At 41.4% G+C, this 144,179-nt stretch overlaps 2 protein-coding genes across 7 annotated transcripts; one reads left to right on the forward strand and one right to left on the reverse strand.

Annotated features, from left to right (window-relative positions):
• The first annotated feature begins 55,152 nt into the window (after positions 1 to 55,152).
• Positions 55,153 to 75,908, forward strand: AGA (aspartylglucosaminidase). Of its 3 annotated transcripts, none has more exons than XM_077302363.1 (9): positions 55,153 to 55,455; positions 59,132 to 59,285; positions 61,156 to 61,268; positions 62,278 to 62,390; positions 64,934 to 65,048; positions 68,455 to 68,530; positions 69,231 to 69,338; positions 71,377 to 71,510; positions 72,162 to 75,908. In XM_077302363.1, exons 1-9 carry the CDS (start codon positions 55,308 to 55,310, stop codon positions 72,260 to 72,262), a joined length of 1,062 nt encoding a protein of 353 aa, XP_077158478.1. In that variant the 5' UTR covers positions 55,153 to 55,307; the 3' UTR covers positions 72,263 to 75,908. The 3 variants fall into 3 exon arrangements, with proteins under 3 accessions (XP_077158478.1, XP_077158480.1, XP_077158481.1); XM_077302365.1 differs by lacking the exon at positions 55,153 to 55,455 and adding an exon at positions 55,468 to 55,755 and having other exon boundaries at positions 59,113 to 59,285; XM_077302366.1 differs by lacking the exon at positions 55,153 to 55,455 and adding an exon at positions 55,468 to 55,755 and having other exon boundaries at positions 59,149 to 59,285.
• Positions 75,909 to 88,895: 12,987 nt separating this feature from the next.
• NEIL3 (nei like DNA glycosylase 3) lies at positions 88,896 to 116,170 on the reverse strand. Of its 4 annotated transcripts, XM_077302367.1 has the most exons (10): positions 115,884 to 116,170; positions 108,313 to 108,431; positions 104,292 to 104,426; positions 102,492 to 102,705; positions 100,553 to 100,627; positions 99,478 to 99,644; positions 97,537 to 97,706; positions 94,483 to 94,837; positions 92,207 to 92,381; positions 88,896 to 89,531 (listed from the first exon to the last, which is right to left on the reverse strand). In XM_077302367.1, the coding sequence occupies exons 1-10, from the start codon at positions 116,010 to 116,012 to the stop codon at positions 89,349 to 89,351; spliced, it is 1,722 nt and encodes a 573-aa protein (XP_077158482.1). In that variant the 5' UTR covers positions 116,013 to 116,170; the 3' UTR covers positions 88,896 to 89,348. The 4 variants fall into 4 exon arrangements, with proteins under 4 accessions (XP_077158482.1, XP_077158484.1, XP_077158485.1 ...); XM_077302369.1 differs by lacking the exon at positions 92,207 to 92,381 and having other exon boundaries at positions 94,602 to 94,837; XM_077302370.1 differs by lacking the exon at positions 92,207 to 92,381.
• Between the last annotated feature and the right edge of the window lie 28,009 nt (positions 116,171 to 144,179).

The following is a 144,179-nucleotide window of genomic DNA, read 5'->3' on the forward strand; positions in this document are numbered from 1 at the left end:
GTAGCTCATGTAACTAGGGTTGCCATTCTCCAAGTGGTGACTAGAGATCTCCTGGGATTACACCTGCTTTCCAGAAAACAGATCAGTTCACCTGAAGAAAATGGTCACATTGGAAGCTACACCCAACTATCCAGGTATTTCTCAACCTGAACCTGGCAACCCTACCTGTATCCCATGGGCAGCTGGACTGATGGTATATTGATATTCAATTTGGTAGTATGAACAATTATAATTTAAATCGCAAGGCCAGAAGAAGGCTCTGTGCCTGAAGAATTCAATGTGAGAGCCCAACTAAATACTGTGATGGCTATAAGCGTGGTTTCAAAAGACTGTGGGTGCCTGATTTGGCTCAGGACCATGACATGGTTGGAAGAGGGGCTCCTGCTTCCCATACACCATTTTTCTGACCCAAAGTTGTCCTCCACAAATGTTTACAATGACATTCTCCACAGCTGCTGTAGTGCTGTGACAAAAGTGAGTTGGATCCATGGAACCTGAGTTGTTAAAAAATACTTATACTGTCACTAGGCCCTGAGTCCTGTTGTTATATAGCTTTTGGCCTAAGCATGCAATCCTGAACACACAGAGCTTTGAAGGCAAGTTGTTCCGTCACATGAAGTACAAGGAATATGTGTACTGTAGTTTGAAGAAAATTACGTATCCCATTGTTTGACATAGCCTCACAGGTTTGGGTACACCTAGTACAGGGACAGCAAGTTTGCCTGAAGGTTAGTGAATGACATGGAGGGAAGGGATCCCTATGAAGTGTCTCTCTTTTATATAGCTCAATTTCTAATTGGTTGTTTTCATGTCCAGGATTAGCCAAACTTCAGAACTAAAAATATATCATAAAGGGCTTGATCCATATGAAATATTTGGTCAACACAAGGGGTGGAATAGTTTCCACCAACTTCCATGTTGCAATCCTCCAATTTACCTCTCATATTCTTTCCTGTCCCTTAGGAGCAACATTATGGGAAAATCAGTGAGCTGCCGTGAAAGAAGGGATGTCTTGTACTACTGATTGAAGCAGGTTATGTGAGCAGAAAATGTAGTCTGCATACAATTCAAATATTTTATTTATTTTTGAATAAACGGGCAACTTGTGAAAGGGCACTGGTTTATTCTTAAATGCTTGATGGGGTTATCCAGGAAAAGAAATTTAAGAACGTAATTCTATGTTCCGTGTTTATGAATGGAAATGCAGGTACCCACACAGTGGGATGATGCTGAAAAGAATGTATGAAAGGAAACCAAATTATTTCAAACTACCTAGGTTGACACTAGCTTAATGAGTAGACAGCTTCTGAAAGAAACTTCCAGTTCTTCACTTATGCAACATAAGTATCAAGACTCATGTACCTACTTTTTTAGTGTGATATAAACTTGATAGAAATATGATATGAATCTATATTTCATGGGGAGGGACTACACGGATGTGTGAAATTTCTTTTGGTGAGGAATATTAATAATATTAATAATAGTTAAGCTATTCCAGAAGCCTTAAGGACTTTTGGTCAAGATATGTCCTACATATTCTACCATAAATATTCAAATAATTACCAAATCAATGGGTTTTACAGTTATTTTGTAGAACTCAATGAGAATTTAATATGACTGTGGATTGCTCCACAAAAGGCAGGTTTCCTATATACATGGTGATGTGCAGCAAGTATACAGTTTTCGATTTTACCTACATGTATATATTGTGATATGTTCCAACAGACAGCCAGAACCTGTGATGCATACTTATGATTCAATGTACAATATGTATTGAGGAGTACCCTAAGCAATTATTCTTAGTCTGAACTGCCATCTTGGGCACCTTCCATCATGTAAACTGCAGTCTAGTTTACTTTCCACCATATAAATACAGAATACATATAATTTCTGACACAGAGATCTTATCTGTATTACAAAATGTATTCTGAGTGAAGTGCCCCTGGGACTCATTTAATTAATAGGACAAATATATAGTCAAGTATTTATGCCCCTTTATTTCAATAGCCCTTAGGTTGGACTAACAATCTCTGGATGATACCCATTAATTTCATCATCCGATGACAAACCAATTAATTTAATTTGACTACTATATCCTGTCAACTGAGTCAAGAAAGTCTATTTTAAAACTAGGCATATTATTTACACCTTTGATAATTATCCCTCTTGGTCATCAGTCTTGTCAATGGATATTCAGTAACTTATTAATCACCATTTTGTTGTCTTGACATATTTTGACAGCTTCTTTGGAGCCATTATATTCTGCAGCTTGAAACCGAATTTTGACGTATGTAGAATGTGTGTTAAGGACTGAAATGTGTGTGAAAGGAGGTTAATATGTAAGACCTGAGACATTTAATGGATACCAATAGAACCACCAGAACCATATCTTACACTTCTCATCCTATATTTGCTGTGCCACATCTTTAAAAAAAACACTTCCTGTGTCTATAAATAGAAACAATTTTGAAAATATTAACAAATGAGAAGACAAGTGATGATTCAGGCTGTCTTTATGTAAACATTCATATAAGCATATGTGATTCAGTTTGGATAGTCCAAAAAGTACCCAAATCAATATTTATTTGGACATGTTTTGGACTCATCCACCCTGAATCGACCCTCCCCTAAAATTAAACAACCCAAATCAGCCTTGACCAAATTGCCAAACAATGATTCAGGCGTGATTTGGTCATGTAGAGATTGGACAGTATAAAGGGACCCAAATTTTCCTTCTCCATTTATTCTGTGTTCTGGGGGGTGGGGTAGAAGAAGAAGAGTTGGTTCTTATATGCCGCTTTTCTCTACCTGAAGGAGACTCAAAGCAGCTTACAGTGGCCTTCCCTTTCCTCTCCCCACAACAGACAACCTGTAAGATGGGTGAGAGAGCCCTGATATCACTGCTCGGTCAGAACAATTTTATCAGTGCCATGGTGAGCCCAAGGCCATCCAGCTGGCTGTATGTGGGGGAGTGCAGAATCAAACCGGCATGCCATATTAGAAGTCCGCACTCCTAACCATTACACCAAACTGGCTGGACTCATGCTGCTTGTCAAAAAATATTTTAAAACATTTAAACAAGGGGAAAATGGAACTTGTAACCTGTTGAAGGGGGGTGGTGGTGGCAGAAGGTGCAGAATGAGTAGAATGACGATATAGGCAGGGGAGTGGTCATCAAGTAGTGGCAAAAGGTCAGGGGGGGAATCCAAGGGAATCCCTTGGAATTACCTTTGGCTTGGAAGTGAAACAAGGAGAAATCTGCACAAAGGCATTCTCAGAAAACCCTGGGAAACACCAGGAAAAAAGTGAACTGAACGCTGAAAGGAGGAAGATCAATGAAGAATGATAAAGAAAACCCAACAGACATGCATGGTGAAAGCTAGGGAAAATATCAATGCATAATAGGCCATACTCGTTCTGTTTCTCATACACAGGATAGCGATGAATGAAGCTAAGTCACTGCTGTTTCTTTACATGTATTAAATAAAATATTAATTTATTAATTGAAGCTGATGATTGACATTCTCCTTTTTATTAAAAAAATGTGTGGTAACATTTTTATATTTTAATAAAATAGAGATTTTGCAAGTAATCTTTCCTCTCTCATACTCATAATGCTCCTAATAAAAATTGGCATTTAGATGAAGATTAAACAGTAGGCAGGGGATAACAGATGGGGTTATCAGCTATTTTACAATTGCAAAGGATATTATTGACAAAAGCCACACAATGTGAAAATAACCTACCATCACCAGTAATATCCAACAGTGATAGGTCTACAATTGTTCTACCTGTATATTCTTTATCTTATGGCAGCATGAAACCAACAGCCTGAGTTCCATTTTAGCATGCATACGCATGCGTGCACACGCGCGCGCACACATGTGCGCACATGTGTTTAGAAAGAGTGAATATCCCTTTCTGTTTATTCTTTGAGGACCTCCCAACACAGAAGTTTTTAAATTCCTGCTTTAAATCTGACCTTACATTTCATACCAAACTGTACCTACTGTGCCATCTTCAGGACGTTTCTGGAAAAATAATTCTACTTTATTTTTAGCTCTTGTCAATCATAATGAAGAAGAACATTGAGTTTCCTACTAATTTTCAGCTTGACCAGAAAGTGGGAGCATGAGGAACACTCATGGACACCAATTCCAATGACCCATACTTTGCACCGGTAAAGTTTCTCATGCAAACTTATGGAGACCTATCAGGGGCACACTGTGTTTGAAATATCCTGTTCTGAATATGGGTGGTTTAGTTTTTGGTATTATGACTGTATGCTTAAAATGATTATTTGAACTGCTTGCGTTTGCTGATTCTCCATGCCAAGTGATCTACTTCCCCCTAATAAAATTTGTTTCTGATTTTACTCCATCCAGATTCTCAATATTCCTTCCAATCTTGTAGCAGAACTTTGGCACATGGTCAGCAAATCCTTTTTTCCATTTGTGTGGAGCAGACAAGGAAGGTCCCTACAATTGGGTATACAATCTAAGCTAGCATCTCCCTTAGCAGAAGAATGAAAGAAAAATTTATTCCTTGCCATTGGGTATTATAGTGTGAATTTGGGTCAGATTGGAAAGTAGTGCACATGTACAATGACACTTGTCTAGCACTTATGATTCCATGACCAAATACAATAACCACCACTTTGTTCTCAATTAGTTGATATAAAGACCAATATCAGCCCATCCCAGAATATTCAAAACTTATCCTGTAGGTATGGGGATAACTCTTGGATGTTCCTGAACATGGCAATAACATTCATGCATTTTTGCACATTTATATGGAGCCAGGTTTGTGTAGTATTTACATTTTTGAGCTAGGTTCAGGTTTTGAGCTAGGTTTTTGAGACCCAGGTTCAGATCCTGAGTCATAAAGCTTACTGGGTGACCTTGAGGCATGCTCAGACATGGTCAGTGGGATAAACAAGGGTACAGTTTTATTATAAGCAGGAGCAGGATACAGTATGGATGGGGCTGTCTTATGGTGGTCAGTGAACTGCCGTGAACTCTGCTCCCAGAGGCCCACACTGGTAGCTAATGCACACTCTGTCAGCAAGCATTCTGGGGTTAGGCTTGACAGCTACTTCACTATGTACATGAGAAAAGCACTAGGCTTTCCCCTTGTTTTCATCCAACAGTGAATGACATTTAAGGTACATTTTGGATGCCACAAAGAAATCACATAGAATGAACAACAAAACATAATTTTGATTGTTTCCTTCTCAAGGGAATAGAAGCATAAAAACAAGTTGAGATTTATATCTTTCCACTTTTCGTTGCAAGGTTCCTGGCAACCTAACTAATTTCTGACAATCATTTGAATAAATTCAGCTTTTGCTCAACATCATCCTTATTCTGTGTTCTGCCAATTATGTGTTTTCCTCAACTTATCACATTCAATAAATTGCTTCTTTGAAAGGACCTTGTCTGAACAGCCTGCCAAAATAATTGCAGTTCATTCTGCACTAGCAGTTTAAAAATAGAATGACTCCAGGAAACACTTTTTTCATGTAAAACTCTCAGGCTTGGAACTGTGTCCTTTGGCTTTGTCTTCACATTGCCACCTTATGGATGGGCAATAAACACAGAATGAGATTCTGGGCAATAAAGGAATATCCCCTTTGGTTTTTACATAGCCTTCTATGGTCTGTCTTTCACTTTAATTCTGTAAATTCTGTCCCATGACATTTTATCTGACCCCTCCCAAGTAAGTTCTAGTTCTAAAACCAAAGAAATACATCTCACATAGTATTTTCATTTGTTTTCAGAGACGGACATGACATACCACAAAACTGCTTGAAGTGAACTGTAGAACCCATGCCAAAACTTTGCAAGACTTATTTTTTCAAACTAGTTATATGCATCCTTTGTCATTCTCACATGTTTACACATATTTTCAAACACATGGATTATGTGTTGTGTATGTGGTATGTGTTGTAAACTGTCAAGTCAGTTCCATGTGCAATGTGAAACACCTCTATGTCCATTTAGTTATCTTTCCCCCCCCCCTTAAAGTAAAAAGAAACCAAGTCTTTCTTCATGAGGACAGTGAGCAGGCTGCTTGATCATTTTGATTGCCCATTATGCATTTTCCCCAGCTCCATCATATGCTTGTTCAAACTGGGTAACCAGAACTGCAAAGCTCTAAATACAGCCATACCATGATCATGACAATATTGGTTGTTTCATTTTCAGTTCTTTTGATGATGATGATGATGATGATGATGATGATGATGATGATGATGATGTCATCCATTCAGTCGTGTCTGACCCTTGGTGATTCTATAGGAAAGTCTTTACCATGCACCCCTGTCTCTGACTGTTTCTTTTAGTTGGTTCATGGTCATCCTGTATCGGCTTGATTGTGTCAAGCCAGCAGAGGAGAATTGCCTTTTTTCACTGTTAACGTTGAATCAAGATTATTGAAGTGTTTACCATCAACACAAGATCTCTTCCTTTCAGTCACTGCCAGTTCATCATCTCAGCATATGTACTACTAGAATTTTTTGACCCAGGATATATCATTGTACTCTTTCTTACAGACTACAATTTACCATTAATAGAAGGCTTTTCCATCATTCCAGACCTGGACTAGGCTACCCAATCTCATCAAATCTCAGAAGCTAAATAGGATCAGCCCCAGTTAATACTTGGGTGGGAGACCACTTAGGAAGCCCAGAGGAAGCAATGGAAACCACCTCTTTGTCTCTTGTCTTGAAAACCCTATGGCATCTCCATAAATTAGCTATGACTTGGCATAACTTTTTATAATCACCTCTATCAGTGGAACAAAACTTTCCTACCTCTCCCCATTCGACTGCAGCCCATTGGTCTCCATTGGAAATGGCACGAGCGGGTCTCCGAAAGAGAGAAATTTCATCTCCCTGTCTGTTAATATAAAATTAGTCATGATCCAACTAATTGTTTGTTATGTTCTAACTGGAAATTCTTTTTCTCTCTCTTCCAAATGAAGATTTCATCTTAATACTGATTTGGAATCCTATGATGAATCTGCACGGAGCTTTTATTCTAATCCCAGTTCGATTCAGTCCCTGCCGTCTACACTGAATGTAATTCCATTTTTATTTGGAGCGATTTAAATTTTTCATCTGCAACAAGCATGATTGATCTGGAGTGACCCTACCTTTTCCCTGCGATATCCTGGAGTGGATATAACCCTCGCTTTTGAAAAATTGGCATGAGTAAATGTGTAGCTCTCTGCTTTTCCCAAGCTAACTTGCTACTGAGCCTCCAATGCTGTAGAAACACCCTGATGCCAGGGCATCAGTTAAAGGGCTTCCTCATTCCCAGGTTGCAAGGCTTCCCTTAGAGGGGAAACCCTAACTTTTCCCAGCATATTCAGAAGCCCTAACTTCTCTTGGCAAAGATTTTCCTCTTGAATTTATTCCCGCTCCTCTGCTGTCTCCAATCCTCTCCCCCCCCCCTTCAAGAAAAGAAAGAAAGATGCTCCTGCTGCACTTGGCTCCCCCCTTCTGAGCATCCCTAATCATGTATAGAACACTTTTCTGTTTCAATGAGGAGAGGAATAGAGGAAGACCTGAGTTCAAATCAATCTGAATTCAGCAGGATCCACAACAGAATAAACAAAGTAAGTGCAGAATCAGCTATGGTTTGCTATGAAAGCAAAGATAATGTGTCACATGAGGACAGAAGGGAAGGAGAGGGGACATGCATATCAAAGGATTTCCCCCTCCTCTCCCCAAAAAAACCCTCATTCTTGAAACCATGATTTGTTGTCCTATGTGAAACAGAAGCAGACCCATTATAAAGTCTATTGAGGAAGGAAAGCATTCAAACTGAGGGATATGAACACATTACATTTTAATCTTAAAAACACTTTCCTAGGAGTAGGCCCTGTTGAATAGACCTGAGTCGGATTTTGAGTAGACCATAAGGGTGTTTTACATTAGCCCGTGAGTGACATACTACATTACTTCTTTGTTTTGAAAACTGCCTTGTTTTAAGGCAAGACCTTTTACTAAATCTTCAGATCTAGCCAATTAAATTAGTAAAGTTTTTTGTGTGTGATCCTGCCATGAGATTTGATATAGCACTTTAACAGCCCCCAAGAGACTAGCTTGTCACTGTGATATTTCACATATGCTTGTGCCTTGGTCTTAGGAGGATCCATAATTCAATAAGTAGTGGTATATTTGCAGTACCCTTAAATATACAGTAGAAATCTTTATCAATGTCTAATTTTAAAATTAAAACTGCTTGATTAGTGCAATAGCTTAACGAGATGATGGATCTGATTTACATCTTTTGTGTTTTATCTTTCATTACTGAGCTAGTTTTCGGTTTTGCCTCAAAACACATCTTTTTTTCTCACATGCAACCCCCCACCCCTCCTCCTCCTCGACAGAACACGATTTGAGGAAATGAACTGTCATTAGGCAGGGAAACATATTTTGTCATCATTGTGAGCTAAAAACAATGAAATGCTTAAGGCAGGACTTTACATTTGGTTATACTGGGGGGTTTTTTATGCCACTTTCCCTAACAAAAACGCAGAAGGAAAAAAATCCCAATTAGTTCGACCAAATATAGTCAATGTGCTATTGGGGAGTTCTTTCTGTGTGTAAGCAATGATGACAGTAAGCAGTGGGGGAGGTTGTTAGGCAGCCTTCCTGGGAATACTTCTCTGCCTGGTAGCCAGCATTTAGGGATTTGGGGGCCAAGATAACAAGGCTGAATAGGTAGTAGATCATGGAATATAGCTTATTTAACTCTACATGAGATCCCTCGCTTCAGGAAAGAGAAAAGGAAGGCAAAAAAAGAGTTTGACTTTTTTCAAAGATTTAGAGGGGAGAAAATAGGCCAAAGAGATTAATCCACCATTTGGAGTGCCACAAAAGGCTGTTAATACCGCAAAGGAGCATCTAATGAAGTCCAAGCTAAAAATTCTAAAATAGAATAATAGCTGTCAAGTATCGGGGATGAGGAGTATAACCATTTGGGGTGCCTGTCCCAAATGATTTGTTTGTAAGTCATCCTTTTCTTTAATTTTGACTATTTGTACAAGTTAGAAAAGGAAATCTCCCTCCTTGTTTTTTGCATTTCTATCTACTGTGTAGAGCAACACTGCCGCAGAAGATTTAAAAAGTGATTTTGAGGCCTTAAAAATTTAGGGCTGTCCCTGGTCTGAACATATTCCTTGAGGTTTGGAAGTGGGGCCTCAAAAGTATGTAATGCCTCCACAGTAACCTAACCAGTCACATTGTACCCCCTGACCTATTTCAGGCCACGAAAACATTGCACAGAGGAGGCAAGGTTCCCAAATTGGTGTAGGTTTATGTTCTGGAATTTCACACTATCTAGGTGTGCATAAACCTGACTAGGGTCAAGACTGCTGTGCACAGAGAGACCTCCTCTTTGGGTTGCCAGCTTCCAAGTGATGCCATAAACCCACACATGGATAGTGTGTTGTGTGTTATCTTTTTGATGTTATCTTTTTGAAACTTTGGGGGTTCGTTTGAGGAGACGCTCCTGCAGCTATGCTTTGATGCTTCTATCTTAAACCTCTTTTCCTCCCCAAGACCACAGAATATATGGAGAAGCAGCTGCAAGGGAGAAAGACTGAAACCCACCATCCTACAACTGCATATCCACAAAACTGTTCACCAGCTACTTGAATCACAGTGGTGAAGCCAAAAATCCAAGATTCATCTCACAGGTATGTTCTCCTGCAGAATGTGCTCAACGGGATGTTTGATAGACCTATGCTCCATGAATAGGTCTAATCTCCTTTTAAAGTCATCAACTTTCAGACATCACTACATCATGTGGCAATCAATTCCACGTTAATTACTCATTGTGTGAAGAAATGCTTTGTTTTGTGTATTTGCCCTCTTGAATGTATTTATTCTTTAAGTGCATTTGTTGACATTCCTTCCAGGGCAGTTAATTTTACAAACTGTGAATGATTATATTGAATGGCAGCTCCCCATTTGCACTCATTGAGGAGTAGACTATTGATCCAATCATTTTACTGTGGTGATTAAAATAGTTCATTGGAAAATTACACTGTTTGAAAAACCAGGCCCTTTAAAAACAGCTTCTTAAAACAATCATGCAAGATGTTTTTGAGATTATATATGTTTATCAAAAGGTCTGCACAATGAAACAGAAGCCAGTTGACACCTCTGTAAAGGAATTAATGAAAGGAGCTATTAATAAAGGTCCATGAATTCAGTTAAATAATCCAATTGTTTAAAAGGGTTTTCCCTTGAATAACAAGTTCAGTTTTTATACTGCACAATCCTCTTTATAATTAAAAGAATACAAGCTGGAGTGTGTGTATGTGTATTTTTTCTAAATAGAACAAGGGGTGTTTAAATAAATTCATCCTGCAGCTACATCACCTGACTTGGAGATGGAACAGATATTTAAAGCCCACCACAGACTCTGCAGTTTTCATGTTTGTGAACTTTTCACCCACATTTCCACTTCTGTATTTTGATGCTACAGAGACATGAAGATACTCACTAATTCATTGCAGTGTTGTTATTAAATGTACCTAGAATATATTTCCTGGGATTCTTCTGATACTGCAGTTCTAAAGGTCACAGATATCCCTCTGATACATGGCAATGGAGGTCATTCACTTTATTTGCTGGAACAGATCAGTGACAAAATCTATAGTCTGAAAATATAGTATTAAAGGGGGGGGCAAAGTGTATAACACATAACTTGGATTGCATTTTTGAGACATTATGTGTGATAATAGCAATTACTTTGCTGCCAACAAACTACATAGATGGAGATTTCTACCATGCTCAAATGTCTTCTCAGCCATCATTTAAATAACCAGACTCAGTGTATGGCACAATGTGAAAGAGAGGTCAGACAATATACTGGGGAGTAATTGGAAAGAAAAGGAAGCCAACAGCAATTAGAATGCAGTAGTGACCTGGACTGATCAAACAGTACATTATGTAGACAGAAGTTATATGCTTTATTTATCAGCACCATGTTGATTATACAGGCTTATGTAGTCTATGTGATATTTCCACTTTTTTCTGTCGCCAAATTCTATGCACACATTTACATCACATTCATGATGTTTGTCTTAGACATACATGAATGTCTTAGACTGCTGCTCTATATTGGGGGGTGAGTGGTGCTAGCTGGATTTTTAAGCTCCCTTGTCTAGGACAGTGATGTAAATTGCAGTCCACGTCTGGTCCTAGCCGTTCAGGATTAAAGACCTTTTCTTTCCAGAGGGCTTTGAATCAACTGAATATTGTGCAGTGATTGGAGCCATTGACAATAAACATTCCACAATAAACATTCAATAAAATACATCTAAACATCAAAACTGCACCTGCTAGTCAAGTACAACAGCACAAAAAGGTTCATAAAACATTGGTAAGTATAAAAGAGTAAATTCCTAGTGAGTAAGCCAAACAACAATTACCAGGTACAGCCAGTGGGTCAGTTCTACAGAATTTGACCAAAGGCCCAATGGAGTAGGGTGGCCCTGCAGAAAGAACCCACAGAGCAGTGGCCTCACCAGGGGAGCTGATTTCAAGGGGCAGGAGCAATAACCATAAAGGCCCTGGCCCTGGTGAAAGATAAATGGGCAATCCAGAGGCAAGGCACCTGTAGGAAATCCCAAAACGCCAACCAGATAGGGCATGGGAGGTATGAAGGCCCCACAGACAGGAAGACCCCAGTCAGTTTTCTTTCTACAGTGATTTTCAGATGGTTGTTATGTTGCTGAATGTATAGTCTAATGGCATAATTTTACTTCTTATGGACCATTTAAGGATCTTTGAATAGAAATGTATGAATGGCTTTAAAAGGAGATTAGACAGGGGAGGTCCATTTGTGGCTGCTTTTGTTGTTAGTTGCGAAGTCGTGTCCGACCCATCGTGACCCCATGGACAATGATCCTCCAGGCCTTCCTGTCCTCTACCATTCCCCGGAGTCCATTTAAGCTCGCACCTACTGCTTCAGTGACTCCATCGAGCCACCTGATTCTCTGTCATCCCTTTCTTCTTTTACCCTCAATCATTCCCAGCATTAGGCTCTTCTCCAGGGAATCCTTCCTTCTCATGAGGTGGCCAAAGTATTTGAGTTTCATCTTCAGGATCTGGCCTTCTAAGGAGCAGGCAGGGCTGATCTCCTCTAGGACTGACCGGTTTGTTTGCCTTGCAGTCCAAGGGACTCGCAAGAGTCTTCTCCAGTACCAGAGTTCAAAAGCCTCAATTCTTTGACGCTCGGCCTTCCTTATGGTCCAACTTTCACAGCCATACATTGCAACTTGGAAGACCATAGCCTTGACTTTTGTTGGCAGGGTGATGTCTCTGCTTTTTAGGATGCTGTCTAGATTTTCCATAGCTTTCCTCCCCAGGAGCAAGCATCTTTTAATTTCTTTGCTGCAGTCCCCATCTGCAGTGATCTTGAAACGCATGAGAATAAAATCTGTCACTTCCTCCATTTCTGTTGAGGGGAGAGGAATGGGAAGGCGACTGTAAGCCGCTTTGAGCCTCCTTCGGGTAGAGAAAAGCGGCATATAAGAACCAGCTCTTCTTCTTCTTCTTCTTCTTCTTCTTCTTCTTCTTCTTCTTCTTCTTCTTCTTCTTCTTCTTCTTCTTCCCATCTATTAATTGAGAGGGCCGGATGCCGTAATCTTAGTTTTCTTGATGATGAGTTTCAAGCCAACTTTTGCACTCTCCTCCTTCACCCGTATCAAGAGGCTCTTTTGTTCCTCTTCACTTTCTGTGGCTGCTAGTCATGGTAATTAAAGGGAATATCCAGGCCCAGTGCTAGGTGGCAACATAGAGGGAATGCCTTGGCTTTTATGACCTGTTTATTGATCCTGCAGGGCAATAGATTGGCTTCAGTGTGAAGCAGAATACTGGACTAGATGAACCACTGGCCTGATATAACCAGGAATTTTCCTATGCAAAGACAGTCTTAAAAAGTGCTAAATAAATAAATAAATATCAATGAAGGCTGGTGTATTCTACTGGGGCTGCTGCTACCTCAGTGCAGTGGGAAAATGTTCATATTTTATTCTTTCCATACCAGTTAAAAGGGGCCATCAATAGCTTTGGGGATTGATTGCTAAGTATTACCATAAATTGTATGTTTTATCCCCCTCCCTTTCAAATATCCATGGCCAACACACCATAATCAACACTTCACAAGTAGTTCTACTGTTTGGGGCATAAGCAAACAACATAGTAGCTGCAGTTAGATTGGAAACAATATTATTTTCCTCACTATCAAAAAACTTTAGATGACTCTCGAGAATATTTTTTTCTCATATGCCTCTGCTTATTTTTTTTAAACGTGGCTTGCCTTGACCACGTTTCTGTTTTCTTCCTTTAAGGAGGTGATCAAGGACCATTTTGGACCTCCAGACAAAGTGTTTTGATTGGTCTTCCCTTACACATCCAAAAATGATATGAAAATGAATCATATGATTTGAGCTTCAGTATTTACTACTTGGGAATAAGTTTTGAGACCTTGCACTTTAAAGTATGTAACTATAGCAGGATTACAGACCAGCTTTGCAAAAGAAACCTGAGAATGAATTTGAGCACCTGGTTGTTATGTCCCCAGCCTTCTTTAACTCAACATGACAAGACCTTTTCTGTAACACAGCTCAAGCCAGAAGAGCACTTTAATTTGAAACATTGATTGCAATCAATGAAGTGGCTACTGTACATAATAGCTCCTCTGAGTTCCCTTTTGTGCTCTACTGATGTGACCCAATTTATAAAATGCTAGGCACTGATGCACTAAAGTGTGGCACATTTAAGGACTCACTTCTGCAAATGTGGTCCATTACCTATCCCTGCTGCCTTTCTCTGATGTCCTGTTCCAGTTCCTTCACAAAATCCATGAAAGCAGTTCCCTATTTCATTTGATATTATTTGCATTGCTTCGCTGCAAAGCCAAAGACAGGAGGTACCCATAGTAGAATAAAACCCCACTTTTCCAGAGGTTTCCCCTTCCCATCCAAAGTTACAAATTCATATGACCATCCTACCAATGCATGCTTGACCCCAGTCATTAAAGACCATGGTTTGGCCACCCACCTGTGCATATTGTTCCATTGGAAATCTTTTGAAAAGCTGTCTTCATAATTCTCAGTTTAGGGCACAATGAACATGTAGAAATGTCTACATCTACATTACTACAAGAGCCTCTTGTGGCGCAGAGTGGTAAGGCAGCCATCTGAAAGCTTTGCCCATGAGGCTGGGAGTTCAATCCCAGCAGCCGGCTCAAGCTTGACTCAGCCTTCCATCCTTCCGAGGTCGGTAAAATGAGTACCCAGCTTGCTGTGGGGTAAATGGTAATGACTGGGGAAGGCACTGGCAATCCACCCCGTATTGAGTCTGCCATGAAAACGCTAGAGGGCATCACCCCAAGGGTCAGACATGACTCAGTGCTTGCACAGGGGATACCTTTACCTTTACATTACTACATGTTCATTGTGTCCTAAACAGGGTTTTCTTCAGGCATTTACACAGAGCAGCGATCGTATTTCAGATTCTGCTTTTTCTTTTCTTCTTTGGTGAGCCCATATGGTCAGTTGCTGAAAGCAAATTATGTATGTACACAACCATTTGGAACTTTACAGATTTGTTAGCTGCTGCTGCCAAAACACCATATTTAGTTCTTACCTATTTATTTTTGCCAATTTCCTTCTTCATCGTGGTCATATAATCTGTTTTGCTTTACCCTCTCTGCCTTCCGCTCCTGAATGATTGGAGCAGACCTAGTTGAATTGTTTGATTATGCTGCCTTCTAGTGGCAGTATCAAATAATTCATTTGCAAATGTTTAACAATATCTCATCAGCAAGTGTTAACACCATGCTAAACCTGTAAACCTATGGCTGGAGGCTGGAGGGATTGCTAATGGTTTACTCACACACACTCAGAAAATTATTGGCACTTTGAGGCTCTTGTTCTTGTTTCTGTTAGCAAATATGGGAGTGTTGTTGTGTATTGACCAGAAGAGTAAGATTATTGTCTCAGATTCTCATTCTCCTCAGTATACCATTATGGAGTGGTTGAAATAACAACACTACCTTTACAAATGATGCATGTGCTGGCAGGGGATCATGGGAATTGTAGTTCATGGGCATCTGGAGAGCTACAGGTTGGCCACCCAGGCTCTAGGGTTATGGTGTATAGGGGCTAAAAGATAAAATCTTGTGATATTATTTTAAATAAAATAAATAAATAAATAAATATCCTTAATTTGGGTAGCGTCAAGTTAATGTAACTTTTTCTGGAAAACTCAGGAAAAAAACTCACAACTTCTACAGGATAAAAATAACTTAAGTGGGCCAAAAGAATTGCTTGGATTTCCATCAGAGGCATGACTTCTCTGCCTCACCTTGCAACATGCCAAAGGCCCCTTGAAATGCTGCTACTGGAGAACAGGGAACACCCATGAAAATAATGATGGAGCAGTCTACCACGAGAGAACAAATCAGTGAAAATCTGCCATGAAAATCCCCTTGTCATGGTAATAATTGGTGGTATCCAATCTGATCTCTCTAAAGTAGTGTTACACAACTTCAGAAAGGTATCACATTTTCTTAAGAACAAAGTTTCAGGTATCTGAAGAAGTGTGCAAGCACACGAAAACTTATACCTTGAATAAAATGTTCTTAGTCTTAAAGGTGCCACTGGACTCAAACTTTGTTCTGCTGCTTCAGATCAACACAGCTACCCACCAGAACATTTTTTCTTAAGTAATGATTTGGGGAGGTTAGAAGTACCTGTTTAAACATAATTAGGGATTGACACAAACTGGAAAATTACTGTTTGGTTTAGGATGTTCCCAAACCAAAGCCCTGTACGGAACCAAAAGCCCTGAAACAAACCAATCAATTCAGGCTGGTTCATTTTGCTTCTCCCTGCTTAGAAGGGGGCAGGAGGGAAAGAATGGCTGCTAGCCATTTAAACTGTCCATTTCATTCCCACTTTGAAGTAGTGGGAAGCAAAATAGACCACTGAAATGGCTGCCATATAAACCAAACAGCTTGGTGGCTGGAGGCTTTGAAATGAGGGGAAGCAAAAATAGTGAAATGGCTAGCAGCCATTCCAAAGATCAATTTTGCTCCCCCCATTTGGAAGGGGAGAGGACTGAAATTGACAGTTTAAATCACTTGCAGCCATTTAAACTGAACATCTGATGGGTGTACTGCCCTGTACAGTTGCTAGGTTTAAATGACCAAACCCCCAAACTGAGCTAGGCAAAAGTCCACTAAATGTTCAGGAGAGACAAAAATCCAGGAAATGTTTGTGGTGATTTTTGGCTTATGCCCACCCTTAATCCAAATAATTAGGGGAGGAGCTGGAATCATTGTAATAAACCTAGCAGTGAAAATGGCTGCAAATGCCGATGTTTTGTGCCCTGACCAGGCAATCTGTGCTGGCTCCCTTCAGATCTTGTTCTCAAAAGCAAATACAGATTTCCTCTCCCATCCAGATGTTTTAAAATAAGAGCAGGAAATATTGCTTTTGTTGGTAAACAAAAGAAAAGAACTGGATACATTCTTCTCAGTCTTTAAGACTCTGAACAAAGGTTCTACCATACATTACAGTTTGAAAAGAGTAAAGGAGCAAAAGGCCAGACCTGCTTGTCGGAAAACTACATAAAAGGGATGAAAGGATTAATGGCTCATATACAATAATGGCTCATATCATGGCACAAGAGGAAATCTGCTGATTATGATTAAAAACAACACTATATCAAGGTTTTAAATTATTATCTCTGAATTAAACATCTGGGGAAATGCAGGACTATATCTAAAAAGGAGGATCAATGAATTAACAGCATCTGGATTAAATGACATACAAAGTATGAGACAAGCAGAGACATGTCAAGTTGTCATGCTGGAGCTAGCTTGGACTTCAAAATTCTCTCATGGTTAGCACGTCTCAAGGAAAAGTGTTACAATTGACCTTTAATGATACACTTACATGGGTATCGGTCATAATGACTAAGCCATTTCCAGCCTGGTGTGAGCACAAGTGCATAAGGTTTGTTAGAAAGGCACCAGTAAAGCTGGGATGCTACCCAGGTTAACCAGTGTTTTCCTTCTTTGTCTTGGAATTCCTGGGTATTCTTCCCTACAAAGACACACAGACATACACAAGCTTTGTAGTCATCTTAGTTCTCTGTCATAGAGGGTGAATAGTTAACTTCTTTCCAGGGTAGCACATAAATCATGATGAGTAAAGTAATATGATGTGAAGTCTTTGTGAGTAAAGTAATGTTGTGTGTTGAACTGGTTTCTACTTGATTATTTCCTGTTGCACTATTGTGCTCAAATAAACCAAAATAATGTACAAATCGTATTACAACTCTTTCTGTCCAACTGTAACCTAAAAAGAACCTGTTCACATTCTGCCTTGCTCCTAACAATGGACTGCAGCATCACGATCTTCATACCTAAAAGAAAGACTTGCCCTTGTCTGCTATTATAATATTTTTTATTATCTAAAGAGTGAGCAGTCAATATCTCAGTCTACCTAACCAAAATCTGAAGTTCTTTATGTGTCTGGAAACTTTATTGTCTAGGCAAATTCTTTAGGTGCAGGTGGGTTCTTCATTCACTAAAATATTATCACTGAGTACAGAATTTCCCCTGAATACACAGAGCTCTATTGACATTTCAGAGGTTGGTGAAAACTGAGCATGTACATCACAGTACATCACAATGCTCAAAGACATCTGAGCCAAGGGTCACAATGTGGGTTCCATTGGGGGAATGTTATACAATATCTGTGAGAAGGGATAAGTAAGTTGTCTTAAATAAAATACAGTTGTTAACAAGAAACACAGTATATCTTCTCTCCCCAAGTGACAATATGTTGTAATAAAAAAGAATGTACAGCATCATCTTACCATTTTTTCACTGCAAGGTTTGTTCAGATGTAAGCTGTTTGGTAGCGAAAAAAGAGCTCCAGTATATACTATACCAGTATGTACTAGTATACTACGACAATGCATTCTGTTAGTAATGATGCTCAGCTATTGCTAATTGCATCATATCCCTTTGTGGAATAATGCATTATAAGCAAGGAATAATCATAATTTTGAAGCTATAGTGATATAAAATGGGTATATTTGCAGCTTTATAAAAGGTGGCTTGAGGAGACATTCAGAAAGGTCCATTTGCAGTATTTGACTAACATATCATTTTTAGTAAATAATCGGGTTCATTATACTGGGACTGCAGAACTATTCTTCTTTTATAACACATATGCATATTTGTTCCTACAAAAGACAGCCCTAATGTGATATTTATTCCTGTATAATAAAAGGGGCTTAAAATATAGATGTCCAAATAAATTATTTAATGGCTCAGTGTAACTGGAATGATTTAAGTAAAACAGCTAAAATCAATTGGCAACTGGACTAATGAGCTTCATTTCTGTCTTATTAGTCTGTGTTATAAAATGTTACAGCTCAACATTTTCTTTGAGCTCAAAAGAGTAAAGTGGCATTTAATCCAGTACAGGAAAAGAACAAGACATTTTCATCAAGCAAGACTACATGTATTCACCAACTACATGGTGATTATCTATTAAGACTGAGAACAGACAACAGACTTAGGCGATGTGAAAGGATAAACAACTGGCTTGAATTAGTACAATTCAAACAGGGCTAGTACTGTCTTTAAAATAGTACAAAACAACATAGGGTTAGATCCTGTGCTAAATTAAATTCTGTCACTTCCAACCAAGAATGTTGTTAACAGAGAAATAAAATGGCTTGCCTACTGGAAAAGGCCTTCCTCCATCAGAAGTCTTTCACTGCCAAAGGAAGACCACAGGCAAATTATGTGATACATCTGGCCTCATGGCAGCTGCATATCATTTATGGCACCAGTCAGTCTTCGACCCTGAACCATTTTTCTGAAAAAGGGGACTTCTTTGCCCCATGGTGGAACTTCATGTGTAGTACTGGGTGGACATGTAGCCCTAAAATAGGAAAACTAACAGGACTGTTTAGTTCATAAACATTGCATGAGGGGATGGCTGCAGTTCTCCTCCCCTTGCGACCATTATCCCAATCCAAATTAGGTCTTGCAGTATTTGGTGAAGTAAGTTTCCTGTAGCTTTCAAACATGACTCATGGCCAAAAGTACTATGTAGTTTGGCCTGTAGTAGAAGGGAGTCATTGGCTTCAAGCTTGTGTTTTAATGGAACACAACTAAGGTAACTAAGGAATATGAAATAATTTTCCCTGGGAAAGAAAGAGAGTTCCCAATGCATCCATGAAAACCTGATTTGGAGCTGTAGGGAAGACGTAACCAAGGCCAGAATACTGGAAACCCTACCCTTAATTTAATCTCACCTGCCATTAGAATAATGACCCACAAGGACTTATAGAGGGCATCCCAATGTCCCCATTTGTTCACATCCTCTGTTCATATCCCTGAAACCTATCCTTTTTTTTTTGCTTCATTCTCTCCTTCCCACCCACCAGCCAATATGCCTACCTATCAACATGCTTCTGTCCTTTACTCCCCATCAGCCTCTATGTAGGGGAACTATGACCCAGTAACATACTGTTGGCTGCTGGGTCAAGCACAATTGCATGGTGTCACCACTGAGGACAGGCCCATTTGGACAGTGCTGCCTCCTGGGCTGTGCCCAGTTGTGTGCTGGGAAACCTGGAAGGACTTGTGGCAGAGGATTTAACTTTCCTCTGTAGCCCTCTTCTCAAACTATTTCCATTTCCCCTCCTGGCAATCCCCATTTCCATCTCTTTTCTTGATTCTTTCTCCTTTTCACCCACCAACTACATTGCTTTCTATCTGCCCTCTTTTTTCAGCTATATTTATTTACTTAATTTATACTCCACAGTGGGGACCAAAGCAGCTTATATCACTTTCCTCTCTTAAATTGTATCCTCACAACAACATTGTGAGGTAGCTTAGGTTGAGCATGTGTGAACCTAAGGTCACCCAGTAAGCTTCTATGGAAGAGTAGTAATTTGAACCTGGGTCTTCCAGATTCTAGTCTGAAACTTTGGCTTTCATATGGCTGTGGCTATTGTATAGTAGCAAGCAGCCAAGACTTGTACCCTGAGTCCCACCTCAAAGGCTAAAACAGGCTTGAGAAAAGGCCTTTCCCTCTTTTTTACTGACAGGAAACAAGACTTGAAGGCTGGCATGGTTGCCTCATAAACCCCCACAATGGGAACTATCCAAGCATCCCTAAAGAATGATGCACCTATCAATTTCAGACATTATATGAATAAATACCTACTTTAACGTAAAGAGAAATCTTCAGGGCTCCTTTTCTCAAAGACAGGACAAAGAGAAGACTCAACCCACAGCATTAGCTTGGTTTTCTAGTAACTAAGGGGTCCCCCCCTTATTATATAAAAGCAATGATATTTTCCTATATGCATTCTCAAAATCGCTATATGGAAGGAAATTAAAGTGAGAGTGTGAAACTGAGGGAAGCAGAGAAAGTGAGACTACTTTCTCCAAAATCATATTGTATGTAGGAAATTAATATAGTGGGAAAAAGTATTGGCAAAAAACCTGTGAAAGTGGCTTAAAGCAGGATCCGGAAGAAAAGCTCTAAAGGCAACATTAGATGTCAAGTAGTTGCATAGTTATATATGAGAAGAAGCCTTAGGCAGAATCAATAGATGTATTACTATGTTTTGGCCGTGGCACTGGAATTACCATATCTTATCCTGATGACACAGGAGGCTATTGACAGAATAAGGCTTATAAAAATTTGAAACACAAATTGCATGCTTGATGTGGAAAATGAGTTAATTGGTGATAAAGAAACCTCTACTATTATAACTAAAATTATAGTCAATGAAAAACAAGAAAAAAAACTAATTTTTTTTTTTGTTTGTTTAGACATGTATACCCTGCGATCCCTGGAATACTGCAGGCACTAGTGGGCACTGGGGTGGGCGAGCACTGTGTGTAACTGACAGTGCCAGGCCTTTTGGCTGAGCCCCACCCCAACCTACGGTATCTCTGCAGGGACAACCGCATGCCCCTGCGAGCTCCATGGAGCCACAGAGCCAACAAAGGAGTCCCGCTACCCCCACCATGGTGGGAGAGTGGTATGTCACTCCCCACCACTGAGCAGTGGGAGCCCATTCCCCCCGCTCTCCCCCTCACTGTTGCTGCCTGGAGGCAGCATGTTGGGCTTTCCAGCCCTGGCATTGTGTGCATGCACATGCGCTTGCCCACACTACACCAAGGCAGCCTGCATACTCCTGGGGATTCCTCCCCCGTGAGTTCATGAGAAGTTCCGGGGCATGCTGCTCCAGCACAATGCCTGCCGGCAGCCCGGTGTGGCTGCTGCCATGCATAATGGGTCTCTGTGAGGTAGATTAGGCTGATAGAGTGACTGGACTCAAGTCCCCCGGGCAGCTTCCTTGGCAAATCAGGGAGTCAAACCCGAGTCAATTCTAATGATAGTCTAACTGCTACACCATACTGGCTCTCCGAACAGTAAAAGTAAAACAGTAAAAGTTCATTTGGGAACACTGCTTAAACTACCAAATGATGGAATTGGATTGTCTTTTGCATCCATTGTTGAATACTAAGAGGAAGCATTCAAGGATAATGAAGATGCTTCCCAAAGTTATGTGGCTTATTGACTATCTTTTACTATCCATGACTCAGTGGTAAAGTATCTGCTATGCATAAAGAAGATCTCAGGTTCAATCCCCAGCATCGCCAGTTGAAAGGACCATTGGCAGGTGATGCAAAAGTCCAATACTTAAGAATCTACAATACTGTTGCCAGCCAGAGTAGACAATAATGACCTTGATAGTCCTGATTCAGTAACCCTGTCCACAAGTTACAGTGAACATGCATACATACAATCCAAGTTCAGCATACACGTGACTTTTCTTTATACATGAGTCAAGTAATTGTCATGTTACATTCAAAGCATGTAAAATTAAACATGCGATCTAAATTCCACGTGTATCCAAGTGCTGGTCCCTGGTTTCCTTTATAATGTGAATATAAACCAGTATAACCACATGCAGGATGTATGTGTATTCACTTTAATATATGAACAAGGCTCCTGTAAGCCAGCTTTATAGATGTGCAATGCAATACAGGATAACATCTCAAGAAGGAAAACCAGAAGAGAACCAAAGGAAAAAGAAACTATAGTTTCCCACATATCTGAGTAATAGGTCATATCCTTAGCAGTGTTGCAAGATTTAGTAGGTAATCCTGTCCATAGTTACTTTGATTATGTGCCACAGTATTCTTTTGCATTGATCAAACTAACCAAACTCATAGCAGTGTTACCCAAATAGGCTAGTTTGCCTGATATGCGTATGCCAATGAAGGACACAACAGGGTGATTCAAGAAATAAACTGAACTTTATTGCAATAAAGGGGAACTTAGTGGCAGAGACCAAAGTATTCTGCTAGAAAGGCCCTAACAATAATCTTTGACATACAACTTTTAGACATGCATTGATGTCTTTCGATCGCTGCATACATATGTTCTCATATTTGTATAATCCCAGTTTGTCAGGGGTCAAGTATAAATACATCTTGCCCTTATGCTATACATTTATGGCTTTCTGTAGACTTAGCAAAAACAAACATTGCACAAATGGTTCCCCTTATCTCCCTACTTCAGCAATTCCGCTGATTCAACTATGTCCCAATATCTTGCCCTCTACTGCCACTTTACCACATCCTGCTTTGGACAAAAGCCTTTTACACAGTAGATGAAGTCAGTCAAAGTTAGTCTATAAGCTCAAGCTATGCACTCTTAAAATGGTGTTAGGTTTGTCCAATTTACTGGGTCACCTATCAGTAGTATCATAAATAGTAATTAAAATATCTAAAAACAAGGGGAATGATATTGCTGGAGCAACTTATTCATAGAAGAAGAAGAAGAGTTGGTTCTTATATGCCGCTTTTCCCTACCCGAAGGAGGCTCAAAGCGGCTTACAGTCGCCTTCACATTCCTCTCCCCACAACAGACACCCTGTGGGGTGGGTAAGGCTGAGAGAGCCCTGATATCACTGCTCGGTCAGAACAGTTTTATCAGTGCTGTGGCGAGCCCAAGGTCACCCAGCTGGATGCATGTGGGGGAGCGCAGAATCGAACCCGGCTCGCCAGATTAGAAGTCCGCACTCCTAACCACTACACCAAACTGGCAGAACCTGATCAGAACCTGTACTGAAGGAGAACTCATCATGGTAGTTGTGCTGGGTTTTTGTTCTCAAATTAACCTGATTTTGCCTAACATAAACAATTGCAGACAGCTCTGCCCATAGCACGTCTAGGAAGCAAGCCTAAGCACCCATTCTACACATACTGGATAATGCATTTTCAATGCACTTGCCTAACAGTCTGCAGAAAAGGAGAACCTGTCAGGTGGATCTGTCTTTTAGTGACTTTCACACAGGAAAACCCAGCTACAAAAGCACACTGAAAGTGCATTATCCAATGTATGCAGAATGATACCATGTTGGCTCAGAAGGAAGTCTCATTTTATCCATTAGAGCTTATGCCTAGGAATATGTTCTTTGGGTTGTAGCCATGATGGTCGTACAAGGAACTTATAGAACAACAAGCTGAACCAGGGCATCTAGAGATGTTTGAAAGCCTGCCAAGCACTGGGTATGAATAATCTGACTATTTTTTGTAGATTTGGCCAGGACAGGCAGGTATACAGAGCTTTTCTGGGTTCCCCTTGTACAGCCACTATGCTCCTTTCAGCTTGTTGAATCACTAATTGGGTATAGCTGCTTTGGAGAAATCCTGGAGCTGATCCACAGTGTGAACTCAGCAACATTAGGAGCTGATGCTGTCTTGCCTAAGGCTGGCTTCCCAGTATGAAATAAAGGGATAAGGCCTTCTCTTTCTGCTACAGTATAATTCCACAGTCTAGCAGAGAAGAGAATCATTCTATAAAGGAATTTTAGTCTAAGTACTTTGCCTCAGCTCAGTTTGCAGATCTTCCTGATGATTTTACCAAATAGAAGGGCTAGGCACTAACAATATTTGTAATAGGCTGGCAGTGGTGCTCAACATTGTATGAAAAGGTTTAACGAGTTCTGAAGTCTTAATTGAGTAAATAATTTGTTACACCAGTGTGGGTTTAAGTGATTGATAATCAGGGGAAATTATAATTAGTTCTGAGAGATGAATTTCCACCATTATTAAATTGTAATAGATTAAGCTGGGGAGGGGGGCTCCCAATCCTTCCCTTTCTCCTAATGTTTACTTGTTTATCTTGGTTGTATCTGAATTGAGGTGGCTATTATGTTACATTGTTGATACATCATTCAAGAACTGAAGAAAGGTGAGAGCAGCAACAGCAGTGGTAGAACTGAGGAGACAGCAAGGAAATTACATGTTGCTGAGAGACTTAACTGACATGTGTTGGGGGAAATTAGGCACGGTGTAAACATAAGTTAACCTCCAAGCTGAACCCAGGGAGTGATATGCATAACATTGGTTCAGTGTGAAATTGTCAGATTCTATTAAGTTACCAGCCAGAGTACCAAAAAGTTGTTATTTCTAAGAAGAGAACCGGGAGAGGGGAGCTAGTGAAATGTTGATAAACTCACAGACACGGCCTGAACAGACAGGTTCAGTTGAAGTGATTGAAAAGGCCAAAATATCTCTCTGCCTCACACTCTAGATTACTTTTTTCTGCCTCAAATCCAGTACACTAGTCTAGCCATTAAAAAAAAAAGATACACAAGGAAGATGTTAACCCAATTCTTTTTCTGAAACCATGATTAATACTTTGAATTCTCAGCAAATGCAAAGAATGGTAACATTTCAACCTTTCTAACACATGATTGATGACCCTTGGTCTACAACACGATATATTTCTGAACAGACTGTGTGTAATTGGTGCTGTCTTCCCCTCACTTTGAGTTCCATTCCTGTTAAAGGCCAGGATGTCATTTAGTTAGGGAGAAGGGGATGTGTGAAATTAATCTAATTATTCATGATATGATTCGGTAAGCAAGGATCACAAAGGTACAGAAAACGCTAGCATGGGTCAATGAGTTTAAAAGTAAACAAGAATGCATGTCATTTCCTGTTCTACCAAAACTGAATTGCAGAGGGGGGTGGGGGTGGAAGGATACTCTTACTGGATTCCACACCTAAGAAATGCAGGGGTTGTAGGGTGTAGCCAACTTTTACAGACACAAGCACATGGATCAACACATGAATTTATTGAACCTTCTAATTCATCTATACACTAATAATCACACATAGCTACCATCTATGGATATTTATATCTGGAGATTAGGGTGACACCAAAAGAAAACATATTCTGCAAATTTGGAGGGGGGGCTTACAGAGAAACCTGAAATCCTTTTAAAATTACATTTATCTTCCTCAAAAGCAGTGTCTGTCCATATGCAGATAACATAAAAACTTGCCACTTCAGCATCAGTTGATAGAAGCCCGGTGAGGTCCAGGATCAGCAACAGTGGTGGTGATGTAAGGGCAGAGGGAAGTCACAATGGTCCAGCAATAGAAGCTGGGAACCGCATCAGGGTGAATGGCGGCATCAACAGAAACTAGGCAGGCACAGCAGCAGAGGCTGAGAGCCTTGCCAGGCCAGAGTAAGCAGCAACTGGGATGGGAAGATACAAGGAATGAACAGCAGAGCTGTCATCAGAGTCTGGTGAAGCTCAGGGTCAGCAGTGGCAATGATAGGGGTAGAGGAACCCACAGTGGGCCCAGCAGCAGAAACTGTGAACCTCATTGAGCCTTGGATCAGTAATGCCAATAGGGAAGGGAAGGCTAGAAAGTGTCAGCAGTCCAGTGGTGGGAATGGGGGGATGTCCATGAGTTGCAGTGGGCAGCAATGCCCACAATGATAAGATAGGAAAGGGACCCCCCCTCCATGAATATCATGGGTCCTCACTTGTCTATGTACTAATAACAAAATCAGTGAAATCTGAGGATACTTACTTGTAAATTTAGTGAATGGAGTTGTGAGCAGGCGCAGTAGATCTTTCTACAAACCCAAAAAAGTCCCTAGGTGTGCAAATAAATTTGAAAGGGAGAAAAATGAACATTGGAAGGATTTTTTATTTAAAAAAACATAAGATAAAAGAAATGCCAGTAACTTTAAGAAACAGAAACCCTCAGTGGCTGTTGCTAGGCAATCATAGTTTTCCATGTTGGGTAACTGTCAATTAAAAGACAGAGGGAGAAGGCAGGTTCTTTTCCAAGAGAGTTTTGGCCTTTGAGGGACAACTCATAGGAGCCAGGCCTAAGCCAGCTTGGTGTAGTGGTTAGGAGCGCAGGCTTCTAATCTGGGGAACCGGGTTTGATTCTGCGCTCCCCCACATACAACTAGCTGGGTGACCTTGGGCTCACCACAGCACTGACAAAGCTGTTCTGACCGAGCAGTAATATCAGGGCTCTCTCAGCCTCACCCATCTCACAGGGTGTCTGTTGTGGTGAGAAGAAAGAGAAAGGGATTGTAAACCACTCTGAGACTCCTTCGGATAGAGAAAAACAGCATATAAGAACCAACTCTTCTTCTTCTATGGTTGCCAGCTTCAAATTGGGAAATTCTGGGAGTCTGTTGTGGAGTCTGGAGAGAGGAGATATTTGTTTGTGCATCAACAAAACCATGTTATATATGCTATATATGTTAGAATGGTGTCTAAAGATTATGACCACCTTTTTGCCTTACTGGAACTCAGGGTGGCTTACAATATAAACAGCAACAAACCCATCAAATGAGCTTCTTCAAATGATCTGATAGTAAAGAGACCCTTTCCCGGTGATCATAATAGATACAAGAGAAGATGGACCTTCACATATTCTGGCTCCAAGCCTTGTAGTGCATTAAAGGTCAAACCCAACACCTTGAACTGGGCTTGGGAACAGATGAGAAATCAGTGTAATTGCCATAATATTGGGGTCACATGCTCCTGATAATGGGCCCTGACCTGCTGTCCCGCCTCAGCGTTCTGCACTAGCTAGAGCTTCTGAACATTCTTCAAGGTAGATCCACTGGAATCCAACTCTGTCCTGCTGCTTCAGACCAACACGATCACCCACTGAATAGTACAAACCATTCAGCAAATCCAGCACTGAACAGACAAAAGAAGAAAAACACCAACAAAAATGTAAATAAATGCAAAAAGAAATGAAATTGAGAATATTCACCCTTTCCAACCACTCTGCTGCCCCACAGTTATGCATTTTGTGCTCTCTTTCTTCTCTCATCCTCTTCTTTAGACACATCTATAGAATGATAGTAGGTTTTCAATTACATTATTTTGCAAGAATTATAACAGCTTAAGAAGCAGCCCACAATGTTAGCAGGAGATAGTACATTTGTACAAGAAAAATGTGAACTGTAGTAACAGAACAACAAGATATGAACTGAAGCATTATGAACTGGAAGAATGTGTATTGATGCAGCCATAACTTAATGACCAGAGCCCCAGAGCATCTTTGTATCCTCTGGCACACTAAAGATTAATATGCATATTTCTAAGCTTTAAAATGCTAGACAGGAGTTTGCAGAGTCCAGTATCAATGGCATACGAATTCAAATACTACCTAATATTATGAACAATAAGAGAATAGTGAATAATTTTACCAATGGAATAATAGCCAGCGTTTGGGTTCCCTTATTGAAGGCTGAGCAACTCCCATTGGCAGATACTGGACACTTGGGATTGGGGAGGTTGGACTGTTTTCCATGATTAATTTTATGCCTGAGGGTAGGTGCCAGCAATGCTCATTTCTTGTCTGGGCTCCTGCTGCCACATCGACTGTCAGAGAGACAGCAGGAATAAAAAAAAGAAGAAAGGAGCCACCTTAAAGAAATGCAGTGCCACTCTGTCATTTTTAAATTGACAGCTTTTTGCAGTCCAATTTCCCAGAGAGAAAGAAAAGGACTTTCATTCTCACCTCCCACTGCTGCCTTGACAGGGAAAGACATTCACCTGTGTGCCTGTGGGAAGCAAAAATGTAAAACTGTGTCACAGTGTTTTATAAGTGGGCTCGGTCTACCCCAGGACATATGAAATGGTTTGGGATAGGTGGAATTCTAACCTCTTCAGACTGGGAAGCAACGAAGGAAAATGTGTCCACCATGCCTTAGTGAACTGGAAGCACCTTATAGCGTAGAATGTCAATAGGTCCGCAGCAGCACAAAATAGGCACAGAGCAGTAATATGTTGGTTCACCATTTGATAGGGAATGCTATAGGCCTTCAGCACGAACTTGCAATTAACATGAGATTTCTCCAAAGGACACACAGATTCAGAACGGTTGAACAAATAATGAGTGAAAAGTGGTCTGCTCCGCTGAATAAAAATCCCTTCTATAAAGCTAAGGAAACAGGATAGCAGATGAATAATGCTGTTTCCAACAATTCAAGCAAAGGTATTGTATTTTCAAGATACCAGCTGAGATCCACAGGGCCCCAGGAGAGTTCCAAAATGAACTGGCACATCAGCTCCCCATGCAGAGATTGTCTGTCTGTTTCCCCAAAGCTGTTACTCAGTCCCTATGTCAGGTCTGTCCCATGGAGAGTGCCCATTACACAAGAACATACTAAAATATTAGTTCAGGGGCCAAAAGGGATCATTTAAGCCTGTTGCATATATGAGTCCAAATCTGGCACAATCAATTATCTAGAAGAAAGGACGGAAGGGAGGAAAACAAAGGATGGAAGGAAGGAGGTAGTTTTATTACCCTATTCAAAGTTAAAAAATAACCCAGAGGGGTCAAGGCAAAAGTATAAGATAGCAATACAATAAAACCATTCATGAAAGGGTGCACTGGGATCATCAGAAGTGACCGGAATAGCAAGGAAAGAAGTCCTTGAACAGGTGAGAAGCTTTGGGCTAGACCAACTGGCACTAAAGCAGACCAGGCAAGAATGGAAGGAGGAGGAGCTAAAAGATAGCAAATGGGCAGGAAGGCATGGAAGGTTCAATTTGAAAAGAAAAGTAGCACAGGAGAACAGAAAACATACCTTGTCTGAATGAGTGGGGAGATCTTGTAATTTCATGCTCATGATTGAAGAAGAATTGGTTTTTATACCCTGCTTTTCACTACCCAAAAGAGTCTCAAAGTGGCTTACGATTGCCTTCCCTTCCTCTCCCCACAACAGATAGGTGAGGCTGAGAGAGCTCTGACAGGACTGCACTGTGAGGACAGCTCTAACAGGACTGTGACTAGCCCATGGTCACCCAGCTGGCAGCATTCGGAGAAGTGGGGGATCAAACCTGGCTTGCCAGATTAGAGGATGCTGCTTTTAACCACTACAACAAGCTGGGTCCTGATTCCAGAAGAAAATGCTGGAAAGGAAACCAACAAGTATGGAGTATTGAGGTGCCCTTTTTATATAGTATTATTATTTATTAGATTTGTATACCACCTTCCTGCACAGCTGCTCAGGATGGTGAACATCATAATTAAAATATACAAAATACAAAAATATATTGATTAATTTTTTTTAAAAAAATGCTATAATCTACAACAAATAATAAACATTTAAAACTGTAGTTTGGCTGCTGTCCAGTCAGTTTATTCCAGCTCACCCCAGATGTTCTCCCTTGGGCACCTCTAATGGGGAGTTCTGATCATGCCCAGTAGATGTTACCAGTTCACTGGCCCCAACTAAAAGCTTGGTGGAAGAGCTTCATTTTGTAGACCCTAGAGAACTGTGTCAGCTCCCACAGAGCCTGGAACCCTACGGGAGCTCATTCCACCAAGAAGGGGACAGGGCAGGGATCACTATATGGTTGGAGTTGTACTTAGTGTTGCCTGGGTTTCAATATGTGAGTCCTACTACTGGCCAAATTATATGTAGAGTCAGGATCTACAATGACATTAGGCCAGGCTTTCTCAACCAGGGTTCTGTGAAACCCTGGGTTTTTTTTTAAGGCCTTGGAAGTGTTTCTTGAATGGGTGGGAGTTGATATATATATATTTGTTAAACATTTATCATGTGGGAAGGGGAGGGAGCCCAAATGGGCATGTACACAGCTATGCTTCCCAACCATATCCTGCATGATTATGCCACTTCTGGGGTTTCTTGAAGCCTGAAGAATGTTTCAGGGGGTTCTCAATAGTAAAAAAGTTAAGAAAGGCTGCATTAGGTCAAGGATACAGGCTCTTATTTTCTATTGGTGGGTTTGAATTTGTTGTGAGCAAAGGTAAGCAATCCAAATTTTGTGACATCTTACATACAAACTAAAAAAAAAGCTTTTTAAAATTCCTATAAGGAAGGAGCGTTCTGTGCAAATACAGATGTATTTCAATTTGCACCACCTTCCATTGCAGTCTATATCCCACTGAATTTTTAATCCTATAGGTCACTGGGCCCCCAGGAGCATCCTGAATTGAGAGACTGTAGCAACCAGGCGGAATTAGTGGGAATCACTTCCATGATGAATGGAAGTAAGTGCTGCAAAAGGAAAGGTAGACTAGGATCCAAATCTTTGTATCCAACTCAATATTTTAAATGGCAACAATCTGTTCCCAGTTTTTTCCAGAACTACGCTATAATATAAGACTGGCATCATATTGAAATGAATATACCACTGATTACACAAAATGTCACACAGATTCAACAATACACTAAACCAACAAGAAGCCTATATAAGTCTCGGTGAACTACAGACAGTTTGAGCAGATGTTTGAACTATTATTCTCAGTGGTCAGATGAGAAACACACACACACGCTATGGTGGGAGTGTGACTATGTGAACAATGGGGCTACAAGTCCATGCAAAACAATATAACAGTGATACTTCTATGTATGTAATGCATTTGAAATACAAAAATCATTGGGCCAAAATGGTGCCTAGTATTATACAATTATATTTGTTGTTGCATAATATTTGCTAAAAAGGATGGCAAGTGTGGAATTAACTTTGCTCAGCCTGATACAACTCCTATTCCATTTGGCCCTCACTGCTCTCTGCTGGTGACACTAAAAGCTACTCCTATCCACACCCTCATTCACACAACACTTACTACCATTACAAAGTCTTTTCAATTGCCGTTGTATGAAAAATTACTATTCAGAATAATAAAATCAATTTCAAAACTTTTTGTACTTATTCAGTTCTGTGTTCATACAAGCACATCCAGATGATTCATGACATAAGTCTACACACAGTTTTGCACACACACAAAAGCTAGTTTTTGAAAAGGCCACTGTTTAAAAACCAAAACATACATGCTCCTCCTTAGTGCAGTTTGATGAAAACAATAGGCATTCAGGAACTAGAAATGGTGACAACACCAGATGGATTTTCAAGCAGAAGAGTACACAAAAAATGCAATTGGATAACTATCTCTCACCTGAAGGCTAAAAAGACAATGGGAAAATTGTTTTATGTTTTATTATTTCAGTACCACTGGGAAGCTTCTGTGGTAAGATACCCATTGCTTGGATACCTCTGATGAAAATCTTTAAAGCAATTCTGTCCTCTGATGTCTGGCTTTAATGCATTTCCATCGCAAGCAATTTATACTTTGAAAACCCTTTATCTAGGAGACTCTGAACTCCCATTGTTATGTAAGCCTTCTGTATTTGGAGATAACAGAAATTAATTTTTTGCAAGGATCCAAAGGTCTAGAAACCTGAATATTATTTAAGAGATTTAGCTCTTGGCAAACCTGCTGATTCCCAATCCTTAATTATTGAGCATAATCTTCAGTTGCTTATCAGCAACAAAGGTATAGTTCTGTTAATTAACTTTCTTCAAATAAATATAAAAACTATTGTTTTTTAAAAATGGGATTTAAGTTTACTATGTGTTTTCACATACTTAATGGGTGACTGGTACTGGCCTTGAAAACCAGCAGTTGGTTTTTACTGTATTTACTTATTCCTGTGGATTTTTGTCTTGATAACAGCACAGAAATAGCTACATGGTGTGATCATCCTTTTCATGTTAGTCACTTTGAAAAAAAATATTTATTTTCCTTTGCAAATTACATGGTTGGAGAGTAGGGAGTATCCCTCTTTCTTATTGCAGTCAGTGGGGACTTGGGGTGCTTAGCAAGTCACAAAAAGACATATTCACCTGACAGATTCTCCTCTTCTGCAGACTGTTCACAGTACATTTCTATTAATCAAACAATACTTTAATGAAAAGAATGTTTACAAGAAAACAATTAGGTGTGTATCAACCTAATTTGTCCTGGCATGAAAATAATAAACTCATAGGTTTTCCTGCGAATGGGATGCATGTCGAATTGAAGGACTATCCTTTCATTGCATGACCACCTGTCAAAAAGGAATGTGTTAGCAAAAAGGTGGAGTTTGAATGTGAGGAGATCCCAGAACTCTGGGAGGTAAAAGGGCTCCTATTGAGCATGCCACAACCATCCACAGTGTTGATGGGATGATGTTGCTTTGCTTCTTTCTGGTCCTGTTCTGTAAAAGCAGATCAAATTGACCTCAGAGGAGTGTCAACTTCTGCATGAATTGGCTAGTGTCTTGCATAAATAGAGGCATCATCAGCTCATGTTTCCATGACTGTTCAGGTTCCATACATTTCCTGTCCTTTGGAGTTTCTTGGGATATGGTCTTTTTTAATGTCTCTTCTCTGATAAGAAAGCTCAGAATGCTGACTAGCTTTGCTGGCATTGCAGGATATAGGCTGAGCTGTTCATGTTGACAAATCCCTGCAGCATCTCTTGGGCACAGTGCCACAGAGATTCCGTCTCCCAATCAAGCATTTTCATCTCCATGAACCTGGAGATGACTTGCCACTGCAGAGTCCTCCCTCCAGAACAGCCATTTTCCCCTGGGAAGCTGATCTCTTTAATCTGCAGATGATCTCCAATTCCAGGTGATTTCTAGGCCATACCTGGACGCTGGTGACCCCTAGGTCAGGAATGTTCCTTGAAAAGAAATTCTTAGGGACTGCAGCATTCAAAGTTTCCCTCCCACTTTTCATTACAATATAAGAAAGCTTTCCTGATTCATGGGCAATTACAGTTTTCATTTAGAGAGCAGGCAAAGGTAGCATTCCTGAATTCATGAATGGGCAGGTGTTTAAATTTATTCTTACATGCCCAAGAATTGGAGGGGAGGCACAAGACAGATGTGAACATGAATAAGGCCATTTGAAGTAAAACAATGGACTGCAAAATATGGTGGCCTCCTAGACTCTAATGGTGGCACATGCTGAAGGATGACTGTGGGAGCGAAGGCACACACAGTGGTTAAAGTTAAAAATGGATGCTGCACAAGGGGAACAGACTGACCTTGAAGTCTTAGCCTATACAATATTTTGTGCCCTGTGGGTAAGCCCACAGGGAACCAGGCCATGGTTACATAAATGGTACAGCATGGCACACCTTAAACATTTTAGAAAAGTGAGATGAGTTGCCATGATTCAAGGGAAGCAGATGGGACAGATCCATATTTACAGCAGGGCTCCCTCTTACCGGCATAGCTCCCCCCCCCCCCAATTTCTACCTGGCATATTGCCTGTCCAGTTTGGAACTCTCTGAAAATGTATATGCTTAAAAGGACTTCTTGCATTGCAGCTGGTGTCATTTAGATGTTCTTCAACTAAAACTGGAATGAAAGAAGAACAAAACGTGGTTTGCATATATGCATATCAATGTCTGAGTTTTGTCCCATGAGATAACAAACAGCAGACAAAAATCTGTTCTAAGCCATCATTTCAAATGAATTCTTTGGCTTGGAACACAAGGGGAGCAACTTTTTTGTCTTTTCTCCATACTATAGATGACACATCATTGTACAAAGAGGTTAACTCCTCATGGTTGCAGAGTGCAGAGGGGTTAATTCAAGTGGACAACTTCAGGTCAGAAAATGCCTAGAGAATTGGGGGTGTTGCCTTGGGAAGGTGAGGCTTGAGGAGAGGAGGACATCAGCGAGGTATAATGCCATGGAGTTCACCCACCAAATCAGATATTTTCTGTAGTAGAACTGATCTCTGTTTTTGGCAGATGAGTTGTAATTTGGGAGAATCTCCTGGCCCCACCCAATGATTGATGAAGCACACAATCAATTTCTGCCCGGCTGTTTTTTCTACCCAATCTCTTCCCTCGTCCATTTGTACCTCATTTGCTCCCCAATGTGTCTGGGCAAATAAAAATAAGGCTGTAGGCAATACAACCCAAATAGGGAGTTGCAGATAGGGAAGGAATAAGAAAAGAAAGGGTTGTCTTGCTGCCCATTAGGTCTCCCTTGAAAGTGCCTCCCCCCCATGATTTAGAATGATGCTGGGAAAGAATATTTGCTGAATAATATGTAGTTCCTTCCATTAAGGGCTGTGATGGGTTGGGGGGACAACATTCCAGGGTCTCTGGTCATCCTTTCTGCCTGTGAAGCTGGGCAAGTCATGTGATTTAGTTTCATATGACATTTGGGTTGGGTCTTCCATGGCAGAGTGGGAACTGGAAGCTGGGTCTCCGAGATCCTAGTCCAGCACTCCAACTAGTACATCATGCTGACCGGCCTCACTTTATAACTCTCTTCAAAATTAATACCCGCCTTCTAGGCATTTTTACTCAGAACAAGTGTAATGCATTTCCCCCACTTTTAGAAAAAGGACAAGTACTGTGAAGGTTATTTAAAACAAACTGCAATCAGCAGCAAATTGGAGGCTCCTTGCCTTGTCTGAACTGTTGAGTATTTGTCCAGGCTGCTAACAAGCTCGGTTTGCTGAAAACTGAAGCCTTTAAAAAAAGAAGGTCAACAAAGCAATCACAAAGGGTCAATGCTTTTTATGAGAATCAGACCAACCCAGACTGCCTTGAGAAGGTTTTTTTTCAAAAGCACTGGGGACTACTGGTCACTTTAAGGCTGTTTTACAGCCTCAACCAACAATTCTAATATTGACAGAATGCAAACTGTAAGCAGCAGTACATTTCTTAATGTTTAATTACAGATTATTAAACTTATACCCTTTATATGCACCTGGTGTTTTCTTCCTACCAGACAGTACATTAACTATAGCTGCCTAGTTGACAGACAATAGCAACTTTTTTATTATTATTATTATTATTATTGTAAATCTAGCGCAGCATTACAATTGCCCTGGAATAACCCAAGAATGAGATAAATGACAGTGATCCATAGAATCATTTCTGCCTGGAAAAGGATATTACATATATTTAATTGGATATCAAAATGCTTTTAAATGCCAACAGGCAGATCTCCAGAGTGAAATGGCAAAGAACAATAGTGAGGAAATTTATAATGTGCCTGGTAGGTCTAGTGAGCAAATGCATTTCCACTTGAAATACATCCACATTGGATGTTTTTAAATTGCTTCTGAAAAGGCAGGAAGGGATAGCTATGCACCTGAAGGTACAGATGCATAAGTGAGCCTCAGGGCTTCACACACCCTTTTTTGTGGCATGTAACCCAGGGTTTACACCCAAACATATAGGTAGACATACAACCTTCCCATACAACCTTCCCACATAACCTGTGCCATAAGATCTAGATAGATCATGCACATGGAACATTCATATGTGCATTTATGGACTGCAAGGCACATGTAGAGATACACATATAGCTACAGTTGGTACAGAATGGATATGAATAAACTTTATTGCATTATGCTGTAGGCCATCACAGTTTAAAAGCACATTATTGTATACAAGGTGCCACATCTGGGTTTAAGACTGTCCCAATTATCAACAATTCAGAACAAAGTTAATGCTAAAAATACACCCGGCATTTCAGCTGTTTGAAGGAGCCATGATATTTTTCTGGCAATCAGTTTGGATCTTCCTTGCAGCCAACATCAAGATAGCAACACTTTGTGACGCATAAGGATCCATGTCAGAGAGCAAATATATTAGTTTGTTATTTACTGAAGATAGTTACTTCGGAGTTATTTTATATTTATTTATTATTGCATTTTTATACCACCACTCCCACAAATTGAACAATGTTGAAATTTTTTCCTGAGTTCTCTTTAATTCCAGTCTTTGAGTTCTATCTTTCTGATAATGGTCTCAGCATGCCAATTAAATAGGAAGGGGAAAGAAAAGATCTTTGGTGCACTCCTTTCTCTATTTTGAATCAGTCTGTGTTACCAAATTGCGTACATACAATGGCTTCTTGGTTTGCATAGAGCATCAGTTTGTTCAAATGCACTGGCACCCGCAAACTTTGCAGGGCTTCCCACAATCTGTTGTGGTCCATACAATCAAAAGCTTTCTTGTAGTCAATAAAGCAGATGTAGACATCTTTCTAATATGCTCATGAATTTTACAAAATCCATCACAGGTTTACTATGTGATCACGAGTGCCATGCCCTGGTCAAAAGCCATCTTGAATATCTGATAATTCTCTTTCAATTCTATGTGTTGTTGTATGCTTTTGAGCAGGATCTTACTAGCATGAGAAATAAGGGCTATTGTATGGTAAATGGAACAGTTTGGGGGTGGTATCTTTTCCTAACCACTTCCTGTACACAAAAACACACCTATACACCAGGGAGGTTCGTGAGGCCCATTGTTCTATAACCCACAGATGTTTTTTTTTTCCCCACTAGTGATGTATCCTCCCCTTGTATGTTTGACATTTAATCAGCTGTTTTAATTAACTGTGCATTGCTCTTATAAATCAGTCTGTTGCATTGGGTACCATCTTGCTCTGACATCTCAGAAATACAGAAAAGTAGCTTGCAAATTGTTTCTTACGGCGCAACATGCCATGGAATCAAAAAGGTTCAAACAGCAGCAAAGGGAGCCCTATAATGTTTCATTAAATATGTCCTGACACAGCGTGAGTGGCTGCTGGGTTGAAAAAGCAAAGTTAAACAACAACCCACTTTAGTCCTGACCTCAAGCCAATGACAGGCCTGACATTCTGTATCTCTGCTGGCAAAGTGCATTCCGAAGCCGCAGGGAAAAGCTCAGCGATGTGGTGATTTATAATCATAGCTCTGAACAAATGAAAGCCCGCCATTTTGGACACTGGAGTAAAAACCGGAGCTGGACAATAGGGAACCGAAAACTCATTTGGATACATGGGGAGTTTTAAAATACATCCCTGGGTCTTAAAATCGATCTGGTACCTAATTGGCAGCCAGCACAGAGATCTCAGTGCTGCAACATATGATGACCAGCTATTGTGCATGTTTAAAACCACAGTGGCGGAATTATGGCCAATGTTATTTGTTTCGGGAAGGGAAGACTGAATGAGACCTGCAAGCTGAAAATTATAGTAATTCAGCCTAAAGTGTAACAAAAGCACAAATTAACATTTTGGTATCTCTGCAAGACAAACATTTCAAACTTGCTATATTCCTAAGCTTATAATAGGAATTTAGGTCTTCTAGATACCCAAAGGAAAGCCCCCAGTTAACGTTCACCCCTATATTCAACGCAGATGCAGAATACAGCATTTATCTAAGCTGTGGAGTTGGCAAAAAAGCAGAAAAAAGAACAGATCACTGTTCAGGCACCATGTTAACAGCATTATTAAGCACTGAGACTCGCCTTTTCTATAACTGAGACAATTTTCAGGCATCAAGAGCTGGTCTGCACAAGATAAAGGGGAGCCAGATGCCCCTGTTGAGTCGGCAGTGAAATAATTTTTAAGTATCATTTCTAATAGCTATGCCAACTTTTCAATTGTACCATCCTTATCGTTTCCTTCTTATCTGTTTGTCCACAATACGAAGCCAAATACACAGCAATTGGAGAATATAAGCTTGCAATGATGGCTTCATTACATACAATTTTATACAACAAAAGATAGTGGCAACTAAATTACCCACTCAAGTCTAGACAGCAACATCACGGAATGTTCTTATGGGCTAAAATGTTGGAGTCATCAATTCTTAATCAATCTTCCTAAGGCCAATCACACACACAGCCTCCCTCCCTCCCACACACACAAAGGAGGCAATGTTTGTTTAAATAAGATTCGAAACAGGAAGAACAAACTCTGAGACCAAACCAAGTATGCAAGGGTAGCCAACAAAGTGCACAGAGTAATCCAGCCAATGAAGTAATTTAATCTAGATGCATAAAACATGCTGATAAATTGTAATCAAGGTTGCCCATGATTTCATACATTAAAAAAAATTGCTTTCAAAAGTGGTAAGAGGGCTAAAATTACCTTTTGCTTTCTGTTTTTTCACAGGGATTTCATATCACCTGCACAGGTACACATGAAAGTTATATTTCTAGATCTCCAGGAGCACTGACTGCAAAAATCATGGTGAGAGTGTAGAGAAGATCACCATCATATGGCAAAAACTTACTACCAATAGAAAGAAAGTGATGCTTTGAGTATAAGTTAGACATCATGACATACCTCAACCATCTTTCTAAACATGCAGAAAGTGTGCTAACATCTCATTCAGATATTGATGGATAGATTATGACTCATGTCTTATATTCTAACTAGGAGAAAAGCCAATTTATAAAAATGGGCAGCAGTAGGCCGGGGGAGAAGGCTAGGCGGGCGGGTGCAGCGTCATCGTTGGCTGCAGAGGAGGGCCAGGGTGTGGATTCTGTGGGGCTGGTGGCTCGCGGCCAGGCCTTTCCACGGGTAAGTAGTGGGGTGTGGGCCTCACCAGGGCCGGGGAGAAGGGTGGCAGGGCGATGGCAGCGACGGGCGGCGGTGCGGAGGGCTGGGTGGGCAGTGGCCGTGACATCTGTGGGGGAGGCGGTGACATGAGCAGCAGGTAGTCAGCAGGGCCGCCACATGGACGCGGTGTGCCTGCTGGCTGGGCTGGCGGCATGCGGCGAGGGCCCTCCCCGGGTAAGTGCTGGGGTGTGGGCCTTGCCAGGGCTGGGGAGAAGGGTGGCGAGGTGGTGGCGGTGACGGGCAGTGGCGCAGAGGGCTGGGTGGGAGGCAAGCACGGCGTCTGTGGGGAGGCGGTGGCGTGAGCAGCAGGTAGATAGCAGGGCTGCCGTGTGGACGCGGCGGGCCTGCTGGCAGGGCCGGCAGCATGCGGCAAGGGCCATCCCCTGGTAAGTCCTGGGGCACAGGCCTTCCAAGGGCTGGGGAGAAGGGTCTTGGGGGGTGGTAGTGACATGTGGGGGTGCAAGAGGTATAGGTGGGCAGAGGGAAAGAAGCAGGGCCGCCGCATCTTTGACACGGCAGCCCTGCTTCTTTCACGGGTCGCAGAGCTGTGGGGCCACCCCCATCCATGGTGAAGGTCTCCTGATGTCCGCAGAGAAAGGAGCAGGGCCCCCACGTTGAAGATGTGGTGGCCCTACTCCTTTCTCGCCGGGCAGGACTTACCTTGGTGGGAGCGCAGAGGCGATGATGGCCAACTCCGTGGACAGCCGACTCGCTGGAGCACTCCTCTGAGGATGGGCCAAGTAGCCAATGGGGAGCCGCACTGCGCACGGCTACCCATTGGCCACTTGGCCCTTGAGTGCCCTTCGGAAGGGTGAATCAGGAGCTGCAAAGTGGCTCCTGATTCACCCCTCTGAGTTTTTATCATGGACAGGGCCCGCCCTTTCTGCTCCCCTTTACCCCTTAGTGCTTTATTTTTACTGCTCTGCAGGAGCGGTTTACAAATAGCCACCCATGTCCACATCTCCAGATAGCTAAATCCCTGGATCAGGGCCACAAGGACGATAAACAGCTTTTTTTCAGCAAACATGGTTTTCAAAAAAAATTGATTTTTTAAAAAGTGAATACACAGGATTTGCTGAAAAGCAAATGTAGAGAATGCTCTTTTTTCTTACTTGTGTGGTAATCCCTGGGGTTTCTGGTGGGCTCTTCAGCATCTGGTCTGGGTTTTACTATAGCAGCGGTGGATGCCAGGAACTATTCCAGGCCCTGATGCAGCAGTGGCAGACATCAGGAGCTAATCCAGGCCCTGCCACAGCAACAGTGGATGCCAAGAGTAGAAATGGCCATGAACCAGCTCACGAATCAAAGCTTGTCCCAAATTTTAGCTGGTTTGTGATTCCCAAAGCATCATTTGTGGAAGAGTAACTGGCACAGACTTTTCATGAAGTTTCATGCTGATCATTGAGGTATGTCACAGTTCATGAATGGATATCATAGAATCATGGGTCTCCAGGGTCATCTAGTCCAACCACCTGCAGAATGCAGGAACTCACAACTACCTGCCCACCCACAGTGATCCCAATTTCATGCCTGAGTGATCTCCCCTGTAGTTATGCACCACTGTAGTAATGGCCAAGGCCAATCTCTCCAGAGCACAAGGCAGAACTTTTGGAGACTTGAGGGGGCTGTAAGTGTAGGGGGGATATTTGCCTTGTTGGGGGAGGATCTGCCTGGGTGAAGTTTCCCAGTGAGTTTAGAGTCACTGGCTTGTTCTTCAGCCATTCCATATACACCTGTAAATGCAGTTGTCATTTCCAGAGAGAGCACTGGGAAGAATTTTTTTTTTGGGGGGGGGGGTCTGTGTCAAATATCTTCAGACTTCTATGATATAGGAGTAAAATCATAAGAATAACATCAATAGAATTTAGAAATGTAGTCATAAGTCTCTCATCAGAAGACATTTCCAAAGTAACAATGTAGTTAAAAATGTCTAAGAAGTTTCCAGAACACCCCTGTTGTTACAAATGCTCCCCAAATTGAAGTCTCCAAATATACCAGATTTCTTAGAAGAAGTCGTCACCCAGATGACCTCATCCAGAAGATGAAGTTTCCAAAATGATGAGAACCTAGCCATGAGCCTATTTTGCAGCCTCAATTCTAAGCAGCTTTTTCAACTTCCATAGGTCTTTGTAACAGATCATGAAAATAAATTACACTATATATTTTCTGACTTCTAAAGAATAAGTTCCAAAATGCAGTAAGGTATCAATTAACTATCCCATTGCCACTGGAGGAGACCCCACTTTAGGATTAGGGATACTGCAGATTTCAACCTGAATGCATTCAACAGTCAAACATGCCATGTTCAAAGGTATTGATCATATACAAGTCAATCACCCCATCTGTTTGGTTTGCAATTATCAGCCATGAATGCCTGGCAAGCCTTTTTGTATTGGATACCCCCATCCACCAAAGACACTGCAAATTCAAACTGATCAGCAGCCTTTACTGTCCCTCTCTTGCCTACTCAGACAGTCAACCTGTGATCCTCGAGATGTTCATGGGTTACAATTCCCATGAGCTCCTAACAGCAAACGCTGGCAGGGGCTCATGGGAATTGTAGGCCATGGACATGTGGAGACCACAGGTTGACTACTCCTGCATAGGATTTTATTGAAACACAGCGCTGATTTATGACTGATTTATATGATTCAACTGCAATCTATTTATCTGTTTAAACAACTGCCCACTGAGCTGCACAGCTATGCAGCAAGGGTGAGAAAGTAGTGAAATTCAATATAGCTCAGTGACAGTGAACATGTGCAAAAAGGCAGTTGTGCTGTATTGCATGAGTTGGAATGAGTACAATGAAAGAATACAGCAAACACCAACAAAAAGACTGAGGAACTATTGACCAAATTGTTGAAAAATCAGGCCTGTGTTCATGATCAGAACACAGGACGCAAGCCAAAACTTGTGCTCAAGCATCCTGACTTAAGTCCTTCTAGGAATTATTAAGGATAGTAGCTATTGTTCAACTAGACAAAAAGTAGATAAAATTTATCCCATGGTCCTGAAGGAATTTGAACTGTATCTTCTCTAATAAGGTTATGCAAGAGGTAAAAAGGTAAAGATATCCCCTGTGCAAGCACCGGGTCATGTCTGACTCTTGGGGTGATGCACTCTAGCGTTTTCATGGCAGACTCCATATGGGGTGGTTTGCCAGTGCCTTCCCCAGTCATTACCGTTCACCCCCCAGCAAGCTGGGTACTCATTTTACTGACCTTGGAAGGATGGATGGCTGAGTCAACCTTGAGCCGGCTGCTTGGATCAAATTCCCAGCCTCATGGTCAGAGCTTCAGACAGCATGTTGCTGCCTTACCACTCTGCGCCACAAGAGGCTCTATGCAAACGGTAGGTAAGCCAAATTGGACACCATAGAGGTTAAGCTAGTATCTGATGTTTAACTTTCATATTCTTTTATGTGATTTTATTTTATTTATTTTTACTGTTTTCTGTATTTAATACTTGATATCTAATGATCTATGACCGTAATAATAAATGAACTGAACTGATCTCATGGGCACCCAGTTGGTTTCCAGGGCAAAGTTGAGATTCAAAGCTGGCTTCCCAGCTCCAAATCTGATGCTCTAACCATTACATCATAGTGGTTTTATCTTATTTCTGTACACATTTAAGGCAAATACAGGCTAACTTCTGCAGAGAAGAGAAAGCAGTCAGTTTGATCTATGCAACATTAATAATCTAGTTCATATCCTGCTCCAGTCTAATGGTATTGCAGTGCACACCTGTGCAGAAAAACCCTGTTTAATCCTGAGTTGCTTTGATCACCCCATTATGCATCATCTATATAACAGGATTTTCTTCCTTCTGCTTCATTTCTTTCACAGACTTATAATGCCAGCGAAATGTATTAAGAGATCAATGCAGCTCAATAAATATAGATCAGTCTGTAAAGAAAAACAAGCTATAAAAATTGTTTGTTACTACCACTTACACGAACCATCAAGAACACCTGTTTTTGGAGCTCAAAACAACTGAGAATCTGAGCCATAGTTAAATTTCTTTACTTATTTTATACAGTACTACAAGAAAAAAGTGGATGATCCCAATATCACACAACAAGAGGGGGGGTGGGAGAATATGTCCAATGGCTTAATCAAATAATATTCAAAATATTAACAGAAATAACAGATACTTTTATATTATGGATATTATTTGATTAAGCCATTGGACAGATTCTTATTTCTCTTGTTATTTGATTGTTATGTTATTTTATTATTATTATTTTATTGTTATTTTAAGAAGTACAGCACATGGTAGTTTCACAGGTACAGCCCTAAGCTAATTAGTGCAAATTGTGCACTACAGTCAGGGGAAGGGAAAGGCAACGAGTCATGGACAAGCCTAGCATCCTGCAGCCTGGTACCATCTTCTACACTGAGCCTTTCAGAAGAAAGATTGCTCAGCTGTTTTGGGCTGTCTCTTTAAAGTTTAAATATAATGTACAAGAAAGCCTGAAAAATGGCCCCCCACCACTCTGCTGTTTTCCAGGCTTTCTGTGAACTGCATTCTTTTTCAACAGGGTTTGCTGGGCCACCTACCACGACCTGGTTCCGTTTGTGAATGAACCTCCTGGTTTGATTTGTGGTTTGGGCCAAACCACAAACTAACACGAACCACATTTTTCTGGTTCATGCTCATGCCTAATTATGCAGACAGTCCTAGTCCAGAAGTATTCATTCTTTCTTCCATGGTGGATTTGTCTCATTCATTCAACCTCGTTTGTGAGATTGACTAATTACTATCACTTCAAACATGATGCTTTTGTGTTATCCTTTATATCACTTCTCATTCTTCTTTTGTCCTCTGTACAAACTTGATCTGTACTTGCAGAGTGTAGCACTCTGCAAGGGGCATAGGGATTCAGACAGTCCCTTAGGTATGCTGGGCCCAGATTGCAACTGGCCTTACTTCTCTGTCTGGTACCGTATTTAGGAAGAGCTGCATAACACTGTTTCTATTCCCTGTTGCCCTTATTCCATTCTATTACTGATTTGGGGCCATTTTTACATTGACACCATATTTGTTTCTGTTTCTTTACTGAAAATGTGGTTAAAAACTTCTTCCTTTATTTATTCTCTTTCTGCTATATGTCCTCCCACCATTTGTAAGCAGACTCTAAGCTATAAATACTTTGCTTCTACAAACATAATTGTTCTCAGCTGTTATATTTAATTACTGTTACTTAGCTGTGGCTTGTTCTCAGAACTCACTGCTGGTCAAAGGGCAAAAATATCACATGCATATGTATGCATGCTACCAGGCAGAGGTTTAAATTTTTCCCTGTTAATATTCATATTAGTGAATTGCCCTAGAGGTCAACTGAAGTTCAGACTGTCCTTTGTGTTTCTGGAGGCTGCCAAATGGCTATAACAAGGGGAAGAACAGGGCAATGGAAGCACACTGACTTTCCATACTGGTTAACTGTACAACAGATACCTTTCCCACTCACACCTTGTGTAAGCTTTCTTCTGTTGAAGAGTTGAGCAGGGAGAAAGGAGGCAGAATTAGCTAGACATGAAGACAAAGGATCACAAACATGGACATTTCCCCTTCCTTTGTGGCTGTAGGGAGGGTAGATGGGAAATAGGAGATGGCTTGATTTTAAGTTAACCAAAGATGATGTGATTAGGACTCAGTTGGACAAGAGAGGAAAATAAACTGAAGAGCAATAACATATTCAGATGTCTGTATTCGCCATAGATACTAACTATGTACACTTGACCTTTCCCTGTATTAACTGAACATCTGGGAAGGATAGCAGGATTTTGTGATTTCCCTCATCATGAAGCAAACAAAAATTCGTGTCACCCATTGAAGAATTCTGGGTTGGTTTCAACATCATGTGGAAGCAGCACTAAAACCCGTGAGCAATGTGGTTTTCCAGAGGCAAATACCTTGGGCAGAAACAGTCTCTGCCCTGAATTGCCCTCTAACTTGTCACAAATCTTGGAAATTCCCAGTTACAGTGATTTCATCTGTCAAGGCAGAATCTCATTCAGGGCTGCCCAAAGGGGAAATGTGTGAATTTGGGTTTCCCCCCAATGCCTGCCATTTTGAGGCATATATCTAATGTATCTCATACTAGAAATTGTGAATTCCTTTCAAACTAACAGGAGATTCGGTAAACCATCATTTCTAAAGCCCTGTATCAATTTTATCCATCACACCTATATTTCAAGGTCAATTATTATCAGTAAGCATGGCCTCTTGCTCGCTCTCGGCTGATTTCCTGAGAAACTGTATTCAGTCAAGAAACAGATCAGCAAATGTGTGTCCTACCAAAAGGAATAGGATCTCCAGCAAACTGTATCCTATGGTCTTTTATTATCAGATAAAACAGGCTTAAAAATAATAAATAGCCTTATTTTAACCTCCTTTACCTCCTTAAAATGGAATGAAGTTTTGGGAGTGATGGTAACCCATTTTCAGGCTGCCTGTTCATTAACATGAACATAAATATATCCCACAATGGCAATGCATCAAAGTAGCTGACCTATACTTTATATGAGTTCCATACCAAGGTTGAGAAAGTGCTTTTTTCAGTCTTTTAGGTCGTTTTCTTTAGTTATGAGGAAAATTCTCTTTTCATTGACTATTGCCAAATCTGACTCTCAGCTTCATCTTCGAAAAACAGATACTTTGATGAGATCTCATGTTACATAAGCACATACATATTATGGGGAGAGCACATACAGCAAATTTCTGATATGTGTGTAGATCTGATATGCTGTTCCAGGGCAACTATAAACTTTGGCAATGGGCTGAATTAAGACATGCTGAGCCCCCCAACTATGTCATGTTTAAAAGACCCCATATACATAATCGAAGGGAGTTGTATTTAGAAGCACCTCAAAATCTGGGGCCCTAAATCAGCCATTCTCAATTTTTTTACCATTGAGAACCCCCTGAAACATTCTTCAGGCTTCAAGAAACCCAGAAGTGGTATGACGGTGCAGAATACAGTTGGAATGCATAACACAGGGCCCTTCCCACCCCTTCCAGGCCCATCATTGGCCATTTTGGGAAAAGATGGCTGGGTTTTTTTTAAACAATTTAAAATTATTTTTAAAAAATCTTAAAAATTAATTAGCACTCACCCATTCAGAAAATCCTTCCAGTGCTATCAAGAAACACCAAGGTTTCACAAAACTATGGTTGAGAAAGCCTGCCCTAAACTGTAGCTTACTTAGCCAAGCATTTCTGCTTGGAGAGGAAGGGGGATGATCACAGATAACTTTCTCAAGCAGGTTTTGTTTAGTGCGAGGAGTAGGGTGGCTAGAGCTGGGTTGAGAAATTCCTGAAGACTTAAGGGTGAAGCTGGGGGAGGCCAGGTTTGAGGAGGTCATATAGTCCAACATGGCCATTTTCTCCAGGGGAACTGATCTCTGTTGTCTGGACATTGTAATTCTGGGAAACTGCTAGACCACACCTGGATATTGTCAAGCCTTGAGATGTAGAACTAACAAGAGTTTAGATATACCCAAAGAAATCCTTCTAAAAGTAATTTATCAATGTGCTGTGCGCAACTGGGGGGAAAGGGAAAGGGGGAATTAAAATCCAGAGTAGTCAGCAACTGTACTATAGTTTTAAAAAAAGAAAAGAATTACATATAGCTGTATTTCCAAAAGAACCAATTAATAAGCACTGGAAAGCTGAAAATGTATGATGGCTGTAGCCTAATCATAATTAATGTGCCAGATATATCAGGCCCACCAAGGAATTAGAAGTTCATCTGCCAATTACAGTCAGGGCACAATTCACCAATGTAATATAGGACTAATGGAGACAATTTAACAAAGTTGTCTTTTCTATGCCAATGTTAGACCAAGCTGAATGGAAAGTGAATATTTATAAAGTTCCAAAATAGCTTGCAAACATAAACACTGTCTAATATTGCAGGGAAATCGGACACACAAGTTGATGTGTCAGCCAACATGATGATATAATGACATTTAGGTAAACAAAACACAAAACATTCAACATATCTATAAAATAACTGTGCATTTCGGTGTTTTATGTGCCTATAGAAATCTGATGATCTCTGTTTTAATCACTTTCCCCTAACCCCATTCAAGGTAAACAATAAACATATTAACCACAAGAAGATAAACATTTACTATATTTTATTGATATATGGGTAGATATCAGTAATTTCTAATAACCTTCAATATGCGTAGAATTTGACCTATTTATTAATTTATAGGTATTCCAATTAACGTTCCTGGGGTAATATGTTACTGTCAGTCCACTCAAATGTCTGTTACTCTGAAGTACACTCCAGTGAGTTGAATGGGGCTTCTTCCCAAATGTGGACAGTTTAGTTTGTGACTTAGGCACAAGTTTGGATCGTTGCTTTTATGGCCTGGTCCCCCCCCCCAAAAAACACCCATCACTATCTCGAACATTTGGTTTCCAGCCATTTATTTGCACATAGGTTCATATCAAACTCATTGGGTTTTGTTCATGCAACAGTTCAAAATACATGCACTTTGTAACAAAACAAAACATTTTACTTGCTTCAGCTCTGAAAGCAATAAGTACATTTCACAGTCCAGTGAACCAAGGTGGCTGCATGTGGGACCTGAGGAAAGGTCTGGATTTCAAATATGATCTGAATTAACCAGGATCGGTTCTCCAGCCACACTGGCCAAGGAATATTTTAGGGTGGTACAGTGAAGAAGGAACCAACGCGCCACATAGGCTTGGCTCAGTCCCATCGTTTGTAAGAGGCAATAGAACTGTGCCAATGACAGGTAAGTCATAGAGAGAGAAACAGTGGGGAGGCCATGGCGTAAATCTAGCAACGTCATTGAAAATGTAATGAATTTGGGCTGCCAGGTCTCTCAGTATAGAACTAAACTTTTGCTACTTTTCAGCAGGGCAGTTGGGGGTGGGGGAGTGGGATGTGCACAGAATCACCTTTGTATCAACAGTGTGACATCATTTCTGGGACATACTCAGAGGAGATATCCCACCATTAATGCTACACTCTAACATTCTAGAAAGCTGGACTGTCACATCAACAGTGAGATGTCACTACTGGGTTTGACCTGGAAATGACCCATTATGCACGGGGGGAATAACGCACATTCGGGGTGGAATGGCGGCGACTAAAATCACGGATAACGCACGGTGCTGGCTGCAACCGGCCGCAGCTTCGGTGCATGCCGCTGAAAAAGCATAATCGGTTACTCTGGGTTTTGCCGCCGTTGCGTCCTGTCCCATGCATAACCGCTGTGCGTCGCATCTTCCCCCTCCACGTTTTCCATGTGACCCGAAATCGCCGGTTCGGCGGCCGTGCATAATGGGCCAAAGACATCATACTGTTGGCATAATGGCTCCTCCATGTCTCTGACCTCACTGACTTCTATCCGGTGCCAGTCAGCAGTTGGCAACTATACACTTAATGCTGTTTCACTTGCACAAGTAATATTTATTTGTATATATTTATAAAATTTATATCCTGCCTTTCTGCCTTATCAAGGTCATCGAGGATGCTAAGATTTAACACCAAAACATTATAAAAAACACATCCAGTTACAATCAAGCAAAAATACACCTATAAAACACAAGAAGCCCAATTAAATCTTAGAAAGGAAGAGTCATTGAAGAAACACTATACTGCACAAAAAGTGTTCACCTTCTGGAAGATGGCAGTGATAAAGGTGAATGGAAGCCTGTTGCCACCTGTCTGCCCTCAGAAAGTTGGGAAACCTGAACCAGGGCCTCAGAAAATGATTGCAGTAATTGGGAAGGTTCATAAGGAAGTAGGCAGTCTTTAAAGTATGCTGGTTCCAAGCCAAGCACTATGAGTTGGGGCTAGAAACAAATTGGGAGCTAGTGTAGATAGGCAAAGACTAGAGCAGTGGGGGTCAGGACTTCTTTGGGGGGGTCAAATGACCCTTTCACAGGGGTCACGGCAGCCTTGCAGGGTAGATCAAGATAGAGCATTCATCTGTCTGGAGCAGCGGAAAAGAGCAAAATTGGCACGGTGGGACAAGAGACAGAACTGAAGTGAGAAACCCTGGAAAAAAAACAATTTATATACAATCATGAACAATGGATCTTCACGCCATTGGTCAGTTTCGGTTTAATTTCTGTGAAAGAACACTTGCATAATTGTATGGTTGGGGGTCTGTATTAAAGGGTCACGGTATTAGGAAGGTTGAGAACCACTGGACTAGAGTGATGTGATCCCTATGACCCACTCCTATCAGCAAGAGTACAAGGGCTGCAGCAGATGTGAAATAGCACAGAATGTATAACAGATGGATGAAAAAGTACATTGTACTACTTCTTGTAGTAATGACAAATGGTAATGACTGGGGAAGGCACTGGCAAACGACCCTGTATTGAGTCTGCCATGAAAACGCTAGAGGGCGTCACCCCAAGGGTCAGGCATACCTTTACCTTTACTTTTACTACTTCTTGTACCCAAAGAAAAGACAGTGGGAATATTAACTGCCTTCGCTTAATGCAAGCAGTCAGTGAGGAGTAATTTATCGCTTCTGCTTGCACAAAGATTGTGGAAATTCTCCATCGGATCCACCCCACTGGAGGTACCTTTCCTGGGATGACAAAATATTTTGCCCCTTCCTTGGAACTACACAGTCACATTTGGGGCTTCATGTTTATAGTGTGATTTGCCTAGCCTGTGTTATGTAAGATGCAGCTATGCTAACATTGATGTTCAGTGTGACATTTTAGGTATCTGAACAACTGGGGCACAAATCACTTTTATGTCCAGGTGCTGTGGCATAATTGAGTTATGGATCATGACATCAGTCTTTATGTAAAATGACAGTTTTGGTGTGTGTCATAATTTTTAGTCCTGGGACGCCTCAGTTCCACTGTGAGATTTATTGACTTTAAAATACAATTTTGCAGATTCCTAATCTCCAATTCCTCCCAATACCCAGAAGTCACAGAAATGGATGGCCTTTTCTCTGCTCCTATCAGAATTTCTAGAGCAGGTTTTGATTACCAGGCTTTTTTCTGTTAGTTTACCAACAATGTGAAAATATTCATCCAAGCAGAGATGAGCTTTCTGTTCATATTAAAATGCCTCTCAATGGGAAACCCCAGCAGGGTAATTCCAGTGGAATAATATGTACCCCTCTATTTCAGTTGTCATGAGTGGATATGAATTTAAAATCTCCAGCTGGAATTCAATCAAGCAGAACCAGGCACCAGATGGTTAGTGGTGCTCTAGCCCAACAGATGTGTCCCTGGCTATGCTGCTGCTCTTGATATTTGAATGACAATATTTAAATAGTGTAAATATATAATATTAAAAACCTAACTAGAGTGAGAGGGTGGCACTGGCTAGCCTACTGGGCCTTCTCAATAATACATACAAAACATACCTCACAGATTCAAAACATTATTATGTTTCATTAGATTTGGCTGAAAAAGGCTGTTTGCCTTGCACAGCATACCCTGTGTCAGTCATACGCTACATCTTCCTGTTTCTAATGGTCCTTCTGGGTAATCATCATGCAATGTTTTCCTCCATAGAAAAATAAGGGCACAGTTTCTATTTTAAAGCGGGAGTGATTAGAAAATGAGTCATAATGAATAGATCTTGTAGCAGACCAGCAGGAAATGAAGAGTCATTTCGAAAGTATATAGGGTCTCCTCAGCAGTTCAAAATTATAACATTCTCCCCTACTTCTCACTCAGTCTCCAAACACACCTACTGTTATGTTTAACAAACAGCGTTTAATATATTGCTTGCTTTTCTTTGCCCCAAGACATGAAAAGTCGTGGGTTTTTTTGTAAGGAAGGATCTGTTTGTATTTTCCTTTAGACACAAATAAAAATGTGCCGTGTCCCTAGCAGCAGATGGTTAATTGTGCCATGTTCAGCACCATAACTGGAAGAATAGTAAATAAGTATACTTTCTGTGTACAATATTTTTGTTAAATGCACAAAATTTACACACAGCCTTGAGAAACTGTAAGTATGTTTCTTTGTCCAACCTGGCAAACAGCTACACTATAATAGTATGTGTGTGTGTATCATACAGTACCTAATATACGCTTGCCTACTTAGAAATAAACCAAACAAACTCAGACTTCTCAGCAAACCTGCATAGAACTGAACCAAGTATTTGACTGAAATCCACAAACAAGGAGAGCTAGCCTAGTTGACTGTCGAGGACTATGATAGATTTCTGTTAATGCTTTGTATCTAAGGCTGCATTTGAAAACATTATTTGGTCCAAAATATGGCAGCTGGCTGGATTACTCACTAGAACATGCTCATTTTAGCATATTTCTCAAACTGGTTGTCAGTATGCATCCAGGTACAATGGAAGGGTAGAAGAAGAAGAGTTGGTTCTTATATGCCGCTTTTCCCTACCCGAAGGAGGCTCAAAGCGGCTTACAGTCGCCTCTCCCCTTTCCTCTCCCTGTGGGGTGGGTGAGGCTGAGAGAGCCCTGATATTTCTGATTGGTCAGAACAGTTTTATCAGTGTCGTGGCGAGCCCAAGGTCACCCAGCTGGTTGCATGTGGGGGAGTGCAGAATCGAACCCAGCATGCCAGATTAGAAGTTTGCACTCCTAACCACTACACCAAACTGGTACTGAGTTTGCCTTTAACACTTTAATCAGCTTGGAACCAGGAAACTTGGAGGATGTCCTCCTCTCATATGGGCATGTTTACAATTAGTTCCAACCAGATTTTCCACTAGTAAAAACCAAGAGAGGATGAGCCCTTTACCAACCATAAACACTAAGCTGAGTATCATGGGACCTCAAAGCAATGTGATTTGAGCCTGCAATACAATGCAGAATTGGCTGAAATTGACCAAAACAATTTTGTTTTTAAAGCTGGTTACAACCAACCAATGAATTTGTAGGCTCAAGTTATAAATGTATTTAAATCTGATGATTTAGACACAATAAAATGCAATTTCCAGTTATGATAGCCAAGCAATGCAACTGGGGTCCTTTAAATTCTATTATTGAAACAAGTAGCAACGTTCAAAATCAGCATAACTTTCAAGGTTGGGACAACAAAAATTGAATCCAATAGCACCTTTAAGACCAACAAAGATTTATTCAAGGTGTGAGTTTTCGTGTGCAGGCACACTTCCTCAGATATTTTAGGTATCTGCACAGTGCTGGGGTTAGGAAACCGCAAGCTGTAGCAGCTGTCCAAAAACTTTATTATTGTCATGGATCATGTTTACGAAATGCTCATAAAGTTACAAACAGTTGTGATAAAATAACAGTTGCAAAAATATGTAAAATGGCCCATTATAAGTCAACTTTGACAATTTTATTACTAGACTGGAACACTATTACATTTATTAAAGTGAAACTTATTGAACATAACTTGCTACAAAGAAAGATAAAATAATGATGGGCCATCATGTTAATGTAAAATAATCTCATAATCTTTCCTAAAATACATATTATACACAAAGCAGTAAATAAGTACATAAGACAGTGAGTCCCCAATAATTAGGCAATCCAGAAAGATATGCTTTTTAATGAAACAAGTTATTAATAATAATAATAAAGTAGGAACTATTCTTAAGGACACTTTTAGTATTTAGTCAATTTTTCTCCACCTTTTGGCCTGTGTATATATATTAGTGTAAAGCACTAATTCCGCACACATACACACACAGTCACAAAATTGATTAAATTTGGCTGGCAGCATGAGACCTCTGGTGCTGAAGATGTTGTCAGCATGCTGTGACTCTGGTGATCACCTCCTCGCTACCCCCAATTTTTCTCCTTCCCCTCTCCCCAGTGATCAGTGGCAGGAAGAGCCCGATGGAAGCAGGAGATCCCCTGCCCCCAATAGGGTCATAACTGAAATTGAGCTTTGCTTTGAACATTTGTCTTATAGAGCATATGTGTGTTTAATAGAGCTATGAAAGATTAATTTTATTTCATAGCTAAAGTTCTTATATCTTAATGGGAGAAATGAGAAAACTGTAAGACTTTATATATGGCAAGGTCAGTTCTGAAGACACACCCAATATTTTTAGAATGTCCAAGCTGTTTATTTGAAGCCTGAAGGTATACTATTATTGTAAAAAGAAATAACAGACTTTGGGTGAGCACTTGAATCACCATCAGACTGCATAGCCCTTCATAATAAAGGTCAACAGAAGTAATCAAACATTTAAAAAGAAGACTTGATCATTGTGATAACTTGACCTTGGCATCAGAGGCTCTGTAAGGGTGAAATCCCAGGAAATCCAGAACAAATCTTGTTTACACAAAGTTCTGTTTTTAATTCATTTCTTATATGACACTTCTTAACCTTTCTGTGTATCTCTCTATGGCTAGCAACTGCTAGTGGAAGAGCAAAGAAAAGCAGAATCGAGGAACACCATGGGGAAGAGTATAAGCCTGTTAATAAATGATCAGACAAAATCAACAGTGATTTTTAGTTGCTTCCACTACAAAATTGCATTTACAATTCTCAACTGTAGCAAAATCACTAAAAAAGATGCATGGACAATTATGATGTGATGAAACTCAGGAAGCAGACATTCATAAGCTACTATTGATCATGAGGCATGCAGCCTGAATCATGCAAGCATAACTTGTAGGCTAATAAAAGCTATCAAAAGCTGTGATGAAAGGCAGCTAGACACTGGGCTTCAAAACCTCACACCTGCTGTCCTGTCTGCCAGTTCTTTGTCAAACCAATTCGAAAATGTCTTCATCTGTGGTCAAAACCTTGGATTTGGGTAGTCTGATCTATATAATAAGAAGCCAAAGGTTTGTTTGCTTTTCCTCTTGTATTTGTTCTTTGTATTCTGAGGCTTTTTAAAATAGCACGTGAATACACATGAAACTGACTTCTATAGAGTCAGACCACTGGGCTGTCAAAGTCAGTACTGTTGGCTTGAATTGGTGAGTCAGGGTGTCAGATACAGATATTACCCATTATCTGATCCTTTAACTGGAGATGCCAGGAATGGAATGCGGACCGTTTTGTAAAGCAGCTTTTCTCCTACTAAGTCACACCTTCTCCCATAGCAGTTTATAGGGCCAAATTCTACATGAAATAGAATAGGTAAGTCAAAAGAATAACTTATTCCTAAACTAGACCGAACAGGAAATAATATATATTTCACAAAGACCACAACTAGTGAAGCAGTAGGAGCCTCAATATAAAGTATTTATATATTTCACCTGCACAATTCCACTATTCTTTGGAGGAGTTTAGGGCTGTACACATGTGAGTTATCCATTTTATCCTCTCAGCAACCCTGTGGGCTACAGTAGGCAGTAGCATTGTCTTTGTTGTAAACTGCCTTAGGAGTACATTTGGAAAATGATGACCATAAATGTTCCCCATGTGTGCTATTGTGATTGACTTTACTGTGGTGTGAATCAGCGAAAGGCTCCATTCAGATATCACAAGCAAATTTCATTTGTTCCTGACAGACACAAGCCTAGTTAATTATCAGGCTTGAACATTTCCTCCCTCTTCCCTTTGCTCAGACTGATTCCGCAGTCATGATTTGCCAGCATATTTTCACTGCATCAGTTTCTAATGTAGACTCTGAATTTGCCCCTAGCGTTCTGCTTCTGTGGTTTTCACCCGTCACTGGTCAGGACTCCAATCACAGCATGTGTTTTGCATTCTAGATAGGCAAGTGTGCAGTCCTACCTCCTGTTCTGCCTCCCCCCTTCTTTTTGTATGAGCATGCAAAATAATGCAAATAATGCATACACTGTGACACAATCAAAAAGAAAAGAAAAAAAATGCACCTAACCCCATCCCTCAACTCCCAGGGCACTTGAATTACTCCAAGCAAGCAAGTGGGAGTTCTCTATGTATCTATGTTCTATTTTATTCATGCTGTTATCTGCCTGAAGACACTGAGTGCAGGGTGGGATATAAATCTAAATAAATTCACTGCACAGAGAAACAGGGTCCCCTGCTTGGTCACACTCCATCTTGCAAGGGCAGCCCCACCTGGCCTCATTCTGTCCAACCATCTTGACCAGGCCTTCTGCTCTTTTGTGGACATGAGTGGGGATATCAGCCTCCTGGGATCCCCCAGTATGCATCACCAGAGAACAGAGATGCATTTCACCAAAGAGGGTGGACTCTTGGGCACTGTGCCCCCTTGAGATCTCTGTCCTCCCCAGGCTCCATCCTCAAATCTTCAGGAACTTCCCAACCACGACCGGGCAGCCCTATTCCGCTATCCCCTGCCAGTGGCAACCGTAGGTTCCAGGCAGGCTATGGGCAGCTTCCCTATCCCATGTCTGTGCCCTCTGTCTCTCAGCCCCCTCCTATCCGGTCCTGGCCCAATTACACACAATTTCAATGTGCTTCTGCAGTTGGACTTTCCTGCGCAGAGCAGGATAACCTACTACTAAAGTGCATTATCCAACATGCGCGCAACGAGCCCTGCTTGCAAAAACTTGTCTGCCGCTTCCCCGGCCTCTCTTTGCCGACCTGGAGGGGGAGAGCGAGAGGCGGTGCCTGGCCGGCTGCGCACGGCGAAGAGAAAGGAACCCCGCTGGGTAACGACAAGGCGGCCCCTGATGACAACAGCGGCAGACGCCCAGCCCGGCGGAGCACCCCGCTCCGCCCTGCCGCTCTCCGGCGCGCGCGGCTGACGTCCCTGCGCAGCCGGGAGGCGGCCGAAAGCGAAAGCAATTGGGAGCCGCTACAGGCGTCGAGCGGCGCTAACCATGAGAAACGGCGGCGGCGCGTGCGAGCGGTGGTGGTCGGTCCTGCTGGTGCTGCAGGCGGCCGGGGGCTTGGCCCCATGCAGCGCCGGGGCGTCTGACCTGCCACTGGTCCTCAACACCTGGCCATTCAGGCACGCGACAGAAGCAGGTGCTGTGCTCGTGCGTGGAAGCCGCCTCGGCAAGCCGGTCTTCTCTGGCAACCGCCGCTTGGCCCCATTCCCCCGCATGCTAATCATTTGCTCCAGAGCGCAGAGGAACCGTCCGAACAAAGCAGTCCCGGTCCCTGAGCGCCCCCCTTCCCAAATCATGGCCGGCCTCGGAGGCTGCGATGGTGCAGACGAAGTCAGCGTGGATCAGTAAAGGTCCCCTCCTACAGTGGGCTAGAGGAGATCAGGTTTTGGCTCATCAAGGGAACACCTGTGGGATTTCCCCTTCAGTCTTCTGCCAGGTGCCCCACCTCTTTCAATCGGATTGTGTGCTTCATTTTCATTGCTCGTGGTGGAGAGGAGATGCCCTGCATATATCAGATTACTTCTTAAAGTTATGTTCGAGTATGAGCACTGACAAACAGATTTTAGGGGCAACCCATACTGGCTGTAGCTCAGGGTCCGAGCTGATAGTTGCATCTCCTTTGTCTAGGGCTTTTGACAGCAAAGTCTCTCCTGAATGCACAGCACTGCCTGCTGAAGATTCATTACCTCTTAGTATCTGTTGACCATCCATGCCATTTATACCCTAAGTGAAATAGGGATTCTGATCTATAATACTAATTGTACTTTTTGTAGGGGAGAGAGTTGGTTAGATAGGATTTATTGGAGAAGAGTGCAAAGATGTGCTGGGTAGGGTATGTCCTGGGTCTTGCGCCACGGGGCCTCAGGAACCTCTGGTCAGCTGTGTGGCATAGTTCAGAAGCCTGTTATCAGTGCTTTTTGAAATTTGCTCTGCAGGTAACAATACAAAGGTTTGATAATACAAAGTTTTGATAATAGGGGCTGCTTTCTGGGTATGCCTTCCTGATTCTCCACAGCATTGGGAATACAAACTTCTACCTCAGATTCCTGAATTGGGGTGGGGTCATAGCTCAGGGACAGAGCCTCTGTTTTGCATGTAAAGGTCCAAGGTTCAATCAATCACTGGTATCCTCAGTTGAAAAGATCAGGTGATGTGGAAGAGTCAAGAGCTGCTGCTAGGCAGAACAGAGGTGGCTGACTTTGTTAGGCCTGTGATCTGATTTGATAGAAGGCAAATTCATGTTTTTGTGCCTCCATAGGTAAAAGAAGGTTTTTTTCTTTACCTTATGTATTTTCACAAACTTTTGCATCTGCCAAGTATCTGTCTTGGGTTATGAAGTAAGTTTACAGTCACTAAACGCTCTCAAAAACCCTCACTCTGTAACATTGTAATCCATCATATGAACAGGTTAACATTTTGCTTTTGCCACCATATTTTTAGCAGCCCCTTTTCCTCAGCCTTTAACAGCAACTTGACACACAAGACATATGAAGCATTTCCCATCTCTCATTTCCATGCCAGAAAAGCTTCTCCGTTAGTTTTCTGTGTCTTGTGCTGCTATTAAAGGAGCAAGGCCAGATAAAAAAAAAAAAAGACTAGCAAAAAACCCTGTAGGTTGGCAATGCTATGTGCAGCTTGCTTTTACCTCTAAACAGTAATGAGTTCATTGGAGACTTAAGCCTGTAAAGAAAAATGAGAACAGACACGCTGAGGTCAGACAAATGGCCCATTTAATTCTGTAGCCTATAAATGAACGGCGGTCAGTGCCAGATAGGGTAGGAAAAAATATACAAGAGACAGGGAGATGGCAGAATGTGTCTTTCCTCCCACCTGCTTAAATTCTAGTAGCCTTAGGCTTTAAGGAAGCTTGGAAACTGATATTTTGACCATCATGACTTGTAGGCAGTTGCATGCGAGTGAATAGATGAACGTTGAGGAAGTCTCCTGATCCACCTACACGCCTTCAAATCCGAAGGACATTTTCAGTATTTAGAGCAAACCTACTCTCCCTCCCCTGCAGCTCACTCATCTAGTTTGTGGTGGTGGGGGGGGGAGAACTGAAGACATTTTTAAAATTTATAAATGATTATTTTTATGCATACCTCAGGATTCTTATGTGCCTGGCGATATCATGACCTTGCTTGAAGGGGCCTTTTTGCCGCCATTATGCTACACATTTGACACTGAAGTCTTTATTTCTTTTATTCACTGCATTTTTATATCTTTCTACAAAATATGCTTGGGGCTATGTACACTTTAAAAAAAAACATTAAGCAGAATAACAAAACCACAAAAGTTGTAGCTGTAACTTAAAGCAATAAAACTGTTCCCCTCTATCTTAAATAAACACAATCTAATAGACAATAAAAACAAATAGAGAAACAGAATGATACAAAAGGGGCCAGTAAAAAAATAAAACTAGGTCCAAAATAAAACAATCTTAACCAGTGCTTGGAAGCTCCATAGTGGTGGTGGTACTGGTGGGGAGTGGCTGACTTTGTTTTTTTCTGATGTAGAGAATTCCAGTGTTTCAGGGACACATCCTAAATAGCTACCTCTCATGTGCCCACTAGCTATCCCTCAGAGCTGGCCTGCAGGGGACTTTTCCAGTAATAAGTTTGTAATCCCTTCTTCTAAGACATTCTGAAAGGGACTTAGTTGCAGGGGCATTAACTGTCTGCCCTATCAGCTGAACCTACCCTTTTCTGCCAACAGTGTACTCCTATGTAGACTTACTTGAGTTGATTTCAGTGGACTTAATTTGGGGGATTTGATAGTAATGTGTGTATATATGTTTGTTTACAGTATGAGATTAGCCAGTCACTTTGGGGTTGAGTAGGAATTCTGACGGTGGGGGTCGCCTCTATTTTGCCTTGAAAGACTCCTTTGTTCTGACTGTCTCATACTATAGGCTTTCCAGATGTCCATGGACTACAATTCCAATGAACATTCTGGCAGGGGCTTATGGGAATTGTAGTCCATGGACATCAGGGATGGGGAGGGAGGGAGATGGACTTGATGTCCTGCATCTTTCTATACTGCTTTGGTGTATAAAGATGGGTAAATGGGGGGTGGTTCTATGCCTGGAACCAGGTTGGGATTGCCTATAGGTGCCAACACACGTTGGATACCCTCTAGTCTAAGTATGCTAACAATAAAAGACTGCAGAAACACTTCAAAGGACTTTGTTTCAGTTAACCAATTATGGGAATAAAAGTGGTAGCCCTAATTTCTGCAAGGATTTTGTCCCCATCCCCAGGTTATACAAATAAAGCCAGTTTGGTTAGTGGTTAGGAGTGCGGATTTCTAATCTGGCGAGCCGGGTTCGATTCTGCAATCCCCCACATGCAGCCAACTGGGTGACCTTGGGCTCGCTACAGCACTGATAAAGCTATTCTGACAGAGCAATGATATCAGGGCTCTCTCAGCCTCACCCACCTCACAGGGTGTCTGTTGTGGGGAGAGGAAAGGGAAGGCAGTAATATCAGGGCTCTCTCAGCCTCCCCTCCCTCACAGGGTGTCTGTTGTGGGGAGAGGAAAGGGAAGGTGACTGTAAGCCACTTTGAGACTCCTTAAAGTAGAGAAAAACAGCATATAAGAACCAATTTTCTTCTTCCTCCTCCTTTGAGGGATTATAATTAAATTCTGTTTGTAATTGTTGATTATTCATGAAACTATTTCATGATTCTTTGATGATATGGGATTTTTTTTCAGGTATGGGAGTTGTATTTTAAAGATAGGATTGTTTTATGTTTTCATACAAAATGCCTTATACACCACTCTATGATGGCAGATTCTGTTATTGATTGCAGCTTGGAACACGTTACAGGCAGGGGGCTCTGAACTTGATGCGGTAGAAAAAGGTTGTGGCCAGTGTGAAATTGAGCAGTGCGATGGAAGTGTGGGGTATGGTGGAAGTCCAGATGAACATGGAGAAACAACATTGGATGCGATGATTATGGATGGGTAAGAAATCCATACGGAGAACCCATAAACTCTTCACAGACATGGGAAATCTGGCATGAAATCTGCAGAATCTTTTCTATTTGCTTCAGTGGATCACAGACCGTTCTGACCTGCCATCTTCACCATTTTTTTAATTTGAAGTTTATGAGAGGTTTACTCCTTAATAACTATTTTTATTTCCTTCCAGACTGTCTTTCTCTCTGAGACTTAAGGCATATCACAAAATTATAAAAGCCATGCAATAAAGGGAAACCATGTAAGAATTACCATAAGTAATGCAGTAGGTGGATTAGAAAAAAGCCTTATACAGACAAAATATTACATACAATAAACTACAGCTCTATTCCTATTATAAAAACGCTCTTCAGAACATATCCTTTTTCACATTCTGGGGATTCTTCCTGATTTCCTCAGGCTGTTGCATAATATGGGAGCCATAACAGAGACTGCTAAGACATGAGCCTCCGGGGAGGGCGGTCTATAAATATAATAATAAATAAAATAATAAATGGAAAGCTATCGATGTCGCCCATTGACTGTGTGGTGCTTTCAGAAGACTTTCATCAGATGAGCACAACTGTCACAGCAGGGCATATTGGGAGAGCAGTCCCTTAGAATTCAGTGTTCCCCAACCCCTGATTCGTGGCCCAGTACTGGGCTGTGGAGCCCTCGGTACCAAGCCACATCAGGGGGGAGTGAGGCGTGGGCACCGGTGCGTCACTGGGTGCTCCTCCCTCTCTTCCCCCCCCCCCCAGTGCAGCACTTGCTGTGCCGGGAGCGATTGGCCGCTTTGGTGGCCAAATCGCTCAAGCCTTGGAGAGAGGGAGGTCCGGGGACTGGGGAGGGGAAGAGGGAGAGTGGCCACATGGCAAGCGCCACTCTCCCTCTCCTCCCCCCGGTCCCCAGCCTGAAAAAGGTTGAGGATCACTGCAGATACCTGAAACTAATGACTAAACTGCTAGCATGACATATCTAAGCCACCAGTGCAACATCTGAAGGAAATCCATTACTCAATCCTTTGCTTGAAGCGGGAGAACCAAGCAGATTCACTCCTTGTTCACTTTGTAATATGATTTTGCTCTCAAATACTTGTGTCAAGGGGATAAAAATAAGAGAAACCCAACTCAAATTAGTGTTTTATACCAATGATGATGATACACTGTTGTTTTTCAAAGGTACCAGAACAAAGAGTCCCCAACATATTGGAGCCAGTATAGAAAGCAACCATTGAATGGTGTAAAGTTCAGTGAAACAGTTGGAAGAACTTCAGTCGCTTTTATTTTATGCATTCTGATGCAAAATAAACTTTGTACTTTGATTAAGAACTGCAGACAGAGACTACAATAAAATAATTCCGCAACTTCCTCGGTGCCATGGTACTCTGACACCTGATCTGTCAAGCTGTGAAATAGATGGTACAGCAAATCAAGTATTTAGGATTGTTAATCCCCAGAAATGTAGGGATGTGTTCCATAGAACATTAACACCATATTTTGAAATATTGGTGATGTTTCAGGTGACTGAAAATGCTAGCCTTATCACTTTGGGGTCAAATTAATATACTAGAAAATTATTTAGTAATGTTTGTCACCTCTGAGGGGATGGACTTAGTCCTCAAAGCAATATGCCTACTAATATATCCCCCCACCAATATTTCTCAAAAATGATTCCCATTATCAAACCTTTATGGGGGTGGTGCAGTGGGAAGGGGGAAATGGTAGAAATTGCTAATTTAGTCTGGTTCCAACTCAATGTTTGTTCTTCACAAGCATGTGTTGTTTTGTATTACCTGTTAGTCTTCTCTTTTAAGTATTCTTTGCTGTATGTTTATCTGCCTTTTGGCATTTAGTTTCTGTTCATTTTTGTCTAGCAACACGATGGAAGTTGGGGCCGTTGCAGATCTCAGACGGATAAAAAATGCTATTGGCGTGGCCCGAAAAGTGATACAACACACCAGGCACACCTTACTGGTTGGAGAGTCAGGTAACTTCCCATCTGCTGTTTTGAAAGGATAGTTTTAGATCCAGGCAATGGTGAAAAGCAATGCCTCAGATCTCACCTAAATGAGTTTTAATTCGATCCTGTCAAAATGAATGGAATAAAGTATAGCAAACTAACTGCTTTTAGTGGTAAATAATCATAACTCATTTTAGCTGGATAGCAGTAAACTGAACTTGGTGGCTTATCTTTGCCCTGTTTATTATTCAGACTGACCCTGTGTATGTTTACTCAGACATCGAGTCCCACTGAGTTCACAGTGATTATTCCTCAGACAAGAGCAGTTTGAAGTTGTCGATGGTAAATACAACAAAGACCAAAAGGATGTTGTTGCCAATCTTAAAACTATTTGTTAGGATTTTAGCATTAGATACATATTCTTAAGGTATCTATGGCTGTTAACAATAACACAACTCTTTAAGAGGGAGTAGATATCAAAATAAGTCCCCCAAGGCAGTTTCCTCTGTTCCATACATCTCTGATAGTGTAGACAAAATAAAAATAACTATGTTAAACTTGTTTTGTAAAGCCAGCACAATTTCTTCAGGGGATTCAGGAATAATCACAGGAATCTAAAATATTTTTGGAACCTCCTGCGCCTGTTTGGTAGTGTGATAGTAATTTGAATATTTATCATGACTCATTCAGTTACCTCTTGTAAATGTACATATTTTCTCCTAGCTTGCTAGTCGTATTAAGGAAAGCCAAAACTTCTTATTCCCAAACCATGTAAAATGTTGTCAGTATATCTACTGTGAATAATATGCCGCAAAATGAGAAGCCCCTCTTGTAATGTAATGTACATGTGCAGATATAGACTATAGGAACTGGCCATTGTGATGGACTGAGGTTGATGTTGTTTAGTTTAAAGTGCCTAGCTGCAGTTTCATGTAGTTGGTTCATATCTGAACTAATGGATGTCACGGTCATGCATGTCTGTTATATGATATGTAGAGATGATTGGTTATCACTTTTCTTTCTATCTTCCTCAAAGCCACCATGTTTGCAGAAAGCATGGGATTTCCGAGTGAAGATTTGACTACACAGGGATCTCTTTCAATACATTTAAAGTGGCTTAATCAAAACTGTCAGCCAAACTTCTGGAAGGTATTCTACAACTTTTTTGTACCCCTCTATAGCCCTGGTTGACTGCATTGCTGTTTACAGAAGATTTTTTTCATAAGGTTAAAAATAAAATCAGTTCAGGTGGGTTGCCAGGTTGGTCTGAAGCAACAGAACAAAGTTTGAGTCCAGTGGCAACTTTAAGACCAACACAGTTTGATTCAAGATATAAACTTTCCTGTATCTGAAGGAGCGTTCTTGCACACAAAAACTTGTACTTTGAATCAAATTGTGCTGGCCTTAAAGGTGCCACTGGACTCGAACTTTGTTCTGCTATCAAATAGTATCCCGTTTATACATTCCCCCCTCCCTAAATGTAGCTTTTGTTTGGACTTAGTATGGATGTCTGCAAAATTTTGTTATCTTTGGATATATAATTTGCCATTGGAAGAAAAGGAAGTAAGATGAAATGTTATAGGAGGGATAGCAGTTGTTAAAATTGCAAAGCTTGCAACAGTTGCTGAAGGAACTGAAGAATAAGACGCTTCGCAGGAACTATAGCTTTGAGGGAGCCTTTCACTGAACTACTCCAAAGGAGCTGGGTGTACCTTAAGTAATATTCAGGAGCCTCTTTAATTGTCTGACCACCAGCTCGATCAGCAGTAGCCACTGAAGTTCCTGGCTTCTGAACTTCCATCAGTCATTCTTGCTTTTATAGGCAACAGATGTCATGATAATATGTTACAAAGACAAGTTCTCCCCTTCCCATTTTCTTTCAAGAGTCTTTCCTACTAAGGACTTTCAACTGGATCCCCTTTGGGAACTAACTAAAGCCCGCCACATTCTCCTATTTGTCACTCCCATCCTTCAACATCATACCTTATATCAGTGGTCCCCAACCCCCGGTCTAGGGACCTTTACTGGTCCGTAGATCAGTCGGTACCAGGCCGTGGCTCCTCCTCGGCCTCCTCCCTGGCTGCTGCCTCGGGGGCTACTCTGCCGCCAGATCACCTTTGGTGCTCTCTGTCAGCCGCCATGGCTGGGGCTCCCCCTCGGTGTGGTACTGCGCAACTGCTGCTGGCAGCACTCCCCAGTGGGTTGCGGGAAGAAAGCGGTGCCGGCGAGAAAGCAAGTGGAGCAGGAGCTCAGACGGCGACATCCCTCGGCAAAAGACTACCCCCCCCCCCGGGCCTCAGTAAAATTGTCAAGCGTTGACCAGTCCCCAGTGATAAAAAGGTTGGGGACCACTGCCTTATATGCTTCCCTTTCAGTGTGGAGCCTTCTAGTTGCTTCGTTTACATCCTTTGAAGCCTGGTTGCTTCAAGTTGACTTGCTCAGCATTTGTGAAATGAATGAGAACAGCTTATTTCCCCAGTTATTTGTACATGTATATGATGTGATGCTTCATTTCGATCATCTGGGTTATCCTGTATAAATGCCAGTTCCTTGCAGAAACCAATGTGATGTCATTATCTTACATTATGGCTGCAATCCTAAACTGGCTTCAAATCCATAACTTTCACATATAGTTTAAAATACTAATTTTCAGATCTTAAATTTGACAATTTTCTGTTAGGTTAGCATGTTAAGATGCACAAAAATGCCAAAGGATTAAGTGTGCAACCATTTTATTTCTTTTGATTATATGTTTTCTAAGGAGGAGGCAGAGATGCCAGATGCAATGCGAAAAAACTATGTGTAATCACCCAAGCATAATCTTCTCTTCCTCCGTAACCAGACACACTTGAGCCAAACTGGTAGATAAATCAAAATTTATCACCAGAATCTCCACTGCCATTGTTTCAATCTTGAGTTGGGAGCAAATTGTGATTGTACAGAATAGGTTTCCTTACTTGCTGCCTGCGAAAATGCCACATCTGGGGCTGTTTCCTGCATGTTACTCTGTTGAAATCACAAAGTGTGGAGTGCCCTGTTAAGAAACCAGGATCACTGGAGAGATATTGGAAGTCTAGCAAGGGCAAATTTGAGTTTGTTAAACCACAAAAGTCCTTGTTACTTTAGTTGAGCCACCAATGAAAGGAGAATAAAGGAGTCTTGCAGTTTGCAAAGTGTGCACAGTGGGGAAGTAGTAAGTTGAGTTATGAGGCTTCAATCCTACAAAGACTAGCAGTGTAGCTTTAAATATATGCAAGTTGTCTTATCATAACCAGTAGGGATGCTCGTAAGGCTTGGGAAGAACTGATCTTAAATTACAGCTGTAGGTGGTAAGAAATATTATCATGCTGTTTTTTTTGCACATAGTATTTTATTTCTCTTCTGGCTATTCATTGCAGGACATATTTGCAAATCACATAACAACATGAGATCTGAGAGAGGTTTTTTTGTAACTGAAGTGTTTCAATATTGAGTGTCTCTAAATTGAGATGTATGCCTTTGTCTGTTCTTTGTTTAAAGCTTCGGAACTACAGTAATTTGCTTTCAACAAAACTTTGTTCTTGGCATATATAAGAAGCTTATATTATCCTTTTAGTATGGAAATTGGCTTCTATATTTGACTTACAAAAAGACACAGGTTTGTGAGATGCTTTTGTCTTAAAGATTTAATGTGAATAACACTTTGATTGCAGAATGTTATACCAGATGCTTCAAAATCATGTGGACCATACAAACAAGCCAACGATTTCAGTAAGGAAGAGAATGCCTTGGAGAAAACAGTCCAAGTTCATAATCATGACACGATTGGTATGTTTTTCTTTGTTCCTTATGTCATGCTTGACAGACCTATGATTCTTTGAGATCTGATTAAATTTATGTAATTAGATGTAAGGTACAGATAACTGATTTAGAATATTAATTTCCTGCATATTCCCCCCCCCCTTTGAGGGACTCCACATCGCTTGCAACAATACAACAATACAATTTAAATAAAATAAACAGAAAATAACTAGCTGCACCTTAGGCTGATCCTGGATCTGATGAGCCAAAGTCACAGGGCATAAGCCAAGAACCCTTTGCTTGTTAGGTTAATTGTGCCTGGCTCATACTTCAGACCATGCCTAAACTTTGTACTTGGAGACAGGAAGAGCAAACAAAAGCACAGATATCTTCTCCTACTCTGACTTTCCTGTTCCAGGCCCTTGTGAAATTAGTAGATAGACAAGAGAACGTCAGTGATGCAGTAAAATACGGACTAAGCTGCTCGGGTACTTAGATATTGTGGACACCTTAGCTTACATTTCTCTGTTTAGCTTGAGAATCTGGTCAACTGGTCAACCTGTTTCTTTCATTAATTTAATGCACCAAGAAAAAAAAGTCTTGTGAGGTAGCCATGTTGGTTAGTAGTGGAACAGCTAGAGTCAATTCCAGTAACCCCTTAGAGGCCAGTCAGATTTTGAGGCTCTTAAGCTTTTGAGAGTCACCACCACTGGTGGTCACATGCAACTCTCAGCTCAAAACAGTTCAAAGCATCATGAACAACCTATGCCCGACCTTAATGCTCTTTCTATTGCCCACAGTCTAACCTTAAAGAACTTTTCACCCACAACCATACATTTCCTAACATGGCCAAGGGCTTTGTGTCCAGGACCTGCAACCAACCAAGGTGCTAGCTTTGTCCCCATATTCACGCCCACAACAGTCACCAGAGACATCAACACAAGTTCTGACATCTCAGGTTCATTTACTTTTTCATCTTCCAATGTTACATATGCCATCAGATGTCATCAGTGCCCTTCCACTCTCTACATCAGACAAACAGGTCAGGCCCTACACACAAAACAGTAACGGGTGTAAATCTGTCATTTAAAACAACACCCAAAAGCCAGAGGGAGAACATTTTAATCTTCTGTGATATTCCGTTACTGAACTAACAGTGGCAGTCTTCAAACAGAGAAAAGCTTCAAGGGGAGATTACAATGGGAGGTTGCTGAATTTAAATTCATTCGCAGATTGAATAATGCCTCCTTCCCCCTCCCGGGTTGAATGAAGACACAGGATTGTTATCACACTACAAATGCTTATTTCCTGGCCCAAAACACTTTGCCTCTGCTCTAATCAAGGTAACTGCAATGTGCATTATACCTCTGCACTCTGTGTCCCTTCTTTGCAACACCCCTGCCAACTTCTGACGGGGATATAAGGACTGGACACACACTTTCCTTCTATTGGGGGGGGGGGGTCTGTAACAAAAACTGAGTAAAACATATTGTTCGCTCAAGACTTTCAGTCAGAGGAACATAATGATAAGGAAAGGTAAAACATACTGCAAGAACAAAACAAGATCTAGTTCCATTGCTAGTTTTCAGGCCAGAACTCTGCATCTCTTCTTGCTAAAAGTACATTGAAGTAACTCTTATTATTGAAGAAATCATATCACAGTTACCTAATGCTCTACAGTGACTTGATTCTCAGAGCCTACATTCCCAAACTACTTAGATCTGGCAAATCTTTCCAAATACCAAGATCAGGTTCACATTGGAAACGTTTACTAAAGCCAGGACAGGGAGTTTTCCAGGTTTGGTCTCTGCCATCTGCCCAGCAATTAGATATGGAATTTGCAGAAGCACCTAAGTGGCTTGGGAGCACATCTCCTTGACAGTCACTTAAGGAGACACTTCTAGTGTGATTAAATTTCTCATCACCAAGCAGTTAGCACTTTAAAAATGTCAAATGCTAGAGCTCTTACTAAGGCATGTCCTCATGAACACTCACACCTTGGCAGCTTGCCTGAGCCAGTACTCTTACAACCATAGTTTTCATTTTTTTAGAAATATGACTTGCTGTGAAGGAGAAGGAGCAGGACCTGAACGGGACAATGTAGCATTAATGAGGCATTTTGCCTGCTGCAGGCAGACTGCCCATTTTTGTTCTCCAACAGTAAGAGTGACATTCAGCCAGTTATCCACAGACTTTGCAGAAGAAGACTTTCCAGCATTCTTCCTTTTCCATAGCTCTCTCTGCCTCTCCCCAAAACTTTGTTCCTAGAAGTCAGAGTGCGGTCCTGGCTATTGCTGCCGAGCAAGGTCAGGGCACCCGCAGCAGGCTGGGAGAAGACCCAGCCTCAAGAAGAGTCAGAAGGTGCTGGGGTTAGCAACAACTAACTTCTTGTTGGCAGCTGGCCATCACAATACATCTCCATGACCATTTATGCACTGGAGGTTTCATGCCAGGCTGCAGGCTAGAGTTTTAGTCATGACAGGTTGCCTCACCTCTTCCTGCACCCACACAGGGGAGCATTTGGTCCGGTGTGCCTCATCCGCCCCCGATTCGTGCTCCTGCACGGGAGCTGGGGCAGTGAAGTTCCCAGTGCGTAAATGGGCATTGTGTAGCTCCCAGGGCATCTCCCTTACTCCTTGTTGGCACCATATTGTGTGCTTCTGTGCTCTGATTTCCAAGTTGTGCCTCCTTGGCCTCCCAGCTTCTGTGTAGGATTTCCTTTTAAGTCCCTCCCTGACAGCTGACCTTGCCTGGAAAAATTACGCTGTGCCACCCTGCTAACTCCACGCCACCTCTACAGTCCCGGCCTTATTTTATGAATAAACTTGTCAGATCTCAGAAACTAAACTGGGTCAGCCTGGATAGTATTAGAATGGGAGACCTTGAAGGAATACCAGGGTTGTGATGTGGAAGTTGCTGCTGTTGTTATTGTTGTCAGCCATTCAGTTGTGTCTGACTCTTGGCGTTCCCATGGCACAGCCGCTCCACAATGTTCAATCCCGCATCGCCTCCCTCAGCCATGCAGTGCTATGGCTGGTGTCCATCTGATTTTGTCGAACTACCGTGTTCTTTGTCAGCCTGGTTTCCCTTTTTCACTGACCAATAATCGCTTTCTCCAATGAGTTGGATGGCATGATATGGCCAAAGTAAGTGAAGTAGGCAATGGCACACTACCTCTATTGCCTTGAAAACCGTATGGGGTTGTTGTTAGACATCTGTGACTTGATTGCACTTTCTACCACCAATATGACCAGGTACCTGCTCCCCACATTGTGTGTGTCCAGCCAGAGGTAGCCAGTGGGCCTGCTGACTTTGTCTAGGGCAGAAGCGTCCTCATCCTCCCCTTGAATTGGTTCCAAATACTGACCAGGGCTGACCCTGCTTAGCTTCCAAAATCTGACAATATCAGTTTTGCTTTTTTTTTCTTTTGTAGGCATGATTGTTATTGGTCAGAATGGATGCATTGCTGCAGGGACATCTACAAATGGTGCTGTCCACAAAATCCAGGGGTTTGTATTTGTCATAGTATAATTGTGCATACATTTCGAGAATGTTCTTAATTGAATTGTAAAGCTAACAGTTCCGTGCACTGTGTGTATTTACTCCTCCTATAATAGAGGGACAATTTAGGTTACTACAAAAGAAAGGAATTTTGGAAAACTAGGTTCATGAAGAATCACTAACTTGTTACCCAGCAGCTATTACTTCTTACAACAGTTTATTCTTTAGGACTGCATTGAAGTGAACTGGTATTTGCTAGTAGTTTTTCCAAAAACAGCCTATTTCACATCTAAATCCAACCAAATGTACATTCACAAGCATACTTTAAGCAAGTATGTGCCTTTTACAGACACAGACCTCTCATTTATAGTGGGGAGTCTTACCCACCTAGTTCCCAGAGTTGTCATGAAATGTTTTGATGTAGGTTAATTTTTATAGCAGAAGGAACGTGTCAAATTCAAAATAATGGAATTGTTCCCTGGTACCAAACTTGTCATTAAGTACTGAGACATGGATCTAGTTCTCATTTCTGTGAAGGAGAGTTCAGTAACACAGGTGACTTACAGCTAAACTGGTAAAAAACCCAACACATATATTCAGCTTCATGGAGAATTCATCTTATAAACTGTTTTCTTACATGGGAAATGTCAAAAATTGTACTCATTAACCAAAGACGCTATTAATATTATTTTCCTTCCTCTGGCTTAGACGTGTGGGTGACTCTCCCATAGCTGGAGCTGGAGCATATGCTGATAGTACAGCTGGAGCTGCTGCTGCCACTGGAGATGGTGACATTATGATGCGCTTCTTGCCCAGGTTTTTGATTTTATAATGTTTGGGACAAGACAGCTTTTATATCATTTGGGGGAGATTCTGGGTGAAGAAAGAATTGTGAATTCACTGAGTTCCCAATTAAAATTCAGAAAGTCCTAACATAAAAAATGATAGACAGGCTTGCTTGATTACTGGACTATGGGTTCCCATGCTCATTTTTTGCATTCCAGTCTCTTTCCTCTGCAAAAAGGAGCCGGTGTGATTTTCCAAGCTACAGTGGTGGGTTATTCTATGAAGCAAAATTATTCCTGTGCAGTTGGACACCCTCTATTACGTGCAAGGAATATCTTTGCCAATATGGGGTATCTTTGCCAATATGAGAGTTTTGATTTTAAGAAAGATTTAAATGTCCAATCATGTATAGGAAAGGCTCTTTCCATAGCTGCCATGAGATACAGGTATTTATTTATACCTGGTTATCAGAATGCATGTGTCTTTCTGATGGAAATAATTATTCACAGCAAGTCAGAAGAATAAGTGGATCCAATTTGCAGTTGGAATTCTAGTTTCCTGATACGTTGATTTTTTTTAGCTAAGATTTGACAGTAAATTAACAGTGCGCTCCTGTAACAAAGGTACTCCAGTTTATAGCCACTGAAAGCAATAAACACATGCGACTAAATCTGCAAAATATTGCACTATGAAGTGCCTCAACAAACAATCTTTAAGGCCTCCATTTACAGAGATAATGTCCAGACTTAATAGATTTATTTATTAGTTATTTCTAGACTGCCCCTCCCTGACTGTGGGCTCAGAGCAGTTTACAACATGTAGTTCATATGCAATACATTATAAAACCACAGTTAAAACCATTTAGTATGAGGAATCCTGTCGTTCTGACATTTGTAGAATCAAAATCTTTTTTTCTTAAATGTTCTTGCATTTTTTTTAAAGCTAGTGCAGTACAGCCATTAAGTTATGATGTTAGGACTGGGATATCCTGCCCACCGGGCTGGAGGCAGTTTCCAGGCCAAAACAGGTCTCACCGCAGGGGTTTTAGGGCTTTAAACCAAAGTCAAATTCCAGGGTTCAGTAGCATAGTCTAGAATCATAGTGCAGAAGTAGTCCAAGGTAAAGTAGCAGATTTCCAAGAGCTGAAATAAGGCAGGCAATTGGTAGGCTCATCAGTAGGGTTGCATACAAGATGATCTCACACTGGATATAGGATGATTCCCTACAGGTGTGTTTGGGCCCCAAGTTAGGCTTCTCCTGGCAAGCCAAATTAACTCCTTTATTGATGAGGAGTACTGGGGCATGCCCTCCTGCACCTGGTCCATTCCTCAGCCCTAGCCTTTTCCCTCCTGGGATGCTTTGGGAAACTGTAATGGTCTGGTTGTGAGCAGATCCATACTGGGGCCTCCTAGCCTTAGAGTCTTGCTTGTTTAGGGAGCAGTGTTGATATTGAATCAGGGTCCCTTGGGGAAGAAGCATTGGTAGGTCCATTTCACTAGCAGAGTCTGCCAAAGTGTGGCTTGGGACATGTTGTCATCCTCCTCCAAGGACTCCACTTTCCATACTAACCCTGGACACGGGGAGGGCCCATGACACGGGGAGACCCAAGTTCCAACCCTTACTCAGCCATGAAGCTCACTGGGCAACCTTGGGCACGTCATTGTCTTAAGTTTCAGTCTGAACAGTTTCACAGGGTTGTTGTAAGGATAAAATGGATGACCGAAAAACTCTATATGCCTCTCTGAGCTTCTGGAATAAAAATGTAAGAGTCCCATGAAAGTAAGATTGTTTGTGAAAAAGATTTGTGGAATGGTATGGTGATTCCTTCCTATCTCATCCTTCCTTGTCCTCAAAGAGTAGTTCTCATATATAAATTCCTGTTAAAAGAGCTAGGAGATTCTGCAAAGGGCTCCAGAGAGCACTAGCAATTCCATGAGCTCCCTTTCATAAGTTTTGTTTGTTAATGGAGAAGGTTATAACCATCATTTGCTTGATTGGGGAAGTGGGAACTGGGCCGTGCTTTCTGGGACAGTTTGAGAATGCTTGTCTGTCCATTATTTGAAACCAGCTATCAAGCCGTGGAATATATGAGAGCAGGCATGGAGCCAGCGGTGGCATGCCAGAAAGTTATTTCTAGAATTCAGAAGTATGCTCCATTCTTCTTCGGTGCTGTTATCTGTGCCAACACAAGTGGAAGCTATGGTATGTCTTCAACATTTTCTTCCATTTTCATTTTATGTCCGTGTAAGGTAGCAAAACGTTGATTCCCCATGTATCCTGTGTTTCTCGCATCGGTCGAGGTATGACTATGACTCCTTTGAGAATGTTTAAACAACGTTCATAGCCACCTTGGAAAATAATGTGTGACTGCAATGAGTTCAAAGCACTCGGGAGATCAGTCATGCTGGGTGACTCATTAGCTAGCCACTGGATCAGCCAGAGGTATCATTTTGCTAATCAATATGGCTTATTGGGTTAGGCTGCTTATTTGGAGTTCTTTTATCTTTGATTTCCCACAGTTCTGTGTTTGAAAGATTAGCGATGCAAGGACTCATTACATTCCCTGGTATTAAGACGTAAATTTGAAACAAAATATATTAAACTTTGAATTATATTTTAAGGATATGAGGTCCAGGGAGCTGCTTGGAGGCACGTTCTTCTTCAAAGATTAAAAAAGAGACCTTTAAAAGCAGTCTCAATGCTGAGTTAATTAAGGTTATAAAAGAACAATTACACCATTGTAGTCAAGTTATTAGTGGAATCCTTAGATGTTAAAAAAGACAAGGAGTCAGATTAATGCATCTCTCATAGTTGGCTCTCTTTATTTTCTTATCTTTCCCCTTCCTGCCACAGGTGCTGCCTGCAATAAAGTTCCAGGATTCACACAATTTCATTTCATGGCTTCTAATCCCACTTTGCGGCAACCATCTGAACAAATAGTAGACTGCATTTGACATTGTTTTCTTCTTAATATTTACATAGAATATTTGAAGGAAAAAAAATGAAGCTTTTGAGTGCTTCTATGATTACAAAAATGTTTGCACATTTCCTGTAAATCTAGAGGGGGAGAGATCAATTTGTGCCACGTGGCTACTGATTAAGCTGTTTTTTTCCTTTCTAGTTGCAATAAGTAAATATGAAATGTCTAGGTACAATGTACTAGTTCAGAAAGTGGACAAGGTAATTTGTCAAGATCTGCCAAAGTTACCATCTTAAACAGAACGTAAAGGAATAAGCACCACAATTCAGTCACAAAACAGTTTTTCCTGGGGAGATCAGCTGGCCTTGCTTTCTCTCTATTTGGAATGGTCCCTCTGAAATCGGACACATGTTGCATGTGGTCATTTATGTAGCTAAGTCTAACAGTGAAGTATTGAACAAAACATAGGAGAAAGGACCTAGTTTGGGCAGCATTGTAGTTTTATAATTAATCTCTTAATCTAAGGCTACACAACAAACTATGTTGTTAGATTGATACCACCTTGGTTCAGTGATATAAGAAGGAGCCCATCTGTCAAATGTGTGACTGACAAGGTCACCAAAAATTGGCAAGACTATTGATTAGCTTATTTGAATATTTCATTTTTTTTCCTCACTAAATACTTTTAAGAAATTATAAACACCAATATAAAACTTTCCTTGAACAACAATTTATTGCTCACTTTTAAGGTAAAGGTAAAGGTATCCCTTGTGCAAGCACCGAGTCATGTCTGACCCTTGGAGTGACGCCCTCCAGCATTTTCATGGCAGACTCAATACGGGGTGGTTTGCCAGTGCCTTCCCCAGTCATTACCCTTTACCCCCCAGCAAGCAAGCTGGGTACTCATTTTACCGACCTCAGAAGGATGGAAGGCTGAGTCAACTTTGAGCCGGCTGCTGGGATCGAACTCCCAACCTCATGGTTTCAGACAGCCTTTCAGCCGCTTACCACTCTGCGCCACAAGAGGCTCTTTGCTCACTTTTAGACAGAAACAAATGAAGCACAAGATTTTTCCAGCTTTTTTATTCTCCTTGAATTTCTAATTGTTAGGGTTTTTTGTTCCTTATTATATTTTCTCTAAATCTTGCTATACCACAGTCACTTTAACATTAACTGATGTGTTTAAAGTGCAGTGGATAATCTCAGGCCAGTTACTCTCACTCAGCCTCATGTAGTTTATAGGCTTGTTGTGGCAATAAAAACTGGTAGCTCAAGTAGGATGCATCAAGTGCCTTGAAAATAAAGCAGCACACAAATGTACCAGCTAATCAGTGTGCCATATCAAGTCATTCCTCAGATACATATTATTTTCTTCATGCTTTTTACTCAAGTGAAGCAAAGCATTCTCCCACCAGTCCTTCACTTGGCCATTTCAAATCACAGAAAACAAATTCCAGAAAGTCTTTCAAACCTGCTGCCCTTAAACCTTTAGAATGATGCCCGAGACCAACACATGATCATTCTCATTCAGATGCAAGACCTTGTGATGCACTTCTTACAAATGTTTACCAATAGCTGATGGATCCACATTGCATTCCTCCTGCCATCCTTCCCAGATTTCTGGTGTCTGGGACCAAAATAGATGGTACATGGATATGGGGTATTGGTTTTATTTGTATTATTATATAATGGCCAAAAAGCCAGTTATATATCAAAATACGGTGGGCACTAGGACCCCCCGCCATGGGCAGCCCAGCTGATGACTGGAGAGGCCTTGGTGGGCATTTTTGGGGTGGGGAGGAGGAAGTGCTGCCAGGGACCTCGCTTCTTCCTCCACTGCCTCAAAAAGGCTGGCCGAAGCCTCAGCAGGTTTGTTCAAGCGGCAGGGGGAAGTGCCTGTCGGGAACCCATTCCTCCCTCTATCATCCTAAAAAGACTCAGCAAGGTGTTGGCAGGCATTCTTGGGGCAGTTGCAGGAAGCGCTCATTGAGCATTTTTGGTGTGGTTGGGAAGTGCTGGCAGGGACACGGCTCCTCCCCCTGCCACCCTGGGCAGCCCCACTACAGCCCGGCAAGGCCGCGACTGTACAGGGTGTCAGGAGTGCTGGTAGGGACTGGCTCGACCTCTCCCTACTTCACCCCTGCAGTGCCACCAAGGCTGTGGCCAGGGCTGCTCAGGGTGGGGGGAAGCACTGGCAGGGGCTCCCTCCCTCCTCCCTCCCTACCCCATGGGGCACCCTCCCGCTCACCAGCTGGCACTTATTTCACGGCCAGAGGTGGGACAGCCTTCCTGATTGGCCATTCACTGGACAGATGGCCAACCATGGATGGGAAAGCATACCTGATTTGCTGGCAATGAGTGCCCACTCCTCCCACCCTCTTACTGCTTTATATATATGGAAAGATGGAAAGATTGTAAACTGTCTTATAAACCGTCTCAAGCCTGCTTGTGGGGAGGAGCAGTATATACATTGAATAATAAATAAATAATAAAGTAGTAAGACTTTAATCTCATTAGCCATTTAACTGCTTTCCCACCTTGTGGTGCCTCCATAGCAAATTTCAAATCAAATCAAATACTTTTAATGGCATATACCCCAGCCGATTTAATCCTAAATGGATGTGTTCTGAAATTTGGGGCAAGGCCCCATTACCTGAGTGCCTGTTTCAGCAGATTCCAATGTGGTGCCTGTGGGAGCTAAGACACCAGCCAACACCTTCCCTGGTTCCTGTCAGGTGCTTTCAGAAAGTGGGAATGGCAGGCAAAGCTTTTGCCCAGCATGGCTTCTGATTGGTCACTGGAGAATTGAGTGGCTGTGCAGGTATATAAAAATGTTGCTTTGGCAGCATCTGCTACCACAACCCAAGGATCTTCACTGACTGAAGGTAAACAGCCGCAGCTGTTTAGTGTCTGCACTTCCTGTGGCAGCCATTTTGTTGTTCTGCCCACCACAATGAATCAGAATTCCAAATGTGCTTGCAGACTGATAAAGGTTGGGGACTCGACCTTATTGAATCAGTATTCAACAGAAATATCTACTTGGTGACACACAGCTTTGTTCTCTATCCCACAAATTTAGTGTCAGGTATTTGTGGACACATCCCTTCTGTCTCCATGTATTTCCTCTTTTCCATCAGTATGGAGAGTTGGGTTCTATTATTCCAATTCCCAAACATATATCTGTTCATCCCTGATTAGCATAAATACCCAAATAAGAACATTCATCTTGTTCTGTTTGCCATTATCAACTAACTTTAGCCGGGGTTCATCTACCACTCCATGTTTAGATAATATATTCTTTGGCTGATTCCCTGTCATGTTCTTGTCAATTATATGGAAATCTTTAAATAGCAATTATGTAAAATTATGTCAATTATACTTTAAAAATACTGTTTGATTTTAGGACCTTTCCTTGTGGGTGGAAAGCCCTTCCCTACAGCATCTCTTTTGAAAAAAATGTACGATGTCTGTTCTGTAAATGTTGCTGAGGATGTTAAAGGTCTTTGATCTTCCTTTCAACATGAAAGGCTTATCTGTTCATGAAAGCTAAATATTTAGATTGATAATGACTTATTACTTTTAATGAGAATTTTAATAATGGTTTTGTCATTGGATTCTTGATCTTTAAAGGATGATGCTAAGTACCCCAAACAAAAATAAATCTTCTGCATTTCTGTTTAGAGCTGGAAGCTTCATTTCACATACTAGATGCCAAAGATACATGTAGTATCTCTCTTTTTTGCTGTACACAGATTATGGTATACGAATGAATGTTACATTGGTTTGCCCAGGTGGTAAGATAAGGTTGGAGAGCACATGATTCAACAGAATTGCTGACGCTAACCACAGGTCTAGGTTGGGTTTTTCTCTGGATGGGAGACCTCTGGGGTCTCTCTACAACACTTACAATTTCCGGATTCAGAGTTGTGTAATTGTCCTCATATATTTCTAACAATTGTTAACAGGGTTACAAACCACTAAGGTCTAGCTGCACAAAACAAGCCAGTGATGTAAAAGTATGAATTTTTGTGTCTCAAAGAGAATATTACTAATGACAATGCCACGCATGTTTTGTGTTTGGCAAAATAGCTTAAATGTCATAACTGAAAGTGTGGGTTTATCATATGAATTATGACTCCATGTCATTAATATTACTAGTGATCTAAATCTTAATGTGAATCCACATTGAGGAACATGTCCATCTTTCAGTGGTTGCAATTGTAGTCTTAATATAACATCAGTATTACAGGTACAGGATATTACCAATATTACAGGTACAGGATATCACATAGGCAATAGCTCTTCAGTAAAGGGGTCATCACTGAAGAAGCAATAGAAAGCAGGATTGAATACCTGGGACCCCATTCTGGTTGCAAGACTATTTAGGATTTAATAAATCTCCAGAAGACACAACCTTTTGCCTATTGGTTTTGTTTGCTTTGGGTGTATTTCTACAAGAAACCAACAGAGTTACTTCATTTGGACTGTGTTTTGTGTCTCTTCAGCCACATTTCTAAGCAATCCTTGAAGAAGAGGGCCTCTCAGGGTCTCGATCAGGCAGTTTTTGTCACCCATGATTTCATTGAAAACAATGGATCTATACATGGTAACCTGGATGCTAGCACTGCTTCCCTCCTTGTGATTGCTGGAATGGAAACCTTTTCTGGGTATCTACATTCTATTCACCTTTCAGAATTAATAGCATCTTTTTTTGTATTGACATAGTTTGTCCTGCATTAGACATGTCAAATACAGGGATGGAAAGATTTCAAGTCCAAAATCACTCATATTGTTCCTAATAAGCTGGAAAGCCTTTCAGAGCTTGTCAATTTGCTTGCACAGATTGGATCTATGAGTATCTGACATGCTTCCTTCTAACGTGTTCTATTATTCATATTTTGGTAGAAGCCTAAAATATCTATTGGGTTGCTCTCATGTACGATATACTGTGTTATTTGAAAAAGCAAATGGGAAAAGGAGTTTAATTTGCTTAACAGTAGCAAAAAGCCTTCATTGGGTGTCTTGAAAAACAACCCCCCCCCTTATATTTCATAACAAACATTTTTGAAACAGTCATTTTATACACACCAACAAGCCTTGTAGAGACCGAAGAAAACTGTCATATTTCATGCCAAGGATGTCTTGTCTGTAGCAGAGATCCCCACTGTTCTGATAGCCATTGGTACAATTATATATGGGAACCCTGCAGTGATGCCTTAAAAAAAATACAGTCCAGGGAACAATTGGAGGTCAGCTATGCAGAAAACAAGACAACCTCTTTCATTAAATAAAGGTAAAATGGCAGCGGGCATCAACTGTGAAATGTCCAAGATGACACTTCTTAAAGAAAATATTTTCTTTCAGATCCTCTACAGACATTGAATCTTTAAAATAAGAACAAACCCCAAAGATCAGTTCTTCAGTAAATAAATGCGTTAAGTAATATAAAATTATATCAAGTAATATAAAATCAATGAATGAATCAAATTGGTCACAAAAGTATATCTCGTAGGCATGGCCTGTCCAGTGACAGGTGGACTACTGGGAATCTCCACTGCCCATTCTTCTTCTTTCCACGGTTTTGCATGTTATCTATGTAATAGATACTGAAGTTCTAAAATACAACTGAAACCCAACACATCATTTCAGGAAGGCTATTAAAACAGTCTGACTGGCATCATCCTCACTCTCCTTCCTCTCAAAAATGAAAAACAAAAAAGCAGCTGCCTAGGATATACATGCTACCTTGAAGAAAGAATGCTAGAGGAAAGTGATTTCTCTAACAGCCTTTCTATAGCTGTTTCTCTGTTCCCCAGAAATTGTGTGTAGGTGTGATTGGCCAAATTGAGTGCACTGTGAAGGTCAAAGGATGAATGCAGCATACCTCAGTGAGGTGAGAAGTGTTTGTCTCTTCTACTTTCATTAACTGGGTTTTATTTAGGTGCCTGAAATTCACCTCTTTGCCCCAAGCCTTATTGATCAGCATGGCTTTTAAAGAAGTATAGCTGGTACACTAAACCTGAAGGCAGGAAAGTCTAGTTGTGAGCTTTTCCTTTCCAAATAAAGGGGGAGGGGAAATACCAGCTTAAAGCTTGCTCCTCAATCAGTAGAAGTATTCAATCAACCAAGCTGCCTACAATCACCCAAACAGTCATTCAAGTACCCTTCTCTATTTTTGGTGACTATTCTGTAGTTGTTATTTGAACAATTAAAATGAACAGACCACGCATTATGTTGGTCAAGCCAAGTGAATGCTGTTTGATTAATACTGCCCTTGTGGACACTTGGTTTGCTTTTCTCCTTTTTTTTTTACAGTCAGAGCTAAAATTCAGTCTTCTGTTATTGTTAAGAAAGTGCTATAAGAGATCTCTCAAGAAGTGAGGAAATGAATGTGCAACATGATATGCAATTTAGTGGATTGTGGTGTGCATATTAAATGCAGATAATGCATATTTAATATCATACACGCAAATGCAGTCTCGACCATAGTGCAGCATACGTTACTTTTATAGCATGGGAGATGCATCCCATTGTCCAAAGGACATTTGGGCTGCCTCGTATTTATTAAGGATTTATCTCTGCATTTATTCTATATGTAGTAAAAATGCATCATGTATACTCTTCCCGGACTGGTGTACCGGGTCGAAAGAAACAAGCACTTCTGCTCATGTAAACAGGTCCTTAGTTATGAGTTATGACATTGCTCTATTTCTACTGGCATGTGTACCTGCCTTCACACCTCCCAGACCATCTATATAATAAGAGATGTCTTATCAGGTAAATTCAGTATTCATTTATTGTATTTATCTCACACATTTCTTCCACCATCATGGAACCACAGCAGAGCATGTGGAGTGTCTAGTAAGTCTGCTATCTAAGCACTGTTCAGAGATTTAGAAGAAAAGGTTGGTTTTTATACCCTGCTGTTCATTACCTGAAGGAGTCTCCAAGAGGCTTTCAATTACAGTATTTGCTGGCGTATAAGACTACTTTTCCCCCCTGAAAAACATGCCTCCAAGTGGGGGGGTCGTCCTATACGCCGGGTGCACTTCAGTTGGGATAGACATAGCTGCCCATAGTGGCCCATAGTACTGTAATGTAATGTAACAAACTCTATATTTTGAGTGGAAGTGTTGGGGGGTCGTCTTATACGCCCATTCGTCTTATATGCTGGCAAATACGGTACCTTCCCTTCCTCTCTCCCCAACATACACCCTGTGAGGTAGGTGGAGCTGAGAGAGTTCTGACAGAACTGCTCTGTGAAAACAACTCTAACAGGACTGTGATTGGCCCAAGGTCACCCAGCTAGCTGCATATGGAAGAGTGGGAAAATAAAGCCAGTTTGCCAGATTAGAAGCCATAACCCTTACCCACTATGCCAAACAAGCTCTAATTTACTCCTGGGTCCTACCCACCAATAGAAGCAAGTTTATTAAGATCCTTTCCACACAGTGTTGGCACATCATTTCATAGAAACATGTTAATGTTTCTTGATAAGCTTGATAAGCCAGCAGACTTCTGCAGTTATATGGTTCAAATAGATTATCTGTATATTCCTAACAAGAACGAAGTCTGCTGGCTTATCTCAATGCTATACAACAATTATTTTACTGTCAAGTGTTTTGCACTGCATCACTTGAAATAACTTTGTCCCATTATGAGTTATAATTACAATATACAATAACATTAAAAGTGGGGTTGGGACATATTGCAGTCCCTGGCTGCACAGTTTAAGTATGAAGCAAAAACGTGGCATTTTTACTAGGAAAGATTTGATCAGATTTGATTTCTCCTGTCATGAGAGCGGCCGGAGGGGAAACCACTTCAGCCAAAGATGTCCTTCCTAACTCAGCTGTTAAAGGCCCAGGAACCCTGTCTTGTATTGAACTTGGCAACCTGAGGCTTTTGGCTCCAGCACTGAGAAGCTGCCTAATGAAATCTTCCCATAACTATGATGAGGCAAAAGCTGCAATGAGATCTTTGCAAGAGACTAGAGGTGCATCATCAATTACAAGAAAAAAGCATTTTAAATAGTTCTCTCTCTCCCAACTGAATCCTTGCTTTCAAAGAGAACCGCAATTGACAGCTGACATTCTCTTGCCATGACATTATCTTCTCCCTCCCCAAGCAGCTCCCAGAGCACAAGCCCAAACAAGATGGATGACTGTGTAATTCAGCTAAAAAGCTTCTGTGGGTTCCAGCCATCAGTTTTTCCACCTCCCATCTGTTAGCATCCTGAAATGTGATGTGCACAATTGTTGCCTAACTTGCACTTAACTACACTTACGCTCAAATGGAGCTCTCATGCCACCATTTGGCATTCATCATCTCCTCTGAATTGACATTTAGTATCTGTCTTCTTTTTCTTCCCTCTGATGAACGATGTCAGATTTACATATTAACATGGACAGTATGTGTGTGTGTGTGGGGGGGGAAGCAAGGCAAGCTAATTGCTCGCATGGGCAAGAGAGCTTTGCTGAAGCAATGGAGAGGAGTGTGTATGTCACATGCAAAGCCGGATTGGTGGACAAGCAAATGGACCAGACTCTGCTCTTAGAAACCCTGTTATGGGGCTGTGGGAGTGGACCAGAGCAGAAACAGCTGCTGCACCATACTCTGCCAGGTTTATGCCTTTCCAAAGAGTCATTAAAGGCTCCCAGAGAGAAGGAGAGGCTTGCTGCAGCAACAAAGGAACCAAGTTATCGCTTCCCTTTTATAATGTTTTTGTGCTAATATTGAAGCAGTGGCCGGTGGAGGTCTCTCCTCCGGCCCACTGGAGGATGACTTGCCTTTTTCAAGCTGAAGGACTGGACCCGGGATATATGCTAATTTACCCCTGCAAAATCAACGTAAGACATTAAGTGGTCTTTTGCACCATCAGTACTGTTATGAGCAGACATGGAAAGATGCTGGCCTGCTTAAGGGAAAGGACAGGAGAGGGCAAAAGTTAAAGGAGATGCAAAAAAACAAATGGCAAATATGGGACAGAAACCAGAAAGCTGGATGTCTTTTTAACTCTTTACCATGCTCTTGAATAGCGGCTTCAGAAACAATGCCCAAACCTCAGGGGTAAATGCCGAGGATGAGCCGTCAATCTTGCTCTCGTCTGTAGCTCTGGCTTCAATAGGACTTAACGTTTCTTAAATTGAGCTCAGGCCTGGGCAATTCTGTAAGCTTTATTGACTCTAGCAAGGGCTGCTGAGGGGTTCATAAGCTATCTGTCTCTAATAGGGGGAGATTGCTAGCAATGAGCTGTCGAGAGACTGGCTTTGACCCTGTGTGGCGAGATCAGAGCTGCACTTCATCAACAGCAGCTTTCACTTCTGCTGTAGTCTTCTGCAACCCTCCTCCAAAACATTGTTCCATTAATCCCTAGCAGCACTATGGGGATGGAAGGAGGGTATGTGTGTGTTGTAAAAGGAACAAATCAGCCCAGAAAAGCTCAGTGACTGGAAAGGGAAATTAGGATGTAAACTAGTGTTCCTTCCATCACAGTAATTCTTAATAGTACTTCAGATTTCCCTTTTGAACACTTAAGAAGTTAACATACAAGATTCCTTTTTTTAACTTTCAAAGGGAGAGCTGTTAGAGCATCTTTGTCCCAGTAGCTTTCTGTGAAATCTTATTTGCACTTGTCACGGCATTCATTATGCATCCTAAGTACCACCTTTTTCACGGTCTGAAGATGTGGCTTTTCCATCAAGCTGCAGAACATCATATTCTGTCCCCCTCCCCTTTTTTTGTTTGTGTGTCAGTTTGAAGAAGAATTCTAAGGAAGCTTTCTCCCTGCCTTGTGGCAATGATCAAAGGTATTGCCATCCAAAGTGGCATATGCAACTGTATCCTAAGCGTGGTTTATTGAGGTTGTCTTCTGAGAATGTGAATAAACTTTAGTTTGTCAGTGACTGCCACTGACTTGGTTAACTGTGCTCATACACTCCAGTATCTGCTTCAGGGGAGAAAGCTGTGAGGAGTGCATGAACATGATTATTAAGTAGGAAGCAAACTAAGGATTAGTTGTGATGCCTGAAGGCACGTTACTCCTTTCCCCCCAACAAAAAAAGACGTACAGTATTTGCTGGTGTATAAGACTACTTTTCCCCCCTGAAAAACATGCCTCCAAGTGGGGGGGTCGTCCTATACGCCGGGTGCACTTCAGTTGGGATAGACATAGCTGCCCATAGTGGCCCATAGTACTGTACTGTAATGTAACAAACTCTATATTTTGAGTGGAAATGTTGGAGGGTCATCTTATACGCCCAGTCGTCTTATACGCCGGCAAATACGATACTTAATTTCAAAAACAAGAGAATAACCTATGAGGATCTGTGTATTAGTAGAAATCCCATTTTCTTACTCCTTAATGCTGCCTTTGTAAAGTTTCCAGTTCCCCCAGTGTAGGATCCCCATTCCTCAGCTTTTGTTTCCTGCCACTGCTCAGGGAACAATGGTTATCAGGCCCATTTCTGGGGAAAACCTGGAAGGGAGGTCACACTTCTCTAGGAATTGCTGGAAACTCTAGCTATCCTAGAGATGCATGGCATCACTTGTGGAGTTTTCCCAGAAATGATGCCATGCTGTCATTCATGTCTGCCCCCTTTGGCTATCTTTGGCTTGATTTGCCATCCTGCCCTCTCCCACTTAGGTATGACATCAGTTGTGTTGAGACCACCAGGACCCAGCTGGAGTTTGGCAACCCCAATGAAGTCCAAGTCACTTGCAAAGATAGTTGGTCAACAAATATGTGTTTCATGCTCTACCAGTTACTTCCCATTATTAAACTGGAACATAATTCGAGCCCTACTACTTATCGTTAAGCAGAATGCTTCATTGCTTTGTCTCTTCATCTCCATATCTGTTATAGCTTCACCCTATCCTCATAGTATTGAATTTGTACCTCTCAACTGGATTGCAAGAATCTTTCTAAATATTATCTTTAAATTGTTCCATGTCCTTACCTTTGACATCATAGGACTACATCTATGTAGAGTCTTCATTTCCTTCTGTTTTACCACACTCCACCATGATACTATGCTTTGAATAGCTATAATATTTTATATAGACTTCTGATGCATAGCAAATCTACAAAAATGTTTTATAAATTGTAGTCTTTCAGGCAGAACTGTAGACAAGCCATGTTATTTATACAATAATTGCAGATTAAATGATCAGCCATGGTAGCCCAGCCATTTGTGCTAACTTTAAATTTATATTCTAATGCAGCACATGTATGCTCATTATACTCACTGCTGCCTGCTAATAGGAAATTCCAGGAAATGAGATTGTCTCAGTAGGGTTTGCCTCTTTGGGTTTAAAAGGTAGCTAAAAGTTTTGATTGGATATTTACAATTCTATTTACGGTTATTGTTTTCAAAATGTCATTTTAATGCTGTTCCAAATACTACCAAATTTTGGGGAAGTCAGTTATTTAACAGATTAACAAATAATTAAAACCTTTACTTTAAATTTATTGCATTCTTTTTTCCCAGTGGATTGTTTCCACCATCTACAATGCTCAGGACTATTAAAAGAGAGTCAGATCCTTGCTTTAAATAGGCCTTGGAACAGCTTCTCTTTATGAAAAAGTGTAACTCCTTTAAAAAGTTAGAGAACAATTTCCAGTAAGTCAGTGGGATTGATCCAAACATCCTTCTTCTAACTTGTGGCTCTTTTTCCAGCAGAAGAACCACTGGAATTGGGGAAAGGCTTCTGTGGTAGCATTTGGGCAGTGATGGGGAGGCTCTGAAACAACTGCCTGTTGGACTGGAGCAGGGGTAGTTAAACTGCAGCCCTTCAGATGTCAATGGAATTGTAGTCCATGGACATCTGGAGGCCCGCAGTTTGACCACCCCTGGACTGGAGAACATCCAATTCTCCCACTTTGGCCCCTCCTACGGACTCTTTAAACTCCCTTCAATCAAAGTAAAAAGGGGGACACAGCTTGGTTAGACTTGGTAGCATATGAACTATGAAGTAGGTAGAAATCATTGTTTTGTAGATTTTTGACTAGACAAGACACAGAGATGAACAACAAATGTTTATTTTACAGAAAAGAAAGTCTTTTAGCAGGCTGAATGTGTGAATTGTTTCAGTATATAAAATGAAACTGGCTCTCAATTTCATTCCTAGTTTCCCCCAACAAGAGTCTTTTAAAAATGTATTTACATTATTTCTATTCCATCTTTCTCACAGGGTTTGAAGGCAGATTACACAGAGTGAGTGACCCTCAACAAAATGGGACATTCAGTAATCCATACATTAGGATTTTAACAGTCTGGAACCGCCAGAAGAGCTCCCAAGAATCAGTGAAGGGGCCTTTGTGGCAGCCGGCGAGGGAGTAGAGGAGTGCTGGGAAAGAACACAAAAGGGAGCTCCAGACTCCCAGCCCCGGCAGCCCCTGAAGTTGCACAGTGGTGCGATCTCAACGAGGAGAGGGACTCAGAACTGGTGGGGCCTGGCAACATCATTTTTGGCTCGCAGAGCCACCCAGTGACTGGGTGGTGATGGTCAGCTCCTCTGGGAAAGGAATCCAGGAGGCCTATATCTGTGCACATGCTTCAAGGCCTGCTAATGCAGCTTCCCATCATTTGTGACTCAAAATTTGAGGTTAACCTTTTTGCAGCAGTTTTCACAGTGACATTTTTTGAGTCTTTTGGTGCTGTTAATTTAATCAAACAGGGCAGACCCTGGAATGGGGCGTGGATGTCAAAGGATATTTGGATTGATGGGCAGGAGTTACACATCCACATAAGGCAATCTAAAACAAACCAGATGGGGCAACATAATACTTGTTGAGACTAGGGAGGATTGCCCTTCCTGGTTCAATGCATGAGGGCATACCTTGGAGGGAGGTCGGCTGTGCAAGGGCCACTTTTCATTCATGTTGATGGAAAATGCCATTCCCACTATTAGTTCGTGGCTATATCGAGTTCCAGATTGACAAGTCTTGGTCTCCCAGCAGAGCAATATGGTTCATACTCATTTCGTATAGGGGTTGCCATGCAGGTGGCAGCTAGTGGGTCAACTGTGGAAGGGATCAGGTCCTTAGGTAGATGGCGATCAAATGTGTTTCAAAGATATGTGTGGCCGGAACTCCTTCTCTAATTTCTTGATTTTACAGATTTGGCTGCTGACAGTTTCAGTTATGTGGTTGGCCCTCTTGGGATGGAGAGATTGTCATGGGGCGATTTCTCCTGAGTGAGTGGATCTGGCTAGACAGCAAGTAGACAAAGCAGTGTTCAGGTTCCTGGAAGAGGGAGAAAAATCAGGCACCCAGACATTTATCATGGACAGTGGGCCCTGTTTAGAGAGGATGGAGTGCATTTATCTGAATGGGGAATGGACATATGGCTACATTGAGTGTGCCATGCAATTCTTGAATGGATACGGGTATGAGCAGTGGTGGGAGCGCAGGGAGGCGTATTCCCCCATGCTCTTTGGTGGGTGGTAAGCATGGGATGGATCTGTTTAGGGCAGCCAAGCTTGCATGCTGGCCATCCCATATTTGGGGGACCCAATAAGGGGCTGTGTGGAAGCAGAACCGGATGTTGGGCTTACATTTCTGGGTGGCAGTTGAGACCCAACAGAGGTGGATGCCCAGTGGGTTCTCATCCAATTGCCACCTCCCAGAGGTTAACAGGCCGTTTCGGAAAATACAGGCTGGCTAGCTGGTGGAACTTGTTGAAAGATGCCTGCTGACAAGGGCTGCCTTGCAGTCAGCTGACCACAGGAGGGCAAGATCTGTTCCTAAGCTAAGCCACGCTCATTCAGTTAATAAAAGGCTGTGGCCAGTTTGCACGCCAAAAGATTAAACTGGTGCTGGTGTACTTGTTGAGGTGTGACCAATATTCCCTTGCAAGGCAAAAAACTGAAGCATAGCATAAGCCAGGGGTCTGCAGGAGCTCCAGAGGTCCACGGCCTTTCCTCTCCCACCTTAATGGACTCAACCACGTTAGTCCCCCTCCCCCGAACAGTTTTCTTATGGTTTCTGCAACTGGGAGGGGGTGGAACCTGCATGCCTACTCCTACTTTAAACTGCCTCTTGTCTATCCCTCCTCAAGCTTACCAGTTAATGCAGGTAGTGATGTCAGTTCTGCTGACATGTCATTTCCAGGGGGTTTAGCAGGGAGGTATAGCCACTTCTGAGACTCCTCCAAGCCTGAAAGCACCTCCATGGTCAATAGATTGAAAAAGGCTGTGTTAAGCTATACAAAACTTACCTAATAGGATCCTACTTTTAATAAGCTAGCAGTATAGGTCAGTTCCTAATCATTTATCTATGTTTGTGAGCCATTCTGTGCAGTGTAACCCTGTCACTGGTGCAAAAAATTCCTCTTGAATAATTTTGTTTTGCAAAGTTCGCAGAAACCCAGGAGAAGGTGAGCTTCAGCCAAACACATATAGTCTCATATACTTATTCAAATACAGAGTGTTAGGAAGGAAAGAAAAATCTTCTGAAAGGAGCAGAAGGCCAAAAAAATGCCTATGCATAGATAATCAGAGAAACAATTATGGAATAGAATTAGGGGACTTCACTCCTACAGCCATTTAACATTTGTACATTTAAAACAGGAAAAATTAGATTATGATGCAAAACATCTTCATGAAACAGATGACAATACTCAGACTTGGGTAGTTCTGAATTTCAGTTTTTGGCTTTCATAGTACATCAGTTTTTGTTTTTGTAGCTCTCCCAAACACTCTCAAACATAGTTGACATGCCTAATTAGTTTCAGAGAGAATCATGTGCATTTTGCTTCATCATACTTGTGGTTAGGATTGCTATAATAGTGCTCCACCAGGTGCTTTATGTCTTTAACCACTATATGACAAAGCATGGAAAAGAAGTTATAGGAAAGGCTTCACCTGTTGAATTTCTGCACTTAAATTTTAAAAACCTGGCATGCCCCAATCCAGATACTTGTGTTTGGAGGAGACATTAGTTGATACAAATATTGCCAGCTGAGGCCTTGTCCACAGTCAATTTTTTATTGTGGCCATTTTCACATGTTTTGGATTGCAGTTTAGTAATTGGTTGCTAAAGGATTTTTCCCCATCATTTCAGACAAACCTTTTGGTAATCTGCTGTTAGTAGACTTTATTTACCTATTCCTACAAACCTACTTGTGTCAGGTTAGTAAAACATGGTTGAACTACTTTTGAGTGAAGCTGCTTTCTACCCCTTCATTATGCTTCTGGATTGCTGTGGTGTGCTGTTTAAAATGTCTGTAGCACTTCCTGCAATGCCACTTCTCCCACTCCTACACAATTTTCTGTAGACTTTCCCCCCAATGGTGCCACTACAGCACTGAAGTGCTATATTGGGTGAGCGCTATAGCACTCAACTTAGATTTTTTTTAAACCTCTCCAAGGAAGACTGCATGGTGAAAGTCAGGGCAGGGGAGTGGCAGTTTTAAATGACTGTGGCGCTTCAGAAATGGCTCCTTAACAAAAGTAAATTCACTGTCTCCTGCTCCCCCTTTACTCAAAATCGGACCAACAATAACATCCAATTTAGAGTGGTGATGTGAAAATCTGAGTCAGTCAATAACTCTCTAAGTCACATGGAATACACATACCTCTGACTTCTGCACTGAAAACATCTGAGAATACATAGAGGTGTTTTATTACTGTACTAAGACTATACTGCTTTGAGAAAGAGTTGTGTTCTTTCGTATAACTTAGCACATCAGCAAGGGAATCTTCACTGTCATTCTTGTTTTACAGAGGTTGACAGGTAAGGGTTTACAAGATCTCAAGGTAGAACTTGGATTTAATACAAAGTCTCAAAGTCCAATGCTTTGTGCTACCTTTTTGGAAACAAGAGCTTTCAAAATGGTGTAGTGGAAGGAAAGTGAAAATTCTCTTTCACAAGTTACAGGAAATGCACCTTCAAGGGATCATGCAGATAGTTCAGTGTATATTCCCCTATCCCCTTTTTCAGTGGTGGCACTTCCTTTGAGGTGTCTATTTTAAAAGCTTTTAAGGTCACGCTATCTGTCACGCTAGGAGTCCTTACTTCAAGGCAGTCTCAACTACTTCAACATTACTTCAAAGCACTTAAGGAATAAACAGCACTTCACTGGAATTAAAGTACTGTAACAATTAAATGCTTTAAATTGACCTAGTGAGATCATAAGAGGTCACCTGTGGCTGACCAGGCAAAGGTGAGGTGCTATTTAATTCAGTAGGGGAAGAGGTTCATTCTAACAGACTCTGAGAATAGCAATGTAAGGGATAAGTAGCTATAAAAAGAGCTAGAGAGAGTATTCAATCTTGCATTACCCTGCAACAGGAAACACAAATTGCAACTCAAAAGCAACATATATTCAGACAACATTATAAAATATCTAAACATCCACACAATGTGGATTTTATATCACAAAGTACTGCAGCCTGATTCCTTGAAGCATTGAGCAAAACTAAGTCAATTAACCATTTTAGTTCCAGTGATCTGTTGTCTTATAACTGAATATTTCCTGTAAGAGTAGGTTCTAATCTGTAAAAGTCCTCAAGGCAAAACCTTGCTGAAACCATGGCTACAGGGTCACCTATGGATCTATCATGGATGGCAGAACTAGTTAGATGCACATGAAGTGTTTAGTCTTCGACTCAAACAAGCAGCTTTTAAAGACAGCTTTGTATGAAAACACAAACAAAGGCTCATCAATGCTAGAAATGTTTTATTGAGCATATTAATCTTTCATAACTGAGTGCCGAATGTATTAAAATCTATTCATCTTAAATGCATTGAGACAAGTGATGTTTTTCATAAAAGTTTTATTAGACTAAGAAAAAAGTATTGAAGGACAAATGACACAAACTCTTAACTAAAATATGTTTACTGACAAATCACAGTACATTGTGAGTCAGCTGCGTCAAGTGTGTACACACAATGCCTGCTGACCGTTTCTACAGTTAGAATAAACAAGAAGTAATGAACAGGAACTAGCACAAATAGAAATAGAGATAAAAGAAGTAATGTTCAAATATATAATCTAGACAGATTTGCAATCAGAGAGGGTCATTTGAGCATGACCCTCCTAAAACTTCTCCTGGAGAACTGTACATTACATAGTTTAAGAAGATTAACCTCCAGGCGTGGATTTGAGATGAATCGCTCAGCATCCTGGGATAATCTTCATTCCTGGACCATTTTCTGCCCACTGAAAGAAGTCACACTGTTTATCCTTCCCAAGAGGGCACACAAAGAAATTCTTTCCGTTATTAGGGCCAATCTTCAACACTGTCCTCATAATGCAGCGCTTCCCATGATTGCAGAAAGGAAAATGCAGGTCTGCCCACTGTGGAGAGAAATCATTTTCCCTTTAACACAAGATTCTATAGCCAAATATCTCCTTCAAACAGGTGGGAGGAAACTTTCCTTTAATTCTGATGGGTAGGTGGCAATTAATAAGCATCAAAATAAGCTACCCCACTTTTAAAACAAGTTTGTTTCAATGTCTGACCTCCACTGCTTTGACCTTGTGGAAGATAATTTGATTTCTAGGCTGCCCCTCTCCAAACTGAGATTATACAAATTCCACATACAAAAGATTTCAAAATAGAATCACAAAACTTTACTGTCCGTTCCTTTTCAGGACTGAAGGTCAAATGATACCACTTTTAGTTATTATACATCAAGGGGGAACAGGGAATAATCAAATCGGAGTGAACTGAAAACCAACACACAAAGGGAACTATCCTGATATATTGCCTTGTCAGAAGTTACCAATGCCTATCACAAAACAATGGCATAAATCCTGAGTAAACAAAGAAATGGGTGAGGGAGCCTTCGGGGAGGGTGGTAAATAAATGCATTAAATGCAATAAATAATAAATATATAATAAACAATGGATGCACAAACACAGCCTTCTCTCTAGACAGCAACTAAGCTGTTGTGGCAAAGAATGTCTATGCTGAAAGTAATCGGACTGGACTGTTGTGGATTATAGGAGCTTGTAAGTACAGCCTTGTTCTATACTGCCTTCCAGTTTGCTTCAGGGCCAAATTCAAGGTGCTGATATTGACTTTGAAAGCTTTCTCTGGCTTGGGGCCACCATATTTTAAGGACTGCCTACCTCCATATGAACCTACTCCACCTCTTAAATCATTTTAAGAGGCCCTGCTTTAGGTGCCCCTGACATGCAAGGCTAGACAGGTGGCAACTCAAGGAAGGGCCTCCTCAAACACGGCACTAAAAACTGGGGGGCTTTTTGCACGCCTTCAAAATAGCACAATGGTTGCCAATTGAAAACGCTACTGATTTGCTGTTTTGCACAACGTCGTCGACAATCTGCCACACACCTGAAACCAATATGCAAAAAGCGCTTCCTTGTAGCGCTTTCAGGGAAATCCCCAAAAGTGGATTCACCCTCCGGAAAGCGATACACTCCTGCAACCAATCTGCAACACTAGCGAAAAAGACCTGTGCGTTAACATTGTTGCGGTTTCTACAAAGTCCCTCCCCCTGGCTCTCTTCTCTGATCTTCCGGCGAAGCGATCGCCATTTTTTTTTTCTCCGAGCGAGCGGGGATAAACGCACCAGCGAGCCTCTTTCAGTTTAGAGGCTTCCCCGGCTTCAGTCCCTCCCCTTCAGTCACTAAGCACACTTCAGTCACTAAGCACACTACTAAGCAGTCACTTTATTTTTTACACATTCATTCAGCCGAAAATCGGGCCCGTGAGAGGGGGGGGGGATTTTTTTTTTCACTCGCAGGGAGCGTGGCAACGATCAAACGACAGCTCAAACACACCAGGCAGCTGTATGGGTCTCTCCGTTGCAACGAATTAACACAGATTCGTTACAATGGTTCTGGTTTTTTTTTTTAAAAAAAACCTTTCTTAAAGGGAAAGGGGCTGTTTGGGAGCATGCTAACGGCTGCCCATTGGCTGCTTGACGGCCAGGGGCGGGACGAGCTCGGCAATAGCGCTTCCTTTCTAGCGATTTCTGCCGAGACTGGAAGCCTGTGGGAAACGCTACAAAATGCAACTGGATTCCACTACAAAGGCAGGTATGCATAACGACGAATTCCACTATTTTAAATGGCGATTTTTCATTCAGTGACCAATTTGCTACAAAGATCCCGGTGCGTAAAGCCCCTGGAAATTCCTCCCAAGGGAGATTTGTCTGTTTTCTTCTATTGTTTTCCACCAGTAGGTGAAGGCTTGTCTGTTTGTTTGTTCTCTCACTAATTCTAACTGGCCTTTCTCTCTGTTTATATACAAACAATAAAATATATATGTAGTTTAACATTGTTTTGTCACTCTGGAAACTCTAAGTTGAGTAGCAAAGTGGCATAGAAATGCTTTAAATAAACAAATAGCTACAGGAAGGCAACACTTCTCTGGAAAATACCATAACTGCTTGGCTGAAAAAACATTACTCCAAACTCGCCTTTCCCCAGCTCTTCCACTGAGGCCTGAAGAGCTAAAGCTTGTGCCACTTTCTTGTATCATTTAAATTTTCAACCAACCCAGGCAGGAACCCCTATTATAATTATCTGTAATTATCACTCTGTTGGGGAGGTTTGTTATTTAATTTTCTATACAGTAGTACATTTATTACTGTAAGCCATTAATTTGAGATAGTGGAAAAAAACAACAGCTTGGTAGTAAAAGTCTTCCTTTCTTCTGAACTACACAAAAATATGTTTGGAAAAAGATTCCCCAGTGGCATTCTACCAGCATTTCTACAGGGCCCAAAGCAAGGAGGAGGCAAAGTACCTATTCCTGGGGATTGAGGGACTAATTGTGGTCCAAAATCAGTGTGTGATGGAGTTGATGTGAAGAACAGAAATCAGACAAGATCACTCCTTTTGTGCTAATGGAAAAGGTGGTAGGATACAACCCCGTCATTCCCATCCATAGTCTATTATGTTTGTGAATGACTGACTGAAATCCCGAAGTAGCCATGATTGTTCAAGAAAGTGATGTGTCCCCTTTAAAGAAGTTAGGCCAGTTTGTCATCTCACGTACTTCAAAATAGTCACACCGAGTCTCTCTAGGTAACGGACAAGTGTAAAATTGCCTGCCCTTGTTTTCTCCGTCCTTCCTCACCACACGGAGAATGCAGACACGGTGGTGTTTACTGCAGTGAGGGCTACCAGCATTTAATGTCCGGGACCCATCTGTCATATTAACTGGAGGTGCTCTGTAATGACAGGTTACAAAATAAAACCTGCATAAAGCTAAAGGGATTAGTTACCGCAGAACCATCGCTCCTACCATTCCCCCTGCCACAACTCTCACAAACTCTTTTCATAACAACTATCAATAATGTATCTTAATAAAATACAAGCCCAACCTTGATATTTTATCTGCCCTACTGGTTTTCCTCTACGTAAAATCAAGGACTATATGCTCAACATCCTGGAGAGTAAAATGAAATGCAAGTGACAAATTTAAGTCCCCAAACTTGCCTTGACTCTTATTTTTATAAACTGCACCATTCTAGCATCGCTAGCATAAATTCTGCACTTTTATGTAGTTTAAAGACATCCTGAATTGGCAGCAGCAAGACATACTACAGGCCCAATTCCGTCCAATTATGTTCTTCCCCTCTGGAAAGCTATTACAAGTGTCTTAGACCAGGCCATGGGGATCTCTACCTACTTGTCTGCTTCACAGACAATTTTCCATGCTCTTTGATCAAAACTGCTTTAATGATCCCAATCATATTCCACTGAGGAAGCTGTCTGACTGGCAGAGCAGAAAAGTGTATTTTATGAAGGTGGCAGGGAAGCTTTACTCTCCGATACTACCGTCATTGGGAAAGCTGGAGACCAACTCTGTTCACAATACGAAGGGCATGTTCCTTGACAGCTAATGCTTAAACAAGACTAATTCTCTTCCTGTGACTGTGACTAAGTAGTAGGCAACCTTTGGGCAAGTGTGCAACTCCAAAGCACTAGACAGTGCCATCCTAACACTCACTGTAGAATATATAAAACCTCTCATAGTCTGCTAGTTCACTTCCCTAGGGAGGAGGACACATGGGCAAGATTGACCCAACTACAGGCCCTATCCATGGGGCGCCAGATTCATCATGCTAATCTTCTTCCTTTCGCTTACACTCATCTTGGAGCCTCATCTGAAATGTACAGAACCATTTGTTCAAGTCAATTTTTTTTAAAAGCAGTTGTTCTATCCTCCTGGTTTTAGACTCAGGTAACATGTAGCCCAGCTGATTAAGTTTCTGACATTTATACTGGAGAGAGGTCAAGTCTTCACGAAAAAGTAAATAGATATGTCCGACATTTAAAAAAAATATAAGCAAGCTGATGAGCATTTTAGTTTCCTAGGGCATCATTCAAAATTTGAAGTTGTGAAATTTGGATTCAGTGGACAGAGGGGGTAAATAGCCCAAAGTGATTGTTCCTCTTTGGTTTAGTTGATTACTCTATCGATGATGCTGTACCCATTAATCAACAGTGGGTTAGGAATAGGGCTCATCCTGCATTGACTGACTCCTGAACTCATTTGAGCACTGTCACATGACACACTATTCTCACTTCCTCTTTTCCTTTCTCCATACTTGGGACCCAGATGCCTAGCCACGTTGTTAATCTGTCATAGTGGGCTCCGACCCACTAAAACCTGTGCCACAATTCATTTGTCTTTAAATTGCCACAGTATTTCTTGGTTTTGCTGCAATGGACTAACAGTTATAGCCTGAAATTCAAAAGTGAGATGTAACCCACAAGGAATGCATCTGGACAGGAGTTAACCCTAGGCACCCTTTTAGATAAGCCACTTGGGCAGTGTTCCAAATTCAGCGGCATCTATTGGAAAGTTGATGTAAACGGGTGTTTTAATAAGGGATTTTATATTAATTGTTGTTACCACCACAAGTCATTCCTGAGAGTGGTGAGATAAATATCCAATAAAAAATAAAATTGGGATCTGATGTCTTAACTCAGGCATGTTTTAAGACCTAAAATGTACAATATTCCACTCTAGCCCATTAGTACACACACATGCCAGTATACTAGTCATGCCATGTTACATTGGACCTTGCCATGCATACAATTTGAGTTTTGTCTCACGAACACTTCCTTCTGGCACTCTGCAGCATGTGTAACTAGGAGCTGGTATACATTTTACATGTATTTGATGGAACATCAAATGTCTTGCAAGCAAACCCACATTAAGCTAAAAGTAAATGTTTTTCTATATAGCAATCTTGGGCTTCATGTTTGTGTTTGATTATATGTTTTTTGCAAGAATTGTGCTTAGATCTGGAAACAACAAACCTGCTCGTTAAATTCCCAGTGATAGTCCCAACAGATAAAGATGAGTAATCAATCTTCTGTTTCTTCTCCACTGGCTTTAAAGAATTGTATCGATGGGGAAAGGGTATCGGTGTGCTTACTGCATAGTGGTCGGTGTCGTTGCAATAATTTCTTAAAGAGCCGTGCAGGGAGCTTCCAACTGGAGTTAGGCTCTCGCTTCTATTTTGGTTTAAGAGAGCAAAATCTGTCATAACCAAAGTTGTTGTACCAAACACTGTTTTCCTGTTGATCTTAATTTCCGCTCTGGGTTTTGTGAAGTTGTTACAGTGGTATTTAACCAAGTCAGTTACAACTTCATCATTCGGTGTCTTCCGAACTTAAAATGAAAAAGAACAAAAGCAAGAAAAGAAAGGCATTCCAATTAGTCACTACTTTGGACCACCTCACCCAACACAGTAGTATATGCATTGATGGGGACACAGTAGCCACTGACCAGCTGCTGTGTTGTTCTAATAGCTGCAGGATAATCACCTTGGGTGCAGTCATACAACCATATCTCCAGGATGTGTCCAGCCCAATTCAAGAGGGCTCAGGTCAGAATGAACCTGCAACAAAACCAACCTTCATGCCACATATTGAGAGAGAAAACATAAGTGCATGTGTTGGAATGAAAGCATCTACAGAGAGAGAGAGAGAGGGAGAGGGAGAGGGAGAGAGACCAAACCCTTGTAGGCTCCATCCCCATAACTAATTTCACCTGCCTTCATGAATTAACTGTGCAATCCTAAATGCAATTGCAGCCTATTAAGTACATTGCAGTCAATGACTTAGGATTGTACTAAAGGCCTTGGAAGTGGCAAAAGGAAAGCTAGTGGAAGACTCATAAAAATAATGACAGAACTATTTTGAAAAAAACCAGCACTCTACTTGCCACCTTATTTGTAACGTAAATTTTCAGAGATACTTTACGCGCATTTTTAAAACTTCTTCAGGTGCCAGCCTTTGATAACAGCTTAAAAGCTTCACAACTGGAATGAAAGATGCAGAAAAAGAATATTATCATGATTTTGTTCTAAAGCTCTAAGCTACACTGTTCTTGTTGTACAGGGTCTGCTTCAACTTTTAGGCAAGCAGCTGGGTGCATAAATTCCAGGAGAGAAGTTAATTGGCAAATCTGACTTTCTGAACAGTGTAAGCCTCTAGATTCCTGGGGGCTGGCATTTGAGTGGAAGACAATCAGCCAAGAGCAACTTTTGCAGACACTAGAAAGGCCTGACTGACTGCAGAGACAGTAGTTTGCCTGCCTTGTCTGGCCCACACCCTATGCACCAGAAGGTCTCCATCAGCATGCCTTTTCTTACCCGCTCTTTGGACTTTTGCAGTCCATTCATCTTAAGCATAGTCATGTCTCTGATTGCTTGTCCAATTCCTGCAGTGGTAACATGACAGCTGTTCAGACAACAGCTAACAAGTCCAGAGTGTAAAAGGCTCTGGCATTATTAAGAATTGTATTTATTAGAGGATTTTGTCAAGTGCAGCTTTCAGTTTCCAAGTGATTCAGTGACAGCAGAAGCCACACCTGCTATTGTCTGTTATTCCTTAAGGGGACAGTCAAGCTTCCTTGGCCTGAATGGGTCAGATGGGTCACACAAGTGTTCCCAGATCATGGTGGTGGGGGGGGGGGGGAGGAAAACCTTGCTTTAGCTACATAAGAAAGGGAAAGGGGAGTAGGGCAGAGATATGCAAATGACAGTGCAGACGAGATTAGGGAGGTGAAACATGACAACCAAGAAGGCAAGATGGTATTGAGAAGGTAGCTTGTCAGCTAGACCGATTCTGCTGCAATGGCAGAAGGCAGAGAGAGAGAGACACAGAGGACTAAGACAGAAATGGGGGGGGGCATAATAGACAAGTTTATGCAGCACACAGAAGGCAAGTTAGGACTTCATATAAAAGGAGGGAGAAGTATAGCTGGGGTAGAAGTGGAGCAGAGATTATGACACTACTGCAGCGTATGACAGAATGAAACACAAATCTCCATCAATCGAACTCCTACACTGCACACACCCCCCCCCCCCCAAAAAAGCTGAATGTTCTACCGTTGCCTGGGGGGTTTTCATAACCAGCTTTTAAAAATATAGTTTGGCATTAGAAGTCCCAACTGATTCTTTTTAAAAATCACCATTTTTTTTTATTAGAGGGCTTAAACACTTCTCAGACACACGCAAACTTCCACTGTCTTTGAAATGCCATCAGGGTAGAAGACAGCATTTGTCCCTCCCAGCTATAAAGAAAATAGATTTCTTTCCCCTTTGCAAAATATATTCCATTTCAATTTATGAAACATTTGGTCTGACAATTCAGGAAGTTGCTGAAATAGGCAAAAAGTACAAAAGGTCTAACTGAATAATTCATGCCACATAGGATAGGATGGGATAACAGCTGTGAAAGTATATATTTCAGTTACAAAAGGAACATGCCATTATAGCGCAAACAGTTGTTCCCTAAGACGACATGCTCTGGGACTTGTGATGCAGATTCTAAGAACACACGCATCTGCTCAAGGCTATTTTGCAACCTCTCTCAACACATTGTCTTTCCTCTGATCTTTATTTCCTAGTCTGAAGAATTAAGAGCTATTCTTTTGCCTTCCCCAAAGAAGTGTCTCTTATAATTTAGTTGGGCAGGGACCAATACGTGTAAAATACCAGGCACGCTGCTGCTGATAGAATACCACTTGTATATGGCTGATCATGGGTTTTTTAGAACATGTCCAACTTATACCCCTGAATGTTTAGAGATATTTTTCATGATATTTTACAAGGTGCTGGTAATAGAGTGAGGGTACCTATAGGGCCATGCAAGCTGTGCCCTAATTGCCCTTCAAAATGTATTGGTTTCTTTATAATAAGTTTCAAATTGAAAGGTTAGGCAAGCATTCAAATCATGCATCAGGATCAGAGTGCTAATACACACAATTACTCTAAATACACATTGCCCCGGTACCGTGTTCAACAATCAGTTCCAGGCTATATTACATTGGCAGGCAATCATACAAACTGCATCATTACTTACCTTCGGGCCTTGGAGTCAAGCAAACATCACAGATTTTGACAGAAGGCTTATTTATTAGAGTACAACGCCTACAAGCCCACTCCTCTTCTGATTTCTGAGCCACTTGTTCATTAGAACATGACCCCCCGCTGTATGCCCAGCCAATTAAACTATTTCTCCGTGGCAGTTTGCTGTTCAATGAAGGAAAGAGGGGGAAATGATGTTAACCCTTTGAGAGGTTTGTTCTGAAAGTTGTATTATACCAGGAAAGTATAATGGGGGATAAAAGACTGGACTTTAATAGTTTGGCCATCAGGATGGAAGAAGGATCCATCCTGATGGCTGAATTTCCTAGGAGGTTCTCACTCTGTCCTTTAGACTTGGCCAACTTGAGCTCTTTCAGTTTTGCCACCAACTCATGGGACAGGAACTGAACCACACTACTTTACAAAATGTCAAAGGACATCAGATATTATATTATTAGTTGACTCTGTGATTGAATAGCCTGGTGCCCTAACAACCATCCATGTAAAATGACACAGTGTTGCAGTATTTTCTCTCTCTCAAGTTACAGCTGTTTTATGGTGACCCTGTGGAGTTTTTGAGGCAAGAGACATTCAGAAGTGCTGTTTCTGTGTTGTAACTCTGGATTTCCTTGGTGATCTCCTAACTATTTACCAGAACTGACCCTGCTTTTATTCTAAGATCTGTCAAGATCAGGCTAGCTTTGACAGTTAGTCAGTGTTCCAGTCTTATTTCAAATTCTTCAGCCAACCAAAAGCTGATGGAAGTTATTATCAGTCACCTGCTTCTTCCTACGCAACCTTCTTAAAATGTATTATTCACCTTATCCTTAAAAAAGTTTACCTGACCTTCTACAATTATAACTTAACAATATATCATTCCTTAGACACCCAAATACAACATAAACAAAAGAAATCAAGACTGAAAGTTACACAATTTTATATAATAAAGACAAAACAAACAAAAAATTGGTGATGGAACTGTGTACATAGCAGCTGCTTCAATACATTGGTTTCTGTCCTGTTGGGAATACATACATGCATGGACAACAGCTGGATTTAGCTGTACGTGCCCTTTCATTAGGGAAAGGCTTATGGCTAAGTGGCTCAGTATTTGCTTTGCATTTTAGAAGACTACAATCTCCAGCATTTCCATTTAGAAGGTTTGTATGGCAATCTAACTTGGTATAAGGCAGCTTCGTGTGCCTGTCTCATAGTTCAACCCATGCTTACCACACTACGAACTTAAAGAGTCCAGCAGCATCGTGTTTCCTACAGTGGCCGATCAATACGGGCCATCTTTTGCTAGCCCCTTTGTGGCAATCTGAAAAGCTTGGCCTGTATTGAATGTAGGATCCATCACACGCTGAACCCTATATGGATCCACTCAGCCCACATTCTGAACATGTCTATTTTTGTCATGCTGAAATAAGCCTTTGTTAAAATCCCTTCTGCCTCTGAGATTTAACACAGCTTGGTGATTACATGGGCTGTGCTCTTTTTACAGCTTAACAAATGGAATCACTGCTGACTTTGTATTTTTCATGAGAGAAGTACAGAAAATGATATGCCAGTGTGGCTGCTGCTGGGGCATCTGTTCCCGAGGGTCCTTGTTTTAAAATCAGGACACAGGCACAATCACAATGTTACAAGTGTATGAGATATGTAATGATTCAGTGCAGGGATTTCTCATTATAAAGAAAAGTTCTGCAAATTTACCAGAAAGGGGAGTGAATTAAGCTACCTTAGTTTTGTAAGACTACCATGGGAAAGGAAGTAAGGAGAGCAAAACTACAGTATGTAATTATAACCTGTGGGCTGGATATTGACTGTGTACAGAAAGCAGGAGCATTGGGCAAGGAGTTACTAGCTTCTCAAATCAGCTCTTTCCAAATCCATTTCACATGTCCAAAAATGTCATGGAAGCTCAACAACCTACCCAGGATCCACCAGCTGAGGTTTGCCGTTTTGACACTGGGGGCAGAAGTATGTCATCCTTCTATTCTCTCCTAAACGGCACACTGTAATCTTTTCCCTGCACTGAACACAGTTGGACCGCTTGTATACCTTGTAATGCTTGTATAAGGCCAATCCTGTCTTACGACACTGAAACAAAATAGAAATTATTCATAGGTCTTAGAAGGGTTCCAGTCAAGTTCTAGAGTCCACTGTTGGTTTCCAAGCAGCTGATGGTGGCAGAGTTTAAATACGCAAGGGAAATGTAGAGCAGCAGCTGCTTAAAGAATAAAAGTTTTATTCAAAAGAGAAAGAGAGGAAAGAGATAGTGTTATGGAGAAGAGAGACTCAGGGGTTGTCAACCCCCGGTCCTCAGCCCGGTACCGGGCCGGCAGCGGCCGTGCCTGCCTCCCCCCCCCCACAGCGAGAAGCTCACCAGGCCGCTTTGCTAGCGGCCCGCTAGCTCCTCGCTGCAAGGGGGGGAAGCAAGTGCGGCCGCTGGCATGCTGGCTGATGCAAACGCACATGTGCAGCAGCTCTGCACATGCGTTTTTGCGTGGAGCTGCCATGCGTGTGTGTTTGCCCCCTCCGGTGGGGTGAAAATGCGCATGCGCAGCAGCTTCGTGCACGTGCATTTGCACGCCACTGCCGCACGTGTGCGTTGGCGCCCTGCCGGCGGGCATGGGCCGCCGGCTCTCTCCCACCCCCGGAAGTGGTCCTCAACCAGGAAAAGGTTGGGGACTCACTAACTATTGTTTTTCATCTAAAGGCAAACAGGGAGGAAGTGAGTTCAAAGGAGAAGGAAGTCTCCAGCTGAGCCAATCATGATACAGGAAAAGATTTTAAGAATGCTAGGAAGTTTCTCTGCTACCTCCTCTGATGCCCCCTGTAGGACATTCTTCATATTCTATTGAAACATGCACATTACAGATCTTGTGTATTCCAACAGGTATAAAGAAAAGAGCTTCCTCTAGTCATATGGTAGGATGAGGAAAGATTTAAACATTTATATTATAGCATTTTTCATAGGCCTTTTGTTAAAAGTTTTTCTTCTCTACCTTGTAGAAGAGGAGAGTGAAATCCCGAATCATTTTCACCAAATGATGTGTCTGCTCGTCTGTTAACTGAGAAGCCTAAGATTTAAGAGCAAGATTTAAAAACAGTGAAACATCTCCTAAAATAATGCTTATAGATGCTTCTTAGTCGAAAATATGACTGTGTTTGAAATATACTAACAGCCCAAACTTAAACAGTCACAGTACATGTAATTGGAAAAACAGGTATTTTAAACCATTCAGAATAAACAACTCTACCACAACAACAGTCCATCTTCACATAAAGAGGCCCTGGTGCTTTATGATACTGAAGACCCTGGTTACAATCATGCTATGGCCGCTCCAATTCCCTTTCCCCCCAGATCAATTAAATGCTATATTCAATCGATTTCAAGTATTTCTTGCCAACAAGACAATACAGCAAATACACAGAAACTAAAAGAAGAAAAATATGCCATTTTTCTCGACCCGAAGGAGTCTCAAAGCAGCTTACAATCACCTTCTCTTTCCTCTCTCCACAACAGACACCCTGTGAGATGGGTGAGGCTGAGAGGGCCCTAATATTACTGCTCGGTCAGAACACCTCTATTAGTGCTCTGTCAAGCCCAAGGTCACCCAGCTGGCTGTATGTGGGGGAGGACTGGGGAATTAAACCTGGCTCACCAGATTAGAAGCCACCACTCTTAACCACTACACCAAGCTGGCCAATCATTTCATCTTTTTCAGTTAATAAGTTATTTTTTGGCTTCTATTTTTAGATGAAGATTGCAGTACCCACTTGCTAGGAGAAAGATTAGCAGTAGAACCTGCAAAAGTACAGTCTTTATGCCATCTGGCAGCACAGAACTATTTTTGCCTCATGAAGAGCTCTGGGTGTTTGAAGTCATCTCAACTCGTTTGAAGCACTAAAACTCTTTGCCTAGGAATGATTTTATTGCAATGCATATGGCATAAAGACTCCCGAATCCTCTGCAGGTTTCTACTGCTTCTTCCCCTGTCAATTTAAGGCCCAAAATAAGCCTAAAGGATGAAGTATCTGCTGCAATTGATTCCTAACTGGGTCTCCCAGTGTACCTTATTGAGGAATGTAAGTTCAGTCACACCCTATCATTTTGTTAGATGATCCAAAAAAATTCTGTATCCAGAGATCATTGTGGCAAGGTGAACATGGCCCTTCCCTTCCATCTGCTCTCGGTCTGGAAAGAGGACTGTGTTTCACACATCAACTTTACAGTGATATTTGAACCTCACTGGACTCTTATTTTTTTCCTAAATGAGATGACTTCCTATTGTTTTAATTCCTCTCTCCATATTGCATACTAACACCAACGATAGTCTATGAACCTATGAATCTAACACCAAAGGCCGACAAGACCTAGAAAATCTTTTATTTTTCCCTATGTCAAGCAGCGATGGCATCAGCATCTGTTCACGCACAGCAATAAAAGGTGGAATTCCTTCCAGCAGCAATTGCATCTTTCAATACACAGCTACAATCTTATCTGCTACATATGAACAACAACCTATAGATTGGCCACTAATACAATTCATGCATGATATCTGTGGGGTCCCAAAATATGTGGCTGGTACTACCCCTGGATTGTAACTTGGCCAGCATCCAGTTGAATCTAGGGCTTGGATACAACATTAAAACTCAAAATTAAGTTTGTTTATTTATTATATTTGTATACCACCATCCTCTAAGGTTCTCTGTCACCTTCAGCTTGATGAAGAATTCTGTTGAGCTCAAAAGTTTGCACAATGTTTTGAACCATCTCATATGGCCCTCGAAAAAGGTGTTACATGGATTTTCTTTCTTGTTCAAGGGGAACATGGACCAGATAGACGTTGACCTGCTTAACTTGTAGGATGTTCTATTGATATGTTAAACTTTTAACAAAGTCCAAATTCAATTGCAAGTAGTCTTAAAGACTGTACATACTCTAACACCTGGATGGAGACCACTGTCAAATAGAGCTTCATTCTTTATTATGTTTCCAACTCCAGGTAGGACTGCCTGATCAAGCAACACATCACATAACAGACGGTCCTTCTGCTTCTTTATCTCACTTTCTGCTCTCAAGAAACTAAATTTTGGAGAGCATACATCTAAGTCTTCCATCATCCTAATTTTACATTCACTTTCAGCAGTATCCCTGTAAGACAAAAAGAAAGGAAGAGAAAGAATGCTGTCAAAATATGTCACTGTAAGTTGATAGAAATGTGTCATGCAATTAAAACACTGAACCAGTTATGAGAATGAACAGATAAGTGTTCAAAGGTAACCAATGCTAAGATCAGTGTAGGAGGAAAACCTGCTCATATTTCTAAAGTAGTCACTCTTGTTTTGATGGCTCTATCTCACCCCCCCCCCCCCACCACCACCACCACCACCGGGCTAAAAAAGAATACTGAAAAGATAGTTAAAATGATGCTGTTTCATTTTTCCCCATCAAAAAATATTTAGAAGTGGTGGGAGAAATACTAATGGACATAGCATAGGGGCAGGGAGAAACACCAGAAAAATATACTCTTGCTTTCTGAAGATGCTAGACCTCAGGATCATAATTAAATGGACAGACAACAGCATCATAATATGTATTTATTTACTTAATTTATACCCACAACCTTCTCCATTTTACTTTCACAACCTGTGAGGTTAATTAGGGGAGTTATGGAAGACGCTCTACACCTAACAGTAGAACACCATCTACCTTTTAATGGTTGTACATATATATATATTAAATAACCCACCATCTGTTTCCTTGCAGGAGCTTAGACCAGGTTTCGCCCATATCAAAGCGAAAGGAGTGTTCACATAAAAGAAAACCATAGCTCTCAGAGATGTGATAATTTTCTCCATGTGTTACAATTAATTGCCTGAAATAATGAGATTCTGTCAAGGATAGCAGACTGCTCCAATTAACTGATAAAGACCAAGGTGATGCTAGAGGGGAAATCTTCATTTAAGTAACTTCCCACTTGCAAACTTGCATCATCCTTCCAAATGCTATTGGATGACTACTATTCCGGAGGCAAAGAAATGGCTCAGAGAGGTGGTGCTGACCCCTTTTTCACTGGAGACAAATAGCGTTAAAATATAAAATTCCTCTAAGCTTATCTTTGATGGTACCACAAGAGTCACAAATCTCTCCCAACCTTAGACTGGCTGGTGAAGGAAACTTCTTTTAGACTTTCCCCCTCTCCCAATCTTTAAAAACAAAGATGTTTCATTACTTCAGCAATATAACATCCCTATTTGTATGGTTTATTTACTACCCTCCTTCAACACCCTTACTGATAACAATGGTAATTATGCCTTGTTTGTTAACATTCCAAGAAAAGCCATTGACTTTTATTGGATACTGATGAAAGCTCTAGTGGAAATCATCTGATCCAGCAAGTAAAGCAATATATATTCGATACTGTATGGAGAAGAAAAGTGAATTTCCACAATTATCTGTGTATAAAAGGGATGCTCATTTACACTGAAAACTGTGTGATAATTAAAACAGAATGATTATTTTAGCCTTTAATAAATAAGGTCTTGGCACTGTAATACTTAATATCCTTTGACCTATGTACATGCATGTGTGATATCTATTAAACAAATTAAGTGGACTGCTTGTCTTTAAGCAGGTATTCCCCTTCATTTAGGATACCCTTGGGACTTTAGCACAGCAGTCGTGATATCCCATTTTCTAAGGTGAAAGAGCTCACAGAAAAGGGTACGCTGTTTTACCTAAGTTCCACAGTTGCATCACGGAAACAAACCAGGTCAGCAGTGAGTTGTATTTCCAAGACAGCTGATGCTCCATTTTTGTTTCGACTTGCATCTGAATTGATATGTAGAGAGCCATTCATGCCAAAGTGGATCCTGGAAAAGAAATGTTTCTTGAAGATTTTTTTTTTTTAAACTCATGATTCATAACTTTTTTAATGTTGCAAGAAAAGAAACAGTAACTGCAATATGAAAAGTGGTCTAGGAAAAATACAAGGCTGTACTCCAGCATTTTAAAAATTTAAACATGAGCTTAACTTGCAAATCCTATTGGGTTCGGTTAGGGAAAGCACCTAATTTTGTCTGAATAAAAATACTACATGTCTACATAAAAATACTGGAAAAGCCATTTATCATTTCCCCTTCTTTCTCCTTTTTACTGCCACAACTATCTCTAATATTGAGTTTATCTAATCAATATGTACAGTTATATTTCTACAGTTACTGACACATGCAAACAACCAGATAGAGCAGCATTTCTCAGCTTTTTTACCGTTGCGAAACCCCTGAAACATCCTTCAGGCTTTGAGAAACCACAGAAGAAGTGTGATCATCCAGAATATGGTTAGGAAGTATAGTTGCATACATGCCCACTCAGGCCCATCATTGGCCTTTCTGGGGGTGGGTGGGTCAACATGACTATATATGCCCATAAAAATATATAACAAATAATTAACTCCGACCCATTCAGGAAACCTCTCCAGGACCATCAAGACACCCTGGTTGAGCAAATGAAATTGCTGCTGGGGTTCTTTTGCCACCTCTTTCATCTGCACAACAACCCTGTGCAGTATGCCTCAAGTGTTTTATCTCCACAACAACCTGTGCGGGAGGCCTCAAATATTTCTTTTTCACAATAACCCTGTCAATCCCACCAAATCAGCCATTTCTGGCTGGGAAGCTGATCTTTATAGCCTGGAGATGAGCTGTAATTCCAGGAGATCTCCAGGCCCCCTCTGGAGGTTGGCTACCCTTGGGTTAGAAATATTCCTTGAAGTTTGAAAGTGGGGCCTCAAAAGGGTATAATGCCTCCGCAGCCACCTAACCAGCCACATAGCACCCCCAGCCTATTTCGGGTCAAGAAAACATTGCTGAAAGGAGGTAAGGTTGCCTGATAGGTGTAGGTTTATGTTCTGGATTTCCGCATTTCCTTGGTCTGCTTGAACCTGACTTGGCTCATGACTGTTGTACACAGAGAAACCTCCTCTTAGGGTTGCCAGCTTCAAAGTGAGGTACAAAACCCATACCAAACCATGAGCTAGTGTCCGTTGTATTGCAGCATGCAACGGACTTTACTACTAGTCTCCTATATAATAGAAGTTGGGAAATAGGCAGCCTTGCTATAGAGGAAGAGATTTCACATAACTGCAGTTGCTCTCATTGATGTACGTCCAGGTAAGAACGGACTATTGATCTGTGCATTCTGAAGACCAGGCCACCCATGCTTGAGAAAAGAAATTTCTCATCCATTATCTATCATTTGAAAAAGATACATCAACCAATTGTAAATTGGTTTAGGGCATTTTTTTAAATCAAGGTGATAACCATAGCTATTTTGGAATCTATGCCCTCTTGGTTTTCATCCTTATGTATGCTATATAACAAGACTTAACTGATTTAAGTGGATCACCAAGAAATAAGCCCTCCCCTATAAAGGCACGGTATAAAAGGTATCCTAGGAAAACACAGACTACAATCATCAATAGGTATGCAATCCATAGCATATTGCCATACCATGCCTTAGCTGGCAATCCTAACCCCCCATTTTGAGTGTTGTTTTTAGGATCTGCTCCTAGCCTGAGAACTATTTTATAGATATCACTGCAGTCTGCTGAATATTTTTATGCCCTAGCTTTTATATATTACTCTTATTTATGCCCTGGCTATTTATTCTTTACAATTTGTAACATAGTTAGTTCTTATTATTGTGTTGCATTGTGTGTATGTTTGTTTTGTTTTACTTTGTGAGCACCTTGAATAGACCTCTGAAGGTGCAGCAGATAAATTTTCTAAGACCACAAGCTGATACATTACCTAAAGTTTTATTTTAACAAATACCAGAAGATTGGCACCCATTATAGTTGCAGAAAAAACCTTAAATATACCAAGGCCAGTTTAGCTAACTGTTCAGATATCATATGAGGATTCAGAGGGACTGCAGTACCAGAAATTGGTATGTATACGGTTTCCAGTATCTCTTTACAAACCAGAACTCTGGCTCCCTAAGGTTTCATCTTTTCTTTGCTTTACTATTTCTCATTCCTCAAAAGACTCTAAGACCTGAATGAGAGTCAGTGATAAAAAAAAAATCAAACTGATTTAAATACTTGCTGGGTACAAATTATTCTGCTCACTATTTGGAGCCTCTTAAAATGCTGATTAACTTTTGTGGGGGCAGGAGGGGAAAGACAATTTGATACCTACATAAAAATTGCTCACACTCATCTTGAGTATTTTCCCAAAGGATACAAAAACCATAAGAAGAATATAGGTGATGCTCCAAGCTGAAAAACAGTCATAAATCCTGAGAGGACACTAGGAAGTAATTCAAACTGAAAACTCTACAATAAATTGTAAGAGATGATAGTCCATCTACAAACATCACGCTTCAGATTTCCCAGGCAAACCATACTGTTTTCTTCACCTTTACTTTGGCTTACTAAGCTATCAACTCTCTGTGCCTGTCATGGGGAAGGGAGAGAAGCACTCCTTCCTAAGTCTTTCACATCCTGTTTTACTATCAGAATTCTTTCACATGCAATATTAAAACCTGCCTCAACTACCTTGCCTCTATTAATAGATGTTATTTTACAGCTTGCTTTGCAAGATATATAAGTTGCCTCCATAACTGTTGAATCATCCAGAACTGTTTTTCCTTTGGGAGCAGTCACACCAGGTCTTCTCACCACTTTCCCTATTTGTCACTTAACTCCTTAGATCAGGGGTAGTCAACCTGTGGCCCTCCAGATGTTCATGGACTACAATTCCCATGAGCCCCTGCCAGCATTTGCTGGCTGAGGCTCATGGGAACTGTAGTCCATGGACATCTGGAGGACCACAGGTTGACTACCCCTGCCTTAGATCACAGCCTCCTGAACTGTTTTTTTTCTTTCATACACTACTAAAGCACAAGATCCAGTGTCAGTTTTTGCATTTGTCTAAATCCTGGGTATTTAAGTATTAAATCCAATATTTATATAGAAGGAAATTGACATTGAATGCAAGACAAATTTCCCTTTAAAAGGTTATACATACAAAAACAAAATTTGTATGCGAATGGAAGAGTGCCTCCTCTTTTTCATGACAGTACGTACAGGGAAACTAGCCATCCTTTCAGGTAAACCAAATACAACCTGAGATGGTTCTTTGTGTGGGGCTGTGGCTCAGTGGCAGAGCATCTGCTCGGTATGAAGAAGGTCCCAGGTTCAATCACCAGCATCTCCAATGGAAAGAATCAGGTAATAGATGATGTCATTTTTCATTCTCATTTATTTATATGGTCACAGACCAGGATATAGAACTTAGACATGATAAAACATTAAGATTTTAAAACATGTTGGCCAGGGGGGGGGGGGGGGAGAGAATAAAATTAGTAATTGTAAAAATGTTTAAAGTGTTTGGTTTCCGTCTGGCAGGCTTGAATCGCGTAGGCACAAAATTCCACTATCTGTAGACACTTGAGGCTAGTAGATGATGCGAAAAGCCCCTGCCTGAGACCCTGGAGAGCTGCCACCGGTCTGAGCAGACAATACTGACCTTGATGGACCAAGGGTCTGATTCAGTATAATGTAACTTCCTATGTCCATAAGTTTTTATTTACATTATTTATCAAGTTTTTTTGGGAAAGATGGCCTGGTGTAGTTGGATCTGAGACCTTAAGCAGGTTCAGTACTTGAATGGGAGACTGCAGAGGAAGCCGCTGTAGAGGAAGGCCATAGCAAATCATCTCTGCTTTTCACCGATAGGTGTACCTCTTTCTTACCGCAAAGCTTGCTCTCCAAAGTACATGAAAAGCTCTTTCCCCAGGGTTTGCACGCCACTGTAGACACATCCATTAAGCACACTCAAGACATCTTGACAAGAAATCTTATTTCCAGCTGCCTAGGTGGATAGACAGTTGTTTTAATTATCAAATACGGTAAAACAAAAGAGATTTTAAAAACATAATTTTCACACATTTACTCATATTCAGTTTACGCTAAGATAAGAAGAAATTATTTACACAACCTTAGGAAGGGCTTCATTTGTACCCAATCAATAAATATAAGAACAAGAAGAAAGTTCCCAAACACTGTATGGTATCCAAGTGTGGCCACTAAAGGCTTGCAAGGCAGAAAAGCTAAGAACTGAAATAGCTGGTTAGGTCAGAACAGTTTTATCAGTGCTGTGGCAAGCCCAAGGTCACCCAGCTGGCTGCATGTAGAAGAGGAGTGGGGAATCAAACCTGGCTCACCAGATTAGAAGTCAGAGCTCCTAACCACTACACCAAGCTGACAAGGGTCTGAAAAATATGCAAGAACATAAGAGGCGGCCTGCTGGGTTAAATCGGTGGTTCATCTAGTCCAGAATCTTGTCCCACATGCAGGCCAACCATTTCCTCTGAAGTTCCAACATAAAGGGTATCTCCTGGCACTGGTATTCAGAGGTTTAGCTATGCATGTGGAGGGTCCCTTTAATCACTGCAGTTAGTAACCTCTAATAGACCTACCCTCCATGAATCTGTCTAATGCCCTTTTAAAGCCTTTGACCATAATTACATCAACTGGCTGTGAATATCCCTTTGTCTTTTGTCCTTCCTGAATCTACAGGCTATCAACTGGCTTGGATGCCCTCAAGTTCTAGTAATCTAGGAGACTGAGGGGGGGGGGGAATCTCTTTTTAGCTTTGAACAATGGTTAAGAGAGGCAGATTCTAATCTGGAGAACCCGGTTTGATTCCCCAGTCCACCACATGAAGCCTACTGGCTGACCTTGGGCCAGAACCAGTTTTCTCAGAACTCTCAGCTCCACAAGGTGTCTTGTGGGGAGAAGAAAGGAAGGTTTTGAGATTCTTTACAGTAGAGAAAAGTGGGATATAAAAACCAACCTTGTATCCACTTTCTCTATCCCATGCATGATTTTATAAGGCTTGATCAAGTTGTTGTCATCGCCCCCCTCCCCATCATCTTTTGTAAGCTGAAAATAGCTGACGGAGTTCTGAACATACATTTCCAGTGGGTAACAACGTTGGTCTGAAGCAGTAGAACAAAGTTTGAGTCCAATGGCACCTTTAAGACCAACAAACATCACTATCACGACTATCACTAAATATTATAAAGTTGAAGTTGTGTGCAGCCAACTCACTCTCTACTTGATTGGTCCTGGGAGTCTGCTGCCAATAGGGAGATACCACGCTGCCAGTGAGGGCCAATCAGTTCAAATTGCACTCTGTCAGTGAGGTCCAATCAGTTCAAGTTGCATGCAGACAACTCAGTCCCTACCTGATTGGCCCTCCCTAGAAGTGTGCAGTCAATATGGAGAGAACACTCTGCCAATGAGGGCCAAATTTTGTTGGGCTTAAAGGTGCTACTGGACTCAAACAGTTCAGAACAGCTATTTGTAACTTTTATTTCATGCATACCAGGGCCCCCAGGAGGTAGGGCAGAGGTGGGCTTGCTTTGCTTCAGAAAGGTTCACACATGGTATGTAGAGCTGCCAACCCCAAGTTGGGGAATTCCTGGAGTTTAAAGTTGAAGCCTGGGAGGGAGCTCAACAAGGATGTAAAACCATAGATTCTATACATTGAAGTTGTCATTTTCTTCAAGGGAAATGATCTGTAATCTGAAGATCGGCTGTAATTCTAGAAATACTCCACCCTCAACCTGGAGGTCAGCAACCATAACCTGGGACCAATGTGCAGTAAGATTACCAAAACATTATGTGAGTTCCTTTAAAGCACTTAAGCCATTCTTGTCACCTGCTACAAATGAACTAAGCCCAGTGTGGGAGATGAACATTTTATTTGTATCATACACTTTTACAAAGCAAGGTAAGCTAGATGTACCTTGGGAGAAAAAAGCAGGCCTGGTTAAAAGTTCTGTTACTTGATACAACAAAATTCTTCTCCTTAAGATTGTCACCCCCCCGGCCTTAGAGCAACCATGTGCTCAAAGCATTACTGAAAGGGGCTTGGATTTCAGATGAGCGACAAAATGGAAAGCAACAGGAAACATATCTAGTAATGGCTTCTCCTATTAAGCAAAGTGCAATTTATTTAATGACATGAGCATCTGAAGGCCACTTTCACGTTAATTTTTCATTACAAGAATGGCTTACACATGAAAACTGTTCAAGCTTTAAAAATTATTTGGGATTTACACCAGTGTCTATTCAGAAGTGAGACACTGATGTGCTAAGATGATTCCACATAGCCATGTCTAAATCTTTCCCATTGTACAGTTTCATTTTGTTATTTTGAGACGCAACTGACTACAAAAAAATGTACCAGAGAACCATTAACAATGTGAAAAAGTTCCCTTTCTTCACATACAATCCAGCTGAATTAAAGATATGAGATAGAAATGGGTAATATATTGCGGATTCCTTCTGAAATGACAAACTGACTCTGCCTGTCTGTTTATTCTCCTTGTGCTCCATGTTTCCTGCTGGCCCAGATCCAAATTTACAGCTGGCTGCTTCTTTGTAAATGGCTTCGAGCTGACAAAAGATGAAGCAGCCAATTACATCCATCAAGGCAAATGACGTTTGTTAATCCGTATAAAACAAGTAATTGCAATCAATACAGAGAGAAGAGGACTGGAAATTTGGCACCTGAACTCTTAATGACTGTATACTTTGGATATAGAATAGCGCCCTGGGCCTGGAGGATCTCTGTTTCTCTATCTGTTCTCGTCTCATGACTGAAATAATAAACCATGATAATTAACCACAGCCTCATAGACAAAATAGTGTTTTGACATTTTGTAACACAATAACCAGCTTTAGCTTACACAGAATATCTAAACGGCACCTTTCAAGTGGGGCCATCAGCTGAACACAATTTTAAAAGAAACTTTTCATATAAAATTATTGTGGTTTAAATAATAACATGGCTTCAAAGGATTTGTTATGCATTTGCCACACAGCTATAAATATGCTGACAGGGTTTATGAATTCACTTACTTATTTCACAATAAAGAGTAAGTAATTGAAGGGACTAAGGTTGCTGTTTTCTCAATCACTAATTTGCTTTTAAAAGTTTTAAATGTCTGAAATAAATCGGGTGTTAACTAAAGGTCACAGTGTGAATGGCACTTATTTTCAATATATGGCAATGGCCCACTGTTGGCCACATGGAATCACCCAGTAGACTTCCTTCACCCTTCAGACTTCCTTCACATATTGTTTTTCTACAGGCAGGATGCCCACATCAGCGTCAATTTGAATAGTTCGGACACAGGCTGATGTTGTTCATTGGGAATGAATATTCCAATTAGTGTCCCCCCTCCCCAGGCAATGGCAATTGTGTCTTTCCAAAGGCTCTTTTAACCAGGCTGGCATCACTTGTTCTCTACCAAGAAAGAATCTGCTCACTAGTTGCACATCTTGGCTTACCCGGCACCTGACAACTTCACTATTTTTTCAGTCCTGCCCAGTCCAGGAAGTTCATCCAAGCCTTGATGGGGAATAACGTATAAGTAACATAATGAAACAAAAAAAGTTTATTTTGATAAAGGTGTCAACCAGGGAGTGTGAAGCATGCTGTGTTGGCAGCAGCTGCCAGGCCCAAGTCTACGTGAAAGCCAAAAGATCATGTACGACTGCATGACCGACTGCACTAAAGCAAGGACGTCATCTGTTTAGAAAATTAGGGATTTGTGAGAAACATGCCAATTGCTACATGTTTAGAATTGGGTGTGTAAGAGCACTATGAAATAGCATAATCCAGAAATAATTCTCCTCATGTAATCTACTAATACAGACCAGTCCCAATTTAAGACCATGTCAAAGCACAATGTCTGCTGTTGTTTTGCTATTATTTAGCTTGACTGATGCACAGCTGTATGTCTGCTTGAAAAAGAATAATAATTACAGTGCTGTCAATAAGGCAGCATAATGGAAGTGCAAGAGCAAACATGTTAAAAGACTTGGGATCTGCAATATACTGTGCACAATTCAAAAGGATATGAAGAATATCCTAGAAGGGGCATCGGAGGAGATATTTTTCAAATGATCACCCTACTATGTCCTTCTGGGTGCATTTGGAGACTTCCTGCTACTTTGAGCATACTTCCTGCCTGCTTGCTTCCTGAACCGACTGAATGAAAACAACAGAACACTGAGTCAGACTTAAGACTACCTCTCTCCTCTTTCTATACAAAGTTATTTCTCTTTTGAAGAAAACATTTGTATTCTTTTATAAGCTACCTGTTGCTCTGCCATCTTTGCATACTTAAACTCTGCCAACAAAAAAGACTGCTAATTTTAACATTGCAGTTCCTTTTCCAGGGATACATAATGGCCCCTTCTATCACTGTTTACTACCAGCAGGCAAAGGCTCCTTGTATGGCTTTCCCTCAATGACTCCTGCCTTATGTCTGAATTTGTTGTCTGGTATTTTAAAATATTTTAAGCTCTGTTTTTAAATTAGTTTTATGATGATCTACTTGTATTATGCTTGTTTTAATGGTTAGCCACCTTGACAGTCCAAAGTGGATAGAAAGGTGGGATACAAAGGGTGCAAATAAAATAATTAAAATGTGAATGTTGATGTGCTGCCAATAATTGACTAGGCACGCCGAAAGATGGGCATTATATGCAAGCTTGCAAACCAAAACAGAGCCCTCTGTGCATTTTTCCTAGCTGGAAATAGTAGAAATGACAGAGCCTGATGCTAGGACACTTTGAGGATTATGTTGCCTGTAATGAAGTTTCCTTGCCTACATTTGAACAAAGGCAGGAGGGAGAAAAACCCCTTCTCCATCTACCCACCCCACCAATCAGGAATGCAGACTTGGCTCTTCACAGCTCATTAACCCAAGCTGCTCATTTATATTCCAACATCTTTTCTCCTATAAAGTTCCACAAGCCCCAACAGAGTAATTTTATGCTGGCAACACAAGTGATCAAAACTTGTAGAGAAATTGCATGCTGTGTACATGGAAAGCAAGGGGGGGAAATCCCCTTGTCCTGCTCATTCACACCAACAGCAGGCCTCATTAGTATATTTTTAAGCAAACAAACAAGTCCGTTCACCCAGTAAAAATTATTTTCCTTCTGTGGGCCAATTTCAGCATGTGATCTCTCCCTGGATGGTATATTTCCTAATGACAGTTGCTCTATGGTGGGTATTGTCTAACAGGCTTCCTTCTAATAAATAATATTTTTAGAATTTGCCATCTTTCTAATTAGGCAAAGTGACTTGAGGACACTTTCCTCATTATTTCTTACACGTGTTAGATGTTTGCCGGAGCTGCACCAACTCTTCAAATTAATCAGACTTGTTATGGTTGATTTATTATGTTAATGACAAGAATATATTACAGATTGTTGGTTGTTTCTTTTAAAGTGTGTTGTGGGGAGGGGAGACACAAACAGCTGCCAGAAACCTCTTCAAGCTCACGATTTACTGACGAGATGATTGTGCCCGTTATGCCAACATCATGTCAATCAGTCATACTTTTTGCAATTCTAACATGCCAAAAATTCTTGCATGCAAATCAAGGACTATCTAACTGGGCATCCTTGCATTATATCAGAGCTTTGGGAACAGAGTCAACAGCATTACAAAGTATGGTGTATATTCTTTGAGCTGCAAAACTGATGCGTCAATGTGCTGTAGTAAGTCTTAATTCATTTAGGACCCATTAACAAACACCATGCCAACACTGAAATTACTTGATTTTTTAAAAGTCAGAATGCAGGTCTACGTCTATAATTACAAGGGATTATCTTTGATAGTGGTCTCAGCCATTCAGGACCTGGGACCTAGAACTACATGGGCACGACATCAAAATTAGGAACCAGGAAGAAGGGAAGTCAGTATTATGAGCTTAACCTTATAAAGGCCATGAGCATGTGTAGCAAAAGAGAGAGAGGAACAGGAGAGACAAGCTGGGAGCCATACTGAAAGAACAGGCCCGGCATCAAGGTTAAGGAGGAATTATTTTGACCTTGTCTTTCAGGAGCAGGAGGCATAGCGAAATATAGTCCAAAATGGGCAGTTCTAGAGAGGCTTGCAACCATGGGTTGAATACTACAGATGTTAGTGACATTAGCAGAAAGAACTGTAGACTCACTATTGCTAACAATCTACTTTAAAGAGCATTATTTGGTGCTTCAATAAAACAGAATGTAAGAGGTGCAGTGCCAAATCTGACCAGAGATCAAAACAGTTCTGCAACCTATGGTGCACAACAGCCAGCCAGCTGCCACCCACAGGGCGTGGAGAACAAGGCCTCTCTTCCTTGTTTCCTCCTAGCAACAGCATTCAGAAGTTCAACGCCCTTGGACAAGGAGGTACTCTTTACTCATCATGATTAGTAGCCAATTGATGGATTTATCTCCCATGAATCTGGCGGATCCCCTTTTAAAGCCATCTATGTTAATATATAGTCATTAATAAAAAGCAATCACAGAAGGCCTGCATCCTGCTATGACAAGAGCAGCATTTCAAAATTAATTTTCAAGGTGAGAAATTACAAAACCTGAGGGATTTAAACCAGTAATCTGATAGTATCTAAAGCAGCTAAAGTAATAGGTCTGCTCAACAGTTATTTCATCATCTAAAAAAATCCTCCTTGAATGACTGTAAAGTAAACGAGACTTTGCTAGATTCTCCTCCTCCACAGATATTAGTTTCACAAAACTAGTCAGACTGTGGTGTCAATCCTTGCTGGTCTTGGGAATGGTCACTGTATTCTTCTTTATCCAGATGGCATTTCAGGTCATTCGACCAGGCTTCTCATAATTGCTGTCTCTACATTGCTGTGTGCTGTACTAAAGGTATCTGAAGAATAACACTTTCTGCCTTTGATAAATCAGTATTTAAATGTAATATTGATTAATCTAGTATGACAAATTAATTATATAAAAATATGCCACAAGAAATGAATTTTGACTGTACTCTGGGACTCCCCCCCCCCCCACACACACACACCTCTTTTAGAGTACTCCCCCCACCCCCAATTGGCTTCAACTAGGTATGGCCTGGAAATCAATTGATTTCAAAACTACAAAGACTGTTCCCAGGAGAAAATGACTGGGCGGCAGGGGGGATATTTTCATGGCATTACACCCCTTTAAGGTCCCTACTCTTCCCAAACCCTGCCTTTTCTAGGTTCCACCCTGTTTCCAGGAATTCCCAAACCTGTGTTGGCAACCCTCGTTTAGCACCTGCATTTGAATTACATGTGATGTAATAGGCAAAACGTGCACAACTTCTTCTCCTCTCCAGCAAAGTCCGGGAGTCACAACGGTTGGCAAACAACCCTTTCCTCTGCTGGAGCCACCGCAGCGGGGCTGCTGCTGCCTAGCACGATTGTTTGCCTTTACACCGGTGTCAGCTGCTACTCACTGAGCTGGTGGCAAAGGAGACGGCGGCAGCTCGGAGCGCGGTTCCTCGCACGCTCTTCACTACCTGGCCCAGAGCTACGCGAGCGCGGAGCCTCTGGCCGTCCAGCGTGCAGCCTGGACCCTCAACCATCCTTGCGGAAGAAGGACCCGGCGCGTTTTGAGCAGCCGCGAGCAACGCAAGAATCCTGGCGAATGGAAAGAAGGCGCGGCTGGCTTCGTTTAAATTTGGCGCCTGGGAGACGCGGCTGGTGCTGCTCCGCCCAAGCACGTCCGCTTCTGGCCTTTGTCTCTCCGGCTGCGGGAGACTGAAAAAGCGCGTAAACTGGAGGGCTTAAGCTGGAGCCGGGGCGAAGGTCGGGGTGGGGATAAATAAACTTTGTCCTGCCCGGCCACCTGGGTGGACTCCGGCGGCTGAGAAGCGCAGCCCTCTCCAGGAGAAGTGAGGCGGAGTAGTATCGACTTCGCCGCCTCGGTGAGGACGAGCAGCCCTGCCCCTTGCGGGAGAAGTGAGGCTGGATGGGATGGGTCAGGCTTTTCCTTGATTAGGGCAGTGGGAAGCTGGGCGGCCACGTCCCTATTTTTTTATTTATCAATCATAGGCCGTGCAAAGTGTAGCCAGGAGTTCCGAGGGTAGTCAGGCAGCCTGGCCCCAGATTGTTTTGCCGGTTCCTGCCTCCCTGTCATGACCCCCGTGCTCCTTGGATGAACTGTCTCCTGAATACTTGAAGGTCTAGCCCAGGGAAGCCTTGCTTTGCTACCAGACCAGGAGAGATGGCAGCCCAGTCAGTCACCTCTGACAACCTGACCCATCTGCGGAGACAGAGGCTCGGCAAGGTGGCCCGGCCCTCCCTGCAGCAAAGCTGTACAGAGCAGGATTGGCCGTTCTCTGAGCCTGGCGTGGCCATGGCAGGGTGCTGGATCAGGGCTGTGACTCTGAGTAGGGGGACTGGTGAATACCGGGCTGTTGGGCTACTCTTACTCATGGTCTTAATGACCCCTCTACCCATGGTTGAGGCAAAAGGCCCATGTTCTTTTCAATTCCTATGTTTGATCCAGGACACTGGGAGTTCATTTCAGCTCTTTATTGTGACCCCAACATGATAGTACAAAGATGCAAAACCTGAGTTGAAGAAACCCTCAATCAACTCCAACCTATACAAAAGCTGCACAATATAGCTTCCTGCCAGTGTGTGCTATTGGTCAGTTTCACTTTAAACTGTCTAGATCCAGCAGGCAGGATCTAGCTGTGCATTGGTCAATTACAATGCAGGTTTACAATCTTGCCTCCACCAGAACTATAGGCACAACATCTTAATGATGACTTCTTGCTTCCTAAGTTTTGTGAGCAGGGTTTCATTATGCAGTGGAGAGTTGGCATTCTTGTTTCTACTTAAACAGCAGTTCAGTAGCATTTTAAAGACTAACATAATTTATTCCAGCATTAGTTTGTATGATTCAGCTCTCTTCATCAGATGCATGATGTACACCTCTATAAGCAGAGACAGTTATTACACTTAAATCTACAAATAGCAGACACAGAATCAACTGCTGTGTATTGAGGTAGAATGAGGCTGATATTAAAGATACAGGAGTTAGCTGACTCAATTTACTTCATTCACAGTGAAGATGTTTTTTCCATTTTAGCAGTGTGTGAAGATTAGAGAGCAATCCAAGGATATTCGTAATGGTAAATTAATTCCAAAAGCAACAGTAGCCTCAAGTGTTTATTGGGACTAACTAAGCAGTTACAAAGATGATAAAGCTTTTCAATTCATGACAGGCTGGAGGGAAGCTGGGGGGGGGGGGAAGGAACAACCCAGATATAGCATGGGAAGCTTCAGATTTTAGCATTTGAAAGGATGGAAGAGATGTTACCCATATTTACAATGTATTCAGGTAATTAAACAAGGGATAGTATATGCAAGTCCATATAGGGACTGCATATGCCAATCCAAAGACACATTCAGAGTTTATGGGTCCCTTGTTAAAAGTAATATTTCATGAGTTGTCCTATACCATCATCTGAACAACAAGATGTAAAAATTGCAATCATAATACATGTTCCGAACATCATAAGGGGAACTATAATCATCTGGAAAAAGCATAAACTTTTATTTTTATTTCCCTTTATAATCTGCCTTTCTTACTGCGTTACAAGTGTGCAAGAGCTATTCAATCAGCAAGCTGATTATACAATATGGTAACATTTGAATAACAACATTTGAATCTAACAGCAAGGATTCCTACTAAACAAAACTGTGATTTAGATACCTGTTGTATTGCATACTGAAGGGTCCAGGCCTGGCATTCAGCAAGATGGCTGAATCATGTCTGACAACCATACCTGGAACCCCCAGCAGATACCTCCAGAAAACAGTCAGCAATGTTATTTCTGTCCTGTCTTTCAGTCCAGAAGGATTCTCGAGATTTTATTCCTCCCTCCTCCAAGGAGCTCAGGCTGGCGCACATATTTGTCTCCACCTCTGTTATATGTGGTCTCAACCAGAGCCAGGGTCTTTTTGGTCCTGGCCCCAACCTGATGGAATGAGTTCCCTGAAGAGCTGCGAGCTCCTCAGGAGCTTCCACAATTCCAAGGGGCTTGGAAAACAGAGCTCTGCTGTCAGGCTTTTTTCTCCGTTCTGTGAACTTACTGCCTGTCAACTTCATTGAATGTTGCTGAGTTCTTGTATTGCAGGAGAGAAAAATGTCCACTTTGATGAGGGGCACTCAAGAGTCTCCATGGGCCCTCAGACCAACATTCCTTTTGGGCACTTATCACACAGTACAGACCCAGCCATAACCTAGACCAGAACCAGCTTGGTGTAGTGGTTAGGAGTGCGAACTTCTAATCTGGTGAGCTGGGTTTTATTCCTTGCTTCCCCACATGCAGCCAGTTGAGTGACCTTGGGCTCACCACAGCACTGATAAAGCTGTTCTGACTGAGCAGTAATAGCAGGGCTCTCTCAGCCCCACCTCCCTCGCAGGGTGTCTGTTGTGGGGGGAGGAAAGGGAAGGCAATTGTAAGCCACTCTGAGACTCCAGGTAGAGAAAAACAGCAAATAAGAACCAACTCTTCTTCCTTTTCTTCTTTCTCAATCAGGGGTTTCTTGACAGCCCTGGAAAGATTTCCCAAATGGATGGGAGTTAATTTTTAATTTTTTAAATTGTTAAACATTTATTGGATGATATGACCATATATGAACCTGCCCACCCCCTCCCAAAATGCCCAATGATGGGCCTGGAAAGGGTGGAAAGTGGTGGGGTCCTGGGTGGGCATGTGCACAGCTATGCTTCCAAACCATATCCTGCATCATTTTGCCACTTGTGGGATTTCTCACAATGTGAAGAATGTTTCGGGGGTTTCTCAATGGTAAAAAAGTTGAGAAAGGCTGACCTAGACCCATCATAAAAATATGCTACATGAGTTGCATGGTTCCTTTAGTCCCCTGGAGTGATCAGGACCACTAGAACTTTGCTTCCCTGGAACCTTCTGTTCTTCCCTTCATAATTTTTTAAATCTCTATCATGTCACTACTTTAGAAGAAATCTGTTTTGTTGGATTACGTAAGTCTTTTGAGCCATACCACTATGGGATGACTCTTCAGGTCTACTCAGAAATAACTCCCATTAAGTGTAGCTTACTTTCAGGAAAACATCTTTAGAATTTCAGGCTATGTGACATGGTATGTCAGCCTGTCTCCCCAATATACACATACTGCCAGTCCATAATTAGCAGAATACCTAGCCACAGTGATCCATGTGATAGTCACCTCCAAGCAGGGCTGGTTTATCCATGTAGCACATGTTACTGAATTAACGTGATATGGACATGATAGCCCTCTTTAAGTATTTAAAAGGTTGTCACTTGGAGGAGGGTAGGATGCTGTTTCCATTGGCTGCAGAGGAAAGGACGCGCAGTAATGGGTTTAAACTACAAGTACAACGATATAGGCTAGATATCAGAAAAAAAAATCACAGTCAGAGTAGTTCAGCAGTGGAATAGGCTGCCTAAGGAGGTGGTGAACTCCCCCTCACTGACAGTCTTCAAGCAAAGGTTGGATACACACTTTTCTTGGATGCTTTAGGATGCTCTGGGCTGATCCTGCATTGAGCTGGGGGTTGGACTAGATGGCCTGTGTGGCCTCTTCCAACTCTATGATTCTATGATTCTGTTGTGGTTAGTGGTTGAGAAGGATCTAGAAGATCGAGGCTTGAATCCCTAATCTTCCAGAGAAACTGACTAGGTGACTTTGGGCCAGTCACATATGCTGAGCCTCATCTGCCTCCCAGGGTTGTTGTGAGGATAAAATGGAGGAGAGGAGACTAATGGAAACCATTTTGGATCCTCACCAGGGGAAAGGTAGGGCATAAATGAATTCAAGATATTTTCATTGTTTAAAAAAAGTGCTTCATCGGCCTGGAAGTTTGTCTGAAGGACAGTTCCCACATCCCACAAGTGTGCAGGTTTATCCATCTAGTGAGGTATAAAAGTGAACTGCGGATGTGTGGACCCCCCCCCCTCTGGATTATGTATGATCCGTCTGCTGCAAGAAAATAGGTGGAAGAATTCTGCATACAGAACAGATGCTTAACCCTCCTCTTAACACATTAAACTAGAGTAAAATATTATTTAATTGGTAGTATAGTGGAACATTTTGAATCACGGGAACTTATTTTGTTAGATCTCTACTGTAGATCTGCCAATCAGCATATTAGAGAAGGCTAGAATGGAAGTCCAAAGTAAGTGATGGTTATACTGAGGAATTCTCACATTTCTGCTTCCTCCAGATGCCAGGATTCCAGGTGCCTCCTTGCAAGCCTTTATCAGCTGCTTGCATATGTGCAGCACTTCATTTTAATTAGCCTCAAGATCCAAGTCTCTGATGGAATAGCAGGGGTCCCTAATTATCTTCACAAACTAGTGATCTGCCCAGAAAATGAGGAATGAATAAGGCATTAGGCAGTCAGAGGCCAGTGGTACAATCAAGGAGGGAAAAAAATGAAAAATTGAGAGATAAAGAAATCGGGTTTTTTCAGTGACTTGTCAGATTTCAAATTAGCTCTAACAATCTTTGTGTTTTTTTTAAATGGTTGATTTTAAATATTTCATGTCTGTCCTTTCAACATTTATATACATAACATGTGCATATGTTGTCTGAGATAGCTTTTGATCTTGTTGGTCAATATTTAAATCATTTATTTAACCATTATCATTTCCCCCAAAATGTCGTTATTCCTAACATGTGACTTAGTGCTGTTAATCTGATAGTAAAAAAAGGTAAAGGTATCCCCTGTGCAAGCACCGGGTTATGTCTGACCCTTGGGGTGACGCCCTCTAGCATTTTCATGGCAGACTCAATACGGGGTGGTTTGCCAGTGCCTTCCCCAGTGCCTTCCCCAGTCATTACCGTTTACCAGCAAGCCAGGTACTCATTTTACCGACCACGGAAGGATGGAAGGCTGTGTCAACCTTGAGCCGGCTGCTGGGATCGAACTCCCAGCCTCATGGTCAAAGCTTCAGATAGCATGTCGCTGCCTTACCACTCTGCGCCACAAGAGGCTCATGTTAATCTGATAGAATACTGTGTCTGCATATATGGCATATATGGCAGGAGAACAGGTAAGTTAAAAAAGAAAAACCACATTAAGAGTTAATCTGGTAGAATACTCTTAATGTGGTTTTTCTTTTTTAACTTACCTGTTCTCCTGCCATATATGCATGGTAGACACAGTAATGAGCTTGCACAGATTTGTTCTGATTTAGGCTGCATTTGTGATAATTGGTCTTGTCGCCTAGCATACCGCATTATCTGATTCCATGTCCTTTGTTGAATACAATACTAAGCACTGATGCTGTGGGATCATCATAAGTTGGATGGTCCTCATAGGTAATGATTACTACTCAAGATATATCTATTGTTATATCCCTTGGGAATATTATGAAGCTAGATTGTTTCAAGGCCTCATCACCTGCTGCTTCTATCTTTTGAAACTGACCTTTTCTCACTGTTGGATTACTGGCCTCTTCTCCTCAATTCCCGAATACCACTGGGAATATCAGATAGTTCACAGTATGAGTTTCCAGTTATTGGCTTACTTTTTTTTCTCCCCTGAGAGTACCTTATAGTGCTGAATAGCTTCTGGAACTAAAATGAATTTGAATTGAAGTTCAAAAGTGCATGTTTTAAATATCAAAATTCCAAGATACCAGGACTGATTTTTTTAATGTAAATTTAGATTTACAACTTTATATTTTAAGACATTTTCAGCACCCAGAGTTGATGGAGTTTGGTCAAAATTTAAATATTAGTGACTGGGCTCTAAATTTGTCATCCTGACAAAACTGATTGGACTAAAAAGTTGTGGTAATGGGTCCTTCCTTGGAGTAGCAAGCCTATATGTGCTCCCTCACTCCTTTCAATTCACCCTGGTTGGATGGAAAATAGTAATCTATAGCTACCACTCCAGGTATGGGGTGTTCTTGGGGGGAGGAGTCGGTGTAGTTGTTAGGAGCTTGGTATAGTGGTTAGGAGCATGGACTTCTAATCTGGTGAGCTGGCTTTGATTCCCCACTTCCCCACATGCAGCAAGCTGGGTAACCTTGGGCTCACCATGGTCCTGAGAAAGCTGTTCTGACCAAGCAGTGATATCAGGGCTCTTTCAGCCTCACCCACCTTACAGGGTGTCTGTTGTGGGGACAGGAAAGGGAAGGTGATTGTAAGATGCCTTGAGACTCCTGGTAGAAAAAAAGCAGCATATAAGAACCAACTCTTTTTCTTCTTCTTTACTAGGGAAAACCTGGATGATCCCCTGCCAATTTCCCATAATTCCATTGGCAGCACTTCCTTTATTGAGAGAAGAGTACTACCTGGATTTGCTTGAGATGTGAAGCGCTTCAGAAAAGTTTTTAAAGCTATATTAAAATTGTATCCACTTAATTGCATTAAAATTCTTGTTGTAGCAAAAGTTGGAAATAACTGGCATGGAAGGAACTATGTTCTACAGTGATGGAAGACTTGTGTAGAATGTTATGATGAAAGCGACTGGTGGTTTTTCAGGAAGCTTATGCAATGTGATGCAATGCTCTTTACAGAAACTTCCAGGGCAACTGGTTAGTTTGTGCTGAGAGAGGACCATTTGTGTCTGCAAAGTACACTCTTCAAAGAGAAATCCCTCTTTAAGAGACAAATAAGTGGAATCAATGCCTATTATCTTTAAAGAGTGAGTTTTGGAAAAAAAGACATTCTGCTTCCCATAACAATGCTAGATTGAAGACCTCTCAGTTAAAGCTGTCACAGCTATGCACACTCACACTATGGGTAAAATACAATCAATTATGCTGCAATGAAGAGGAAGTAAAGAGTGAAGAGGAACTAAAGAGCCTGTTGATGCGGGTGAAGGAGGAGAGTGCAAAAGTTGGCTTGAAACTCAACATCAAGAAAACAAAGATCATGGCATCCGGCCCTCTCAATTCCTGGCGAATAGATGGGGAAGAAATAGAGATAGTGACAGATTTTATTTTCCTGGGCTCCAAGATCACTGCAGATGGGGACTGCAGCAAAGAAATTAAAAGACGCTTGCTCCTGGGGAGGAAAGCTATGGCAAATCTAGACAGCATCCTAAAAAGCAGAGACATCACCCTGCCAACAAAAGTGCGTTTAGTCAAGGCTATGGTCTTCCCAGTTGCAATGTATGGCTGCGAAAGTTGGACCATAAGGAAGGCCGAGCATCAAAGAATTGAGGCTTTTGAATTCTGGTGCTGGAGAAGACTCTTGCGAGTCCCTTGGACTGCAAGGCGAACAAACAGGTCAGTCCTAGAGGAGATCAACCCTGACTGCTCTTTAGAAGGCCAGATCCTGAAGATGAAACTCAAATACTTTGGCCACCTCATGAGAAGGAAGGACTCCCTGGAGAAGAGCCTAATGCTGGGAGCTATCGAGGGCAAAAGAAGAAGGGGATGACAGAGAATGAGGTGGCTGGATGGAGTCACTGAAGCAGTAGGTGCAAACTTAAATGGACTCCGGGGAATGGTAGAGGACAGGAAGGCCTGGAGGATCATTGTCCATGGGGTCGCGATGGGTCGGACACGACTTTGCACATAACAACAACAACAATGCTGAAATACATGAAAATATCTGTTTTTCTGGGATTTCAAGTGTTCAGAAGATAGAAGATGAAGAGCAGTGAAAATAACCTATGTACAGTAGCCATTGGTTTTCCTGCTATGTTGGATATGGCAGGAGGGGACATCTCATTCTAACAGAAACTGCACTACTATAAGAAAGAATTGGAGCAATTAAACATGACAAGGTTGAGTATTTTAAAAGGCTTTCAGAAAAGGGCTGTGTTAAAGATCTGCCTATCTGATGGGTGATAATTATAAATAGAAAATGTAGATTTGTTTTAAATATAAAAAGCCCCATTTAAAAAAGAATGAAATCTCTGGCCTTTTAAATCATCGGTATTTGCAGACTGGACTTGACAAAGGCCATGAATGATCTCATAAGCCACTAAGGTTCAAAGCTGCATTACTGATAATGAAGCTTAAAAGGCTTTGCTGTTCTTTATGTAATCAAAAGTAACATATTGCAGTCCAATACTGCATCAGTAAACAGTCTGAACTCTATCAATAATCCCTTTAAAATGTCTGACATCATACCCGGCTACTGTAAAAGAAGCCAGGAAGGTGGAGGAATTGCTCAGGTAATTTTCGATTGGCTTCATTTTCACTCCCAAGCCAATCCTGTAATTGCATAGCAGTTGAACTTCTATTTTGCAAAAACAGAAGTGACAGTGTTCTTCATCTCAGGCCCTTCAGTACCAATCAGTAGCAAGATCTCTAGCAGACTTAAAACAGTCAAGCTAATACATACAAAATAGATGAGGTCATACATCTTCCTTTGTATCTAAATGTTAACATTTAGGCAAAGAGAGAGGCTTTCAGAGAACCAAAACAAACAAAAACCAGCCCTTTTTATTTTTTTAACAAAGCTGGGCAAGCACAGACCTGTTTCTGTGCCATGTGTAGCACTCACATGAGTACCTTTATTCCATTATGCCGGTAGCTTGCAGGGTGAACTTGGCCTTCGATGATCAACTGAGCAGAAGTCTGGTTCATTCAGTTTCTCCCACTCCTGATGGTGGGAGGATCAGTACATGAACCACAAATTTGTGAAATCAGATTCAAAGTGAAGGCCATCAGTGATGGAGAAAAGTGCTTCCTTTGCTTCTTGGCTGTTTCATTTGACAATCAGCACTACTGTCAGCTGTATGTTTGAACCAGGGTTCTGTTATCTTGTCCTTGTGATCCGAAAACATGAATGCTTAACGGTTCCTTTATGGCCTGCCAGCAGACTGCATAGGTGGATGTGCTAGTTTCAGCATTCTTTTTTTGATGTCTACTCCCTCCATTCATACTCTCCTATACCGGTGCTTTCATCTTTCTTTTGTTCCTTTGGCCCACTTCCCTCTCCTTCTTCCCCCATTTGTCTCTTGCTTCTCCATTCCTAAGATCCCAAGTTGGTCTGTTTTTCCTCCCCACATCACTTCTTCCCTTCTCAAACACCTGTATCCATCTTCCCTACTTACTGCATTTTCCCCAGTCCTTTCTTGGGACCCTGATTCTGCCTGCTGCCTCCTTTAGTTCTGGGCTTTTTCTCATTTCAACTACACTTGCTCTTTCTTGCTTTGTGATATCTGAACTGTTCAGCTGATGGTAGCCAGAGAAATCTAGTCCCAGTTCTTCTGTCACAACAGGTAATCAGATAGTTGCTGCCAGTGTCTTCCTAACCATTCTGGCATTTCTCAGTAAATGAATCACACTTTTAAGTAGCAACTGTTATAGTCTTGCAATTATCAATAGACATTCGCTTAGTTTTTCTAATTTTTTAAGGAAGCCCTTGTACTTGAACACCCTTGTTATGTTCTAGCATCAGGTGACAGATACCTGGTTGTCTTTAAACTTTGTGGTCAGTCTAGAAGCAAATTTGAAGTAATCCCATTTCATGTCCTAAATAAATAACCTTCGACTCACAGCACTGTTATTCAGAGATTTACTCCCTCTGTAGATAGGAGTTTCTCCTCCATGAATCTGTCTAACCCTCTTTTAAAGCCTCTTTTAAAGTTATTATTTTTGTTTTCAAGGACGAAGAATTCATGTTTTACCTATACCTTAAAACTGAATCTCTTTGGTAGACAGTATGCATTCTTTTTAGGGATTCCATACTTCATGTGTTTGCTTAAGGATTCAACTCAATACATTGTATAGAATACCTCTGCTTAAAAACTGACCTTAGACTTGTTCCATACACTTGATTTCTAATTTTCTTGGCAGTTTATCCAAATATATTGGAATTGGTTTGGGCATGGTTCTACTCATCAACCCATTCCTGTGCATTTTCACAGTTGTAGTCAGTTTAGTTTCCCCCTATCTTTATACAGCTGTCGCTGTATATAAACATAAAAGGCTAAGGCCTAAGTGGGTGGAGAGTGGGCAGGGCCAGTCTGGGTGAGGGCCCATTTGGAAGGCGCAAAGCGCCTTCCAATTGGGCCCTTACCAGGACAGACCAGAGTTCCAGCCAGTCGGGCGCCCCAAAGTCAAAGTTCTGACAGGGCCCAGCCCAGCCAGGGACAATCTGGAGACAGTCTGCCACTGACCACTTCAGGGAGAGGAGGTCAGTAGGGCTGCCAAGGGGGATGAGAACGGAGGCTTGGACAGGCTGTGCCAGCCCATTTCGCCCAAAGGCTGTCCTATGCCATGTCCAACTGTAAATTGCCTCAGAACACTGACAGAGCTGGCAGGAGGCTGGTAAGTGCTCTCCCTCCCTACCCCCTCCCTTCAGGACTGCTGGGAAGGAGCCTTTAACAGCCCCTGAATGAGGGGAGGGAGGTATTTCCAAGAGTAATGCAGGGGAGTCTGAGGGCATGGGAGTGGTACTTCCTTCTGAGGGGGGGAACCTTCCCCTTCTGCCAAACAGTTGGCTGACAGGGAGGCCACAGAAAAGCCCCTTCTCACTTAAAATACTTCTCTAGCTGGGGGTTAGACACAGCCAAGCCATGTGTATTTCTTCTTTGCAACTCTCTGCAGATTTGTGGCCACTGCACTGCATTATTCTTCAGACAAAACTGGATGCTTTTGCAGAGACATGTTTCATCTGCACAACAACACTGCAGTAGGCCTCAAGTCTTTCAATTAAAGAACAACCTGTGTGGGAAGCCTTAAATGTTTCTTCTCAACCACAACCCTGTCCAAAGTAGCCCTTTCTGCATGGGGATAGGATCTTTATACTCTGCAGATGAGCTGTAATTCCAGAAGCTCTCCAGGCCCCACCTGGAGGTTGGATACCCCTGGGTTGGAAATATTCCTGGAGGTTTGGAGGTGGGATTTCAAAATTGTACAATGCCTCAGAGTCCAGCCTTCAAAAGAACTGCTTTTCCCCTGCAATTGGGAGGGAGTGGTGCAGGTGTGTCCCTCCTGGCCTATGGGCTATAGCCAGCCCTTACCAGCAACTATATTCTGGGGTGCAGACAGACAGAACAGCATCAGTCTTGTGAGTCTGGAAAGTGCAGGAAGATCTAAATAAATATTTACAGCCTGAAACTGTAAATAGTGAACAAGTAAATGGCTGGAGAGACATGGGAACTGAATGACTTTTTTCAACCTTGACCTGGCAAATAAAAAAACAGTATAAAAAACCTTACGAAGGTCAAGACTGCTGTGCACAGAGAGACTTCCTCTTAGGGTTGCCAGTTTCCATGTGAGGCTCTCTACCCCACCTCCCTCATGGGGAGTCTGCTATGAGGAGAGGAAGGGAAGACATTTGGAAAATGTTTTGAGACACTTGAAGCCTGCTGGGTCAGTGCGGCCCATCCTCAGTTCTCTCAGACCTCACAGCCGTACATGTCTCACAGGTTGTCTATTGTGGGGAGACAAAAAGGTGTTTGTAAACCTCTTTGAGAGTAAAAAACAGGGTACAAAAATCCAGTTCTTCTAAGGAGCAACCATGAAAGAAGCATGTGGCCACATAACATTTTATCAACAGTGAAAAAATGGAGACAGAAGGAACAGAGCGGACACCTGTGTATTGTGACTACCCCATGTGTATTAGGGCAGGGGGACATTTCGGTGCCTGTGGCCTAATTCACACAAGAAGGGAAATGACGCAGAACTGGGAGGAATTGGTTGCTATGTAATCTTTCCCTAAGAAGAGTCTCCAGTCTGATTTTCCCTTCACATATCTGAAGACATGGCTCTGGAAAGCTCATCTATAACCCCTATGCCACAATTCCCAAAGGTCAGTCCTCTCCCACACTCAACGAATATTGCAAAACCACAGGTTCTTGACACCCATATCTCCACACCCATGCCCTCATTTGCCACCATGCCACCACAACCTCCCACACAATACACTCATTCAACTCCATGCCCTTACAGACTGGACAACTGCTCCCTTTCCTCTTCCCACTGCCAAGCTCTAGCACCCATTGTATTCTTGGATACAACAGGCTTTGCCCCTAGCAGCTTAGTGGATTTTCAAGGGACATTGCTGGTGTCACAGCACATTCCTTATTTTGAAAAGGCTGTAAAATAGTTAAGTAGGTCCTCCAAATTCCCACTTCATATTTTTTTTTTTAAAGTCTGGTGCCTTCCTTGCAGATAAATGACTTTTCAGTTATATCAACCTGAGGTGAGGCACTAAAGACTTTTTAAAATGAAAGCTGGGGATGCAGAGAGCCTGCTTAAACTATTGATATAATACAATATCCATATAACAATATTATAAGACCTTTAATATAATACTGAAACCAGTCATGGTCAGGGCAAAGAGACAGAAGGGGGGTGATTTGATGACGACAACAGTCCAATCACTGAGAACCAATGGAAACATTGTAAGGAAAAAGCTGACACAAAATTGGCTTCCCCAAACAAGATTGGGATAGAAGTGCTAGAAGTGCTGGGGCATGAAAACAATGAATCAAAAACTAAAGGCATGCATAGATCTGTGCATCAATCAGAATAAACCAAAGCAGTATGGGGACAGAATCAATGGAAAGGAACCCATTTGGAAAAGACCTTAGTCTTTCAAGTGCAAAATATAAAAGCTTCATGGAAGGATTTATACAGTTCAATGTCAACAATGTGGATTTTCTGAATTGTAGCCAGAGGCCAATGAGGAGTTTGTAAAGTTTTTAAATAATTGGCACAATGTGCCTGTGCAGTTAATACACCTAAGCAGGTGGGTTGGCTTGTTGTTCATCAGCTGTATCTTCCAAGTAATTTTCAAGCAAACAGTCGTGATAAATTGAGCTGCAAAAGGATGTCTACTGAGGTTCCATGGGGAGCAGCGTTAGTGATGGTCTTATTTAACATGTTCATTAATGATCTGGAAGAGAGATTAGACAGCACATTCATTAAACTGGCATATGCTTTGGAGAAATATCAAGAAGATAAAGTTCCCAGACAGATTATAAACATGAACATAAAACTGTGAGGTAGCAATTTCCTAATCTCATTTTTTGAGATATGTTTGCTATAAAATATATGCACCCAGGTCTAAAATTCCTAGGACCTTCAAATTCATGCGTGCTCCTGTGCATGCACAAAAATCCTGAGACCTTGGTTTCCCCATTTTCTAAAGTCATAAGTGTTAAGAATTGCCCTGGTAGCTGAAGTGAATGGCATGCATCTTGTGGAGAGCAAAGTTCTACATGTTCAGAGGCATGCATTGGGAAACGATACAGCAGCATGTGTGAAATAAATGAGTTTCTTCATCCCCCCAAAATCTTGGGATTTGACAACAATGCCATGCAACATTTCTACTATATTTTCTCTTTTTTTACTGAATAATTTCAAATCCTTTAGTAGAGAAAACATCAAAGGAACTCAGCAGGAGCTGTCTCTGTTTAGCCTAGCAGCCCGATCCAATGCATATTGACTTTGAAATATGTTCCAGCAAGCTTACTTGCATCTATGGGACTAATTTGCAGGCTTTAATTTACATATATGGTGTCCAAAATAAAAAGCAGGTTTTAATTTTTGTTTTGTTTTGTATAGGAGGCATAAATTGTGCTGGGCATCCTGCACAGAAATAACTACAGTCCTCTCCCTGAAGCAGGTGGGGATTTTCCCTCCCACTCCCACTATTCTTATTTGTCTCTACTGGAGCTGTACGTGTTTGGCAGCTCTGAAAATCAGACTCATGTAGCCTTCAAGATAGGAGACAAAGCTTCCTGGCTGCTTCCAAGTCATGAATATATGGAATATGTGAGTCCCATGTACACACTGACAGATAACATGAGAGGCTTAATAAAAAAAACTTTTTTTTAAGCATATTCTCTGCAGGGAAAAAAAAATCTATCACCTAGACACAGAGCTCTGGTATATTGCAGTTTTAATGTGCACTGTCTATATTTTGCTCAGAGTAACAAATGGTCTTTGCAAATAAAAGTACAAAATCCACATCCTCCAGAGTGAGCTAACATTCAAGAGTGTATCAGTTGCAAGTGATATTACACTTCTTACACTGTGCTTGGGAACCTACTGCTGGTTTTGCTATGAGCACACGCTCAAGATGATGCAGCAGCGCTCTCGAGAGGAAGTGAGCATTATAGCAGCCTTTAAATAAGCCAGGAAAGACAGCAAGCAGGCTCCGGAGCCAGTGAATCTGTCAAGCAGGGGAGAAAGCAAAGAGGTGACAGGCTGGGTGGCAAGAGAAAAATGGCAGAATGTACAGTGAGTTAATGATGCCAGCAGTTTTAGCATTTGAGCAGGTAAGGAGTGCTAAGACAAGGTGGTATCTAGTGATTTATAGGAGGAGGAGGACAGGCAATGCAGTCTTTATAAGGTGCGGATTTGAGGGCATGAAGAAATCCAGTTTAAGGTTCTTTGTTGCTGTCCACCAGTGTAATATTCTCAAGCTACCAAGTTTGTTGCTTGGTGTGTGTGTATTTGAAATGATGGGCAGCACACTTCAATAAAAAAATTCTCTCATCTTGTTGATATAACTCATACACTGCTCTTATAAGCAATATTTCAGTGAGTCGCTATTAAACAAGCACAGGAAACACAATGCTGATTCCTAACTCTGTTCTATCACTTATTAATATTTCTTATGGTCAGAATAATCCGCAGGATTTTGCCCTAGAGCAGGCTTTCTCAGCCAGGGTTTCATGAAACCTGGGGGTTTCTTGGCAGCCCTGAAAGGGTTTCCTATATGGGTGGGAGTTTGTTAAACATTTATCGGGTGATATGATGATATATGGTCATGTTGAGCTCCCCTCTTAAAATGGCCAGCAATGGGCACTGGTGGGGGTAGGAAGGGCATGTACACAGCTATGCTTCCCAACCATATTCTACACAATTGCACCACTTCTGGTGTTTCTCAAAACCTGAAAAAAAATGTCTCAGGGGTTCCTCAACAGAAAATTGCAGAGAACAGCTGCTCTAGAGTGTCCATCCGTTCTGTGTCCCGAATCTTAGCTGCCAACTCCTTACCTTGTTTAAATGTTTAAAGTGAATATAAACATAAGTCTGGGCAAGCTATAAGAGTTTTCCTTTGAATAGAGTACCCCACTATAACCCACACAGACGCTCAAACGCACACACCCCTTTAGAAAAAAACAAAATGTTAGAACACTGAGAATATCAGGTTTGGTCTGCTTTTGAAAAAGCTACCCCATCATGGTTGTAAATGTATATGAGAGCAAGGAACATGTTCTGTGTATGTTTAAGCACTGAGTAAGGCATCAATGTTTCCCAGTTGATTTATACCACTTCTGAAGTGCCACACATTGCAAGAAAAATTTATCCAGCCCAGTCTTGAATAATTTTGTGCATTTCTAGTTTCCATGGGGTAGAGGAGGTAGAAAAAACTGTGGCAGGAGAATTTGAGCACAAAAAATTAAAATTGTTCAAGAAAACCCCTTCTCACTGTGGTGGTTTCCCTTTTTATCTGAAAAGACATGCTCTAACTACAATTACACATGCTCTCAGGTAATATTACCATATATGGTCATGGCAACCCCCCCCCCCATGGTCAATGATGGGCCTGGAAAGGGAGAGAAGGGGAGATGTGTACACAACCAGGTGGGCATGTACACAGCCATGCTTCCCAACCATATTCTGCATGATTGCATCACTGCTGGGGTTTCTTGAAGCCTGAAGAATGTTTCAGAGATTTCTCAACAGTAAAAATATTGAGAAAGGCTGAAGTCATGTGATATCGGCACCCTCTTTAATTGATGTTCAGTGCAAAGATACTTTGATCCAGCTTCCTCACGGGGGACTGTGGCACACCTCGGCTGTTTGTAAGGAGAAATTCTGTGGTCATGTTTTCTTAAAGGATTTGTTTGTTTTAAAAAGAGGCTGCTGAAGAATTGTGAAGTGTCAAATCAAATCCAGAATTCTCAGGATCAGCGTAATCAGACTAGGCAAAGTATATATTTGCTCAGGGAAACATCTGTTAAAGAATCTCTCCTGAGTGTCATCCACAAGATGGCAAGTTTTACTGCTGTAACTATGTTTTCTTTGTTGATGGGTCTATGAACCCGCACAACATTTTACATTGCTTCACTTTAATGATCAGTTTCCTAAAAAGGTAACTGCCTGTTTGTATAAAAATGATGGAGCAATTTCTTAAAGGCCTTTTAATGTATTATAGAGTGATGTATAAGATGTTTAAATAACATCTCTGGCTGTTCTCTCACCTCCTAGGGCAGACATACATAGCCTCTGTAGCTGTACTGTGGGTAGGTTGCCTATATGCCTAGAGCCAGACGTGGCCAAACTCTTGAATGATTAACAGTACAATCCTAATAAAAGGTATGCCAGTGTAATTTAATTGATTTCAATTTATTTAGAAAAGAACACCTGTTTGAGACTGACTGTTTCAAGCAGAGGGACAGGAAGTATGTGAGCTTCCACAGCCTGGAAGCAAAAAGATTCCCAGTCAGTGATTTGAGATTCTCTTGTAGGGAGTATTTAGGACTGCCCACCTTGAGATGGTGCCTGGGGATCTCCTGGGATTACAACTCATCTGCAGGTGACAGAGATCTTTTCACCATGAGGGAAATGGCCATTTTGAAAGGTGGACATTACACCCCGCTGAAAGGTCTCCCCAAACCCCACCCTCCTCAAGCTGAATTTCCCAAATCTCCAAGTATTTCCCAACCTGGAACTGGTAAGCCTTGGAATATGTGAGTCTCCAGCCCTATTATTTATGTACTTAATTATATAAAACATCTAATCCCTCCTTATCTCTATGAACTCAAAGTGCCGAATAATGTATCCACCTGAGTGCAAAGACACAGTTATAAATGAACAGCAAGATTAAAATATTGATTGAAATACACAAATCGTAAATTAAACAAATGCCCATGATCAGAGCAAGTACAGCCAAATCCACTGAATCTGTTCAGCCTCCAACAAATGCTGGAGCAAGACTGTTTTACAGGCATTCCTAAATGTATCACATAGCAAAAGAAAAAGTAAAAAAAGCCAGGGAGGCAGATGAATTGCCACAAGCATTCACCAATGAGTACCTTTTCAGTGGCACCCTACCACTGTTATTCCTGATAAAATTCATGGTTCAGGATTACACATTATATGAACCTTCCCTTGTTGCTCTGTCCCCCTTCTGTTCTGCTGTTCATGCTGCCAGCCTGGATGTCTTTGCCTGTTATTCTCTTTCTTGCTCCTCTTCTCTCTCCTCTGTTCTCTCAGATGCCTCATTCAGAGATTTCTGTCTCTGCCAGCAACACACTCTCCATTCTCCTTCTGATCAGCTTCTGGGCAATCATAATGCTTCTCTTCTTCTCGATTGGGATGTGAGTGTCCTGCATAGTGCAGGGGGTTGAACTAGATGACCCATGAGGTACCTTCTAACTCTATTATTCTATGATTCTATGATTCTTCTCCTCCCTTTTCTCCTGGCCTTATTCAGTTGACCTTGGAAGGCCTGGTTGTGTCTGATCTTCCTCCTACTCCTACTTCAAATTTGATCTTGCCCTCTGCAATCTCTTTCCTCCATTGCTCTTTTTGTTAAAACATGCAAGATCTCTAGCTCGTGCGACTGAACAGAATATGACGAGTGTACTATGGGGGGCATTGGAGGAGACATGTATTTAGCATAATTAGATTAGACATTTCTTGGATTTTTCATATATCTTCTTCCATGTCCATATTGCTTCTTTGAGCATATATTCTCACTGTTTGCCCCCAGAACAGAAGAATGTATGCAGCACAGAACAGTTAAATAGTCAGAACTCTCTCTCCTCTCTTCCTATACAATAAAACTTACCCGACAATAAAACAATTTTATTCTTTAAGCAACTTGGTACTCCCTCCTCTTTGCATACTAAAACTCTACAAACACTTTTGTCATCTCTTTCAGGGAAACCACAGATATATCCATACTTATATTCTTCTTGAACTAGTTATGGATGAACACATTTACCTTAACATGGTCCCTTCCACTAAGATTTCTTTTTATTACTGTCTTCTGTATTCCCTATTTTTCCATATTTTACAGCATTGCAGATTATACAATTTGCCTTCCTTTCTTCCTTGTCTATCAGTGTATCAAATCTTGATTGATTTAATTTAATTAATAGAACTAAATAAAGATTGATTTACTTCAGTTTCCCCAAGCGTACACCTGTACGTAGAGATTTAGACTCTTACTATTAGAACTGAGAAGTGTATGTGTAAAGACCATATGTGCATCGTCTGAGTGTAACAGAGTGGATACAGGAACTGTATACCTTCCATGTTGGCATATGTTTCACAAGCCAGGATGCTTTCTTGCCCTGAATGTTTTCTTTTATTTAGCAATGATTATAATTCTCAAAGGATTTTTTAAACCATTGATTCCATAGACCATTACTATTGTTCTCAGATAAATGTTCTGGCCTACTTCTGTGGCCTGTCTGCTTTTTACTGCCCTGCTTGGTCAACTTTGAATAGAATGAAGTTTTCTGTGCCCTGACTCAAATTAAAAGCATAGTCTTTCATTTGATTCTCAGCTAAAATTCATCTTTGGGCAAAAAAAGATGTTTAAGGTGCTATAACAAGGGAGTTTATTCCCAGTGACCTTTACGGTAGATTCCAGATATCTCCCTGTTGTTTCCCTGTTGATTCTTAACACAATCTATCCAGAGTACAAGATTCTGGAACACTTCTTAAGAACATGCCCCCCCCCCACCTCGGTCAACCAAGTTCTGATGAACAGGATTAAATTAAAAATAGCACATGTGCCATCCTTTTCCTCAGACAGTGAAAGCGTGCCAAATGCTTTTTGCCATTCTACTGTACTGAAATATATAAGCCATTTCATTTTTGCTCTTTGTCTGCAAAATATTGATTCATGGTGGTCAAATTTATCCTGCAAAGAGCATAGCAGCAGAACAAAACAAGAGTCCTAATTTATCCTCTTCTGCAAAAGCAAATAAAATGACAGATCCCACATGTAACTCTTTTAATTTCATTGGACTTGCATTAGGGATCACTTTGGCCCCTTTTCCCTGTGCTCAGTGCCAACCTACACTTGCTGATTCCTTTATTAAGTTAATTGTTTGGGTCATCAATCTGTGTCAAGGAAGCTTTCAGAGTGCTTGATGAGATTTCAAGCATCAAGCTGTGAGGCATTAAAAAATGATAAATTTACATCCAGGTAAAACTGTGCCCTTCAGCTTCAATAATGAATCACCATTTTGTTTACAAATGAGGATTCAGCTTGAGACATGGCAAGTACAGGCAGTTTTAAAGGAAAAGCTACATTACTGTCGTAAATGATCTTAGAACTCCAGGCAGATAGCACAGCAAGGAGAGGTGGAATGGATTGACACAATTACTCTCTTCTGTAGGGAATTATGGATGTATTTTTGAATGGATAGTGTCTGAGCCATATTTAAACATTGATAACGAGGCCTATTATGTTTGGATGTTTTCCGTTCCTTCTACCATGCATGTCCATTAGGTTTTCTTTGTCATTCTGTACTGATTTCCTCCCTGCAGCATTTAGTTTGCCTCATGGTCACTGTTTCTTCAAGTTTACTGAGCATGCTTATGTGCCAATTTTCCCTTGTTCCACTTCCAAGATGAAAATAATTCAAAAGCAAACAGATTCCCTTGAAGTTCCCCAACACCCCTTAGGCACCCCTCAAAGTTCACTTCCCTGCCCACACTGAGGTTGTTCTGCTCACTTTGCACCTTCCACCCTTCTCCCCTTTCATTAGTGCATAATCTCCATGCCCCCCTCATTTTTATGTACTTGAGTAGCGATCCCCAACCTGTGGGCCGCGGACCACATGTGGTCCTTTGACTAATTGGAGGTGGGCCCCGAAGGACCCTTCTCCCCCCCCCCCCGGCCCTTTACTTCATCCCCCCCGGCCCTTTACAACACCCATCACTCCCAGATGATGTCTCCCATCACTCCCAGATGGGACTATCTCGTTGCAGAGAAACAAGCTCAGGGTTCCCATTGATTTGTCATTGTCATGAGTTAAAATTTCCATGAAAATAAAATGTTCCTTATGTTCATTGTTGTGGCGTGTCTGTATCTTGTTTTGAAGGGATGTTTAAATATTACCATAGCGACCAGAGTCAGAGAGCGTTAGGACAGTGGTTGAGAGTAGAGGAGTAAACTACCCCCCCACACCGGGCCTCAGTAAAAGGCGTTGAGTGGTCCCCGGTGAGTAGTCCCTGGCGTTGAGTGGTCCCCGGTGATAGAAAGGTTGGGGACTACTGTACTTGAGTATCCACTATCACTAGTCTAATATCGCTGAATTAAAAAATAAAACTACAAGGGAAAAGTTAGAAGGAGCTGTGTGAGGTTTAGTTCCCTGCTGGTATTGACAGGGGGATTGGAAAGGAGGCAAATGGCAGAGTCTCCAGTGTAAAACAAAAACAAAATTCAGTTCTGCATGCAAAAAAATAAAGAAGAGGGATTGTCACTGCCAAATGAAATTGACGTGAATTGTAAAGAGAGACAGATTTTGGATGGAAAGCCTAAAGCTTTGAAAACATTTCCCCCTATAGTTTGTTGCCAAAAATGCACATGTGTCCAAGTGTTGCAGTGGGGAATTGCTTTGCGAGAGGTTGGTAACGTAGCCAATGGATCATTGGCCAATATTTACGAGGTAACTGAACCCTGTAGAACTCAAGGCAGACAACAGGTAGTTATAGTAAAATAATGAACAATTTTTATTAGAAAGAAAATAATAAAAATAAATAGACAAACATATATCAGGCACACTAACAGTCAATTGGATAGGAATTCAAAAAGGGAAGAGGGTTGCAGTAGGTATATTTACCAGTCCTGAAGAGTATAGAGGTGACATGACCAGCCAGCAGCGTGAAGGGTGATCTGAGTGAATCCAGATGCACACTTTGGCTTGGCAAAGCCAGAGTTTTTATATCTTTTTGAGAGGAGGGGACCGTGCTTGGCTCATGTTGGTGGCATGATAAGGGCATAGTGAGCACATGATGGAATTTTCCAGGAGCGATGAGTTGGGAAATGGCCTAGCTGGGTCTGGAGATGGGTGCTGATGAGCTTAAAAGAAAGGGAACTATCATGTCTCAATAGGTCTAGCTGTTGGAGTAGTGGAGCTATTTCGTTTAGTCAAGGCTATGGTATTTCCAGTTGCAATGTATGGCTGCGAAAGTTGGACCATAAGAAAGGCTGAGCGTCAAAGGCTTTTGAATTCTGGTGCTGGAGAAGACTCTTGCGAGTCCCTTGGACTGCAAGGCGAACAAACCAGTCAGTCCTAGAGGAGATCAGCCCTGACTGCTCCTTAGAAGGCCAGATCCTGAAGATGAAACTCAAATACTTTGGCCACCTCATGAGAAGGACGGACTCCCTGGAGAAGAGCCTAATGCTGGGATTGGTTGAGGGCAAAAGAAGAAGGGGACGACAGAGAATGAGGTGGCTGGATGGAGTCACTGAAGCAGTAGGTGCAAACTTAAATGGACTCCAGGGAAAGGTAGAGGACAGGAAGGCCTGGAGGATCATTGTCCATGGGGCCGTGATGGGTCGGACACGACTTCGCACCTAACAACAACAACAACCACAACAACAAAGAGTTATTTTTCCTGGCTTAGAGTGACTCATTGGTGAGAGACAAAGGAGATTGCCTAGACGCCTCCAGGCAAACTTGACTCTGATGGCCATTCGATCAGCAATACAATGGTGGGGGGGGGGGAGAGGAAGGCAAGATGTGTCATGTCGAATCTGTGGCTTGGAACAAGTTAGGAGAGAAGATGGGGTCTGGCCCAACTGGGTCTTGGCAGACTTCAGCAGTGTTTTGGCACAAGCCTGGATGATTGAGGGGTGCCACTGCTTGTTGGGGACAGTATGCCAGTCTATTGACATGGGTCCTGCCACACATAACAAGTGTTATAGTGAACAATGTTTTTTTTTTAATGGGAGGGGGCATTTTGGCAGTCTTTGGAAGCTTAACATTAAAATGGCAGCTGAGCCACATGGACCTTCTGCCAACCACTGTTCTTAAGATACACTTTAGAGTGATCCATGTGGAGGAAAGAGTGCCATCCACCAAGGGCAGACTCTTAAAAAATGGCCAAGATCACAACCAGTGCGCAAGATAATGAAAACCATGCAATAGCCAGGAAAATTACTTTTGCAGTCGTACAAGGACATTGCTGGAAAAGCCCCCCATTTGTTTCAGTTTAGTGGGATATGACTAAAGATTTCTGCCAGAGGACTCCTTCCCCATACAAATTGCAGCCCCATGCAAGACACGGTGGAGTTGCAGCCCACTTTGCACAGGCACACATAGACACCTTGCCAACAAACACGGCTTGCGATGCCAGTGTTAGTGGGTTATACTATACATTCTGTACACTCAACATGTTCCTCCATATTATGAGATTGTGTGACACTCTCCTATTTTTCCCCGGTGGCCAGTAGTAACACAAGAGAGAATCCCTTACTGATCAGCAATATAGAAAAGGAGGGCTTTGAGGCTGCTTGTGAGTGGGGTTTTTTTGTGGGGTTTTCATCCTGTTCAGTTTTAGCATTGTTTTTTCCTTCCTGGCCTGCATTCCTTTCATTCAATGAACTAATGCTAAAATGCATATGTAAAATTTGAACCATGAGGATTTAACTGGCACCATGGTACAGGTGTGATAGGGCAACTGCGTCGTTTTTAAAGAAAAACTTTAGACACCTCCCCCAACATGCTACAAGTGATGTTTTACCCTGATTTAGAAAAAGTTTTTAAACATTGCAGCTGTAGAATAAATACACCAACGGAAAAAAGAATGGTGCGTAAGGTAGGCACAGAATTTGAAATCAAGATTAAAAACTGTGTACGCATAATCGGCCTTAAAATGCCTTTAGTGGAAATATTTTAACTGCACTATTTTTATAGATGTTCATTATTACTTGGAATATAATTAAAAGAGCCTTTATGACCCACAGTTAATACTTGTTCCAGTATGGAAATGGAAATTTCTGTATTTTCATCTGCCTTTAATGGGCCAACAATGATCATTTGGTACAGTAATAATGTTTTGGTCCAAAGCAGGGTTTTATGGTTAGTCCTAAAACTAAACATTATTTTGGAATTTTGCTCAATAGTATTGTGGTACAAGTGTTCGGTCTGTTTCTCACTGATGGACCAGCAGTCATGGTCTCTTGGACTAGATATATACATCCCTTGAGCTGTTTACATGGCCAACAATGCAATCATAAACAGAGCTATATCCTTCTTAATCCATTGAAGTTACTTTGCTTAGCCTTGCACTGCAAGGGATTGACAAAAACCATTATACTCGTAATTTATTCCTGGTGTTATTTAACCATGTGTATGAGATCTAAACAGTGCTACTGACATTGGATTTAGTATTGAATTAAACTATACAAATTGCAGGTAGTCATGCATTTTACCTGTTGTCCTTGACTTGTATAATAGAACAATTATTTTATTTGGCCTTGGCTTGTAGAATAGAGCAATAATTACTTCCTTGGTATTTCAATTCAGATATTTAACTATTTTATGTACGGTTTTGTTAGCAAGAAACTAATAGTACAATCCAAAGCAGAGTTACATACTTCTAGGTTCGTTGAATTTAGTATCCTTAGAAGGTTGTAACTCTGTTTTGGATTGTACTATAAACATGGCTAAGTCTTAATCGAATTTTATAAAAAATGAGAAAGCAAAAAGATACATATAAAACCAAAAAAAGAGAAGAAGACAATTACTTGGAAACATAGCAAGGTGAGAACATGGAGTGGAATTATATATATGATATATGATGTTATGATGTGTATAACAATGTAAATATTACAGTGACCATTATACTTATAAAATCATTAACTATATTACACCAGTAATATAAACTCCAGTCCAGGTGTTCATGTTGAGTAGACTACCTATAGATATAGACTCAACATTAACATATCAAGTACATTCAAACATTTTTTTCCCCAAAATAATCTGGTGTTACAAGGCTTTTTGATAATTTTAACTGAAATATTAATTATTCTAGTAATGCAATAATGCCCTAGTAGTTAATGTATTGGCAGATTTTCACTGCTTTTCTTCAATTGGGAACCCAGCCTTTAGTAGGATACTAGTTATTTCTGACATAGTGTTGGAGAGAAAACATTGTTGGTTGTTGACAGTAGCAACTCTGTCTAGGTGCTGTTAGGCTGCTGACCATATGGATGAAGGTGGGGCATGACCAACTCCACCACACATAGGAGGAGAAGACAACACTCTGGTCTTCTGTGAGCTACAAAAAGGAACCAGCCTTAATGCTTTACCCCCACCCCTTTTACTGTGCCTTATTCCACTTGTCAGCCTTTACTAACCAGTTTAGTTTTCTCTGGTAACGTGGTTTACTTTGGACTTTGAGGCAGAAGACAATGATAGAGATGAACAGACAACACTCTCTGTTGAGGAGATTACATAGTTTGGGTGCCATGACCAAGAATGCCAAACCTTGTTCCTGACCTTAAAGCATTTGTGAAGTGTTTCTTAGCATCCTGTATTAAAACCACCAGCTTTGCTTTGCATTATCTTCTGAAGATCAGACAGTGTTTAATCAGTGAAGGTTAGATGGTTTTCAAGCAGCAAGGCCAGGATTTTCATGATGTTATTCTTGCCCCGGTTGGATATTCTTCATATGCTTTTGAATCATGCACACTACAGATCTTGCCTATTCCACCATTTATTACATGCATCTCTTACATCAACAAAACCGGTTTTAGATTGGGAAATATTTTAAGCTAGCAACTATGCTTATTTGTTCAAATGCTTCTTTTCTAGAGGCAAACACTTTGTATAACCGCCATATGTGGTAGACAATTATCCTGATTGATCATTCTTTCCATAGGGTTTCCACAAATCATTGTCACTGTTATTTTGCCTGTGCCTGTACTGGTCTCTCACAGTGCAAGTAATTCACAGAGAATGTATTTATTGCAACCGCATATTTACTATCCAACTGACTTGTATGTGTTACAGAGAGACAGAGGGCGATGAATTTGCTGCTTTGTTTGCTACTATTCTATTTCACTAATGTGAGGTTTTCACCTAGTGCAGGGGTCCCCAACCCCCAGTCTGCGGCCCGGTACCGGTCTGCGGCCCGGTACCGGGCCGCAGCCGCAAAGGCCATCGTACTGGGCCGCCAGCAGCCGCGCCTGCCTCCCCCCCTGCAGCGAGAGGGGGGGAAAGAGGCCGGCGCGGTAGCGACGCTAATGCGCACACGCTGAACTGCCGCGCATGCATGTTTGCGCCCCCCTGGTGGCCAAAACGCACATGCGTGGCAAGTCTGCGCATGCGTGTTAGCGCCACCTGGTGGCCAAAACGCGCATGCATGGCAGTTCCGCGCATGCACGTTTTTGAGCAACTGCAGCAGCCGGGCCGCTGGCTCTCCCCCACCCCCGGAGGCGGTCCCCGACCAGATGAAGGTTGGGGACCGCTGACCTAGTGTGAATTCTGGAGTAATTCTGTTTGTTAATTCTGTACTCTGTCTCTGTGTTAGTGTAACTGCCTTGTGAGTTACTGAGATTATTTAGTAGTCTCTTTCTGGTTGTCACTCACCACAGTGTGAACATAGCCAATAAAGTGATTATTCCCTTGTTGTCCACCTAACACTCAAAGTTACTATCTGAACAATGAGAGAGCAATGGGAAGTTGTACCATGGCAGGGATGGTTACATTACCTACTTTTCTTTGTTACCAAAGTGAAATGTTTTCCTTGGGAGCCAGTGAGATCTAGTAGATAGAACATCAGACTAGAGTTTCAGATTCAAATCTGTCATAAAGTTCAATGGAGAACATTAGACCTATCATTAAGCCTCAGTCTGACCTACCTCACAGGATTGTTGTGAGCATAAAATGAGGAAGAGAAACCCATGATTGCCTCTCTGAGCTCCTTGCAGGAAAGGCAGGATAAATAGGTGATAGATGGAAGTGCCAAACATTAGCATCTGTACCTGGTGTGTAATTCTGACTGACTTTGAAACAGTCCTGCCTGAACATGCAAGTGGGAATGTGGTCTATAAAACTTGGACCTTCTCTCCTGTCTACCTGAAACTCAGTAGGGAGTAGCCTAAATATATATGCTGAAATCTGTTCTTCACAAAAGGAGATGAAAAATAAGCTAATGCAATAACAAATGCAACAAAATGAATGGATTTTTTAAAATGAGTACTATATGAAAAAAACTATCCATAATCTATGATGAGGTTCTACGAGGCAGGAACTGCATACTGATGCCTTTATTGTCAGCAGAGTTCTATCTGGCAGCCGAAACACTCATGCACAAATGCAGAGACATTATATAGGCCCCTGTAGAGGCATAGCCTGTGGTCGGCAGGATGATGGTGGATATTGGGGACCAGTGTACCCTGGTGTTATAGGCTGCGGTCATGGAAGGGATATAGATTTTTTTACCTACCTTCAAGGACTATTTTCCCCCCATTTTATGGTGTTTTATTCTTTTACTGTAAACTGCCACGAGCCAGACTGGTTTCAGAAATGGCGGTGGATAAATCCAACAAACAAACAAATGAAACATGTGACAGAGCAATATGAATGTCTTTTCAGTGTATTCAAAATGTTGTGTGAAATAAGTGATATGTTCATATGCATGTCTGCTTGATTTCTGAGGATCAGATGCATGTTATGTATGTGGGATGTCTGCAGTGATGAATGTGTTAACTAGCCCCCCACCATTTCCTACAATTCCACAAGCATGTGATCTGACAGCTTTTACATCCCATCCTTCCCCTGAGTCCTAATTATTTGTTTGCCTTCAATCTGATATGCACACTAATTCATTCCAATTTTTGATGAAATATACAAGGTTAAAATGAAAAATAAACATAGTTTATGAATTTTCTATAACTGCATTTCTTATGATACACTAGAGTTGGGTGATAAGTGGACAATTAGGGCATTTAATTACATGTTTCTTAGGTTAGAAAATAAATGAACGTCCAAAGAACAGCTGTAGCGCCCTTTGAAACATGCCATCTTTGCTTTATTGCATTTTCTTCAAAATCTTTTGGTAAAATATTTGCATTACTTGCTGTGATATCAAATAAAATATTTAAGTGGGTAATTAAGCAAAAAGAAATCTCACTGTAAAGAAGCTTTAATCAGTCATTACAACAGCGGTAGTCCATTGAAACAATGACTGGTGTAATATAGAGAGACATTTATTGGCTGAGAGGAACTGAGTACAGACATTTACAGTTGCATTGTCAGGGATTCTTTAATTTAGCAAACAGCACTGTTGGCAAAGAATTCCCTGGCAGGGATATGGAAAAAGCACAAGGCAGCCATAGATATATATATCAAGGGGAGTCAACCTGTGGTCCTCCAGATGTCCATGGACTACAATTCCCATGAGCCCCTGCCATGGACATCTGGAGGACCACAGATTGACTACCCTTGCTCTATATAATTGACTATATATTCAACTGTATTGGGACCACGAATGTCAACAGAGAAGTCCAGGAATCTCCGGATCATTTTATTTGTATGGTTGTTTCTACTTAGATCTAATCAATGTTTTCTGTCTCATGAAAAGTTCTCAGAACTAGATTTTGTGATATATATTATTATAGGACTAGATTTAAAGCCCATTTCACATTCAAATGAAATGGGCGCTAGCTGGCATATCGGCTCCTGATTCGCTCCTCAGAGTTTTTATCCCGGACAGGGCCCGCCCTAACTCCTCCCCGACAGCCCATGTGTATATATATATGTATATGTATATGTATATGTATATGTATATGTATATGTATATGTATATGTATATGTA

This window comes from Paroedura picta, chromosome 10 (assembly GCF_049243985.1).
Source record: "Paroedura picta isolate Pp20150507F chromosome 10, Ppicta_v3.0, whole genome shotgun sequence".
Classification (NCBI taxonomy): domain Eukaryota; kingdom Metazoa; phylum Chordata; class Lepidosauria; order Squamata; family Gekkonidae; genus Paroedura; species Paroedura picta.

Excerpts from the sequence above, each read along its gene's own strand:
- AGA (XM_077302363.1), top strand. The coding sequence starts at position 55,308 with ATGAGAAACGGCGGCGGCGCGTGCGAGCGGTGGTGGTCGGTCCTGCTG. Across the intron at positions 68,531-69,230 it reads GCTGTCCACAAAATCCAGGG|ACGTGTGGGTGACTCTCCCA; the intron begins GTTTGTATTTGT and ends CCTCTGGCTTAG. Across the intron at positions 71,511-72,161 it reads CAACACAAGTGGAAGCTATG|GTGCTGCCTGCAATAAAGTT; the intron begins GTATGTCTTCAA and ends TTCCTGCCACAG.
- NEIL3 (XM_077302367.1), bottom strand. The coding sequence starts at position 116,012 with ATGGTTGAGGGTCCAGGCTGCACGCTGGACGGCCAGAGGCTCCGCGCT. Across the intron at positions 108,432-115,883 it reads TCTCCTTTGCCACCAGCTCA|GCAGCTGGAAATAAGATTTC; the intron begins GTGAGTAGCAGC and ends CTATCCACCTAG. Across the intron at positions 102,706-104,291 it reads GATGCAACTGTGGAACTTAG|GGATACTGCTGAAAGTGAAT; the intron begins GTAAAACAGCGT and ends TTTGTCTTACAG.